This window comes from Anoplolepis gracilipes, chromosome 10 (genome assembly GCF_047496725.1).
Source record: "Anoplolepis gracilipes chromosome 10, ASM4749672v1, whole genome shotgun sequence".
In the NCBI taxonomy this organism is placed as follows: Eukaryota; Metazoa; Arthropoda; class Insecta; order Hymenoptera; family Formicidae; genus Anoplolepis; species Anoplolepis gracilipes.
In genome coordinates this window covers 11,586,884-11,731,062 of record NC_132979.1, presented here as the reverse complement: position 1 = coordinate 11,731,062, position 144,179 = coordinate 11,586,884, and the positions used below count along the sequence as shown (strand labels likewise).

The window sequence follows — 144,179 nt, the reverse complement described above, 5'->3', positions numbered from 1 at the left end:
CCGGAAACGGACAGATGTCAACGTTATTCGCCCGGAGACGGGCGGGTTGCGTGTTGGCGTCTGGAAACGGACGGTTTCAATCTCGTGCACGGGGCCAGAGGCCGGGGATGCCCGGTCGGTTCAACGAGAACGCTCGTTGTCCGGAGGCTGGTCGGACTAGGTGCCGGAGGCCGGGGACGCCCGGTCGGTTCAACGAGAACACTCGTTGTCCGGAGGATGGTCGGACAAGGTGCCGGAGGCCAGAGACGTCCGGTCGGTTCAACGAGAACGCTTGTTGTCCGGAGGATCGTGGTAGAGGATAGTCGCTGGTGTCTGGAGCCTCAAGAGAACTCTCTCGAGGAAGGATCAGGACAGGACTAGGTGCCGGCTCTCTGGCCGAGCCGGCTTATATACCCGTTGGCCAGCCTCCCACTCTCGGTTCTGAGCAGAATAGGGAGGCGATCGAGTGGGGAGACCGGGAGCCCCAACGTTGTACCGTTTAGTGGCGCCGAAAGGCGCCGATTGTTTTGCAGGGGCGGTTGTTCGGCCCCTGGTGACTTTGTCACAAGTTCAGACAAGGTCTATGCGATGACTTTTTATGTCTTATGTTTCAATACAGTTTCAGACAAGCTACTAGCAATATCCACAGTTAAGGAATCATTAATGACAAGGTTTGTCGTTGAGAATATTAGGTTTCAAGCGATAATAAGACAACAGTTTAGTATAGATAGACACGTTCCCGATTTTTCAAATAGACTCTATAACCATGATCCACAAAATAGGAGAGTTATTGTTTATAATAATTGTACGTACTTGGAAATTGAAAAAAGTTCTTGCTTTAAAGCCTTACGTCAATCCTACTGTCAACATAAGTCAAAAATTACTTAACATAAATTTACTTAAACTATCTATGCTCGTAGCATCTGATAGTTATATTTTAAACATTCAAGGACCATACTTCTCGAATGCAACTAATAATGAAGCTCGTATATTATTGAACGAATTCAACAGAAACGTAGATTGAGTGCAAGCTTGATTCGAAAAAGGAGACATTTTCACAGTTGAAAATATCGAGATGCTGTTCCAATGCTACAGAGGATAGGAATCAATGTGATAATGCCACCACTCTTAAAACCAGGGCAGAATCAATTCTCAGCAGGGGAAGCAATTGAGGCCCGTATAGTTACAAAAACAAGATGGATTGTAGAAGCTCGAAACGGCCACATGAAAAGTATTTTTAAGTTTTTCTCTCAGCTCAATAAAACGTCACACATCCCTAACTTGAACGATATTCTCCGCATTTGTGACGCTATAATTAATAGATACTATCCATTTATTAGAATGGAAGGAGCGGAAAAGAATCATGCGTACCTCACATAATGTACTATTTGCTGACGGTTTGACAACATCGAAAGATTCTTGTTTGCTATGTGTAGCTGTTGACTCTGCTTGTATATTTTCTGCTTGAGGACTTGACGAGTAAATATAATTATGCTCATGATTAGCACCGATGTAAGATACAGTACTTGTAGCATTTTCGATTGGAAATTGTTGAGATGGAATAACAGAACACTTTAATTTTCGTGATCCATCGACTCTAATTATTTCCCATTGGTCTTCATCGAAATGAAACTAAGCGTCAAAAAACAATATTTCGTTACTTAGTACTTAGTATTAAATTGAAGAGAGAAAATTTATTTATTAACAGAATAGAATCATTTGTACCTCACATAATGTACTATTTGCTGAAGGTTTGACAGCATCGATTGATTCTTCCATGCTATGTGTAGCTGTTGACTCTGCTTGTATATTTTCTGCTTGAGGACTTGACGAGTAAATATAATTATGCTCATGACTAGAATCGATGTAAGATACAGTACTTGTAGCATTTTCCATTTAAAATTGTTGAGATGGAATAACAGAACACTTTAATTTTTAGCAAGTAATGTAAGTAGAACGACCAAACTAGCCAATAATATCTTTATTTAATATTAAAACGACGTTTCGACCATTTGGTTGTGGTCCTTTTCAAGTTTAACTACAATGAATAACAAATAAATTATAAATTGAACCAAGACGGTAAACGCAGTAAATCAATAAAAAAAAACCAAATAAATTTAGTACATACATTCGAGTGAACAAAGATGTATATCAATGTGTTGTACAGGTAGTAGTTAGTTAAACATATTGATTTGACGAACCAACAAGTGACGGAGCACGTCTTGTCAAAACTAATGTCGAAACTAAACTGTCGATTTTTAAAAAACATTTTAGACGATCTTTATAATCTTGTCATAAATATTATGTAGATTTTCTCTGTCTTTTTGTAAGTTTATTGTATTGTTGTTAAATTTCTTGATGAAAAACATTTCTGCTATTTCTCTCTTTTTTATAAATTTCTCGTTATGTAAAATCTCTGGGCTATACCACTCAAAGTCATGTCCGAGTTCCGATCTTTAATTTTTGTCATCCATCGACTCTAACTATTTCCCATTGGTCTTCATCGAAATGAAACTGAGCGTAAAAAAACAATATTTAGTTATTTAGTACTTACAAGTAAACCTACCTTTGTGTTACTCACCGATTTTAATGAAACTCATTACACTTGTAGAGCAGCTGAAAATAATACACACATTTTTTTATATCGGCAATGATGCAGGTTTAAGGGTGAAAACTATACCCCTTCTATGTACACGCATGAGTCGTTATTTTTTTTGCATTTAACCAAGGATATTAAAGCTATTTTGAGATGGTAAAGGATTTTTATGTCGTTAAAAACAAATTCATTGTAAAAATTATATAATTCATCATGGCGGATCCAATATGGCATCTCTGTTAAATCAAAACAGACTTATCTCGCTGTTTGCCAAACCCAGGAATAACCGACGAGAAGGTAGCGAGCATCTATTCCCAATTTGTTTTTTGTTTTTTTTTATTTTTCTCAAGTTTTTTATTTTTTATATTTTTATTAAAATATTTGAGGCGAAGCGTGGCACAGTAGACAGCGTATCGGTCTACTAAGCCAAAGGTCCTGGATTCGATCCCCGGTAAGAACAGAAAAATTTTATACGGTCACTTTTCTCTCGGAAAGACACTGGCAACCCACCGAGAGTAATGTTACCGTAAGCACTTCTCTATAAAAATTAGCCGTTCGGAACCGGCGTTAAAATTGTAAGTCCCATATACATGTATACACGGAAAAAAAATTAAGGTTGCCACAATAGAATAATAATATTAATTTTTGCCTATCTATATGAGTTATGGGAACAATGTTACTCTGAAAGTAATCTATATGGTTGTCTCAACCTAGTAAGAGGAGCTGTTTTATGGATATTATAACCATAATGATTATTCTTAGGTACAGTTCCTATATCTATAATTATATATATGTTATCATATCTTAATCTGATGGCACTTACAATCTCTATTTATGAATTATTTATATGAAATGCACTATTACGATAGAACTCTCTTCTTAGCACTGATAAGATATCTATTGAAATTTAAAAGTATATTTGTATAAAGTAATAAATATTGATAAAATTCAATTTAAAATAGTACATTTTTTAGTCGATTGCAGTTGATCCCTACTGCCTCTTTATCTTCCTAGCACTTATTTCTCTAACAACAAGCTACTGAAAATAAGAGCACGGATCTTAATTATACGATTGTTCGGAAACTCATTGCTATAAATGATTAGTGTTGAAAAATAACGAAAGTAGTAGACATTAACTATAAAAATCCCAATAGCCAAAAAATGTACTTTTTTCTAGCATTGATGTAAAAGAAAGAAAATAAAATAAAAAATCACAGAAGAATATCACAGAATTGAGAAAACTTTTTCTTGTATTAAGTATAAATAGATACATAATGTTCATATAACATAATCACAAACATATAACATATGTACATGAAAAAAATATTTTTTACTGTTAATTTATTTAAAAATAACGAGTTTAAATATGTTAAATAACATTACATAAAGAAGAATAGCAAAATGCTAAAAACAAATTTTAAAAAATTACAGTGCGTGTCTTAAAGTAACATATAATTTATGTTGTGCAAGATCTTTTCCTAGAGAAACAAGTATGGCCGGAAAAAGAGAAAGTAAATTATCAACAGTCACACATTCAATTTGTTTAGACTTTTGCACAATATACTCATGGAGATGTATGTCAAAGTTTGATGTTAATAAAATTTGACAAACTAAACAAATTCGATCATTTTGATTTCGCAGAATAGATCTTATCAAACCAAAAACGGATAATGAATCATAATAATGCTCTTTACAACGAGTCTTCTCAACGAGACTTCAACAATGGCGTCTCTTATCTCCGCTGCCTGGACTGCATCGTCCAGATCGTGGAACCGGAGCTCCGCCATCCTAGTGGGAAGAGAGACTCTCACTCCCTCCACCCCCTCCAGGGCCTTCCGTAACTCCGAGGCGAAGGCTGCCGCCTTCTGATTGGCTCCCTCGCCCCCCACCTCGTAAATGATGGCCCCCGTTAGGGCTCTCCTGTTCCTGAGCTCAGTTATATTTAGCTCAGCTAGATTCACTTTGCCTCTCGCATGGCAGACCACCTTACTATATTGCCCCTCCGAGCATGTGAGGACCACCGCCGCCGTGCGGGGGATTTACTTTGCCCTTGGGGCTCCGACTCTCCTCTCCTCCCCAACGGGGGGTTCGGGCGGTGGTCTCCGTCCTTCTTTCCCTTTCCCCTTAGGTACTTAGGGTGTAGGCTCCGTCCCAGTTCTTCGTTTGTCCTTCCTGCCCAAAGCCGTTGCGTAAGTCGGCTGCTTCCCCTCAGCGACGGTCCTGGGATGGGTTCTCCTCCATCCCTATTGGAGGCGACTTTAGGCCCCGATTCTCCACCACCTTTACTCCTGGGAGGGCGTTGCGCCTCCCCTATGAAGGTCGATCCCGAGGCGAGATTCTCCGCGTATTTGATTTCGACCATCGGGTCCTCCTCCTTCAGATACCTCCGCCCCTTAACCACTTTGAGGGCCTCCGAGATAACTTCCTCTACATTCCAGCCCGCTTCAGAATTAGCTTTAATCCTTATTTCCCCTTTCTTAATGAGAGAGAGGGAGATTGGCGGCTCTTTCGACCGGGATTGCGGTACCTCCGCTTTCCCCGCCTTCCCCTTTTTACTCTTCTTCTTTTTCTTTTTGCCTCCATGTCCACTGATCCCTCCACTTTTTTCATGGATGGGGCCTTCCCTCCACTTGGTGGTCTTGGGGGGGGGGCACGGTCATCTCTTTGATTCTGGTTCCGAAGTGGCTTTTGGGGCGGCTTCCGGCACCACTCTCTCCATCAGTGGTTCGATCTCCATCTCTTCAAAGGAGCTCTTTCCACATATTTCCCCTTCTCTTGGCCCCCTCTGTTCTTCGTGAGAGGGGCAGGGGTCATCGGGGCCGAGTCCTGGGAAGGTCCTTGCCTCTTAATAGGCGTCTCCCCTTTTCCTTAGGAGGACATTTTCCTCCTTAAGCGCTGTTTCTTTCCGCGCTAGCTCTTCTACTTGTCGCTGAAGGGAACCGCATGAGCCCTTCAGTTCCTCCACATCCCTTCTCAACTTGGTGTTCTCCCCAATGAGAACACCAAACTGTCCCTTAGTCTCGTCCAACTGCCTCTTAACTTCGTCAGAGGACATACTCTCTCTGCTGGCAAGAGTAACCGCCTCTGCGGCAGTCAACAGGACGGCCTCTTTTAGCAGCCTAACGAAGTCCCCCTATTCCGAAAGTATTAGGATAAATAATTTTTCGGATACAGTTTATGTGTGTCACAACCAAATTCTGAAACAATTACTAGGTAAGCTATTTTTAATCTAGCATTATTGTCTAAGCCTATTCTTTTATATTGTGCAAGGATATTTTTTCCTTCTACTGATTCAACTAATATCTTATGGATATACTAAACAAAGAAAAATATATATATATATATATACAATATATATATGTATATATATATATACATATATATATATTTTTTATGAGATTCAATATTAAAAAAAAAATAAAGTAGTTCATAAAATAATTTAAATTCCCACATATACAGATTATAAAAGTGTTGAGTCAAGCATAAGAAAAAAAACTATGAAGAAAGCATGATCCTCATTTCGAATCCAGAAAATCATTCTAACAAGTTAAAAATTACATATGTAACTTTAATCTTACATTATCTTTATAGTCTAATTTTTTTTAGGTTACATGACATTTTTGAAGGTACATTTAGAGAAGTGGTATCTTCTTTTTGTTTTTCAATTTGATTATCTTTTTCATTTAAAAATATCACCGAGTTTACATTAATGTCATTAAGAATATCACAAGTTCCCTCTGTATTAACTTGATGGTTTAGCCTTTTGCGGACGGAGCCTCTAATTTCTTTCAAAGGAAACGGGACTGTTTAATCTACTATACCCATGCGTATCTTATTCAGAAAGATAGAATTGGGCGGCTAGATGTTGACACGCGTCCGCAGTTTTAAACAGAATTGGTCGACTATTTGCCGACACTCGTCCGCAAAAAGTTAGGTTTAGAATAACTGGCGTTTGAAATGATTCATCAACAGAGTCGTTAGATTGGTTAGAATCCACTCTTCTTCTTTTTAAATCTAATTCTAAACTACTTGAAGTCTCATATAAAAATTATAAGAAGATTTTTAAATATAAAAATTATTTGTAAACATAAAAATATAAATTGTAAATATAAAAATATAAATGCAAAAATACAAAAATTACCTGTCCATAAGAAGTATTGAATTTCTTCTCAAAATTCATTTGATCAATCGTCTTGGGCATTAATTCTTTCAAATATTTTCCATTGTTTTCAAAGAGTTGTAAAATATTTTTTTTTTGTAATACCATTTTCTAGAAGCAGATCAAAACCAACAAAATAATGCTACTTGACAAATATTCAATTCATGTCATATATTTGCTCATTATAATTTTCTAAGTTATGTGTATAAGATGTAACGAGGCGCCCCGTTACTAAGTTCCCGACCGTCCGACCGTCGGAAGTCCGCTGCCCGGCGAACACCGGCCGGGCACAAGCGGAGGCGCAGGGCGCCCTTTTTAACGCAAACATAAACACCCGCAACGGGTAAACCTCGGCGCGCCCGAGATTAAGTCCCACTCGGGCACCGACCGACCGAAGCCGAAAACGCCCGAGCGCGAGACGAGATCTCGGAGCCCGCCGAAGAACCGAGCCCGGAGACGCCCGATCGAGACGAACCTCGAGTGAGAAGGGGAAGCCATACCGGTATAAAACCTGCACAGCATCCACGTTCGAGACCAGATCTCCGAATCCAGTTCTCCGAGACGGGTCCCGCCTCAGAGAATATCCCAACATCCCGAAACGAATCACGGAAGCACCCGCGGTGGAGCGTACTCCACCACTGTCGAGAGTTCTCGACACCTTCCACGACTCTTCCTCTATAAACCGTAGCAGGAGCGAGCGGGAGTGGAGAGTACTCCGCTTCGGTCGAGCGTTCTCGACGATCGCCACTGCCGCAAATCCATCCCCTCGTAGCCAGGTCCTCCAAAATACGGGAGACAATCACTGTCTCGGGATGGAGAGTGAGCCGCCTCCGACGAGAGTTCTCGTCGTCGCCCGATCTTTCCCCGCGAATCCTCCGCGAACCCTTTTCCTAGCTCACGGGGTGGGGGGACTCGCGATTAAATCGCGGCCCGCCAAGCAGCAGACGGAAAAACGAAAACCGCCCGAAGAAACGGGTCGGCACGCGCCGTCAGCATACAGCAAAAAGCCAAGAAAAACCAATATGCGCGTTACGGAAGAAAAACGCTCGCGGCAAAAACACCGACACTCAAGCGTTAGCGCAAAAACGCGACCGCCGAAAAACCCGGCACCTGCCGCGTCGCTAAAAATAGCGCCTACCGCCGCGCCCACCAGTGCACCGACACCCGCGCGGCCCGCCGACCGACACTCCGCAAGCATTCACTGTATCTATTCACTCTGTATATAACGCTCTCACCTGCACGCACACCCGCACACAAACACACTCTGTACATAGCGCTCTCACCCACGCGCACACTCGCACACAAACACACCTCTGTACATACCCTATACAATAAATAATTATACCTTACAGCAAAACCACACTCGCAGTGTCTATTCTCACCCCTCAAATCGCGGACCCTGATCCCGGCGAACTGTCCGGTCAAAACTTCGAGCAAACAAGGGGAGGGGCGTTACAAAGATAATAAAATATAAAATATTTCCCTGATGCAAAAATTTCATAACAATATTTTAAATTAATGAAAATAATGATTACAATTTAAAAATTTTAAAATTAAATCTGTTCCACAAATTACATTTTTTTACTTTAAATAAGCAAACAAATATATTTATACATACAGTACTTCTTTAACCATACTTCTTTTCATTTTTTACGTGTTATATTTTAAAATACTTTATTTGATTTAACAAATAATATGTAATATTTCTTATTTAAATACAGAATAAAGAACGTAAATCTCTCAGATTGCACAATGTGAAGCAGAACTTTTAAAATACATATGAATGTTCTCATACTCAGTATATTCCACATAATGTTTCTCTATATTTTCTTTGAATCTTAGATATTAATTTTTATTTTTTTCTTCAAATACTAAATTAATAATAGAATAAAAATAAATCCATACACATTTTGTTTATAATTATAAAGAAAATCTTTATTATATTTAAATTATGCAGAGTATTTATGATAAAAATAATGTAAATATAATATAGATTTAATAATAATATTATTAAATATTGTTTCAAACAAATCTTTTTACTTTTATATAATGAAAAATGTTTAAAATCAATTTAAAGAAATGACTTTCTATATAGAGAACTTTTGGACATAAAATTGAAAAATATTATAGCAACTTTAAGTTGAATAATCATGCAATTCTGCAATATATACAAAAATATGTAAATAGAACACATGTTATTAGAAGTGGAAAAAAATTAAGCATTATAATATATGCCACATAAAATTTTAACTAATTTATCTTCTTAAAATTAAACTAATCTTTTCTTATATATTTTTGCTTATTAAATGTTTCTATTCTTAAAAATATATATATAACGTCATGTTTTTTAGATAAATAAAATGGAGAATTATATATTTAAGAAAAGCAACATGATATGTACTTTTGAAGAATAAAAGTGTATTCTGGAAGCAAAATTTATATATATATATATATACACAAGAAAATGTTGATTTAATAATTTTTTTAAAGAAAAATTTTGTGTTATGCTGCGTTATAAACAAAAAATTTTCCCAAACAGATAAGTCTGTTAAACAGATTTTACAATGAATCTGCTGATAAATTTCGATAATAAGTTACAAATTTAATGCAAAATCTGTTAAATCAGATAATGACAGAATATTATCAGAAATATTATAGAATCTGTTTACAATACTGTTTATCCAGTACTATATGTACTTAACAGCAAATTGACAGAAAAATAAAAATTTACGTAGCATAAAGTGTAGAATAGCCTGGAAAAATAAACAGCTACAATCTTTCGTTAAATTAGGTTAAGTAAGGATATGTCGACAGACTCTGTTGACAGAACACGAGTTTAATATGAACATGATTGTTAATGCATGCTAATAAAATCTCTAAAAAACTTTTTGCTGACAATCTGCTTACATATTATTGCTAACTAGGTTATAAATTGTAACTTGAAATTGTTTTATTTTGAATGTTACTTACCTCTGAAAATTTGAATAGCGTCTTCAAATCCTATGCTTTAAAGATAAAGCTCGCAAGCTTTATCCATAACATGCACAAGAAGGATCCACAATACAGTCTGACCTCTTATCCTACGACATTTTCAGTCCGGAATCTTCCCCTTAAACCTCTGATCCTACGACAAAAATTTGAGAGTGGGGGGTATAATTCCCCTTTCGCGGTCGTAGCATGAGAGGATTTTTTGTCGTAGGATAAGAGGTTTCGTAGCATAAGAGGGTCGTAGGATAAGAGGTCCGACTGTATACACAAATAACACACACACTTTTATTCGATATTTGACGGTAAGACGCAATGGCGATGAACTGAACTTTTACACTTGGTGCTGTGCAACCTTTATCCTGTACATCTCTCAACCATATTCTTTTGTTTTACAGATTATATTGCAAAGATAGCAATAATCCTTCAGTTGAGGCAACCAAATATGAGAATATTCTAACCGAATGTTATTTATCATAAAAATTATAATCATGGGAACGTATAGATGGGCATATCTTAACAGTTATATTTAATGTACTAACAATATAACTTGAACTTACATACATTTCTTTTCCAACCATAGAGAATGTTGTTGTGGCAACCACAGTAATTTTTTCCGTGAAAGGATAAAAGAAACGTAAGTAAGTAATCAATATGGCGTTCTACAATGAAAATGATATGATGGAAAATATACAAATAGCAGAGATAGCAGAATCTTCTGATGAAGAAGATATAATCATGATACCACCAGCGGAACCAATATTAGATGAAAATGATCACTTAAAATAAAACTTATAACTAATTATATAAAAATATTAAAAGATTATAACCTATTCTACTGTTTATTTTTGGTTTATGTATGTCGCCACATTGAACTGTACTGTTACACCACTTCAGGACACAGACTTCTATTAGAATAGAAACCTGTGTGCCTATCCAAGACGATCGTGAGATTATTTGTGAGTTATAACATATCATACATATTATCTTAAATTAAATTATTAAAATATCATAATTATTATCTTATATTAAATTAACTTTTTCATATAGTGACTATGTCATGAAAATTTAGTATAATTAATAAAAATTATAGTAATTATATAAAAATTCATGAAATATAATTTTATTTCTAGAAGACAAATCTTTACTTCTTTGATCATTTGTATAATTTAATATTATGGAATATATATATATATATATATATATATATATATATATATATATATATATATCTAAACAATAAAGACATCTAGATAATTTTATTTAAGTAACGGAAAACTCTGTATATATATATATATATATATATATATATACATGTGTGTGTGTGTGTCGTAATAAAATATTTTAGCGATGAATTAACATTGTTTGATTCTTCGCGGAATATAAAAGACTTATTATATCGTTGTTAATTGTTCGTACTTATAATTAGTAGTAAAATATTAGTAAAGATATGGACGCTTCTGTTAAATTTTTTCCTAAACGCGATTGTGACATATATCAAATTAAAATTCACTATATGACTACAGTTAATAATTAATTATCTTTTAATAAACGACATAAAACTATATCGCAACAATAAATCTGTATCCAAACACGATCATTATTGCAAATAAAAATTAAAGCAATCAGAATAAAAGTTATTCTAAATTATCATTAAATTACGATCTTATTATTATTATTAATTCTTACTATGAATAATATACTTATTTCTCTAACAATATATATATATATATATATATATATATATATATATATATATATAGAGAGAGAGAGAGAGAGAGGGAGTCATATATATGTATATATATTTTATCCAATGTTTTAAATTTTGCTAAAATACGAGCATATATATAAATTAATTCCAGCAAATACAGAAAAGAAGCTTATCATAGATGAACAAATACTTCATTATGAGCTCCTTACCTGATCAAACAGTCACAATGGAACACTACATACACCAATTAAACCGTTTGAACTAAGCTTAAAGAAAATATGATTGCGGGCGTGTCTTTAAACAATGCGAAGTCAGTTTGCTCCATAACAAACCGAAATCATTTTTCATCCAGTATTTTTAAGATATTGCGCTGATTATCACTTGTTTCTAGTCAATGCACAGCCTCTCCGATGTATATATTTAAAATAAAGAACGGTAAAACTTATTGTTAGTCAGTTTATAATCGTAATAAATATGTATGTATAAGCTAAGTAGTAATGGGGCAGGTATGGCCCGTCAAAACAAACCCCCACCACCGCGCTCTCGAGCACCGCGGGGGGGTCTGGTGTTTTCCCCCACCACCACCAGGACTGAAAGAAAAAAAAAGTAGTGGTTGGAGGGGGAAGGGTTCGCGCTCAGGTAAGAAAAATTTATTTTTGGAAAAATTTTCTGGTTTTCTCGGGACTTGAACCTGGGTCCTTCGTATTGCTGATCCTGGTCCTGGTGTGCTGAGCTAAATAAGAACTTACTAGAGTAAAGGTTAGATAAGGTATTTATGTTACGTAGTGGGGCAGGTATGGTTCTTGGGCCGATATCGGTTACGGTACTGGTGAAGGGAGGAAAAAACGCTTTGACGTTCTGCAAGCGGGGCAGGTATGGCTCTTGGGGCGATATCAGTTACGGTGACGGTGGTGGGACAGAAAAGCGCGTTCTGCACGTGGGGCAGGTATGGCCCGTCAAAACAAATGACGTCACAAGGTAGTTGACCATGTATAACGTCATGCCTGTGAAAATGAAAAAAAGATAATAACACAGGAACGTGCAGGTTCTGTCAAACGCGATGGTATGACGCAACGAAAGAAATAGTATTATCGGTGTCTTATATTACGATGAGCGCCTATTGTTGAAAGAGGTTGCGCAACATCCTCTTTCAACAATAAAAGTAACGGAACTACTCATATATAAAATGGGAAAGAGGAGTGGGTGAAAGAAATATATGATTAAAAATAAAATTGCTCACATTTATTGATGCAGATTTTTATTACAAAAATCAATATTCTTATTACATATAATTAAGGTAATAATTAATTTTTATTAAGTAATAGTACAATGTATTTTTTTATATTTTATTACACAAAAGTTTACATGTTTAAACGTTACATGTCGGTATGTTTAATACGTTTTTCATGAAAGAAAATTTTATTAAATAATCGTACAATCAAGCGATCGTTCGCAATCTTCGATAAAAAGAGTAAGAAACTGTTAAGATCGTAACCACTACACATATAATATAAAAATACGCAGCAGTATTGCCCGCAAGTTTGAGAAAAACTTCCTTGTAATTGCTGGGTGTTTCAATAGTGGATGTTGAAATTTCGCCGCAGTCGGAGTAAAAATCCGGAATACAAAGAGGGTAATCCGTAGCTATCGAAGTAAGTGCCTGTACCGTATTTATCGAGGAAGAAAGCGACCCAATGTTCTCCAGGTCGAGTATGGTTGTCGGTGTTAGCAACGATGCCCGTCGACCTCGTTCACACCTTCGGAATTTTGTCGGCAGAATACACTCCCACATGTCTGGCATCGAGATGATGGACTGCTTGCAAAATTTCGCGAGAGTTCATTTTTTTCCAACAAAGACGAAGTACGGTATTATTTGAATAACGTCGGTTTTTACCTCTTTGGATAATGCGATTTTATCAATATCGGCTTTCGGATTTTCAATGTCGGTTTGCGTAGAAATGTTATGTTAATGTAATTTTGAACTTGTTTTCATCCAGTAACGTCTTTGATTTCGTCAATTTCACAAATCCCTCTTTTTCTTCTTTTTCAATTAGATGTTCGATTTTTTGCAGATTTTGTTTCTCTATTTCATTACTCGATTTAATATTTTCATTCATGTCACAAAAAACATAACCTAACCTTTGCTTTCGATTTCCTCGGCAATTTCGTCGTCTGTGTTCTCGGAGTATATTTCACAATCTTCCTCAGTACTACAACTAACTTGAGTACTAAACGTAACGTCGATATCACGATTATTTTGTGTGACTATCCAGCATTTTAGTTTATAAGCATTGTGTAATGCGCAACGGAAGATTCCAAAATTCCAAAATCCGTGGTGAGAGCAATATCATCCGTCTTCTTCTTTTGACGATAGGTTTTTAAATGGCGGAGAGATATCTTCCAAATTATTTATATCTCTGGAAAGTATATTCCGCAAGTAGCTTGCCTTTTCGTTGCCTCTAACGTAAATGTAACGCACACGTCTTGTAATTTCGCGCAAATGTGAAATAAAATATTTTAGATTAGTTTTACCGTCGAACCACTCGATACCGTGATAATTTTGCGAGAGCCAATTGTTTTCTCGTCTTGCTTTTGCGGATAATTCTCCAAATGAATGTGGAGACATCATAATCCAATGGCCGACGATTGGGGCGTCAATCGAGACAATAGCGACTTCCTTTGGGATAAATTTATCGTTGACATCACGGAAGCCTTGTATGTCGATGACTATGTCCATATTGTGAAAATTTATGTGCTTGCAATGACAAAGTATAACCTCTTCACGAAACGCTCGCATTCACGTCTTGAATGAAACTAAATCTTCTTTTGTTACAATACACGTTTTTGGAAAACACGGCGATATCGATATTTTATTTGAAAGTGGAGGGGGAATTTTTAACCGAGTATTACACTACGAGGCATAAATCGTGCATAGATAAACTAGCCGGAAAAATCGACGATGACTTGACGTGACGCGTCGATTTCTATCACATTATCGAACTCTGCGTAAACAATACAGTTAACGGTCTCGGCGAGAGCTCTCTCGAATCACACTTCTAATCGCAAACTTCCATGTTTCACAAGATTCCAATGGCCGGCACAATTAGCGGACAAATCGGGTGTAAGGTCAAAAGCAAATAACGTATATCCCTTGAAATAATCCTCTCTGCTTATAGAATTTTCTTCATTAAAAAAATGAATACCTGTCCCCGAAAAAAGCGTTTGATAAGCTTCAACATAAAGCGGTTCTTCAACCGAGAAAACCGGCTGTAACAGCCTACTGGGAATTTGCATACCATCGACATACATCGAGAAGAAATTTATACCCCAATTTTTAAAATTAAATGGATTTAATTTTCTGTCACCATTAAATGCTTTATTATTGACAAAGCCGACTATTATTCGTTTCGGTAGTTGACCTAATATTGCATTATCTATTGATTCCGCCATTACCCCGCTATGAATCGTAAAAGTTTTAACCTCGACTCTCGTAAGTGGATACTTGGCAGTAACTTTACTCAACATTCTAGCGTGTGCGAGTAACACCCCGGCGCTTATTTTCGCTCTTCTCACAAGTAAGCTGGCATCCAATATATGAATTTTCGATAAACTGTTACTTTCCATGAGACAAAATGAATCTTTCGAGCGTATGAGTCGTAAGCGTATTTCTACTCCGTTAATTAAAAATTTATCTTGATTGAAAACGTCGCAATGAAGATGTCCTATAAGATCTAGCGCTCGTTCTCCGTGAATGTATCGAGCTCGTCTCACGAGCGCGGCGTTGCCTTTTGATTCCAATAGATCGTCCATGTATCCGGGTGTATCCGCGTCCCACAGACTCGAGGTTAGATGGGTAGTTTTTGCGGGTGAAGAGTAATTTAACAACGTCTCGATGTACGCGTGGTACGCGTTGTTCGGAGGCGACACGAGCTTTTGATTGAAATACATGTCGATCTGATTGAAGATAGAGTGGAGTAAATGATTTACGGGCCCTACTTTGACCTCTGTGGCGGCGGCGGTACCTCTCTTTCGCGGCGCGAGGTCGTCGTTGGTTTCCACGCGCACTCGAAGACTCAGCATGGTATGTGTGAGATCTAAATATTCTTCTCCATGGCCTGGGATGACGAATTCTATCGGCGAGTCGTCTGAGAGCGAGCTGACGGGTTTGTAATAGATCCATTCTGAACTTTCGATGCTAGTCTGCGTGGGTGGTAAAGAAAAAAGATCGAATTCACTTTTTAAACACTCGCTCGAATGCGTATTAAGAAAAGACATGATTATTTACCGTAAATTTTTATCAATATCTTTTACCGATATTTTTGTTGTCTACTGTGTTTAGCGTGGTATCATTTAAGAAAATATGTCGGATACGGTGCGCTTTCTAGAAATTTTACGACATTTCGTGGAGGAGTTAAGTCTTTTCTTTGACTTGCGATTTTTCTTCCTCCCCTTGCTTTTTAATGTTTTATTCCGCGCTTTGGTTTTTTTCGGTAATCTTTTCTTATTTGATCGCCGACGTTTACGTGACGACGTTACCGCGGGTTTAACGATACGCGCGTTAAGCCCAGCGAAAGGAAACTGAGCTGCGTGCATTTTCGCATCTGTCTTATATCCCGAGCCTTTCATCAGACTACTTATTTTTTCTTTAGTTTTTCTCTTGAGATTTTCGCGCGATTCTTTAAAACGGTTTTTGGCCAACACCTTTAGCGGTATATTATTTTCAATATCACCGATTATATTAACACCTGCTTGTAAAACTTTTTTCCCTACTGCACGCGCTCCTCTACTTAAATAAGGTAGTATACGTCTAAATAATCCTCCTAGAAAACTTCCGATTCCATGACCGCGTTGATAAAGTGCGCCGACGAAAACGGAATTCCACCACCTCTGCTTTGTAAATTGTAATACTCGTAGTAGTCTGTCATGTTGCATTTGAGAACTTAATTTTTATCTTTTTCCCTATGATACCGACGTTCGCAATACTAACGGGTTCGCCTAAAGTGTAACGCCACAGTCGATGTTCCGGATTCGAATGCTATTTTTTTCCGAACTCTTATATCGATTTCAATCCTACTGAAATTTGTTCGTCGTAACGGGATATAATGCAGAGAAGAGAAATGTTTCACTTGATTCGTTCCGTACTCGTAATCGCGACCATGCCCCTCGACCGACACTATTCGGAGAAGAGGAGACTGCACAGCGCCTGTTATGTAAGGTTTGCAAATATCACAATAAACGAATAGTTTATCGGGAATACCGCGAGCCAAACTACAGGGTTCGTAACTAAAGAATCCAAAGCGTCCCTTTTCAAAACCGAGTTTAACAAAAATTGATGTAGATTTTTTTTTTGAATCAGGATTATACGTCGTAAGCATAGTATAGTATCGTCCTTCCCGCTTAGGAGCATTATAAAGTGCATCCCCTAAACCGAGTATTCGTAGAAGTTTATCGGAAAAGTTTACATAATGATTTAGTTTACATTTATTTTCATCACACTCGAGGTAAAACTCTATACTACCGGCGGATAACTCCCGTCGATCCAGACGAAAATGCGAACCGACTCCTTTACACGTCGTATTAATCGCGTCGAGAAGTTCGTCCATATTTTTATAAATGCCAGTCTGTATTTCGTGTTCCCTCGAAATTATCACAGAATCTTTTTCCTCGTTACCTCGAATGTCAACATCGGCGAATGTGAGTATATTCTCACCGCGTTGTATATGAAAAAAAGTATTGGGAAATTGAATTTCGCTGAGCGCGACTTCCCATTCGCCGTGTAACTGTATCGATTGAGGCAATTCCATAATAAATGACGAGGTAGTATTGTCCGGAAAATAACGCATACTGCTGTTGCTCGGAAGAACCAGTAGAAATTGGTCCTCCCTCATCTCAAAGATTTGTTAAACTTGAAGCGGGAATCTAACTATCGAACTTGCTAGGATAACCACGCCAGCTAACTAACAGCTGTTTATTATCACCACGTCCTCTGCTCTTTATCACGCGATCGACGATAAATTCTTCCTCCTGTAAATTTTTCTCAACTAGGGCTAATTCTTGCTCGTAAAAATACCGTCTATGACCTCGTCAGCTAGTCACTTAGTTCGTACACTCGCGGTTTTCGCCAATCAAGAATCCAAAGAATTTGAAATATCTCCTCACTCCACTTTGCTTCGTATCCTTTCTCGAAGGTGACTTTTGCTCTACTGATCCGCACGAGTTCGCCAACGCGATATTTAGCCTTTTGTTTTTCGCATTTCTCGTTTTTCCAACGAAGAGTTATATTTTCGCGCGCGATGCGGGCATTTTCCCGCGTAACGACCGCAGGTTGCATTTTGATACTGGAATGACGGGTGTGATTATAAGCGTGAACGATATCCTGCAAAACATTTATGTAACGTCGTGTATTTTTATGCGTAAAATAACGCCACATACGTTCCTTGAGTGTTCTATTAAAACGCTCCACTATAGCTGCTTTAATATCAGGATTGCGAGTTACGCGAAAGCGAATGTCTTTTTCTTTTAAAAATTTTTGTACAGGACGCGCTATAAATTCTTTACCTTTGTCGGTTTGTAGGCAAACCGGTAGACGACCATTGCTTCTCGAGAATATACGCTCAAAAGCTCGTATTACACAGATACCTGTTTTGTCACGTAAAGGTTCAACCCATACAAATTTACTAAGCACATCGATTACTACGAGTAAATAGGAATAACCGTCATTATAGCTCTTAAGATTACGGAGATCAATCAAATCAGCTTCCCACAAATCGTACATTATAATGTAAACGCGGAAATTTTCGTCGTACCGGTCGATGCAGCGTGTTGCGATTTAAGCCAGTCGAGAACATTGTTGCGACTAAAATTCGGTTTAACGGCGTTAAATTGTCCACTGCGGAATACCCTGCGTAGTGCGAGGGGTCGTAATACACTTTTTCGAATTCCGACATTAGAGTCTTATCCAATCGAGTTTTTTCCCTTTCGACGGAGAATCTTCGTTATCGTGTGTTAATGTTTCATCGGCGCTGTCTTCGCCGGCGGATACAAATATCGTGTTTGCGTCGGACTCGTTTAATTTGTTTAAGTGTATGATTTTGAACGCAGAGTTTTCTTCGGAGTGGAGCTCCCGCGAGGTAATGGATTTTTAATACAATGAACTCGTAACAAATCGCGATTACCTATGAGATTGGAAGGCGTATTTATATCATGCAGTAATCGAGCAAACTGAATTCTTCCGGTTGCTTTTATGGTTTTTCTTTCCCGTATCGCGTCGTTTATGAGATCCGAGATATTCGATCCCGTTACGACTATACCGTCTATAGTCACAACTCCGCGTCTATCCCAGCTAATCTTAGACTCCGGGGTGTCTACCAAATATTTCAACACAGCGCGTGCTTTGTCGCGATAAGATTTCGGCACGGAGACGACTATTTGTTTTAGCATTTCCACCGATTGAGCGCGTTTTTTCCCGAAACTGCTATTAGTATTACTACCGCTAATGTTACCGTCACTGCTAATTAAAGTTTGCGTTTCCAAAAGTTCATTGTTATCGTCATCATACAAATCTTTTGTTTTCGTTTTGCTCTTCATCTACCTCGCCATTATCTTTGCGTAAACGTTTTCTCGCAGCTCGAACAAAGTGAAGATAACGTTGAAGTACTTCCTTATACATTTTTTATCTTTCCCCCTCGTCGCGGGGAGTCGCGAGATTAAGAATACGGCACATTTTAGTATCGAGTCGCGATAAAGTAGTTCCAGGCGTCTGCACCGTATTATTATTTTCGTTAACATTTTCCAGATTTTTTTTATTGAATTATCTGACGATGTTGCGCTGGGTACTATTTCCGAATGATGTTGATGTTGTATGCGCTGCATTCTCTCGAGATTTTCCGTAGAAATTAAAACCATTTTTTTAGCTTTTTCCATTATTCAAATATCGTAATCGTTAATGCTTTACTTTTTATTCTGAAAAAAGCTGATATAAAAAGTTGTATAATTTTTCATTTCCCGATAATCCGTGATAATATAACCTCGAGTAAAGGAGCAATAAGATAAGGTAAGAATCCTCCCCGTTGTACCAGTAGCTTTCTTCTGCCTCTCCAATTACCTTGTTTTGTCGCGACGCGTCGTAGGATGATTTTATGCTTGGCTAGTCGTCTTTTTTCGTTACTTCCAAGCGGTACGTTTCTTTTGAGCGTATTATAAGCGCACTCTTGTATGCACTTTATTAGTTTATTATCTGCAGTGCGTAAGAAAGACACTCTTTGATTTTTTTTCAGATAGCACAAAGTTTTCAAAAGACATGCGTTTCGCTCGTCGATTGATCGTCTAGCAGTTTTTATTGCTCCGTCCGACGAATTCCGCGACGTCAGTGACGAAGGATATTTATTTTCTTTTACCATTACGATGTAATAGCGCGACTGGTAAGATGCGTATGTAATCACCTTCCTTTTATATACCCCCTCCTCTATTGCTCGATCTACGAGGTACGTAGACGTAATGCAGCGAATCGTCGGGAAAGATACACGCCCGAAATCGATATTCGTTTGGAGTCGATTGTTTCAAATCAAGCAATAAATACCATGCGGTCTCGAGGTTGCGTCGTAGTATGCTTCTTCCATAAACTTTGGGTCATCGGGATATACTTGACGTGCTAAATGACGAATTTGGGCACTATCACGCGGATTTTTGAAAACAACTATATAATTCGCGTTGAAAGATATATCACGCTGTCCACGCCCCTGATGGAACAGATTTTGCGAGATAAGAATAACACTGAGATTCTTATGATGGCTTCCTTTCGTAAACAGATCCACGATAGCGACGATGATGATTCTCTCATAAGATCGTCGATTATTACCAATTTCGGAAAAAGCGAATCGTTGGAATAATCTTCCAAACGCGGCAATCCCTCTCGAAATTCGATTATATTTTTTTTTTCGCGTTTCTCAAAGTATTATTACCGCTAAAGTATCCGCTTCTTCGCGCGCTTTTTTCTTCTACTTCTCTTTCACTCACAGCGTGTTGTAAGCGCTGATACGCATCGTGCCACTCGGCGTAATAAAATAAAATTCTCTCGAATCGTACATCGGACATGATTGATAAACTTCGAAGGAAAGTTTCCACGAAAATCGTTTTTCCGCATCCCGTAGGACCGCAGACGATCGACGTCCAAGGATGTTTCCAGCGTACATCCATTTTGCAAAATGAGCGATTGAGCATTTATACACAAATTTATAAATGAAATAAGTTCAGCGTCACCCTTACAAATAATAATAAGCTTGTTAAAAATGCGCATGCGCGATAAATTTTTAATGTTAAACGTTGGAATGCAGAGGAATAAGCTTATCAGCGCTTCGGGGTCCTCCACCCGCGGCGGTCGCGTGCTCGCGCTAGCGAATATCTCGGTGAGCGTAATGGCGCGGTGATAAACTGTAACTTTAGTAAAAATGCTCTCACCAGCATATATATGCTCGCGATAACAAGGGATTGAGCGTACGCGCTATTTTTAAAAAAATTATTGTTTTACTAAATAAAAAATATACCACTTAAAAACTAAATTAATAAAACTAAAAAATATAAAAAGTTGGGAGGAAATAGGAGCAGTATTTTAATTAAAAATGAATTTTTTATTTTTATATATGCATTTACATAGCATTTTTCTCATTAGCTATATTTACATTTTCCAACTAAACTAAGATTTACATTTTATTATAAAAAAATTACAGCTATATTTAAAACTAAAATTTTATTTTACAAAACTTTACATTTTGACAATATTTATATTTTACGCAGGGTGGGCGGAAAACGTGCGCAATTCTATATTTTTACACGCAAAGTTAGAGGAGTGAACAGGAAAGTATGCTAATATCTATCAAGTTTCTGATAAATACCCGTACGGTAGAGAATATCGTTTTGTTTTTATAAATCTTCGTTTTAATAGCACAGGCGCACATCTTTTTGTTTCATCACGCGTAATTATATCATGAAACACTATGCGCCGAATGGCTTTAAACCGAAGATTTATCCTCGATTCAGGGGTTGTTTCTTCTACTTGTTCCTCTGCCTGTTCCTCTCTTTCTTTTTGTAATAATAATTCTCTAATGCTAATAAAATTAACTAAGCGCGAGTTTTCAAAATTCAGAGTTATACCCTTTACTTTACAAACTTCGCGATTGAGTCCATCGGGTGTACGAACCACATACGCGTAAAATTTCGGTTCACCGGATACGAACGACTCTATGTAGCTACCCTCGCCGTAGTTTGCGAGTTCATCCGTCATATCGCCTAAAAAATTACCCGTACGCGGTTCGTATTCCTGAGGATCGCCGGTATTCACGTGTATACATGAATCGGTATCATAATATAAAACGCGGCTTTCTAATTTTTCTAAATATCCGTATAATTTTAATCTTGCTTGTGCCGTTGTGTAAGCTGCTATTACTACATTAGTAAGGGACGATGGTACGATTGCTTCTTGTCGCATTCGTGACGAAATATATATTACCTCGTCGTTTACGGGCAATATATTGGTTATTTCGTGTTGCGGGCTAGTGAGTAGGCTCATTAATTTCTGCTGCGTTTTAACGATGTCAGTATGTGGCAAGTTTTCGCGTTGACCAAATTTTCCCCAAAAAGAATTTAACGCTAGTTTCGCGACCGAACGTAAACCGGGGTTGTGTACGATGTTATTTTTCTCAAGAGCAATACCTTCTGTTTCCTCGTACTCACGAAGATATCGCTCTTTAGCATCGTCATCCGTGCATTCGCTCGGCTAACCACTAGCCTCCTGCTTTAATTGTAAAAACGTGTTTATATATCTAGCAAATAGACCTCCCTGGCGCGTGGTGTGATTATAACGAGTGACATTATACTGCCAAATCTCACTAACCTCTGTCACAAAATAACCTTTCTCAATAGCTTTCTTTAATTTGCATGATATCCATGTACCTTCGAATTCGCGTTCGGAAGGTTCATAAGCGCACACGGATTGAGAAAATGTTTCGCAACAAGCACGACACGCGCTGTAAAAAGATCTTTCTAAAAGCCATGCACGCTTGTCTAAGAATATCTACGTCATTACGACAGTAATCCAATATTTCGCGTTGAAAATCAAACACGTAGTTCGCACGCGTCATCTCCGAGTGCCATGCCAAAAATTTTTCGCGTTCTTTCACCTGCATAGAATCAGGTGAATAATATTGTACATCGAGCAGTGGACCGACATAAGATTGATTATTGATAGTATTAAATAAGTGAGGAAAAATACCTTTATTCGAAATATCCGAAAGCCTTGGGTAATTCGGATAAACGCATCGGCATATAATTAACACTATCGATAAATTTTGTACGTCCCACCGTTAATACAACTATTTTTGTTCCATTTAAAATTATTTGCGGCTCTAACGAGATACGGTTTTCCACGATATGATGTAAAATAAATTGAGCATCAAACGATTTAGCGTTATGTGCGATACAAATTATTTGTTTAAAATATTTTGTCGGACGCGTTACAAAATCTACAAATTCCTGTACGGGATTACGATGAAATATATATTCCCGAATCCCGCACCAACGACATCGCACCGAGGTTTCATTTATTTCCGCGCATGACTCACAAATTTGATGAGCGACGTAGAGCGAAGGCACGTGAATTTTTACATTCGTGGTACCTTGGAGCGTTTCGTCTTGCCTCGTCTCAAAGTCGTAAAACACGAATGCTACGCGGCTTTTTTTACGTGCGGGTATACAATTATTTTCGCCGCCGTTCCTCCGTTGTTGTTGCTCCCCATTCTCTTCGATAAATTCCGCACAATAAGGATTGGAATTATCGCCGCGCCGAATAGGTAACATATAACAAAAATGGTTCAGCGATTGTAAAGAATGACACACGGTACAATAAGCCATGTCGCATTCGTGTTGTTTATTTCTTTGAATTAACCGGCCGCAATCGTCAATTTCGCAAACGCTTTTTTGCGATTTTCCATCGTATGATTTCTGCGCATGGTGACGCTCCAAGCACTCACGATCAAAAAATCTCCGTCAACGATTATTGCACCTAATATGTGGCGTATCTGTTTGCTCGCACGGCGGCATCGCGTTACGTCGCGAACATTTGTTAGAGCATCGATGCTCCCTCTTATCGGAGCGATAACTTAAATTACACGGAACGTAGTATCCTCGCCCACCCGCGGCGGCCCTTAAATTTAAAATTACATCGAAATGCTTTATGTCCGGATGAAATAATATATTTAAGCACGTTCTTGTCTCTCGCTGTAGAGACGCTAAGAATTCAACCCCGTTGTATAACGGTTTACCCGCCCCGACCAAAAGTAACGATATTATATATCACTATAGCAATATTATCCCCGGCGAGATATTGTTGAAAGCGTTCGATTTCGGGAATTCTGCTTCCTTCCTCAGGAATTGTGACACCTACATTCCTCGTAAGTTGCAACGCTAAGTCGCGTTGTAACACAGAGTTTTGTCGTCTCACTGCGTTCCATTTTTCATGTAACTCTCCCGTGCGCAAATTTCCACGCTCGTTAAAAATTTGAGCGGATACAAGCGTACGAGGAAGACATAAATTGTCCGAATTGGAAATCGTTAAAATTGAACGCTTAACAATAATATCCCGTGTAAGTGCGTTACGTCCGCGTCCCTGAGGAAGAGTAACTTTAGAAACGCGGATATTAAACGCTAGAGCTATATCATGACCGTCGCAACTTTGCGCTAACGAACTTACAAGATTCCAAATATTCTCGTAAGTCAAGTCGCGAAATGGTCGGAACGATATACCTGCGGATCCACGCGTAAAATTTCCGGAATCAAAAGTCATCCCGACGTAATCACCTGGTACGCACGAACGCGTTACGTACGAAGTTCCCCAAAACGCGTTCTCTAGCCAGTTATATACATTAGCCCCCTTGGGTACGGATCGGATACGAAAACTAATTTTGCGTCCCTCTATACCGAAATTTCTAAATTGGCGCACGTTTTCCGATAATAATACAATATTTCTAAAATTATTTTCTATCTGATCGCCAGTATATACACCCTTTTCTTCTCTTCTCCGGGCTCGTTTTCCACAGCGTCAAGTGTTTCTTCATCTGCATGCGAGTGATTTTCTTCTTCTCCTACGCGTACTTGTTGATCTTGTTGACGTTGTATTTCGCCACTTTTTCCACCCCCGATCTGTACTGTGAAAAATAAGAATAATTAAATTATTTTGATGAAATATTTCGTAAAATATTTCTCTCTTACGTTTAAATTTTGTTAATAATGTAAAATTGTTACGTTATTATTTATGTTAAGCTAACTTACTCGTTTTAATCTTCTCCCTTCAACCTTCTGTTACGCCGGTATATCTTTAGGGATCGTACACCGGCGTGTATGAAATGTCGGAGACGATAGTTGTTGAGTAAAAGTTTCTTAGTAAAATTTTTTCAATTAAAATAAAATTTAAACGTAAGAGAAGAACTAAAGAATGTGTTAAGTTATTACCTTCTTCTATCATCGACACGTCATTTATATCATTTTCTTCTTCTTCCTCCTCCTCGTCTTCCGCTTCTTCTTTTTCTTCTCTCATTTCTTCTTCCTCTTCTCTCATTTCTTCTTCTTCTTCTTCTTCTTCTTCTTCTTCTTCCTCAGTCATTTCGCCCGATTCTATTTCTGCCTCTTCATTTCCCTCCATCAGGTCTTCATTCCGTACTTCTTCGTTTGCTGCGATGTAATCTAAAAAATATTGTATTATTTCTCTTGTTTAAAAAACCTTTCGCGCTATTTTTTATTCGATGTAATATTTTTTACTTACTTGCAATCTGGGAGAATATGACCACTTCGTCAATCGAGCTAACTTCTCCGGAAAGCAGTTCCTCTGTGTCCCCCTCCGTTAAATCGATAACAGGAGGTTCTGGAGTTAACACTATGCGTGCCTGTTCTGAAATGTACGGTATTTTAAAATTTGAAAAATAATATTTTGTTTTTCATCACCGCTATAAAATATGTGTTAAAACTTACGTGAAGGTCCCGCCTCTGGCGACGTGTCTGCTTGTCGTCTCCTGCGTAAACTTAATCTACCGGTTCGATCTTCGTTTATTCGAGAGAGACGATTTCCTTCGACTCTCGCGATCGCGATCGGACGCGTTGAGTCTAAAAATTGTTTGATTTAAATAACATATTTTATAATTTTAAACCCGATAAAAGTAAAAATAAAAACTTATCATTCGAATTCTGGAGAAATCGATGAAAATGCAGCCGAAGAAATTCTACGTGCCCACCAGCATCGCTCTCTTCCTCACCAAAACAGATCCGCGATTCGATAACTTCTCCGGCGATATTCAAAAGTTCGCGAAAATTGCAAAAATGCCCTAAGCGGAATAATACCGCGAGCACCACGCTAGGACACTCGCCAGCGAACTTTCCGAAGACGCTATAATTTTTTTCGTCGTCGCTTGTTAATCCCGATAACAATTTGTCAAATTTCTGGCCGCATAAACTCTGTGCCAGTGAAAGGCAAATTTCTACAACGTTTTTAAGATTCGACATGATAATTAATTATTTGCACTGTAACTCGCGTGATGGATAAAATTCAAATTCGGAACTTGAAATGTACTTTTTCTAATACGGAGAACCATATTTATACATTTTAAAGAAAACGCTTCTTTAGGAAGAGGGGAAAATTCTTTGATTTTGCATTGGTCGGATTGTTAAACAAAATGCGATAGAACAATACAATGCAAAACTTTTGAAAGAATGTTTTATTATTATATTTTCTTCTTTTATGATGGATTAACGGTAAGTTCAAAGAAAGTTTTGGAAATAATCTATTTTCCACGTTTACATTTCTTTTTTTTGTTACGTACGATAATAAACGAATATTCCTTTTTTGTTACGTGAAGTAATCTTTATTATTTTCTTTATTTCTCCGGCGGCTCGTTATAAGAAATGTGTCGTGAAAAAATTTCGGTAATCTTTATTATTTTCTTTATTTTCTCGCCGACTATTTATAAGAAATATATCGTGAAAAAAATTTCGGAAAAACCAACAAACAATAAACGTTTATTCCTTTTTTTTTTTTTTGTTACGCGAAGTAATCTTTATTATTTTCTTTATTTTCTCGGCGGCACGTTATAAGAAATATGTCGTGAAAAAAATTTCGGAAAAACCAACAAACAATAAACACTTATTCCTTTTTTTTTTTTTTTTTTGTTACGCGAAGTAATCTTTATTATTTTCTTTATTTTCCTGGCGGCTAGCTATAAGAAATATGTCGTGAAAAAATTTTGGAAAAACCAACAAGCAATAAATAAATATCTTTTTTTTTTATAACTTTTATATGTGACGCAAGGTTTTGTTTTTTTCTTGGCACTCTTTAGAAATTCTTTTTCTAAATTTATATATTGAATACAATTTTATTTATATATATATATATATATATATATATATATATGAAAAATTTTCTTTTATTATAATTTTCACGATTTTTATAAAACTACGTTATAAAAATATTATTCTCTGAACTTTAGACGCGACACATTCAAGCTATGGAGAGTAACGTACATTTTTATAATCTATTTTTTAAATTGATTTAAAATTCCATACACATATAATTTTTTATTATTTTGCGCGCGCATTTTCCCCACCACTTTTCTATTTCATCTTTCTAATTTAAATATTCGGGAAAATTAAGTTCAGTCGTTTCCTGCCATCCGAACTAAGCAAGTTCAACTGTAAAAGTTCGTTGTTTTCGTTTGTATTCTGAGCATGATTATTCGAACTTTGATTTTCTACGCAGAAGCAGCTATCATGGACAATCATAAGGAAATTTCAAATTTCAAGAAATCCTTGTATTCAGTCAGCGCTTCTAAGTCAAAATGCAATTTCGTGAGAAAAATCGAACTGCAACGTATGTTGTTATCTACAACATATAGCCTGAATTCATCCTATACGAAGAAAAATCATGTGGGCCTTATGGCGTCGGATGGAGAGAAACTGGATTTTCTACCGATTGTTAAATTATCATCTCATAGCACTGAAGGAATTTGCTTCGATATGGAATCGTGGCAGAAATTTCAAGAAAACATGGAACAGATGTCTTTGTATTTAAACGGTGATAAAATTAAACAGAGTACGATTATCATCGACAAAATAATTATAAATTTTACTACCGCATATGGTGCTAGAGCTGTGCTAGTAGCGTATCGCGAAAACATGCAAGAAGATCTTCCTTTCGAAAACATCGAGGATACGAACGCAAACGGACCTACACCGAAGAAACGGAAAACTTACAGCTTTGCGATAGTAATGCAGAGAGCAACCTTTCTGGGACTGGAAAATATAGTTGGATGTGTAAACGCTCGTTTGAATCAACTAAATTTAATTTCCAACAGTGTCAACGAATGTGCGCGATATCTAATGAACGAAATAGAGATAAATCTTCCTATCAATAGTAACATTAATAGCAGTATTATAAAACTTCTGATCAAGAGTAATAGCAAGGAAATAGAACGTAACGTTCGCATTCAGCTAAAAGATTTATCATTTCTCGATATATACTTTGAAATAACATTTTTAGAAATAATCTCGCTTTACCTCAATCAAATTGTACATATGATAGTAACAAAACGAAAATTATAATCATTATCCCAGGAATATTTTCTTCAATTATTCATTTTGTAAAAACTTCTTGAATAATTTTGATTTTGTAAAAAATTTTAAATATAAACGTTACATATTTGTACATTTAAATCTATTATCGATTTCTTTCACCCACTCCTCTTTCCCATTTTACATATAAGTAGTTCCGTTACTTTTATTGTTGAAAGAGGATGTTTAGCAACCTCTTTCAACAATAGGCGCTCATCGTAATATAAGACACCGATAATACTATTTCTTTCGTTGCGTCATACCATCGCGTTTGACAGAACCTGCACATTCCGGTGTTATTATCTTTTTTTCATTTTCACAGGCATGACGTTATACATGGTCAACTACCATGTGACGTCATTTATTTTGACGGACCATACCTGCCCCACGTGCAGGACGCGCTTTTCCGTCCCACCACCGTCACCGTAACCGATATCGGCCCAAGAGCCATACCTGCCCCACTACGTAACATAAATGCCTTATCTAACCTTTACTCTAGTAAGTTCTTATTTAGCTCAGCACACCAGGACCAGGATCAGTAATACGAAGAACCCAGGTTCAAGTCCCGAGAAAACCAGAAAATTTTTCCAAAAATAAATTTTTCTTACCTGAGCGCGAACCCTTCCCCCTCCAACCACCACTTTTTTTCTGTCAGTCCCGGTGGTGGTGGGGGAAAACACCAGACACCTCCCGCGGTGCTCGAGGGCGCGGTGGTGGGGGTTTGTTTTGACGGGCCATACCTGCCCCATTACTACTAAGCTATAATCATACAGTGAAGGTGAAAGGTAAAATTTGCAATACTTGCTTTATTGCATTGTAAAATAAACTTTCATCTACAGTAAGTCATTTATTTCATTTTCTTTGGACTTTCTTTTGTATGTGTTACATAAAAATGAACATTGATTATTTTCTCTCCAAAAAAAGTGCAAAGTTTCATGAGAGAGAGAGAGAGAGAGAAAGAGAGAGAGAGAGAGAGAGAGAAAGAGAAAGTTAAGTGTCTCAATACAATAATTGAAATTTATTTATATTTTAAAAATATAAAATAGTTTTTTAAATACAACGATTATGCGTGTCGACAATAAACTTATAACCAACTGGTTTAGGAAGCCTACATGGTCGGGAAGATACATTAACTTTCATTCTAACCACCCAACGAAGTATAAAATAAATACTATATATAATCTCGTTGATCATGCCTTTTTACTCTCGGATGCCAGATTCCACAAAGAGAATATAAATATAGTTCGTAAAACGTTACGTAATAATTGTTTCCCTGAACAATTTGTTGAACGACACAACCAAAAAAGGATCAATGTTCTGAAAAACCATAAAACCATTAATGCCCATGAATCTACGGGAAAATTACAGCCGAAAACCTTTTTTATGTTACTACCTTATGTTAAGGATTATAGTTATTGTTTGCGCCGGTCAATACGAGATACCGGTCTAAATGTTGCTTTGATAGTAACCAATAAGCTTAAGACATTGATAAGACGTGGCAAAGATATGTTACACATTGATAATAGAACTAATGTCGTATATAAAATTCATTGTAAGGATTGTGATGCGTTTTACATAGGTCAAACAAAAAGACATTTACGCACATGGCTTAAAGAACATTGTAAAATATTAAATTGCATCCTTCGTGTCAATCTGTAATTAGTAAACATAGATCAGAATTCGAACATGAATTTGAGTGGGATAGCCCAGATATTTTACACAACGAGAAATTTGTAAAAAAGAAAGAAATAGTCGAAATGTTTTTTATCAAGAAATTTAACAACAACACAATAAACTTACAAAGGGACACAGAAAATCTAAATAATATTTATGACAAAATAATAAAGATCGTTTAAAATGTTTTTTTAAAAATCGACAGTTCAGTTTCGAAATTTGTTTTGACAAGACGTGTTCCGTCACTTGTTGGTTCGTCTTATTAATATCTACAACAGCGAAATGTTTAATTAACTTCCACTTGTACAACACATTGTTATACATCTTTGTTTCACTCGAATGTATGTACCAAGTTAATTTGTTTTTGATTGATTTGTCGCGTTTATCCTTTGTGCTCAATTTATTTTAAATTTGTTATAGTGACACTTGAAAAGGACCACAACCAAATGGTCGAAACGTCGTAATATTAAATAAAGAATTTATTGTCTAGTTGGTCGTTCTACTCATATCACCTACTATTTATATTTCATTATTACTCGATTAGGCTTTTTCAATTAATTGTAATACACCAACATCTCCAGCTAATAATACAGTGTCGCCTAAATAGAGGAATTCACATTAATTGAAGTTAATAAATAATAGTAATAATAATAAATAATCTCAAGTTATGTGTATTGTTTTTTATCAGATGACATCAGTAAACTTTATATTATATTGGAATGGCTATTGGTATCGTGTTAAAAGAGTCTGTCTACCATAGAGGTAGACATAGATAAGTACTATTTTTTTCTGTCTAATTGTTTTCTGATTGATCAACGATTTTCTATTTTTCTTATTTTTTATCTATGCACATATAGCACATTTTTCTACTATTGGACAGAAAAGGCCAAAAATAGGAAAGATAAAAATGTACATATAGTACTTATTTTTCCTCTTGCTCACAATTAGCGCTTTTTTCCCATTTGAGTAAACATTCCAGTATAGCATAGAGTTCACTGTGTGACATAGAAATATGTACAAACTTGTTTGAAAAATTTGAGTTGCGTTTTTAGCACCAACAATACAAGGAAGACCGTATGACTTATAAGACCGCCCAATTCTGTCACGATTCCACCTAATAAGGGAAGTATAGACTCCAAGCAATGTGTGATCAAAATATCTCCATCTTGTATATTTTTCGCCTCGGATAGATCTGTTATCACGCACGCTCTGCCTTCCACAAAACCGTTACAAATTGAAGTACCTTCAATCTTTGTACATCCTTCATAAACTGTGGTGTCGAGCGTCTTCTGCAATGAGAGATATTGTAAATATTATAATCTTAGAAATATTAATAACAAACATAAACACAAGAAAATAGATTGACGAATTATTCAATCTAGATAACACATACAATGGAAATAATTATACAACAATTATATATACCTGTACTGGTATAGGCATGCCACTACTGAATTCTGGAAATTTTAATTTTGCTGCTTGCTGATAAATCTTTCTTCTACGTAGTGTTCTGAAAGATGGAAATAATTATACAACAATTATATATACCTGTACTGGTATAGGCATGCCACTACTGAATTCTGGAAATTTTAATTTTGCTGCTTGCTGATAAATCTTTCTTCTACGTAGTGTTCTGAAAGATTTCAAATAAACTCATGCAATAACGAGTATTATAATATAATATTTTACGAGCATAATAATAATAAGTAAACGATAATATTTAGACTCACTTTCGCACGAGTGACAAATTGTGATCGTTCAAAAGTTGCCCGATCTCTTCATGCGTAAAAAAAATATAAGATTTTCATCAGGTATGCAACTTTCTGCAACCATTAAGGCACAGAGACGTTTGTATGCTAATCTCAATGTATGTACAGTAGATACAAGTATGTTTTTGACATTTCTCTGCGTGTAACCGCTTTTCGGCAAAGAGGTGTCATTTGTTGCAGAAGCCATTTGATGAACGATGACATTGGCGTCCTCAAAGCTGCGATAGTTTCCTGTATATTAAGCATTTTGCTCTCATAATTCTTTTCGACAGACATTGCTTGTGTCTGAAAACAATGTGGATGGAATATATATTATACATATACACAGAAACTTTATTAAAATATTTCTTAATCATTTTTCGATGCGATATTCCTTTAAAATATGTATTTCATACCTGAATCGTGCTAATAATATAATCGGACTTAAATATCCAAGGTTCGGAGATTAAATCTAATTCGTTAATGCTTGTGACCGTGCTTGTCAAAGAAGGCACGTAGTTCTTCTACAGCCGGAAAACAATTCGATTTTAACCAATCTATAGCTTTCGCGGATTCGATTTTACTAAACTCTTCCGCTTTGCCGATTTTTTTTATATACGATGCTATTTTACCCAGGATTATGGGTACTTCGGTGCTAATGACATTGGTACACGAACTTAGCAAAACAGCAATATCCGCAAGATGATCGGATGTAATATTGTTACTACCCTTTGTTAGAAGCGACATCGCTATTATGTGGTAAGAGATGCTCGTCATAGTTGCTGCGTTGTGGCACTGTGTTAACTGAAATATATAAATGTTTTAATAATAATAAAGATCCTTTTTGTAATCCGTTAACAATTTAAAATACATTAAATTCAACATTTTTTCTCAATGAAGACATTTATTATTTTTTTTAATTTGATGAGATAATTTACTAAAAAGATTTCTTTATATTTCTTATCTAGGACGTTGTACAAATTACGAGATGTATCAAATTCGTTGGCGTTCCAAACAAATTTCTTAAATGTGTCGGTCGCTACTTTTATTATCGTATCACTCATCCATGCTGTTTTAAACATTTCATACATCAAATACATTTTCCGCCATCTACTTGTGATACCGTATTTTTCTATCGCGGACCGGTGTATTTCAGGCGTAATTACTATGCGTCCGGATATGGCTAGGTCTGTCATTTTATTCGATAGATGTTATCTCTTTGTCAAGCTCTCGTAAAACACACTTAAAAAAAAAGAATTATCAATCAGTTTACTCATCTCACAAATGCGATAGATGCAAATACTTACGTTGGAGTAATTTATTGCATCTCTCATATTAACCATATGAAAAAACGTGCAATCAAGATTATATATAGAGGCATTTGCCAAGTTTAGTACTTTTACAGTGGTAGAGTTCGACAAAGGACTAATGGGATGTGGAAACACTTCCTCGATGTTGGCAAAAGTTATTAAGTCGACATCGGAAGGAACCTCCGAGTCTAACTCGTGCATTAGCTCGAAGTCTATCCATTCGTTAATAGTAGTGATGGGTCGTGCTTGCAAAAGGAAAATTTGCTCGCCGACAACCGCTCATTCCACATCTCGAGCGGATCCAAAAAACGATTCCAAATGCAATCCTATTTTAGCTAATTTCAGAACGATGGAATCAGATATCGATATCCTCTTACTTTCCTGTTCGTTCAGAGTGCACCTAGTCACAACATCATCCTTCAGCGATATTTTCTGTTTCTTACTCCCTATCACAGAGGCGCCTATAGCTAAAGTGTTGTTCAACTTCCTATGAATAGTCAGAGTATCAGGCTCAACTATGTCTGACTTTTTTGGTCCTCGAGATTCAAACTTATTGTTTCTATAATTATCAACCAGTACCTTACAAACTATCTCTTACAAAAAATATATATGTATATATATATATATATATATATTTATATTATAATTAAATATATTTTTATATCTTGTGTGATATAATGTAACATTATTAATATTTATGCGACTGTTTTAGTGGCTGGAAAAAATTATGACGCAATTATCAATTACACAATAGGCGATGCAATTACCTATTACGATGATCAATTCTGGGCGTATACAATCCGTAATCTGCATGTAGAACTAAATGGAAGCAGAGGTACGTTAACGATTTAGAAGCCCTGTAACTGTGCCAAATTGAGACTTACATTTCCCAAAAGAACAATCTTAAATCTATCTTGTTTAAGAAATTGTACGAATGTACAATTATAGGTACTGGATTAATTATTGTATGCTGTCCATATACTAGATCGAAGCAAATCAAAAACTCAGTAACCAAAGTTCAATATTTGACACAACCTAACACATTTGAACAAAAGGATAAATATATTTTACATTTTGCTGATAAACAATGTCAAAATGAGAACATTATCGGAGGAAAGGCATATTCCCTTGCAGTTCTGACATCTATTATCACTGATGATGTACGAGTATATATTTATAATGCACTTGAAAAACGACAAATTCATCATAATGAAAATATAAACTTTTATTTTCTTTTCTAGTTTATAGTACCCCAAGGTTTCTGTGTAACGAGCCTCGCTTTAGAGTGGCAATTGCAACATCACAAACAATTGCAGGATTTGATCAATGATATAATAGATATCAGTCGTGACAAAAAGAAGGAGGATCTTAAAACTTATTGTGAAAAGTATGCGTCTAATGTTTCTACTTTTAAAATTGTATTGTGGCTGTAAATCTTCTTTGTTTCTCAGGATAGTGTCCATTATTTAAATTATTCCGGTTGAAGAACAAATTAAACAAGCAATATTATAAGGCTTAGAGGAATTAGAAAGGTCTGTAAATGAAAATGATATATACAACCTGTACGCCGTAAGATCGAGCACTGTTGGAGAAAACAGCGAGGGAACTTCGGCCGCTGGTCAAAACTCGATGTTAGGTGTGAAGGATGCAAATGACATTATCAAATGCGTTGCTAAATGTTGGGCAAGTTTATTCTCGTATCAAAGCGTCGAGTACGGGTAATTACGGGTAAAATACTTTTCTATCCTGCCCAGAGAACGAGAGAAAGAGCAGATTTATTTTTTTGATGATGATGATTGCATATACAGACGGCAGAATGGACTACCTATAAAAGTATCTATGGGTGTTTGCATTCAGAAAATGATCGATGAGGAAACAGCTGGCGTTATGTTTACTAGACATCCTACAACCGGTGATCCATCTAGCATCATTATCACAGCTAACTATGGTTTAGGAGAGGTATGTCTAATTGATATCAAATAGATGTACTACTCTGCATAGAGTATATATATATATATATATATATATACTCTATGCATACTGTATTTATATATATATATATACACTACTCAAAAGAAAATAGGGAACACTTTTCATACGTCAAAAAATAGGCTATTTTCAAACTATTGTAACTCAGTGAAAAATCATCGTACGCAAATTTAAAAAAAGCATTTTGAAGCTTGAAGTTTCAACTTTAACATGCAATCGATAATTTTAAAAAAAAATTTTATCTTCTCAGTGCTATCCCTTAAAAAAGCGCGCACAGTTTTCTTTTTAAATTACGTATTTTTGACGCTCTGTAGCTAGATAAGAAAAATTCTCTCGACAATCTTAAGTCAATTTCCATAAAATACAATGTTTTACCTACAAAATGCTTTTTTAAAAATTTCATATGATTTTTTTTGGCCGAGACATGACTTTAAAGCTAAACTTGCGTTTTTCAGAAAAATTGACGATACTCGGCGAAAAATCATCATACAAAAATTTAAAAAAAAGCATTTTGAAGCTTGAAGTTTCAGCTTTAACATGCTATCGATAGTTTTAGAAAATTTTTTTATCTTTTCAGTGTACCCTAAGAAAAAGAAACACTGTTTTTTTCATTATATTACTTATTTTTTACATTCTGCAGTTTTATAAAAAAATTTTTCTTAAAAAATTCAAATCAATTTCCACAAAATATAACACTTTACCTACAAAATGCTTTTTTAAAAATATTTCGACGATTTTTTTTTGCCGAGTTACATGACTTTAAAGTCAACCTTAAATTTTATTGAAAAATAACATTTTCCACCGGCATTAGCATTACCCAATATGCACCACGTGGAGGTTACCGGTCGGATTTTGCACATCACGTGTATGTATGTGTGTGTGCGTGTGCGTATGCGTGTACGTGTGCGTGTGTGTGTGTGTGTGTGTGTCACAGCAGAGATAAGGACCCTGCAGTTCGTCACTTTCACAGTATTTAACGACTCTAAACCCTCTCTGCTGTGTGTATATGTGTGTTTGTGTGTGCGTTTAGTATTGTGTATTCCTCCTCTTTGCTCAATTACCCCTTGTAGACGCTCTCGCATATTTATACATCTCTCTATCTAAATTCTGCGGAGTTTCGTTCCAAATTTGTGTTAACATGTCCGCTAAATCATTTAAATTTTGCGGCTGTTGATCGCGACGTCTTAATCGTCGTTCCATTTCGTCCCATATGTGCTTGATTGGATTTAAGTCCGGACTATTAGCAGGATGGTCCAGCAATATAATATTGTGTTCTTCAAGAAAACGGCGAGTTATGTTCGCCGTATGAGCACAAGCGTTGTCTTGCATAAATATGAAATTGCGATGTAAACAACGGATAGGCAAAACGTGAGGTCGCAGAACGAGCGTCATTACTGTAAAGGTAATGATAAAACCGAGAGGTGTATAAATATGCGAGAGCGTCTGCAAACGGTAATTGAGCAAAGAGGAGGAAATACACAATACTAAACGCACACACAAACACACATATACACACAGCAGACAGGGTTTGGAGTCGTTAAATACTGCGGAAGTTACGAACTGCGGAGTCTTTATCTCTGCTGTGACACACGCACGCACGCACGCACGCACACGTGATGTGCAAAATCCGACCGGCAACCTCCACGTGGTGCATATTGGATAATGCTAATGCCGGCGGAAAATGTCATTTTTCAATAAAATTTAAGGTTGACTTTAAAGTCATGTAACTTGGCAAAAAAAAATCGTCGAAATATTTTTAAAAAAGCATTTTGTAGGTAAAGTATTATATTTTATGAAAATTGATTTGAATTTTTCAAGAAAAATTTTTTTATAAAACTGCAGAATGTCAAAAATAAGTAATTTTATGAGAAAAACAGTGTTTCTTTTTCTTAGAGTACACTGAAAAGATAAAAAAATTTTCTAAAACTATCAATAGCATGTTAAAGCTGAAACTTCAAAATGCTCTTTTTTAAATTTTTGTATGATGATTTTTCGCCGAGTATCGTCAATTTTTCTGAAAAACGCAAGTTTAGCTTCAAAGTCATGTAACTCGGCCAAAAAAAATCGTAAGAAAATTTTTAAAAAAGCATTTTGTAGGTAAAACATTGTATTTTATGCAAATTGACTTGAGATTGTCGAGAGAATTTTTCTTATCTAGCTAGAGAGCGTCAAAAATACGTAATTTAAAAAGAAAACTGTGCGCGCTTTTTTAAGGGATAGCACTGAGAAGATAAAATTTTTTTTTAAAATTATCGATTGCATGTTAAAGTTGAAACTTCAAGCTTCAAAATGCTTTTTTTAAATTTGCGTACGATGATTTTTCACTGAGTTACAATAGTTTGAAAATAGCCTATTTTTTGACATATGAAAAGTGTTCCGTATTTTCTTTTGAGTAGTGTATATATATATATATATATATATATATATATATATATACACTACAGTATGCATAGAGTATATATATATATACTCTATGCAGAGTAGTACATCTATTTGATATCAATTAGACATACCTCTCCTAAACCATAATTAGCTGTGATATATATATATATATCATCACATATATATCTAATTTATATATATATATATATATATATATATATATATAATATATATATATATATAAATAAATATAGTATTTATAATATACAGGGTACGCCAAAAATCTGGATACACCTAAATATCTCACAAACGGTACATTTTAGAAAAAAATGTTTCAGATAAAAATTGTTTGGTTTCGAGGGGGCCATAAGATGATACCATTGGTTTGACCTTGAAGAGTCACGTGAAGGTCATCTTAATTTTTTTAAATGCCCCCCCCCCTATTTTTTATTACTTATTCTTGTAGCTGACCTCGAGAGCTTTCCACAACACTTATTATAAATCCTTTTTCAATAAGAATTTTCTGAGTTATGAGTACTTAAAGTACCGCCGGCATTAGCGTTATCCAAGATGCACCGCGTGGAGGATGCACACATTACAATTGAAGTTTTTAAGCGTTAAGGATCGACAAAGGTCGGGTAGGCTTAGGATTGCTAAAGACTGCGAATGAAGAATTTATCAATCTCTTCGAGATAGATATTACAGTTATTGATTTAATTGAAATGGTCCTTACAGAAAGAGAATATATAGTTATGTTGATGATGCGGGGATACGGAGATCGGGAACGGTCTTTCAGAGATGTCCGTAATTTATTTAATATTAAGTTTCGGTCGACAACAGATTTCTGCAGCCACTGTTCAGAAAACATGTTAGCGTTTTTGAGATACAGGAAGCGTTAAAGATCGGCTAAGATCGGATAGACCTAAGATCGCTACGAACGAGTACTCTTCAATAGAGATATTACAATCATTCATAGAAGACCCTAAACTCTCTATCCGAAAAGCCTCACAGGCACATGATATTAGCGAGACATCCATTCGTCGTATTCTCAAAAATGCAAAATTTCACCCATATAAAATTAATCTTGTTCAGGAATTAGTTGCACATGATTTTGATCGTCGGGTATTAGAATTTTGTGTAATTATGATGCAGAAAATTGATGAACATCCTGAATTTATAAATAAGATTGTTTTTTCAGACGAGGGCACATTTTTATTAGACGGTGCAGTAAATAGACATAACAGTCGATATTGGAGTGATTTTAATATGCATTGAATGAGAGAAAGAAATTCCCAATATCCACAAAAACTAAATGTATGGCGGGAATAGTTGGAACGCACATAATGGGGCTATTCTTCATCGATGGAACTCTAACGGCTGAAAAGTATTTAACTATGCTTCGAGATGATATTGTTCCTAGTATTCGCAATCTTCGGTCTAAATTTTGATTCAGTTTGGTTTCAGCAGAATGGTGCCCCTTCACATTTTGGATTAGAAGTGCGAAATTTTTTAAACGACACTTTTACTAAAAGATGAATAGGAAGGAGGGGAGCAATCGAGTGACCATCTCGATCACCCGACCTAATCTCTTTGGATTTTTTCTTTTGAGGTTATTTAAAACACCGAGTTTACAAAACAAAACCTCGAAATTTGGATGATTTGCGACATCGAATTATTACTGAAGTGACATTAATTACGATCGATATGTTAGAAAACGTTAGTAGCAATTTTTATCAACGATTAGCTCACTGTCAAACTGTACAAGGTCAACAGTTCGAACATTTATTATAAACGCATACTCAATCACTTTGTCACTCACTCACTCAGTTGCTCGCCATTTACTTACTAACTCACTGACTCACTCATTTACTCGCTTGTTCATTTGTTCACTCTCCCTTACTCACTCACTCGCTTGCTCACTCGCTCAATTATTTACATACACATGCGCGCGCACGCACGCACACACACACACGAGATGTAAATCTGACCGAGCAACCTTCACGCGGTGCATCTTGGATAACACTAAAATAAAACGGCGGTATTTTAAGTATTCATAACTTAGAAAATTCTTATTGAAAAGGAGTTTGTAATAAGTATTTTGGAAAGCTCTCGGTCAGCTACAAGAATATGTAATAAAAAATGGGGGTGTCATTTAAAAAAATTAAGGTGACCTTTACGTGACCTTCAAATGACTCTTCAAGGTCAAACCAATGGTACCTTCTTATGGCCGCCTCGAAACTAAACAACTTTTGTCTGAAATATTTTTTTCTAAAATGTACTGTTTGTAAGATATTTAGGTGTATCCAGACTTTTGGCGCATCCTGTATATTATTAAGAAGAACAAAGAGTCTATGAACATATATGTAACATATTTTCCTAATTTTGCGTGTTTAAATGACAAGTTAAGCAAAGTACGTTTTATGTAAAAAAACAAACCTAATAGCTATTTTCTTGTGGGTGCTCTGATATATCTATATCAATCAGAAATATTACTACCGTTAACGGTCATACCACGTTGTAAAGCACCAGTTCTCGTCCAACACATGTACCTCGTCAGAGTGACACGTTGTGTAAGAGAGACCGCGATATTAGATAAAGAAAATTGAGTGTAATCCTAAGTAAATCATAAGAAAACTCAAGACCGAGAACATTGAGGAAATAAATAAAATTACCACACTTGGAATAAAAGGACATAAAACACAGAGAAAGAAAGGTAATCTTACATCGCCGCCTAGTGCGGCATGCAACGAAACTAACCTACAGCAGCAAGTAGATAAAACACATGGCGCTAAGAACAGCTTCAATGATTTGTTCGAGATAACAAATCACACGAGTAAAAAAAAGGAAAGCAGTAGAATTACAACAGGTAAAAGCAAAAATGGCAAAACAAAAATCATACCCTATCGAAATAAAAAAATCGCTTTGATGCGTTAAGAGAAACAAAGAACACAGAAATGGAATACGATAACTATGATAATAATACAGATGACCACTACGTAGAAGACAATCTCGGAAAATCGAGCACCACTACAAATTTAAGCGGTAAACAAAAGCCTCCACCAATAATTATACATGGAGAAGTAAAATCACATAGGGATTTTACAAACAAAATAGAAGACATAATTTCCAGCAAATTCTATATAAAATATCAAACTAATCGTACTGCCATCTACACTACAACTCAAGAAGATTATCAACAATTAATGCCCTAGATACAAACAAAACTCAGTATCACACATTTACACTAAAGGACAAGAAAGTCAAAGCATTTGTCATAAGAGGATTACCCAAAAAGATCGACATCGAGGACATCAAAAATGAGCTGAAAGAACAGGAAATTCAAGTAAATAACTGTAATGAAATGAAAGGTACGCACAATCCACTATATATGGTGACAATGATGAGTATTATAAATGTTGAGATATTAAGGCATCAAATTAAATACTTATGTCACACCAAAATTGAATGGGAGAAATATTAGGCGTATAATAAGAAAAAAGATAACGCAATGTCATCGTTGTCAGGAATGGGGACATGCAACAAGAAATTGTCATGTCACACCTAAATGTCTCAAATGTGCGGAAGAGCATCTAACAAGAGAATGCAAAAAACCCGTAATCACTCCAGCAAAATGTGTAAATTGTGGCAAGGCTCATCCAGCTAATGCTACTATCTGCGAAAAATATATTGAAAAACTTGAATGAATTACAAAATCGCTAGCGCCAAATAAACAGTCAACAAAAGAAAACATCATAAACGCCATGAATGAGAAAGTCTTCCTCAGGCTGACCAGAAGGACATCAATCAAGGAAACGGAAATAACCAATCCCTGGACTCAAATGAATAGGTTACATAAACAAACAGTTGAAACTCAGGAAAAAGTAAATAGCAAACAGATACATTCACACTTTACCGTATTAGTAAGTGAATTGAAAATGTTAAACAATCATATTAATATTAAAGAAATGCTTAGTGATATTAGAAAACTTAATTATAAACTAACAAAATGTACGTGACATGTAGGGAAATTCGAGATGTTCTATAATTTTACATTAGAATCAGAACAGAAAAATGACTAGTATAGTAATATGTAGCTGGAACGCTAATGGCATTCGAGAGATAGCAGGCTTGATAGAATTTTTAAACAGATGTAAAATTGGCATAATGTTGATTAGCGAAACTAAAATAAATGAAAAAGATAAATTAAAAATTAAAGGTTATAATTGTATTAGAAAGGATAGACAAAATAGAGCAGGAGGAGTAGCTATACTAATTAGACAAAACATACCGTTTCAGGAAATAACTCTGAGCCCAGAAATTTCAGTAGAACATATATGCATAAGATTAGAAAATAATATACATATTATTGCTGCTTACAATAGACCATTAAATAAATTCACAAGTAGGGACCTTAATATAATGCTTAGCGTGACTAACAGAGTTTTGGTGGTAGGTTACTTAAATGCTAGGAATAAGAAATGGAACTGTCATAGAAATAATAGAAACAAAATAACTCTAAACAATTACATATAAAATAACAATATCATAGTTATACAAATGCACCCCATATATTCCAAACAACGGTGGCACTTCCACTACAATAGATATAGCAATAAATAAACACGTCACAACTGCACATATATTCACACACTTCATGAACTAGATTCAGATCATAATCCTATGTTTTACTCTGACAGATTTAACACATAAAACGTACGATTATAAAAATACTGACTGGAATAAATGTAGAACAATTATTGATTCACACATAAAAATTAATAATAAAATAAATAATAATAATTAGTAAATGACTCAGTAGTCAAATAAATAATGAAATAATACTAGAGGCGTAAAAGAGCCGAATATAAACAATGTAATTAGAATTAACTAAATAATTAAATAATTTATTATTACATAAATGAGCTACAATATATAAGAACAAAATAATAACTAAACGAGCGCAACACAAATTTTTAAATCAAATATTCGTACAGCATTAGTGAAGTACAATTTAATTAGATTAATGCGAACATTTCGGCCTAATTTTTCAGGCCCTCTTCAGCGCAACAAAAAGGTGGAAAGTCAACGCAAATTAAATAAAATATATAGTTGAATTATTTTTAACGCAGAGTAGTCAGAAGTATAAAACTCTTTAAATAATTATAAAAACTAAGGATCAAAAAACTTCGTCTCATTCCGACGGTATGCGCGGTGTTTAATATTGTGATAACGTGCAGTAATCATCTCGAAATAGATGGTAAAAAAATGACGCGCCAAATAGCTTTATTGATGTAAAAGTCTGAAAAAGTTGGAATCGGTAATACTAAGCGCTAATCTACATACGAGATATAAAATTTAAGTAGAACAGCAACAGTAATTTGCAAGTTAAACATCGAAATTTAAAAGTTAAAACATTAAAAATTGAAATTAAAACTAATAAATTAATAGAATTGAATATAATTAAAAATCAATTAACTTGAAAGCATTTGAATAAAATAATGTAATAAATAAATGAAATTGAATATAATTGAAATATAACTTAACTTACATAAAGAGTAACTAATATAAGGCCTGGGTGACAGTAGTCCTGCTCGTACACAAATAATGAGAACCGGCAAACAAATGTCGCTGCTCAACTGTACGTATGTTATTTATACCTATCATCAACGGCGTGGCGGGGCAGAGAGTTTCTTAATAATGTTATTATAGATATTGGGTAGATATTCGGTATCTGTCTGCAAATTGAGGCTGTTATATTGTTTTTTAATATGGAGCATTTCAGAAACCAGTCGCTTATTATAATGGGGTTCTATATCTAAGATTTCAGTCTCGTTCCAATTAAAATCGTGGTTAAAATTAGTCTTATGGTCAGTTATGCCGGATTTAGTATTGGTATTTCGATTCATGTGTTGTCTATGTTCCTGAATTCTGATATTAAGCTTCCTGCAGGTCTGTCCCACATAAGATGCATCATAGCCATTAAATTTAATTTTATAAACCACGTGGGTACTAGAATACTTTGGTATCTGTTCCGTAATACTAGTGTGCGTAGGAAAGAAATTCACGCACTGCGTCTTCGTATCTGGTGTAATATGTATTTCTTTATTAAATTAATGTCATTCTTTCCAATTAATATCACTCATATAACTCGCTCGCTTAAGAATATGTTAACTGTTCTGTGTCGCGGACGATAATGCCCATAGGAAGAGAAATCTTCCGGTACAGTCGTGATCCTCGCTCACTGATTCGCCCGTAATATTGGTCCGCTATTGGTGCGCGTTATATCAAACGAGTCGCAATAAGAGACAAGACGCCGCGAGATCTATACAATTTCGGATCACAATGGCTATAGATACCCTTGTTGTACGCCGCATAGTCCGCGGTAACTTTCATGTTTGACTTGTGTACGTATATGTATAAACGCACGCATATGTGTATACGTATGTATGTCGTATATATACATGCATGTGTGCATGCTATGTTTACGCATATATGTGTCGTGCACGACTTCGATCTCTCTGTCGTTACATCCTCTCCCCGTTGAGAGGAATCGATCAACTATGATTAGTGTAACGATTACGCATTAAATCGGATGATTGTAATGGGGCTATGACATGCCCTTATCCTACGACAACGCCTAGGGGCCGCTGCCCTGAGTCCAGGTGCGACGACGCCTCAAGACCTTGATCTTGGGTCGCATTTTTAATGTACCGACTACGCATGAGATATCGAATAATGATTGTGATGGAGCTGTTATATGCACTCGTCCTACGACAACGTCTAGAGGCTGCCGCCCTGAGTCGATATGCGACAACGCCTCAAGACCTTGATCTTGGGTCGCATTTGGATTCGTGCGCTCCTATTAGTTTTGTTATGTGATATAGGTTACTATTTTGACAGTTTTTGTAATCATGAACTTATGACTATTTAAACAAATTCACGACTTGTCGGTTACATAAAAGACGTATCGCATTTGTATAAATATGCGTATCCCATTCGCATGTTATTGCTCGATTGGTAAAAGACAGAAACTTCTGTTCTTTTTACTTCGTCATTTGTGGTCTTGACGGTAGCGGCTCTCACTATCCCATCCTCGCCTGGATGAATCTCGATTACTTTGCCTAGCACCCATTGAATATACGGCAAATTTTTGTCCTTTATTAATACGATGGTTCCCGTGTTTAAATCTGGTCCGTCTTTAGCCCATTTATTGCGTACTTGGAGCTCATTTAAATATTCGAGATGCCAGCGAGCCCAAAAGTCCTGTCGCATTTTGGATATATGTTGCCACGTAGACAACCTATTGGCTGGAACAGATGTCAAGTCGCCCTAGGGGAGAGCGGTTAACGGTTTGCCGATTAAATAATGTGCAGGAGTCAGTACAAACAAATCGTTCGGATCGGAGGATATTGTTGTAATTGGTCGGGAATTTAAGATGCCCTCGACTTCGACAACGAACGTATTCAGGTCTTCGAACGTAAATAAAGATTCTCCTACGACTCGCTTAAAATGATGTTTGAATAATTTTACCGTAGATTCCCACAAGCTCCCAAAATGAGGAGCTGCCGGTGGTATGAAGTGTCATGTGACGCGATGATCGATCGCGAACTTGTTTATTATATCTTTGTGTTTCTCGGAATTGAGACACGCGTATAAATCCTTTAAATAATTGTTAGCACCGACAAAATTGGTTCCGTTATCTGAATATATGTGCTGTGGTAACCCTCGTTTTGCGATAAATCGTCGCAGCGCCGCGAGAAATCCCTCTGATAACAAATCGCTAACTAATTCGAGGTGAACTGCCTTTACTATCATACATATAAATACGCATACGTAAACCTTTATTCGTGTTCGATTACGGTATTTCCTTTCTTTAATATAAAATGGACCGCAAAAATCTATGCCAGTATTTGCGAACGGTGTTGATTCACATATGCGAGCTGCTGGGAGATTTCCCATTTTGTATTCGATCGTGCTATTGAACCGGGCGTATCACATGCAAGTGCGTATGATTTTTCGCACTTGGTTACGCCCATCGATTATCCAAAATCTCTGTCGAATATTGTAGTGTGGCTTGGATGCCGGTGTGATAATATTTCTCGTGCGTTTCGCGAATGATACGATCGGTTAGACTATGTCGACTCGGGAGTAAAATCGGATGTTTTTTCGAAAACGTAGTTCGATTTTTGAAGACGTCCCCCAACGCGAAGTAAGCCGTCATCATCCAGGAACGGGCTTAAATCGGCGATTTTTCCTTGAATGTTGGGTTCCGTGCTCTTAAGTTTTTTTATTTCGTCTGCGAATTGCGTCGCTTGTATAACCTTCAAGATTTCCCGGCTTCGTCGATTTCCTTTGTACATAACACACCTGTGTGTTCATTGGCCGGTCGAAAACGCTGACAATACGCAACGATTCTCGTTAATTTGGAATAAGAAGAACAGCTTTCTAATATATCGGTATCTTTAGACACTATCGTCAACAAACGTTTTTCTTTAATTCGGGTACTTCAATTGATTGTACGAATTCGTCGGGCCATTCGTCCTCGTTCTCGGATAACCACTTGGGCCCGGTAAACCATATTTTATTCTGTAAAAACGCACGCGGCAATTGACTTCTTGATATTGCGTCCGCGGGATTATCGTTCGTCTTGACATGTCGCCATTTGACTGGATTGGTTAATTTTTGAATTTCCGTGACGCGATTTGCGATAAAGGTATTTAGTAGATGGGGTGACATTTTTATCCAATGTAATACGACCATTGAATCGCACCAAAATATTGTTTTGACAGGCGCGGTGTCCAAGGCTCGGATTACTTCATTGTATAATTGTGCTAATAATAACGCGCCGCAGAGCTCAAGACGTGGTATGGTGATACTCTTTAATGGTGCGATACGTGACTTCGCACACAATAATTTAACGCTTACGCTTCTTTCATTCCTTGCGGACGGACGTACATAAATACACGCGCCGTATTCAGTATTACTCGCATCGCAAAATCCGTGTAACTGAATGTCTTCATATTTCCCGGCTAATATCCTGCGATCGAATGAAATCTGATTTATCAACTCGAGCTATTGCGCTAAATTCAATCATGCCGTGTGTATATCCTGAGACACTGAGTCATCCCATTTTAACTGACATCGCCATACGTCTTGCATTAATTTCTTCGCGTATAATATAATGGGCCCCAACAATTCCAATGGATCGAAAATTTTCGCGATTTCGGCTAATATATTTCTCTTCGTTATTCTTTCCGATCTTAATGACTCGTACGGTATACTTTATTTCGTCCGTTCGCGCGCACCAAGTAATACCCAAGGTTTTTAGGGAGTGATCTTCGTCAAACACAAGATTTGCATATAACGTATCGGTTGCGAGGTCATTAACGATCCGTTCCTCGATGGAAGCCCATTGCTTGATATTAATGCCCCCACGATGCAAAAGTGCTATCAATTCATTTCTAATTCGCTTGAGCTTCGTTAATGCTCGGTCCCAGTCAGTAAATCGTCTACATATAAATGCGTCTTAAGAATCCTAGCCGCTCTAGAATATGCATTAGATTCATCATCGGCTAATTGTCGTATGATACGAGTCGCGAGAAAAAGTGAGGACGAGACGCCGAATGTGAGCGTATTGAACTAAAGCGTTTCGACTTTGTCACCAATACACCAGAGAATTCACTGATACTGCCTATCGTCTTCGTGTAAAGATATCTGTAAATACATTTTTTCAATGTCGGCGGTGAGAACGTATCGATATGCTTGAAATTGAATCAAGTGTAAGAATAATTTATCTTGAATTGTTGGTCCTACTAACAGCACGTCGTTTAGTGATACGCCATTACTAGTTTTTGCGGACGCATCGAATACTATTCGTACCTTGGTAGTATTGCTCGAATCTTTAATTACCGCGTGATAAGGCATATAATATCCGTCACCCTCGGGAGATTTTACTATCGAGAGGTAGTTTAATTTCAGATATTCGTTTATTACCCGAGTATATTCATCTTTTAATGGGATGTTTGTGCTGAGTTTCCGTTTCAATGCTAATAGTCTTTTGAGTGCGATGCTTCGCGATTCCCCGAGCCGCTTGTGTGTTTTGTCGAACGGTAACCGAACCGTATAACGTCCGCGATTGTCGCGAGTAACGGTTTTCGAGAAATGCATCTCGTTGTCGTCTCCCTTTCTCGAAATCGGTGTATTTGTTGTTATTTCCTCGACCGTCCAAAACCTTTCTATTTGAGTCTCTAGTTTTGTTAAATGGCATTTTTCAGAATTTAAAGACGCTCGTGATCTCACACCGCCGGCTACCAGCCTAGACGCGTTTTTTGTAGGTACAAATCGTATCTTTCGCGCGACAAATTAATCTGATCGATGGAGAATAATGATAGCATTGCTCTAGACCCGATTAATAATTCTACGGAACGTGATAAATGGAATTCAAGATCCGCTAACCTAATGTTCGATGCACCTATGTTGACAGAATTCCGTGGGAAGATTTCAGGCGGAGTGAGATCCGTGATAACCGGTACTGTTAAACACGTTATTAAAATCGTCATATATCGACTGAACTGTAACCTGTACCACGCCTCTTGATTTAGTGCTGGTTGCATTAATTACATTGATTGGTGTCGATCGTGTTATCACGGATAAATGTAACCGTTTGACGAGGCCTTCGGAAATAAAATTAGTGGTCGCGCACGTATCTAGCAATGCTCGGCATCTTATGACGTTATTTTTACAGTCGCGGACATAAATCATTGCGCTCGTCAATAATTGCGGTGCTGTTCTATGTGATATGGAAGTGAGGGTGGTTGCTTGACTGCTGGTTGGGGTGGTTAGTCATGCAGTTTGAACCCCTTCAGCATCCATTGCGCTTGATTTATTTGAGCTCATGTGTTCTGATAGATGCAATAACGTGTTATGTCTTTTTTGGCAAATTGTGCAATTCGAAAATTTGCAAGGGTGTTCTCGATGGGATCGGAGGCAGTTGTAACAAATTTTCGCGTTCTTAACTACTTTGATGCGTTTGGGTACCGGCAGTTGTTTAAATTTATCGCATAGATAGAGAGGATATCTTCTCGTTTTGCATGCTACAATTGCGTGACGCGCTCAGCGCAAAAGCTTTGTTTGCGACCTGTATACCGGCTTTCTTTTAGTCAACGGTTCGCCTGTGATTTTTTGCGATTCTATTGCCTTCGCTCTTTCTCACTTTGACGCGCATACCGCGGTTCTATATAAAAATTCATATAATTGGTCGAGTTTTGGGAACTCGTCTCTATCGAATGTAGCTTCCCATCTTTCTAATCTTTCTCATCGTTCTCTTTGGCAATTTGCTCTCTAGAATGTAAATAATCATTTCATTTCCGACAGAGACGCCTAATGCGCTTAAGGACACGATATGTTGTTACATGTCATCCGCGAGCCTAGATAAACCTTTCGATGTTTCTTTATCTAGCGTTGCTAGATTTATGATTGACGACAAGTGCCGAGATATTAAAATTCGTTTGACTTCATATGACCGCACTAATAATTCCCACGCGTGAGAATAATTTGTTCCGTCGACCATTAGTATTTTGATTTTATTGGCGGCGTCTCCGACTAACGCTGATTTTAGATAATGTAGTTTGTTAACGTCTGACAAATCCGCTTGTGAATCTATCATGTTACGGAATGCATTTTTAAAAGACAACCAATTTTCAAACTTGCCGTCGAATGTTGGCAACTGCGCTTCCGGTAGTTTTATCCGTCGTTTTTTTGTCAATGTCGTAGTTTCGGTATTATTAGATCGAGATTCGTTGTCCGATGCACTTGTACTCGCACGCGGTGCGTTCGTCGCGTTTACGATGGTCTCGATTTTAGCCGCGAGAACATAAAAGCGTTCTTGTATATCTACAAATTCGGCCTGATGCCCATCATTCGAATCTAATATCATGAGTTCATCATTAAATTCTTCATACGCATGATATAAATCGGTCAAGCGAGCGGCGCGTAATTTCAACGTAACGTTATCTATTCTGTTTTTGTCGATCAAATTCGTCAAGGCGGTAATCTGGGATTTCAAAGATGTTCTCTTTTGGATAAGGATTTTAACTTTGTCTGCTATCTTAGTATTGGGATCGAACGATTTACTTGATGTAGTTGTAAATCTGTACTGACTTTGTCTGCTGTCTCGATACCCTTCCTCGGCTTGTTCTCGTGATGACGTCTCAATCGGCTGAATATCACGTGGAGGCTTTTGACCTCACAGGAGGCACCAAAATGTTCCGTAATACTAGTGTGCGTAGGAAGGAAATTCACACACTGTGTCTTCGTATCTGGTGTAATATGTATTTTTTTATTGAATTAATATCACTCTTTCCAATTAATATCACTCGTATAACTCGCTCGCTTAAGAATATGTTAACTGTTCTGTGTCGCGGACGATAATGCCCATGGGAAGAGAAATCTTCCGGTATAGTCGTGATCCTCGCTCGCTGATTCGCCCGTAATATTGGTCCGCTATTGGCGCGCGTTACATCAAACGAGTCGCGATAAGAGACAAGACGCCGCGAGATCTATACAATTTCGGATCACAATGGCTATAGATACCCTTGTTGTACGCCGCACAGTCCGCGGTGACTTTCATGTTCGACTTGTGTACATATATGTATAAACGCACGCATATGTGTATACGTGTGTATGTCGTATATATACATGCATGTGTGCATGCTATGTTTACGCATATATGTGTCGTGCACGATTTCGATCTCTCTGTCGTTACAGTATCTTATCCTTGTGTACTTTGATATAGATAAACAAATTTATTGATTCCCCTTGGGGTTTTCAATCTCTTACAAAGTATCCTTAACCTATCTTACCACTATAACTTATCTTAACTTAACCTAATTGTTTTTTGGAGAGCCTGCGATCGTGAGTGACCCTTCCATGATTTGATTATACTTTCAGTACAATGTCATTTATTATTAATCTCTCTAGATTGTGAATAAATAATCTGCCAAGTGTCATGCACCATACATGGCGTTGCAAATGGAAAGTATTATAACAACTATAATGAAATGAATTGTTAGGTTAGGCAACCGTATATCGGTAATAATTTATTACGAATATCATTTGGATAATAATATTAAAATTGTATAATCATTATCATGTAAATAAATAAATAAATTTTGAACTTACGAATGATGTTTCAGTATCCGTGTTCCGCTGAGACATCGTGAGATTGGGAAATTTCGTACTTTCGTGAATGCCACAACGTAACCAAAAGTCTAGCAAACAGACTGTCGCGTCGTGTAAGATCTCGCGTCGGAAATGACGTCATAAAATGAAACGTTTTGATTGGATAACTCATGACGCGGCGTCGTGACGCGACGCGTACAGTGGGAACGCAGCATAACCCTGTCCCTCACCTGCGCCTCCTGTTCCCCATTCCTCTGCAGCGTATATCCTAAATATTTATACTCCTTTACCTCCTCCACCTCCTTCCCCTTCCATCTCCAGTTCCTCTTTGATATCCTTCCTACCCTCCCTCTCCTGAATTTCATGATCTTCATCTTCCTTATATTCTTCTAACCCCTTTCTATCCATATCCCCTTTCTTATCCATCATGCTCCTCATTCCTTCTTCTTCCGCCAACAGCACCAAATCATCCGCATACGCCAGCGTGTATATTTTCTCTCCCCCTAGTGCAACCCCTCTCCACTTTACTTTACCCATCTTTTCCTCCAGATCTGCAATCAGTATATTAAATAACATCGGGCTTAATAGGCATCCTTGTCTCAACCCTCTTCCCGTTTAAAAACTCTCTCCCATTCCCTGTTCTACCCTTACCCTACTTTTTGTTTCTCCCAGTACCTCCTCTATCCTTCCTATCAGTCCTTCTCTCACACCCCGCCGTCTCATCATTTCCACTACTATCCCTCTATCCACCGAACAAATGCTGCTCTCAAGTCAACGAATAATGCCACCATCCCTCCCTTTCTCCTCTCCAATTGCCTTCCTATTAAATAGTTCAATACGTATACATTATCCATTGTCCCCATCCCCTTCCTGAATCCCGTCTGATTTGGTGGTATAATTTCTTTCCCTTCCACTTCTTCTCTCAGTCTCTCCGCTAGTATGGCTGCATACACCTTGTATAATGTCGGCATTAATGTCACCCCTCTGTAGTCTCCCACTCCCTCCCCCTCCCCCTTTTTTACTATCAGAACTATCACCTCCTCCTTCTACTCCTCTAGCCATCCTTCTACTCTCCATACCCTATTACAAAACTCCCATGCCCACTTCTCTAACCCCCTTCCCCCGTATTTCCACACTTCCCCTGGAATCCCATCTATTCCTGCTGCCTTCTCATTTTTTATTCTGTCGTAACCCGAGACACTTACCTGGAAAAGAAAAGTAAATACATAAAATTAAGAAATAAGAAATTAAAATCAAGCAAGCAAAGCAAAGTATTAAAAGAATTAAATAGAAAAATTAAGAAAGAAAAATAAGACGTGACTAAAAAGAAAGCAAGTCACGGTCAAGCTGAATAAGCATTACGACACCCGAGCACGGAGCACGTCCCGCGCTCCGACCCGGTAAACCTCATCCTTCCACCCTCGAAATTAAAACGATATATAAACCGATCGCGAGACCCATCGCGGTCGCTCGTAAGAAAGTAGCTAATAAGAGAGTCGCGCGTAAATAACTCTTTGGGCGAATATCCCGGAAGACCCTATCCTCACGGCACGGGCACAACATTAATTGGTGGCAGCGGTGGGATTCGCCAGCAACAGTGACGCAGAAGAAATAAAAGACGTCGTGACCAAACACACCCACTACAACGAAGAAGACAACCAGGAAACTTCCTGAACATCTGGTACGCTGAGACGACAGCCGGACTGCAACCTGAGAAGGCACCGACCTACCTCAAACAGCGAGAGTGAGCGATCAAATAAAATGCGGTTCATCATACTAATGTAAGTCGAACGAAAAATTTACTATTGTAACGCGTGAATATCGGAAGGACGAAACGAACGACCAAATAATAGAGCTAACGCATCGTGGCTACACAGTGGATCGGCGGAAAGAGCCATAGCCAATAGTTTGATAAGCTCGAAAAAAATAGCAGAAACCGCGCTTAGAGACATTAGTAATAGAGTGCGCAAACATTTAGAGGCATATTACTCAAGCGAAAGTTCTCCTGAAAGCGAACCCGGAGTGAACGTATTAGCAGAACGCGAACTACCGGTCAACGAAATAGATCGTAGAATAATCGCGAATCAAGACGGTCAGTTATCTGACGCCGAGTCAGCGATAAGCACACCAAGCCGTGTGACACACCGACGCGAATTTTTATTGACGTCCTACGACTCAAGTATTTTTAATCCGGAATTAAAATACCGCGAGAGAAGAAACATGATCCGAACACCTCCGGTAGCTCAACCGAACGTCACTGCCGACGAGGTCGATAGGGAAATCGAACGCTTACACAACGAGATAAACGAGGAATCGGCGGAACCACGTGCACACAGACACGCCGAACCAAGATCCGGAACAAGCGCTACAAACGATAATAGTAGAGAGATGATACAAATGCTGATGCAGGAAATTCGGGACTTACATCTTGAAATCGCGAAAGACAGGAAACGCGAAATAACAGAAGCCTAACGCCAACAAATCATAGACGCGAAGTTGAAGAAGAATACTCGCCCGACGATGTACGATACCGTCGAGGACGCGGAAGTTTACCCTTGAAAGAGGCACGCAGCCTAATACCAGAATTCGATGGATCGCCAAATAAACTACAAGAATTTTTAAGCGCGACAACATACGCGGTCGAAAATATTGACCCATTAGACGAAGTCACTCTGTTAGGTGCCGTACTATGTACCAAATTAAAAGGCAGAGCGATGCTAGATTTTCAGACGCGAAAGATCCGAAATTTTGTACAATTAAAACAAGAACTAGAAGCGTGCTATGCTAGTAGAAAGAGCACGACACATTTGCAAATAGAATTCAATACGCTAAAACAGAAAACCGGCGAAAGCGCGAGAGTATACGGACTGCAAACAGACAAACTAGCAATAGAACTATACGAGTCGATGCTAGATGGACAAAATTATGCGACGGAGCACAAGCGGATAATCTTTAAAATAATACAGCAGTAAGCCTTAGAGAATTTCCAAATCGGATTACACGATGACATTAAAACCGTGGTACGTTCTCGAGAATACATGACACTGCAAGAAGCGATATCAGCTGCGAGCGCAGAAGAGAAGGTCAAGGGATCGGCATGTGCCGGCGCACGACCAAAGAACGCTGCAACGTCCGCGTATAATCATGATAATAAAAGAACTGCACAATGCCAGAAGTGCGGAAAATGGGGCATTACGGACGAGAATGCCGGACGAGTCGATACGCGACGCGATTTTCATTACCAAAACCAGAGCGACCCTCGCGCGTGAATACCGTAGATAAATATTACAACCCTTGCAAAAGGACCGGACATAGGCAAGAAGAATGCTGGATACTACACGGACGACCGTATAAGGACCAGCCTAACCGTACAAAACGAAATCAGCCGCCACGGAAAATTAAAAATCGGTATAGCAATGAAAGAAGGAAAAAGGGATCTGATTCCGCTCGAAGTAACGACGAGGAGGAGAAAGAAGATAAGAAGCAACGTCGACCTGCCGCCGAGTATCACGTATCACACGTAAGACAAACGCCTCACTCACACACAGGCCTAGACTTAGTTGCATTACCCATGCGAGAGGCAAAAGGAGGAAAAATAAATTTATTATGCGATACAGGAGCAGCCATTTCTCTTATCAAAGTGAGAAATCTAAAAGGAGAAACGATGATAACCGAAGATAAAATAACCTTCACGAGCGTGACGGGACACCAGGTATATATCATTGGACGAATAAATGCGACGATAAAGTTGCGAAATGAAAAAATAAAACATAGATTTTATGTCGTAAAAGACGATTTTCCGATTGAGTATGAAGGGATAATAGGAATAGATTTTCTCAAAAAACAAGAAGCGATATGCAATTACTCAACGAAACAGCTAAAAATCGGACGAAATATTCTGAGACTATACCCTTATCAAAAGATCACATTACAGCCTCGGAGCGAGACGATAATACAAGTGGCAACGACAATCAACATGATGGGAGTAACCCGAGCAGAGGAAATAATACCAGGCGTATTTATAGAGAATTGCCTAGTCAAACCCAAAGAATTCTTATGCCCTGCGAGCGTAATGAATACAAACGAAAACGAAGTCGAAATTACAACGCCACAGATAACAGTTGAGAAAATTGAAGCCGAAGACGCAACGGAGATAAATCTCGCACATTCGACAACGGCGGAGAAAAGCCTGCGACGAACCGAGAAAATATTAGAAGAGCTCCGCACCGGACACCTAAATAAGGAAGAGGAAAAAGCGATAAGAGATATTTGCGAGGAATACAGCGACGTGTTCCACACCGGCGGAGAGCCACTCACATGTACGAACGCGGTGACACATCAAATTGCAACACGAGCAGACAGCGCATCGGTTAACGTACGACCATATCGACTGCCAGAAAAACAAAAGACGGAAGTCAATCGACAAATGCAAGAGATGCTGAATAATGGAATAATTAGGGCAAGCATGAGTCAATGGAACGCACCTTTAATAGTCGTTCCGAAGAAATTAGATGCATCCGGAAAACAAAAATTTAGAGTGGTGGTAGACTTTCGAAAATTGAACGACCTAACAAATAGGCGACTCATTCCCTCTACCGAATATTACGGACATATTAGATCAATTAGGGAACGCAAAATATTTTACTACCCTCGACCTGGCATCAGGATATCACCAGATCGAGATGGAAGAAAGTGACAAAAGTAAAACAGCGTTTTCCACGCCGTACGGATACTACGAATTTAACAGAATGCCGTTTGGATTGAAAAACGCACCCGCCACATTCCAGCGATTAATGAACGCCGTGTTAAGCAGATTGCAAGGGATAAAATGTCTAGTCTATTTAGACGATATTGTAATTTTTGGAGCTAGTCTAAAGGAACACAATAAAAGATTAATCGAAGTATTAAAAAGATTACGGGAAAAACGACTAAAATTACAGCCCGACAAATGTGAATTCCTGAGAAAGGAAGTGACATATCTCGGACACATAATTACGGAGAACGGAATATCACCCGACCCAATCAAATTAAAAGCTGTAAAAAATTTTCCGACGCCAAAAAAGGTCAAGGATGTACAAGCATTTATAGGATTGGCCGGATATTATCGGAAATTTATTGAAAATTTTTCCAAAATAGCGAAACCACTCACAAAATTAACCAAGAAAGAAAACAGATTCGAGTGGACGCAAGCGCAACAAAACGCCTTTGAATTACTAAAAGAAAAACTAACGACAGCACCGGTACTGAAGTGCCCAGATTTTACGAAAGAATTTATAGTGACAGATGCATCCGACTATGCAATCGGAGCCATATTATCGCAAGGACAGATAGGACAAGATCGACCCATAGCGTACGCGAGTCGAGTACTAACAAAGGCAGAACAAAATTACAGTACGACAGAGAAAGAGTTACTCGCTATAGTATGGGCCATTAAACGTTTTCGACCATACTTACATAGAACCAAATTCACGGTCGTGACGGACCACAAATCGCTAGTATGGTTATTTAATGTCACTGACCCCGGATCTCGATTGACCCGATGGAGACTTAAATTAGAAGAATACGATTATGTAATAATACATAAAGCCGGAACAGCGAATAGAAACGCTGACGCGCTGAGCCGACACGTAGCGGATATCAACGCGATTAAAGAGGAAGAGGCACGCGACACGAGAACAAGGCAAGAATACACGGAAGATGAGAAGCAAAAGATATTATACGAATACCATGACGCCCCCCTAGGAGGACATCAGGGAATAGAACGAACGATAAACCGAATTCGACTAATGCATAATTGGAAGGGAATAACAAAAGACGTCGAAAATTATATAGCGAAATGCGAACTATGCCAACGAAATAAACTGTCAAGAAAAAATAAGGCACCGTTAATAATCACGGACACTGCCGATAAGTCATTCAGAAAATATGCACTAGATATAGTCGGACCATTAACAATTACAACTACTGGAAATAAATATATCTTAACCTTCCAAGATAATCTAACAAAATTTAGTAAAGCGATACCAATAGCGAACCAAGAAGCCACAACAATCGCCAAAGAATTTGCAACGAAAATAATAATATTCGAACACGGTATTCCAGAAAAAATACTAACCGACCAAGGAACAAATTTCCTAAGCGAAATGTTCAAGAACACTTGCAAACTATTAAAGATCGAAAAGATACAAACGACAGCGTATCATCCGGAGAGCAACGGAGCGCTGGAAAGATCAGATCGTACACTAGCCGAATATCTACGACACTATATAACACTAGATCAAACCGACTGGGACGAATGGATCCCATACGCAATGTTTACGTATAATACTACCCCACATACAGCGACAGGATTCACACCGTTCGAACTAATTTACGGACACAGAGCAACCCTACCGACAAGTCTATCGCAACCGCCAAAATCTACATACACGTACGAAGACTACGCAAGCGAACTGCGAGAAAAGTTACGCGCAATGCAACAAGTCGCAAAGGAGCACTTACGTAACGAAAAAATAAAAGTGAAGGAAAATTACGATAAGAAGACACGCGAAACTACATTCAAAGTAGGAGAGAAAGTCTTGCTACACGAGAAAACGGTTCGTAGAGGACGATCAAAGAAGTTAGATTCCCTATGGCTCGGACCCTATCTAATTACCGAGAAGAATTTGGACGTAAACTATACAATAAAAATGGGAAGGACGATACGCGTACACGTAAACCGATTGAAAGCGTTCATCGAAAATTAGAATAGTAAACGGTGACGTGCGCGGAAGAAGGCGATAGAGAAGCGAAGAAAAGAAAAATAAATAAAATAAATTCTACCTTAAAAGAGGCGACCGTGGCCACGGCCGCGAACGGGACGATAAAGGCTCCCGTAATACCTGAAGGCACCCCGGTCCCAAATGTGGCGGTCGCGCCCTGACAGCCACCACCGGTGAGGAGGCACCGAGGTAAACGGCGCGTTCGGGATAGGCTCAAAGACCACCTCGGAAATACAAGGCACCACTCGCGGAATAAAACTGCGAGAAAAGTGGTCTTCCGCGGGCTCTTCGCGAGAAATAAGATCACCACTGTCACGTGTAACCTGCTGGGCACTCGAAAAGTGTACTTCACCCGCGTTAGGAGCCATGAACACAACCGAACAGAGGGAAGACAACGCGGATAAACTGCACGGGATCGCGACTGAAGACTAACTAAGAGCAAGGAAAGAACAGCGAACGCAGCCACATATACAAAAGCGCAACGCGAATAAAGAATGCACGAAACATTCTAAGAAAGCGCAGTGATATAATATGATACTATTTATATTACAGGAGTCTAATTACTTGGAGCACAGTCAGGACAGAAAAAGCTGACACCGACGAAACCTGGGAGATAGAAAGATTCTCACAGGAACCAGGCATATATTTCGAGAAGATAGGAAAAATCAATCAAGTAAAGTCCACATGGAAAATGGTAATCAAAACGGACATTTCCGTAATAGATCACCGACAAGAGCAATTAGCAGGATACATGGCGCAAACGAGAGCGTTATGCTATGACAAATCTCTGGAAGAAAAAATGAAAAGAACTTGCAGCCTCTTACTGCAACTGATAGAACAGGAGTACGAAAAATCAGTAACTCTATTAACACGTCTAAGAACGACCTATCGGTTAGCAAGGAAAACAAGGAGAGAACTCGTAGATGGACTAGGAACCATAGCCAAAACGCTATTCGGCACGATGGATGCCGACGACAAAAAAGTAATCAACGAACAATTGAAAATGCTAGAAGGAAATCAACAAACACTACAGCATGCGTTGAAGAATCAAATTAAAGTGTTAAACGTAACCATTGCACATGTAGAAGAATCAGAAAAAATAATACAAGAAAATGAAGACAAGTTTTTAAATGTGACAGAGAAAATGCGACAAAGCTGGATACAGATGAAAACAGGATTCGGACACAGAGAAGAGATGGACGAACACTTCATCGTATTAAACGCGATCATCAGAAGATTAATAACGAATATTACCGATATCGTAACGCATTTAAATAGCGCGAAAAGCGGAATAATAAACATAACAGTACTACCGATCGAAACCATAATAAATAATCTTAAGGAAATCGCGGCACAAATACCGCAAGGAACGCACTTTCCGTTCAACATTGCACCAAAAAATTGGGGAGAGATCGAGAAATTTATAAAAATAAGCGCATACTACGATAGTATAGGAATAATTACGATAGTAAGATTTCCATTAATAATGTATCCTACATACGAGATAATAAAAGCAATTCCTCTACCCGTCCATAAACAAGACGACACATTTATATGTATAGAAGTAAGCCAACCGATAATAGCGACAGACACCAATAGTCGAACGTATTTTACAACCACGGAAAGCAAATTAGAAAAATGTATGCGAAACGACAACCAATATGTATGCGAAAGAAGTCATCCGACACATCACATAGACAGCCAAGCGTTATGCGAGGTACAAACATACGTACGAACAGACACACATACAAACAGCTGCAACACACGACACATACACGCCAACTCAACGATATGGATAACGCTGAGTGACGTGAACTCGTGGATATACTCCGCTAGGAAAAGACAACCAATAGAAATAACATGTAGTAACGGAGTAACAAAGAAAACCGAAATCAAAAGGTCAGGGCGAATAACAATAAAAGAAAAATGTAAATTAGTAACGCCCGACATAATAATAAAAGCGAACAAACCCGCCATAACAACGTATATAAATACAAAGATACTCGACTATAACTTGACAAACATATTGAAAAAACAGACAAACGAACCAAAAGACAAGGTAGAAAGCATAAAATTACGAAAAATAATACGCAACCCATCCGAGTTAATGAAACTGAGTAACACACTGACCGAGACAGATAGACAGATAAATAAAGACAGTCTACTAATACGAGAACATGTAATCTATCCCGCTATCAGGTATCACAGGAACAATAATTATACTCAACATTGTAGTGTTAATTCACCTAGTAAGAAGAAGGAAGCAAACGAAAAAAGAACAACAGGACAAAATAAGCACAATTCAAATAAGCATACCACGAGTACAAAGAGAAAAAATTTATGACAAACCTTACCAACCCGACACAACACTAGATGACGGAAATAACACAGCCATGTTATATTAATAAGACAGACTATAAAAACATAGACTAAGAAGCGAAAATAAGGTAAAGAAAATTTACCGCTAGTAAATTTTCTTTTCCCAAAAAGGGAAGGATGTCGTAACCCGAGACACTTACCTGGAAAGGAAAAGTTAATACATAAAATTAAGAAATAAGAAATTAAAATCAAGCAAGCAAAGCAAAGTATTAAAAGAATTAAATAGAAAGATTAAGAAAGAAAAATAAAACGTGACTAAAAAGAAAGCAAGTCACGGTCAAGCTGAATAAGCATTACGACACCCGAGCACGGAGCACGTCCCGCGCTCCGACCCGGAAAACCTCATCCTTCCACCCTCGAAATTAAAGCGATATATAAACCGATCGCGAGACCCATCGCGGTCGCTCGTAAGAAAGTAGCTAATAAAAGAGCCGCGCGTAAATAAGTTATCGACCTATCTACACGGTTCGTCCACACGACGACCGAATACGCGAGTTAACAGAAGTGTGAGAATAGTGTAACAGTACGACCGAAATATATTCTTTTACTAAATAAGTACGGAGTGCGTTTATTTGCTGCCTGAGTTCCAACTCTTTGGGCGAATATCCCGGAAGACCCTATCCTCACGGCACGGGCACAACAATTCTCCCTATTCACCCCTCTAAATTCTTCCATGCCTATCTCTTCCTCCTCCTCCTCCCCCTCCTCCTCTTCTTATATCCCCTTATCACTCTTTCCTCAACTCCCCCTAGCAACCTCATAAAGTGTTCTCTCCACTCATCCATCTCGATATCTTCATTCACTTTCTTCTTATCTCTTCCTTTCTCTATTTACTAATTCCCACACTTTTCCCTCTCTCTTAATTTCCCTTGCCCTTTTCTCCCATTTTTCATTATCTTCTCTCCTTTTCCTTTCACATAACTCCTTATACTCCCCCTTCTTCTTCTTGTACCTCTCTCCCTCGCCTCCTCTCTTCCTCCAAACCCTTAGTTCTTTCCTCACCTCTCTCTTTATTTCCCTACACTCTACATCCCTCCAACCTTCTTTCCCTTTATCTTCTCTTCCCCTTTCCTCCTCCGTCTCCTTTATCGCCTCCTTTATCCTTCTTTCCATTTCCTCCCATCCTTCGTTCTCCTTTCCTCTTCGTTCTATCTCTCCCATCTTTTCTCTGAACTTCTTTTTACCCCTCTCATCCCATACCCCCCTCCAAAACCTCTTTCTCCTTTTTCTCTTCTCCCTACCTCTTCCTTCTCCTATTACCCATACTTCTATCGGGTGATGGTCTGAGTCTATCTTATCCCCTACCCTTAAGCTCCCTATCTTTTCTTCCACCTCCCTATCTCCTATCACATAATCAATCACCGCGTTCCCCTTTCCTCCTGTAAATGTGAACTCCCCTTCCTTGTTCCCTTTCACCCTTCCATTTAGGATTCCCAGCCCCCATTCCTCTAAAAATTCTATCAAACATCTACCCTTTCTATTCTTCTTCTTATCTTTTGAACGCCTACCCTCTCCTCCTTCTCCTCCTCCCCAACTGCTATTCCTCCCTCCTCCGCCGTTCTGGCGTTGAAATCCCCCCCTATTAACGTTTTCGTTCCCTCTTCCGCCACTCTCACCCATCTCTCTAATTCCTTTGTCATTCTCCCTACCCCCTCCCTCACGTATACTCCTATCACCCTCCATCTTTCTTCCCCCATCTCACCCTGCCCACCATCATACCTTCCACTCCCCCTTCTATCTCACTTCCTTTTTTCATCCACTCTTTCCTTATACCTATCAACATACCTCCTTTCGGCCTCCCTCTCTTTCCCTCCCTTTTCGCTAATTGTACCCCCCATTTTAGCCCCTTCGGTAACCTATTGTTCATTCTCTCCCAACCCTTCTCGTCTAACCACGTCTCCGATAACACCACCACATCCCACTTCCTCAACCCTTTCCAGAATTCTTCGTCTTTTTTCTTCAAACCTGCCACGTTCCAAAAAATCACTTTCCATCCTTTCTCTTCCCCTCCTCCCCCTTCCTCTTCTTCTCTTCTCTCCTTTTCTGCTTTGTTCTTTTCTTCTTGTTCCTCCCCTCTTCTCCTCCCTTTCTCATTTATCAAGTCTCCCTCTTCCTCATCCCATCTCCACCATTTATCCTCTATCATCATTCTCCCGTACCCCATCCTTATCCTTTTTCCTGCCTTTTCCTCCTTTCTCGCAATCTCTTCCATTTTCCATCTCATCCTCCTTTCTTGCCATGTCCAGTCTTCCAAAATTCTTTCTTTCCTCCCCCTCAGCCCACTCTTTTTCTTCCATATTTCCCTTCTCTGTTTCTCATCCTCTAACCTCACTAAAACCATTTCCCTATCCTTTTCCCTGTCACCTCCCAATCTTTTTACCTCCTTTACCTTTACCTCCGCCCCTATGTACCTTAGAATCTTCTCCACCACTTCCTTCCTTTTCCCTTCCTTTATCTTCGCTCCTCTTATTATTATTTTTCCTTCTCTCTTCCCTATTTTTCATCTTTATCTTCCTTTCCATCTCCTTCACCCTTTTCATCATCTCCCCTCCTTCCTCTTTTCTATTCCCCCCGTCCCCTTCCTACCCTTTTTCTTTATCTTTTTCTAATTCTATTACCCTTTTCTCTAATCCCTTAATATAATTCTTTAATTCCTCCCTCTCCTCCTTCCACCTCTCTTCTATCCCTCTCAACTCCTTTCTCATCTCGTCTATCCATCTTTTCATTCCCTCTCTCATCACCCCCTCCATTTCCTCTTTCCATCTCCTCATTCCCTCTAAACTTCTCTCCTCCTTCCTATCCGGTGATCTAGCTGTTTTTCTGCTTTTAATAAAAATCTCCTCATTTCCCTCCCAATCCTGCCTCTTCCTCTTTATCCACTCCTCCATACTCCCCTCGCTCCCTCTTCTCTCCTTTCCTAGTTTCCCGATTCTCTCTATGCCTTCCGCCATTGTTATTTCTCTTTCTTTTTTGATTTCTCGCTCCTTTCTATTCTCTCCTTACGCCCCCTACGTTCGCGCCTTAACCGCTTACTAACCGTCTTATCCCTCTGTCTACTTCCTCTTCTATGCCTGAGCGTCTTGCCCGCTTGCCCTTCTTCACTACTCTCTTAAACTGTCACTACTTTCCGTTACCTGTTGATCCTCTTTTCCTCCCTATATCTCACTCTCTCTGCTCTCCTCACTTTTACCCGTTACTCTCACTCTTCCTCTCTCATCCTCTCACACTCTCAGCCCTCTTCTCTCACTATAATCCCTGTACACTTCACTCGAAACAAACTCTCACTCGCCACGTATCGTCACTGAACGCCGGGAAGCGGAAGTCCCTATTACCAGTAGTATTTCTATTATTATGTCCATTAGTAATATCACTGTAGAGTGTTTTTACTGTTGTTTCTTCTACCCTTTTTAGCGTGGCGATGTCATCCGATCTGTTGTTGACGAAGTTATTATAGCTCTCTTGGGGTCTCGACGAGATATTTCTGAGATTTGGAAATTGTCTTCTGTCAGTAACATCAGACTGTCTTGATACTTGTTGATTTCTCTAGATTGTTATTTTGTTGATAAAGTATATGTTTATTTTCGATAATTTTTAATCTTTTTTGATATTCTTGACATATAGTGGCGTTAGCTGGGTAATCTTGTCCGCAGTTGACACATTTGGCTGGTATATCTATTGTCTTATTGCAATCTTTAGTAAGATGTTCTTGAGCACATTTTAGACATGCAGGTTCAGCGTAACAGTTTACTGTAGCATGTCCCCATCCTTGACACTTTCAACACTATATGATTCTTCTTTTATCAATAGATACTGTTCCCAAGAAATTCTAGTGCTGCATATATACTTAACCTGTTGGTTAAATTTCTTAATTTGTATATTGCCCATGAGTGTAACCATGTGTTTAGTTTGGTATTTTTCATTGTATTGAGATTAACTACTTGATAGCCCTTTGATTCCAAATCTTGTTTGATCTCATTAATAGCAGTTTGACAATGAAGATCCTTAATAACGAAAGTTCTTCTTTTGTCAACTTTATCTGTGTATGTGTGAAAGGTTATTTTATTTTGCAGCCATTTTTCCTTTAATAGTGAATATTGTTCATAATTTGTCGTAAATACTTCCGTAAATTCCTCATGATATTTGATATGATAATTCTTTTTACTAATGTCCTTTAAAGCCTTCATGAATTCTGCATGTGTTTCGACTTTTCCATGTATAACTAGAGGTGGTAGTCGTTTAGTTTTTTTGTATCGCCTTCAGATTTTCTTTTCTTAGCTTTTAACTAAATAACTCTTTTAAAGTCATCTGTACTTACACCCTTCAAGAGGGCCTCTGATTGATTTTCTAGGTTATCCTGCACTTTCTCGTTGATGCTTGTTCTTTGTCGCAAGAAGAGTTGATGTTTATTAGACTTATGTTATATTTATTTTTTTCTATACAGTACGAGTCTGTTTGTTATTTATGTTACGTCAAGCGGGGTCGCGGCTCCTAAGAGTGCTCGGACCTTTCGCCTGACCGGTCGCGTATTTCAGAAGCTAAGCTTCTGGGGATTCCCCGCGACTAGGCCTATACAGACGATGAATGTTTTTCCTTACCAAAGGCAATGTATTAGGGATATGGCAGTGGTGTTACCGTGTATATGATGATGCTGCAGTGTCAAACAAAAAGAAAATGGCAATTACCGATTAAGGGAAGTTGTGATGTGAACCCCTCGGGAATGGTTCCGCTAACGAAGACTTTAATAGGGTCCGCTAACGAATAATAAGAGATGTTTCTATTTCTTAAACCTCTGAGGAAATCGGCGTAAGTGTTAACGCACCGGTCGCAGTCGAACGGGAAAAACTCTGCTAGGTTACGAAGGCAGGCCGTGCAATATACGCCGGAATAGCGCGTGCTATCGGTCGCGTGGTGTACGTTGAAGTACGCGTAAGAGTCTCTATCGATATTGTCGGAATTTACAAGGCAAGATGCGCAATACGGAGTAAGTTCTAATTTGTGAGCGAATCCCGAGATGTAGGTGCAACGGACGTTTTCTAATCGGTGACACGCTTCGACGGTGGGAGGGGAGGGCCTCCTATGCGGGACGCAGTCGTCCGTAACACATGCAGGTGTGTTGTCAATAAGTTATGGTTAAATATTATTATTGTTATTGTCCGTATAAATCGTTGTTGTTAGTTGCGGTCGAAACAAGGAAGGAGTACAAATAATTAAATAACGAAAGATAGGTTTCTTGTATTTATTCAGGTTAGATATTGACTGTTTACAATTTAACGAATAAAATAAAACGCACGTTATACATTATTTGGAACGAGTTTTAATTTGGAAGCAAGTATATTTTCGGGAAAATCTCGACAAGAGAGAGAGTGGTCAACGCGAAACACAGGAAATAATAAAAAAAAAGGATCGGTCGTAAACCGACCTCGGCAGCGCAAAGCGAAAATACTATTTCGGAAGGGTTTAGCCGAAGGCGAGCTGGCCCAAGCGAAGCGCAGGAAGCAAAAAAAAATGGTCGGTCGTAAAAAGTGTCGGCACGAGAAAACTCTGGGTTTTTCAAGTTTCGTATGCTACTACAAGATATTATTATATTTCGTTCCGCGTAATGTTAATCTATTATTATCGGTTGTTTCGCGGAATCCCAGTGGTCGGGGGTGGAACACCCGTAGTTTAGGTATAATATCTCGTCACGTATCTGGAGGTAGCGGGTCTTCCTCGGATCTCCCGGTACGTAATTCGCGGGCGGCAGAGGGGGGAACAGTAGCTGCTTGTCCAACGGTATTAGTTTGCGCGGCCACGGGAAATATCCCATAGACTTTATGCGGATGTCCGTCCTCAGAGGTTTGACCTGCTTCGCTCGTAGCGCCGGATTAAAGTACGCCTCGTATTTTAAGTCAAAATATAGGCGATCCGTCCCGAGGAATTCACTATCCGCTTCACTGACGGGGGCGTTGAATTTGAATTCGTAATATAAACGTCGCGCGTGGAATTTGTGTCCGCCTCTTCTTATTTTCGACATTTACAAAAGATCAAATTAGTTTCGCGTGTTCGCTGGGTTCGACCATTGGGTTTGAGATAGGGAGGTGGCATGTGCAGAATATTAGCACGATGCTATCAGGAGATGGTATAAGCTTTGGTCTTAGAGTAGGAGTGCCGTATGTGCAGAATCTTAGCACGATATCGGCTGGGTAGGGGTAGTAACGAGCGTGCAATCGTCTGCACCGCTACGTCGTTGGTTTGGTTAATGGTCGAAACCAGGTCTGTTGAGGGTCGGATTGGAACTTAATATGACGCCGAACGTAGAAAATGCGGACTGGGTTCAGGTACGTTTCGGTATTAATGCACAATGAGATTTCGTAAATATATGTATATTTTGACTAAACTTACATTGGATGGTTACAGTGGTGATGCGTGAATATGAATCGGAGAGCTATCGGCACGGAGAACTGACGCAGAGTGTACGGACGTAGTATAATGAAGTAACGATATAATATGCGCTCGCGTGAGGTAGAATGACGTTGAAATGGAACTGTATGGAATAGGATCGCGTACTGAAATGGAAACGAATGTGGATATGGAAAGCGTGTTGACTTGGAACAGGGTTTGGAAATGGAATCACGTATCGAAATAGAATTGCAAGGATAAGGAGCACTTCTAGAGAGAGAAGTACATCGCTCAGAGTCTCGAATTGATGTGTCGATTTTTGGGACTGTTTCGAGGTCCCTCGGTTTGTGCGGGTCAGGGTTGAAAAGTGGGGTGGACGCGTAGGAAGGGTTATCTAAGGGTTCGGAATAGCGGGGGAGTCCTATGGTGGTGGGAGAACGGCTATTTTATGATTAACGTTTCGTGCTGTCGGCTAGAGTCGGTAACGGTTATAATGGGTAACTTGTCTAGTGAATAACTTATCGGCTAAAATGTAGTCGATAACTTGTTTGGATTTATATTATAAGTTTGGTGTTTCTTAAAAGTAAATGGAAAAAATTTTGGTGCTGGGACATAACACTTAGTAATACTTCTATCTGTATTCTAATGATATAAATGTAATACAAGAATACGGTGTGTGCGCGCTTCGTACGAAAGGCGGACGTGGACGAGAACTCGAGAACGAGAACTGGTGCTTTACGTGGTATGACCGTTAACGATAATAATATTTCTGGTTGACAGATATATCAGAGCATCCACGAAAAAATAGCTATTATTAGGTTGGTTTTTTTTTACATAAAACATACTTTGCTTAACTTGTCATTCAAACACACAAAATTAGGAAAATATGTTACATATATGTTCATAGACTCTTCGCTCTTCCTAATAATAGTACATTATTTTAATCGAAAGATTTTATGAAACATTCTATATGTATATTTATTTATAATTTAAGAATTTCAAGATAACTATTAATAAAATTTTTTAATTTCCACAATAATTTAAGTATGTATTTGAAATAAAAAGAAATATATCAATATTTAAATTTGCAAAAAAGAGAAGTGTCAACAGCACATGGTGTTTCCAAGCGGTCACTCATCCAAGTACTAACTATGCCCAATGTTGCTTAACTTTAGTGATCGGACGAGAACTTTTTTAACTTTTAAATAAACTTTATTCATATTATTCACAACATATACAAGTAAATGCATATTTATTTAAATTGTATGGTTTCCTAGGTTGCATTAATTGCTTGAAGTCCCTGCCTCTCTAGCTTAATCTTCAGTTATGTTATGTTAACATGGTATAAACGTTTACGTTTTCCTTTATGATACAATGTGTGTTTTTCTTTTTACATTTTATGCTATTTTACAGGAAAATAAGTTTAAAAAACCTGTTTATAAAGTTTTGTGCTGAGTTTGTTAACAGCTCTTATTTCATATTGCTATGTTTAATGTTTATATATATATATGTATTTGAATCTAAAATACAATGCATCAGTCTTTTATTCTGTTACATTTAAGTTTTCGTAAGCTAATTTGTACTTTCACTTCTTTGGTCTTTTATTCTTATCTAGATACATTATTTCTTTGCCTATTTCGATGCCATTATTCAATAACCCCGTATAAAATCTTTTTCCTAATTCGTTAGCGTAATCCTGTATCATGGGTATATTTGCTTCATTGTGCAAGTTTATAATTTTTTCATATCTATTTTTGTTTAGTATTAAGCGTAAACATTTGTTCTGAAATACTTGTAGTATTTTAATATTAGTAGGCGCCGCAGAGCACCACACTGATGCTGCATATACTAGTATTGGTCTTAGGATTACCGTGTAAATAAGTCTTTTGTTTTTTGTACATAAATTAGTTTTTTACCATTAATGAATACAATTGTCTCATGATTCCATATGATTTTCGAATTGCTGTATTGATGTGAGATTTATAAATTAGCCTACAATCTAAACGCATTCCTAGATACTTGACTGTATCTTTTATTTGTATTGCTTGTTTGTATAATGTTATTGGAGTCAAGAATTTTCTAGCCTTATGTTTTTTAATAAAAACTATAGCTTCTGTCTTATTGGCATTTAAAGTTATTTTCCAATGTTTGTAGTAATGTTCAAGTATGTTTAGGTGTATTTGAATTTGCTTCGCCGCGACAATGGCACTAAATGAGTGTGCATATATTGCAGTGTCGTCTGCAAACATTGCTAATTTGGTTTTAGGAAATTCAGGTATATCATTTAAATAAATGTTAAATAATATAAGTCCAAGAACAGAGCCTTGCGGTACTCCTGCCTTAATAATTTTTACATTGGATTTGCTGTTATTGATTGTTACTTTAAATTTTCTATTATTTATATAAGATTGTAACTTGATCAAATGAATGGGGTATTTTTGTTTTATCATTTTATATAAGAGTCCATCTATCCATATTTTATCCATACTTTATCAAAAGCTTTTTCAATATCTAATAATAGCATAACTGTGACTTTATCTTTGTTATAATTCACACGAATGTCGTTAACAATTCTTGCAATTTGTTGGACTGTGTTATGTTTTTTCCTAAAACCAAATTGTGTTTCTTTAGTAAGTTTGTTAGTTTCTGCATGTTTCTGTAACCTAATGAGAATTATTTTCTCAGTTAATTTACTTAATGTGGCTAACAGACTTATTGGTCTATAACTAATTGGTAATGTTTTATTCTTTCCTGTTTTGTGTATTGGAATAATGTATGCGGTTTTCCATATTTGTGGAAAATAGGATAATTTAATAATTGCATTAATGATGTATATTGTACTAATGATTTTCTCGACGAATTTTTTAATATTATATTTTAAATTTTATGCGGTCCAGGGGGTTTGTGTGGATTTAGATATTTAACCTGTTCTTTAATTTCCCTAGGAGACATTATATGTTTAGTCCACTGATTGTCTTGTTGTTCTGTACTATTATTTAGGTATGTTTTAATTTTTGTAACGATTACATTTTATTCAGCAGTATTATCTGTATTAATAATGTGTACTTTTGCGTAATGTTCTGCTAACATGTTAGCTTTTTGTCTGTCTGTTATAGCTGTACTTGTTTTTTAGAGTAGGAATAGCTTCATAATTCTTCTTAAGAGCCTTAGTCATTTTCCAAATAGAATTATCTTTAATGTTTAACTTTTGAAGTTTGTTGCTCTAGATTTCATTTTTATATCGTATATTATTTTTTATTTTATGTGATAGGTCATTAAGGAGTTTTAGTCTTGTATACTGCCATTTTTTCCTGATTTTTTTATATTTTATTTGTGTAATGATATTATCCGGTAATTGTGTCGCATAATTCTTTCTAATTCTGATTTTTACTGTTTGCTGCTGTGCTTTTGAATCACAGCAGTAAATTTATTTACCTCTAGATCTAATTCTTCCTGGTTATTTATTTTATTATATTTTTTTATACGCATTAAAATTAGTTCTTAATTTAACATATTTTTCATTTAATGGTTAATTTACCGCTAAACTTTTGGTACCCCTATGGATTCCCCCCTTTCACCTATTATATCGGACATTGTTCTTCAGGATTTGGAAGAGAGAGCATTACAATCGTTACAGTTCACTCCACCTTTTTATTACAGATATGTAAAGGATATAATTTTAGCAGCTCCTTGTGACCTTATAGACCACACTCTTACCATGTTTAATTCGCTACATCCGAGACTCCAATTTAGAAATTGGATCGAACAAAATGCTGAATTTTCTCGATACTACACTTATAGTTGGTAATGGCTCAATAATGTTTGATTGGTTTCAAAAACAAACTTGCTCAGGTAGATATTTGAACTATTACTCTCAACATCCGAGCTGTCAAAAAAGAGGCACTATTAAAGGACTGATTGACAGAGTGTTCACTTTATCTAACCCGCTATTCCACTCAAAAAACATATCATACATTGTAGATACATTGCTAAAGAATGGATACCCATTAAAACTCATATTTGACACCATTAATGATTGCTTAAAATTTTTGTTTCATAAAGAAAATAATATTCTTAAAAATAATGAATATAAAAAGGAAAAAATTCTTTTTTCACGATTCTTTTTTTATCCCTTTTAACGGATAAATTTAATAATACCATTAGAGACACCGGCACCACAGTCTCTTATTTAAGTTTTAACAAACTTAATAAATATATCAAAGTACACGGACTTCCGCTTCCGATGCGTTCAGTGACGATACGTGGCGGGTGAGAGTTTGCTTCGAGTGAAGTGTACAGGGATTATAGTGAGAGAAGAGGGCTGAGAGTGTGAGAGGGTGAGAGAGGAAGAGTGAGAGTAACGGGTAAAAGTGAGGAGAGCAGAGGGAGTGAGATATAGGGAGGAAAAGAGGATCAACAGGTAACGGAGAGTAGTGACAGTTTAAGCATAGAGGATAGAGAAGTGAAGAAGGGCAAGCGGGCAAGACGCTCAGGCATAGAAGAGAAAGTAGACAGAGGGATAAGACGGTTAGTAAGCGGTTAAGGCGCGAACATAGGGGGCGTAAGGAGAGAATAGAAAGGAGCGAGAAATCAAGAAAGAAAGAGAAATAACAATGGCGGAAGGCATAGAGAGAATCGGGAAACTAGGAAAGGAGAGAAGAGGGAGCGAGGGGAGTATGGAGGAGTGGATAAAGAGGAAGAGGGAGGATTGGGAGGGAAATGAGGAGATTTTTATTAAAAGCAGAAAATCAGCTAGATCACCGGATAGGGAAGAGGAGAAAAGTTTAGAGGGAATGATGAGGAGATGGAAAGAGGAAATGGAGAGGGTGATGAGAGAGGGAATGAAAAGATGGATAGACGAGATGAGAAAGGAGTTGAGAGGAATAGAAGAGAGGTGGAAGGAGGAGAGGGAGGAATTAAATTATATTAAGGGATTAGAGAAAAAAGTAATAGAATTAGAAAAAGATAAGGGAAAAGGGAAGGAAGGGGACGGGGGGAATAGAAAAGGGGAAGGAGGGGAGATGATGAAAAGGTAAAGGAGATGGAAAGGAAGATGGAGATGAAAGATAGGGAAGAGAGAAGGAAAAATATAATAAGAGAAGCGAAGATAAAGGAAGGGAAAAGGAAGGAGGTGGTGGAGGAGATTCTAAGGGACATAGGGGCGGAGGTAAAGGTAAAGGAGGTAAAAAGATTGGGAGATGACAGGGAAAAGGATAGGGAAATGGTTTTAGTGAGGATAAAGGATGAGGAACAGAGAAGGGAGATATGGAAGAAAAAGAGTGGGCTGAGGGGGAGGAAAGAAAGAATTTTGGAAGACTGGACATGGCAAGAAAGGAGGATAAGATGGAAAATAGAAGAGATTGCGAGAAAGGAGGAAAAGGCAGGAAAAAGGATAAGGATGGGGTACGGGAGAATGATGATAGAGGATAAGTGGTGGAGATGGGATGAGGAAGAAGGAAACTTGATAGATGAGGAAGGGAGGAGAAGAGGGGAGGAACAAGGGGAAAATTAAGGAATAGGGTAAGCGAGGAGAAGAACAAAGCAGAAAAGGAGGGAAGAGAGGAAGAGGGAGGGGGAGGAGGGGAAGAAAAAGGATGGAAAGTGGTTTTTTGGAACGTGGCAGGTTTGAAGAAAAAAGACGAAGAATTCTGGAAAGGGTTGAGGAAGTGGGATGTGGTGGTGTTATCGGAGACGTGGTTAGACGAGAAGGGTTGGGGGAGAATGAACAATAGATTACCGAAGGGGCTAAAATGGGGGGTACAATTAGCGAAAAAGGATGAAAAGAGAGGGAGGCCGAAAGGAGGTATGTTGATAGGTATAAGGAAAGAGTGGATGGAAAAAGGAAGTGAGATAGAAGGGGGAGTGGAAGGTATGATGGTGGGCAGGGTAAGATGGGGGAAGAAAGATGGAGGGTGATAGGAGTATACGTGAGGGAGGGGGTAGGGAGAATGACAAGGGAATTAGAGAGATGGGTGAGAGTGGAGGAAGAGGGAACGAAAACGTTAATAGGGGGGGATTTCAACGCCAGAACGGCGGAGGAGGGAGGAATAGCAGTTGGGGAGGAGGAGGAAGAGGAGAGGGAAAGGCGTTCAAAAGATAAGAAGAAAAATAGAGAGGATAGATGTCTGATAGAATTTTTAAAGGAATGGGGGCTGGGAATCCTAAATGGAAGGATGAAAGGGGATAAGGAAGGGGAGTTCACGTTTACAGGAGGAAAAGGGGACACGGTGATTGATTATGTGATAGGAGATAGAGAGGTGGAAGAAAAGATAGGGAGCTTAAGGGTAGGGGATAAGATAGACGCAGACCATCACCCGATAGAAGTATGGGTAAGAGGAGAAGGAAGAGGTAGGGAGAAGAGAAAAAGGAGAAAGAGGTTTTGGAGAGGGATATGGGATGAGAGGCGTAAAAAGAAGTTCAGAGAAAAGTTGGGAGAGATAGAACGAAGAGGAAAGGCGAACGAAGGATGGGAGGAAATGGAAAGAAGGATAAAGGAGGCGATAAAGGAGACGGAGGAGGAAAGGGGAAGAGAAGATAAGGGGAAAGAAGGTTGGTGGGATGTAGAGTGTAGAGAAATGAAGAGAGAGGTGAGGAAAGAGCTAAGGGTTTGAAGGAAGAAAGCAGGGGAGGGAGAGAGGTACAAGAAGAAGAAGGAGGAGTATAAGGAGTTGTATGAAAGGAAAAGGAGAGAAGATAATGAAAAATGGGAGAAAAGGGCAAGGGAAATTAAGAGGGAGGGAAAAGCGTGGGAATTAGTAAATAGAGAAAGGAAAAGAGATAAGAAGAAAGTGAATGAAGATATCGAGATGGATGAGTGGAGAGAACACTTTATGAGGTTGCTAGGGGGAGCTGAGGAAAGAGTGGTAAGGGGTATTGGAAAAATAAATACGTTATATAAAACAAACTAAACTGTCGCTTCGTATTCGGAAGATTTTTCTTTCTTTCGCTATGCTATATCCAATTACACACTCGTCACTCTCCCACGCTCGTCGCTCTCAGTACGTCTCCCCTCGTCGTTTTCTCCCTTCATGCGGTCCGAACGCACGATCCCAGCGGCACCACCAATTTTGCGACGCGCGGTAGTTTTGAATCGCCAGTTTTCTTACATTCGGCCTTTCCTGTTGTTGGTGTCTGTCCTCAGACATAGTCCCTTGGTTGCACAGGTGTTCCTTAACTCCTTTGTAATCTTCCTTAGCTATGACACCCTGGATTTTGTAATTGTATCCTCAAGTAACCTGGATAAATACCGTCATCAAGTTCGTATCAACTGGTTTAGGAGAAGTCAGTTCGTAATAACCATCTAGAAGACAGATCGTAATGACTGGCCCAAACAAACACCGTTGTGTTGAATGAGACCAGTTCGTAAATACTAACTCAGATGAACACCGTTGTGTCAAATGAAGCTAGTTCGTATCAACTAGTTCAGGAGAAGTCAGTTCGTAATAACCATCTAGAAGACAGCTCGTAATGACTGGCCCAGACAAACACCGTTGTGTTGAATGAGACCAGTTCGTAAATACTAACTCAGATGAACACGGTTGTGTCAAATGAAGCTAGTTCGTATCAACTAGTTCAGACGGGCACCGTTGTGCCTACCGAACTAGTGCGTAGTAACGTGAGTGACGTCTGCTTCTTGGATAGTAATCCAAGGTTTCATCCTGTCGGCTGCCACAACCGTTCGATTCCGTCGGCATCCTTCTCGTAAATCCTCTACTTCGTAACGATCGTTGATAAGAACCTTATATACTCGAAACGGCCCTTTGAATTTGGGATTTAGCTTCCTACTACTGCCCGTTGCTGGTTCACTAGTGATTTGTATTAATACCAGATCACCTTTGGCATAATTTTTTCGCGTCTTGACGTAACTTATCGTAGCGTTCCTTTTGCGCTTGCCGATCTCGACTAATATGCTTCTTAATATCAGCACGCAATTCGTCCAAATCCAACTGATGCACTATGTCTTAGATTTATGTTAATAATGGTGCCTCGGTGGCGCTCTTCGGATCCAATAAGCACCTTCATCGGACTGGTATTTATGCCCTTGTTATGAGCCGTTTAAAGCGCTCTACACTTGTTTAATGACAGTGTCTCAGTCACGTGCATCTCGTCCTGCCATTGTAGTAGATAATGTCTGTACAATAGTTTTGTTGTACCTTTCACATTGGCCGTTGGCTCGGGGAGTTGCTACAGCATTCAATACATGTTTAATCCCATAGTTATCACAAAACATGTGAAATGCCTGTGACGTAAAAGCAGTCTCTCTGTCACTAATAATCCTGCTGGGCCCTCCAAACAGATAAATTAAATTAGTTAAAACCTTTATGACATAGGATGCCTTTTGACTCTTTACTGGCTCTATAATAACAAATTTCGTGAAAGCGTCTACTATTACAAAAAGAAATTTGTGCTGTTTGCGACTTGTTTCTAACGGTCCTACGTGATCTATGTGTAGGGTGTGAAACGGTATCGGAACCTTCTCAATATTATTTAATTTACATTGCTTTTTATCGCTCGAATGTTTATAATATGCGCAATTTAGACAACCGTTCACATATTTCGTTACACAACGTCTCATACCGGCAAACCAATAGTTACGTTTAATTCGTTCTAGTGTCTTTTCAGTGCTTAAGTGTCTTTTTTTTTTTTTACGTTGGGAAATGCTTTACGCATCCCTCTGGGCGCGGGGACTCCCAGAGGGTATGTTAGACTCACCCGATCAATTAGTTATGGTCGGGCATACCCATTAAAACCCAATGGTGGTCCACGCTGCGGTTATGGACGGGCCCCGGGGTCGCGTTCGCATTCAACCGGGACCCGCCCCCGCTAGGTCCTCCGTCCTTCGGCCCTGTTAAGGGTCCCTCTTCCGCGCGGGCGGCATCGGGCATCCGAAATATCCGGTGCCGCGCCGGTGGCGACGTTGTGGGACCACCACGCTGGGTCGCGGTGCAATGGGGCGCAGGTGTCCACCGCACCTGCGCCCCGGCGACCCCGGAGAAGGAACACTTAGGGGGGTTAGAGGATGCGGGCGTTGTACGTTTCTTAGAGTTTGCGCCGCCGAGCCTGGAGCCTGAGCCTCACTACTACCCTTGGTGGCAGGGGTCCCGATACCTCCGGGTCCGGATCCTCACGGCGGGCCACGCGTACCCGATACATCTCAGCATACGCGCCCGCCGCGAAGACCCAGGGCAGAACCCCCGCCACCAGGCACGCCGCCTCAAAGGCAACGGTCCGATACCCCCGTATGACGCGGATGGCCAGCCTTCTCTGCATGCTCCGAAGAGCATGCAGATTCTTACTGCTAGCCACTACCGCGCTATGCCACACGGGGGTTCCGTACATTGCTACGGACTGAACCGTCGTCATGTACAGGCGGCGAGCCCCATCTCCCGGCTCCCCGAGATTAGGCATGAGTCTGCTTAAATCAGCAGACACTGCTCGCACTCGGAGAGCCAACTTCTCAAAGTGAGGCCCGAAGCTCTACCGACTGTTGAGGATGAGGCCCAGGTACTTCAACTGGCTCCCAACCTCGACCACGACACTCCCGATCTCAATTTTGGATCTGTTTTGAGGCGGCTTCCTTTTACCGACAGGGGTGAACCACATCGCCTCTGTCTTTGGCAGGGCCACCTCGAGACCCATCCTTCTTATGCGGCCGACCACGTACCTCGCACCCATTCCAGCGAGGCGGATGGCGCTGCTCCAGTCGTCCCCCCAGGACAGGACCAGTGTGTCATCAGCGTAATACACCAGCTCCTGCCCCGGGAAGAGGGCCCCTCGCAGGATCCAATCATACCCTAGGTTTCACAGGAGTGGTCCTAAGACCGACCCCTGTGGAACCCCACGGTGGACCTCCCTCTCATGTGTTCTACGGTACCGTCCCGGATACATGATTTTTCTGTCCCGGAAGTAGTCTCATATCACATCCTGGGTGTACGCGGGAACCCTATGGTAATTTAAAGCCCCGCGCACACCCTCCCAGGGGAGGGTGTTGAATGCGTTGGCGATGTCCAGGGACACCACCACCGCCACCCCTCCCCTGGCCACTGCCCGTTCCGTGAGAGCCTTTACCCACATTATCGCGTCAATCGTTGAAAGACCCTCACAGAACCCAAACTGGCGTTCTGCCAGGTTGGGACCACTCCAGGACTGGCCTCCTCAGAAATGCCTCCTCAGGCGGGCAGCTATCACTCTTTCGAAGAGCTTGCCCGCCTCATCGAGGACGCATATGGGATGGTACGCAAAGGGAGAGCCCACCGGCTTTCCTGCTTTAGGGAGCAGCACCATCCGCGCGCACTTCCACTCTTATGGGAATCTTCCCTGTTTCAGGCACTCATTGAAGAGGCTCGACACTAGCTCTAGAGTGACCTCAGCGGTCAAGGCCAGCACCCTTGCGGGGATTCCATCCGGTCCCGGGGCAGTTTTTTTGCCCCGGATTTTCCTGATCTCCCGCATGAGCTCGTCCTCTTTTACCCGCAGGTCCTCCGTCCAGAGGACACGGCCGACCCTCGGATATCTGAAGATATCGTCCGTCTGGCCCGCGCCCCCCGGGAAGAGGGTGGATACTATCCTCTCCAGGACCTGCGGGTCCATCCCCTCGGTGATCGGTGGGCCGCCCGCACTGAGTTTTTTCCTTACAATTTTGTACGGGCGCCCCCACGGATCACCGTCAACCGATTGGACAAGCTCATCCCAGGCGCTAGCCTTGGCCGCTTTAATGGCCCGCTGCAGAGATTTTTTTGCATTATTATATGCTTCCCGCAGCAGTGCCGCCGTTAAGGCCCCGTCCCGCCGTCTCATTTGACGTGTGTACCGGCGACGCTCCCTATTGTATGCCGAGCGAAGTTCGTCAAGCTCAGGTGTCCACCAGTACACGCATCTTTTAGGGGGAGCGACCCTTCTCCGAGGCATGGATGCATCACATATTTCTGTGAGCACCCCCCGGAGCCGGGCCGCACCCTCGTCAACATCCTCGACGGGACGTGCCATCTCTTCCGTCGCTGATTTGGCGACGGCGGCTGTCATTATAAGGTCTGTATCGAGCCTCTTCACACCATCCTCTTGGTGGGGGCGTACCCCTCCGTTCGGTGGGCCTCTCCGGCATGGCGCCCATGGACGGGTCGGAGACACTGAACCTAATATATCTGTGATCAGACATTGTCTCCACCCAGTCCATGATGTGCCACTCGGAGACCATGCGCGCAACACGGGGGCATCCAAACGTTACATCGATGATGGACCCTCCGTTGCCGCGAACGCATGTGAGGACCCGACCCTGGTTCAATATCACCAGGTCGAGCTCTTTGGCTCACTCCTCTAGGGTCGTGCCTCTTGCATCTGTCACTGAGGAACCAAGCCCACGATTTGGCGTTGAGGTCCCCGGCGACCAAAACCGGACGGGGCCGGCACCGCCTAATGATGTGCCCCACCCCGTCCAGCACCCTTTCCAAGTCGGCACGACCCCTATTAGGTGAGGCGTACACCCCTACCACGAGTACTTTTCCCCACGTGGCGGCCACAAAGCTCCTCCCCCACTGGTGCGAAGAGAAGCCATTGGACATCATGACGACCGAGCCGCACTCATCCCCCGCCCAAATTGTTTTGTGCGGGGGAACCGAGTACGGCTCGGTCGCCACTACCAGGTCTATGGACCACTCCGCCGCGTGCTGGCATAGCATATCCTGCGCCGCGACGGAGTGGTTCAAATTGGCCTGGAGAAGCGATAGACGGTCATTTACGACGTGTCCATCACTTCCTCCAGGCCTCTACTCTCTTTCTGGTCACTCTTCTCCTCCTCTCCCTTTCCTTTAGGGGGGAGGGCGATGGCCTTTAAGTTGTCCTTCCCTTCTATAAAAGGGAGGGCAACAGTCTTTGATTTGCCCTCCGGATTCTCTTTCCTTTGGGCCTTGTTTTTTGTCTTAGGTGTTTCCCCCTTCTTGGTTTCGGGTTCCACAACCTTACTCTTCTTCTTCTTTATCTTTTTTGCCTTCTTGCCCCATTTTCCTTTGTATAAAGGGGATAGAGGGCAGGCGGGTCCCCCCATTCTGTGTATCGCATCATTACCTTTGGCGACACACAGTTGGCATTTTGGGGGGGACTCACAGCTCGCTGCCTTGTGCCCCGAAAGACCACACCTATAGCAATTATCGCTATGATCCTCCGGAGCACTGCACTTTGCCTTTACATTGCCTATGCCAAGACATTTGTGGCATTGAAATGGCCGTGACTCCAGCAATGTTGCTTTCGCAACTGACCACCCCACTTTAATCTTTCCCTCTTTAACTATTTTAATGGCCGCTGTTTTGGGACATTTTGCCCAAACCATTCATAAGCTAGATGGGGCCTTCTTCAGTTCTCCCACTTTAATATCCTCTTTTGGGATCCCATCTGTTTCTGCCATCGTTGCAGCCACTTTTCCGGCCGTTGCCGCATCATCCAGGTTGACAATCCGGATTTCTGCCATATCCTTTGGCCTGGCTACGCGAACGTCAGTTCTTCTCTCTAATGCTTCAAGAATTCTTGTTGCAAGGAGATCCGCTTTTTGTGCGCTACCTTCTCCAGGGATTTCCAATATGAGCCCGCCAGTTTTGGCCCGTTTTGGTTTAAGATACTCTATCCCTAGATCTCTTAAATCAATCTTTCTCGTTATCTCCTCCATGACTTGGAGATGCTCTCTTCCATTGCCTCGGTCTGAGGAAGAACATGAATAGTGATCGCGGCTGTCCTATTTCTGTTCCTCCTCGTTCCTTTCCCTTTCTTGGATGAAACCCCCTCCTCCCTCGGATTGAGCCCACCACCTTTGGGGGTGGATGAGGCCCTTGCGGAGGAGGAAGGACCACCCTTCTTGAGGACATCCTTCGCACCTCCTTTTCCACTTCCCTTGCTTCCTGCTACCTTGGCCCATGTGGTTTCGGGTTTTTTTGAAGCCTTAGTTTCTGCTACATTTGTGTTCGCAGCAACTATCTCTTTGGTGACATTTTCTTTTTTCTTTCTCTTCTTCTGCCGAATTGCCGAGGTTGCGGCTTTTTCAGAAGAAGAGGAGATCTTATTACCCGTTTCTTTCTTTTTTTCACATTTTTGGCTTTTTTCGGACTTCTGGCTAGTCGTCTTCTTTAAGCCTGCTTCAGGAACGGGTACGGGTATCGAAACTTCCAATTTAGGATTGGTTGTTTTCCTAAATTGTTTCGGATTTTTTGGTAACAGCCTGTCTTCAAATGTTTCCAATCTGGCTGAGATTAACTCTCCAGTTTGACGCATTACTTCGCCCATCCATTTTTGAAAAGTCTCCTCCATGGTTGCCGTATTCATTGTTTCCCTGGAGGGGCTGGTTTCCATATTGTCCCCTCCAGATCCTTTCTTCCTGGTTCTGGAAGGACGTTTGGAGAGGGATTCTTCCCGATTAGATGTTGTATTTGGCTGTGCGAATCTCAGTTCACTCAGCCTCTTTACCTCATCTTTTACTTTTTCAAGTTCAGTCTTGAGAAAGGTAACTTTCTGCTTAAGGATTTCATTGTCCATTTCAAGGGCTCTTACCTCCTCAGTGGCGGTAAGTGTCTCCACGTGCGTGCTGCTTCCCTAATTTTTACAGCATTCCTTTTTAGAAGACCCGCGAGAGATTCCTTGAGGCCCTTTGAGATCTTCGAGAGTCTCAGACAAGTATCCGCACAGTCCGATGCCTATTTCATAAAAACTGCACGTCTTGCCTTTTTAAATTTGATTGGATTCTGTCCAGCTTCTTTTGACATGTATAGCTAGAGCGGTTGTAATTTCTCTGCTGGATTTGTCACTGTCCAAGATCTCTTTCTCTGCCTCGATAAGGATTTCTTTCTCTATTTGATCATTGAGATCTTTTTTTGCTGCAGCCCACCCGACATATTCTCCCGTCGTCAGAGGTTTGCCTCTCTCGTTGTTCCCCTTCTCTTCTTGCCAGAAGCAGAAGCCTCTCCCAACGGTGCCGCGCCATCGGGCAATTGAAGTCGGGGCTGCCTACCCCTACCAGCGATTGGGATGACACTTTAAACCACCCCAGAGGGTAGGCGTCATCCCTGAGGGAGTCGCTGGGTCTCCCCTTGTACCCTTACTAAGGGTACTGTGCGCTCTTAGTTCTCCTTCCACCCTGGAGGTTCACCTAACTTGGCCGAAGCCGTGTGGGTGTTCCATGGGGTTTCAGGGTTAAGCCTCCTCACCACGACAAGGTGGCGCACGACGAGGAGGGTGCTTAAGTGTTCTGCGTCATCATGGCACAACATATCTGCATCCGCGCATCTTGCGGCACCACCCATGCAGTTTTATTATCATCTAAACGTCTATATATTTTACTGTCTTTAAGTACATATTCTTCGAAATAATGCTTTGTCTCGTGTGTCGGTTCGTTTTCTAACAATATAGTTCGAATTCTCGATAGTTGCTCATCCTGTAACTGCGCTGCTAGAATCCAGTCGCCATCCGTCAAATCTATTTGCGTTACTACTAATGAAATTGGTAGGGGATTGCGACTGAGTGGATCTGCATGCGTCATTTTTGATCTCGCGCGATACTCAATATCAAAGGTATATTCCTGTATTTCGAGCCACCATCGACCAATTCGAGGTAACAAATCTCTCTTTGCAAACGTTAATCGCAATGCATTGCAGTCAGTCACCACCCGGAATTTTATGCCTAACAAATACACTCTAAAATATCGCAATGCTAATACTACCGTCATTGTTTCCAGTTCATATGAATGATAGTGACGTTGGTCTGTCGTAGTTTGTCTACTGTAATAGGCAACCACCGCCATGTTACCTTCGACCTGCTGTAATAATATGACCCCGACACCGATTGCACTTGCATCTGTGTGCACCTCGGTGAGTCTATCCGGATCAAATATTGATAGTACTGGCCGCGTAGTCAATTTATCTTTAATTGTACTGAATGCTCGCTCTTGTGAATCCTTCCATTCCCAAGGTACGTTCTTCCTGGTGAGTCTGGTTAATGGTTCCACAATAATTGCAAAATTCTCAATAAATTTCCGAAAATAGCTGGCTAATCCCAGAAATTGTCGTATCTGCTTCACAGACTGAGGCTTCTCCATGCCTAACAGCGCCTCCACTTTACGTCGTCCCGGTCGAACTCCTTGTTCGCTAATTTCTCGACCTAAATACTCTATTGATCCTGCAAAGAACAAACATTTCTCCAAATTTAGAGTTAAGCGATGTACACGAAATACCTCTAATACTTGGCGCAATCGTATCGTGCCTTCCTCCACGGTCTTGGAGGGTACAATGACGTCATCTAGGTAAGGGAAAGCTATTGAGTTCTTTAAGTTTCCCAGTACTCTATCCATTAACTGCTGAAAGATTACAGGAGCGTTGGTTAACCCGAACGGCATGCGTAAGAACTCATAATGTCCCTCTGGTGTTATAAATGCCGTCTTTTCTATAGAATCTGCCTTTACCGGCACTTGATAGTATCCGGATGCCAAGTCTAAACCTGTAAAGTACTTATTCCCTTCTAGTTTATCGATTTGCTTTTCAATTAAAGGCATCGGATATTTATTTTTTACCGTTATCGCATTGAGCTTTCGCAAATCGACACACATGCGATATTCGCCGTTCTTTTTCTTAACAAGCAGTATAGGACTCGCGTACGGTGAATTTGATTCTCAGATAATATTATTAGTCAAAAGTTCTTGAATAATATTACGCAATACTTGTTTTCCGTTCTCAGCTAAACGATACGGCCTATAAACTACCGGTGTCAGATGTACAGCGAATGTTTAACGACACCGTATCAGTTTTCCCTAAATCTTTTATTGAAAATGAAACGCAATCTCTAAAACTCTATCAATTTTGTACATTGTTGTTTTTCCTCTTTATTAATAGCTCCCGTATTTATTTTAATTATATCGTCTCTTTGTACACTCAAAAAGCTAACATCAATAATATCTTTGTCCGCGTCGTTAATCGCATGCAATTGTTTAAATATTAATGTATTTTCTCGTTTGATCGTAACGATATGCTTTTTTTCAAGGAAATCGCGTCCCACAATAATATCATATACAAGATAAGCGTCCGATACTACAATCGTATCTACTTTTGCCGTCGCGTCCATAATTTTAATTTCACAAAGTGTCGACTGATTACTTGTCGCTACTTGTCCGGCAAATCCTCTCAAAATCTTATGCGGTGTTACTGATACGATCATATATTTTTCAACTATGGAGGCTCGCAATAACAACTACTTACCGTGTCAATCAGTCCTTTAATTTTATGCCCGTTAATAAATATTGGTTTTTCGTATAAATTAGATGTATCATTCACTTCATTTATAGTATTTACGTCTTTTTTCATAGGGCACTTTTCAATACGATGCCCCAAGCGATTGCATTGTTCGCATTCTATTCGTGGCATATTACATTTTTTTGCGATATGTCCTGCTTTTCCGCAATTGAAACATTCAAAACGCGATCTAATTTTACTCGTATTCTTTTCATCCGTTTTATCATCCGCCGGTTTAGCATTTTCATCACGCGACTGATTTGAAAATGACGGTTTTAACACGCGATCCTTTCGATCATTTTTAGTATGCAGTACATGTTTATTTTTATCACTCTTGAACGGAACATTGCCTAACGTCGTCATATATGAGTATAGTTTATTAGCATCGCGATGCTGCGCAGAACGCACTGTTCTTGCGATATTTTCGTCCGTAATCCCGCCGATTACCGCGTCAATTAAATATTTATCGGGAATTTCTATATCTAATTTACGCATCTTAGCGAATTAGCAAGGAGGTGTCTAGAAGAATTAAGAGATAGGAACAAAGCAGGGGAGGTGGGGTCAAAGTGGGAGGAGGAAAGAGAAGGGTTTTTTAAAGATAGAGGGATAAGAGTGGAGGAGATGGAAAAAAAGGAGGAGACGGTGGAGGACTGGTATAAGGGAATAGAAGATAGAGACAAAGAGAGGCAGAGGAAAGAAAGAAGGGGTAGGATGGAGGAGGCAAGATTTAATAGATGGTATAAGGAGGTTAAGGGGGAAGGGATACCGGGATATTTAAAGAAGAATTGGGGAGAGAACAGATGGAAAAGGGTGGCAAGATTTAGATTGGGAGGGGAGATGAAGGAGAGTAGATACTGGGAAGAGGAGGGGAAAAGACAATGTAGACTGTGTGGAGGGCAGGAGAAGACGTGGGAGCATGTATGGGAGAGTTGTAGAATCTGGAAGAGAGGAGAGGGGAGTTGGCAGGATAATGTAAGATGGGTTCTGGGAGAGGAGGAGGAGGGAGAAGAATGGATAAAGGAGGTGGAGAGAAAGAGGTTTGAGAGAGAGGAGAATAGTAGGAATGAGAATGAACGAGGGGAAGAGAATGAGAATGAATGGTAGGATGAGAGGAGAGAAGGGAATCGAGGGGAAGAGAAAGAAAAGAAAAATGAAATTTTTTATAAGGCAAGAGAAAGCGGAAGTCCGACGGAGAGAGAGTGGTGTGTGTGTGCGGGGAGGGCATGCAATTGGGGGGGACATGGAAGAGTCACTCACGATCGCAGGCTCTCCAAAAAACAATTAGGTTAAGCTATTGTAAGATAAGTTTAGTGGTAAGATAGGTTAAGGATACTTTGTAAGAGATTGAAAACCCCAAGCGGAATCAATAAATTTGTTTATTTATCTACTACTGGTAATAGATCTATAATAGACACTAATCAAAACTACACATACGCATACACAAATGATTTAACAGACTTTATAACTCTTTCTAACGAAATTCGAGAATTAACTAAAGTTTTTAATGTAAAAAGAATGTTGTCTGCTGTTAGAGATTTTAAAAGCCAAATACAACAGTGCACTACACTGAAAAAGCTCTAGAATATTCGTAGCTATGAAAAGAATTCCGATGTAAACTATACAATAAAAAGGGGACCAAAAATAGTACGGCTACACATAAACAAACTAAAACTATTTATAGAACAATAAAGAAAAGACAACGACATAATATGAAGCCCTTCACATTACAGGAGTATTATTGCCTGGTGTGGCGAAGGACTAGGAAAATTGGAATCTTACGAGATCGAGCAATTTCAGCACAACCTAGGCATCTATTTCGAAAAAGTCGGAAACCTGAACTATGTAAAAGAAACGTGGAAATTAGTGATAAAACTAGATATAACGACTCTTAATCAAAGATACGAGCAAATCATGCAATATCTAAAACATACGGAAACGATGTGCGAAACCGCCCGATTCCAGCACGACCATTTCAAAGAAACATGTACAAACTTAGATATAATCGCGAAAAGAGAAGCGAAATATTTAAAGGGGATAATAACACAAATCGAAACCATATATAAACAACCGACGGATAGACGTAGAGGTCTAGTAGACGGAATAGTCTCATTAGCGAAATCTTTATTCGGAATTGTGGACGCGAACGATGAAAAACGAATCGACGAGCAGATAAGTTTAATAGGAAATAATCAAAAAGTTTTACAGCACGCGGTAAAACATCAATTAAAAATAATGAACACTACTATAGCGCACATCGACGAATTAGTAAATATAGTAGAGCGAAACGAAAGACTCCTATAAAAAGAAATAACAAAGTTTTTCGAATGCGACGAAATAAACGAACATTTTATAATAATAACCGCGGTCATCACAGATTTGATACGTGACGCAGAAAATACGATAGAATATTTAACATATATTCGAAACGGAGCAATGCATCCAAAATTAATGCCGGTAGATGACATTGTCACGCAGCTTAAAGAAGCCACGCAACAACTATCGCAAGGATTATATTTCCCATTTAGAGTTAGCTTCGAGGACTGGCTAACTATAAAGAAGCACACACAAATAAATGCTTTTTGCAATAAAAATAACATATTTACGATCCTATGCTTTCCCCTGATCACATATCCAAACTATGAAATCCTCAATGTCATCGCCCTCCCCGCACCTGATTATAATAATATACGAACAGAAACGGAGATCAATAACAAACTAATCGGGATAGATAAAGAAAAACTAACATATATTACACCGAAAGACAGCGAACTGGAAAAATGTACAAAAATAAATTCAAGATATATATGCCAGAATACGATATCTATATACCGTGTAAGTCAAAACGCATCATGCAAAGTACAAATGTACATACAACGAAAAGGTTATCATAATAACTGTAGTACGAAGCATACGATCGCAAAGCATTCGATCTGGATCCCATTACAACAACCAAATACCTGGCTATATTCGATTAAGGGAGAACAACAAATTTCAGTAGAGTGCGATGAACAACACGAATAAGTAAGAACAATAAAAAAGACGGGAAAAATCATTATGAAAAGGAATTGTAAAATAATGACCGGAGAAATAACAATACAAGCAAAAGAAACAGTACACGAAACTGACATATAGACATACCTACCTAAAATTAATATGACACTATTACGCGATCACAAAACGCTGACACAAGACAATGACACATTCGAGGACATACTCAAACACCGAGCAGAATTAATACAATTAAAAGCCAAGCTAGAACAGATAAATACTAGTTTAGAAAATAATAACCAAAACTACTTCACCCAAAAACAATTCCTATTTCCAATGGCGACCAGCGGAATAACAACAATAATACTAATAACAATCATAGTGTATATAATTATAAAAAATAAAAATAAAAAGATAGAATTATCGCCGCGCGAACAACGCGAAATGTACGAGTATACACACCACGCGTATATAGCTCACCAAAGCCAATATTAAAACGTAGCATAAGTACACGATTCTAATTGTAAGATAATTATATTTTATATTATGTTAACTGTAAAACTGTAAACTGTAAAAAATACAACTAAATAGATGTATAGAGTAAAACAGGTATAGATAAACTATGTATTTATAGGTATAAAGAAAACCCGTAAGCTTTTCTTTTCCCTAGGGAGAAGGGATGTTATGGCCCAATAAGCTATAACCGAAATATTGTGAAATAAGGCGAGGAGCTCCACATACCGCGAATGCAGAGCATTGACTGCGCGAACTAATAACACAGTGATTCTCGCGCGAAACGATTGTGAAAACCGGAACACCGCGACGACAATTGCGACAGGGTGCAAGCAAAGAATTCCGACCTTTGGACTCGCTACGCTTGCACCCGATGTAGGTTAAACGACTCGTACGAATTTCGCACAAGTACACAGCACGATAAAAACCCGCCCGCGCTTAGACACGCAGGCAGTCGCGAAATTAAGTTAGTAGTATCAAGTGCCGTACCGATCAATCGAAAATCAACAGTAATAAAGCGAGTATCCGACAACCAAGCAAGGAAGCGAAGAGAGTCGTGTAACCCACCTTGTAGAATTAAAGGACGCTTATTTGCTAAATCCGACTGAGTCTTTCTACTTCACGTCTTGGAACTCCTCTGGTCCGTTCCTTCCGGCAAATCCCGAACCCGTGTCACTCAACCAGCGGCACAACACAAGATAAAATAACACTATATCTCCTAATATTAATACTCCTAATATTATTAATACACAAAACCTGGAACATGAAGTGCATAAATTCACAATATTTATACAAAATTGTATCAAGCAAGTCATATCTATCAAAACAGTTCAACAGCTGCAAGACAAATTACCTCCTAACATATTACAAATGATATTATATAGAAATAAAATGCGTAAAAAATGGCAGGTCACAAAAAATCCTAAATATAATTAAAAATAAAACTAAGACAATAAGAGAAGCCATAGCTAAGCACAGAAATGACACATGGACTAAAAAGCTTGAAAAATTTAATCCCCGAGACAATTCTCTCTGGCGAATGACGAAAATCTTCAAAAAAGATTACAGTACAATTCCTGCACTTCTTTCAAAAAGGAAAGAAGCAATCACTGATCTTGATAAAGCAAATATATTAGCCAACTAATTCGAACAAGTACACAACATTGAACTAACTGACAACTCAATTAAACAAAAAGAAATTATTAATCAGGTAAAAAATTATTTAGACGATTCATCCAATGTTAACTGGCCTAAATTTATGTCTTCACCAAATGAACTTCGTAACATTATTAGGAAATTGCCGGCACGCAAAGCTCCAGGTATTGATAATATTCAAAATATAATTCTAAAAAATTTTTCTAAAAAATCTCTCGTCCAACTAACATACATTATTAATGCCGCTATTAAGCTTCCTCATTTCTCAACTCATTGAAAAATTAGCAATATAATACCAATTTTAAAACGTGGTAAAAATCCAATAGAACCAAGTAGCTACAGACCAATCAGTCTCTTGTCAACAATGAGTAAAATAACAGAAAAAATTATCTTTAAAAGATTGAATAACTTTGAAACAAAAGAAAAGATTATAGCGGAACATCAATTTGGTTTTAGGAAAAATCATAATACTGTACAGCAGATAGTCAGAATTATTAATGATATTAGTATCAATTTTAATAAAAACTCAGTAACAGTTATGTTATTGTTAGATATCGAGAAAGCTTTCGATAAAGTATGGGTAGATGGACTAATATTTAAAATGATACATTATAATTATCCTCCTACACTAATCAAAATCATATTTAGGAAATAAGCACTTCAAAGTTTCAGTAAACGGCATGCACCCTTTTAAACATATAATCAGAGCAGGAGTACTTCAGGGATCTGTGCTTGGGCCTAAATTATTTAATATCTACCTAAATGATATTCCTACTTTTCCTAAAACCAAAACAGCATTGTTCACTGACAATACAGCACTTTATGCTCACTCATTTAGCGCAGTTGTAGCAGCTAAACAAATTTAAATTCATAAAAACTTACTCGAACACTTTTACAAACTTTGGAAGATAACACTGAATGCAAACAAAACAGAAATCATTATTTCCACTAAAAAACAAAAAGACTCAAAAATATTTCAACCAATAAAAGTTTTTGAACATAATATCCAACCTGTAAATGCTATCAAATATCTTGGAGTATATATTGATTCTAAACTAACTTTCAAACAACACATTAATGAAATCTTGCGCAAAGCCTATTTCATACAAAAAAAGGTATATCCACTTATGGCTAGGGGCTCTCCACTCTCACAAGCAAATAAAAATTTATATATACAATGATAATAAGACCAATACTTACATATGCAGCCCCTACTTGGTGCAGCGTAGCTCCTACCAATGTTAAATCATTACAAATATACCAGAATAAATGCCTGAGGCTGATATTATCAGAAGGAAGATATGCTAAAATTAGCAACATGCACGAACATACAAAAAGGAAATATATCATAGACTATATTAAAGAACTATCCAATAAATTCTATAACAATAAATTAAAATTTAATAAGCTAACAGACAACATAACTAACATTAGAAGTCACAATTTGCCTTTTAAATTAAAACATAAACTGCCTTAACAAAGTCTTGATATATTTCATGAAGTAGAATAAGATACTCTAGAATATGAATACAAAGTGAATATATGTGTATGAATATGTATGCATGGATGTGAATGTGTATATATATGTATATCAAATTAGATTTATAATTAAATAACTACATATGCTTATTTACATATCGCAATAATACTTACCAGTACGCATCAATCTTCTGATGTTATAATGCAAAGAACTTTATTATTTATTATTTATTCCTTTTTTTTCTTTTTTACATAGAGACATGCAGGTTTTTTCTTATCCTTGCTTTTACCAAGTTATGTTTTTCCTGTACTTAACTCAGAATAGATAAACAACGTTAACTGCATTCGTTCTTACATATTCCAATGCATAACGAAATATTTAGAGACTATATGTATAATTGTATAATGTTACTGTGATAATAAATAAATACTCTGAAAAAAAGTTCTCGTCCGATCGTTGAAGTTAAGCAACATAGGGCATTGTCAGTACTTGGATGGGTGACCGCTTGGGAACACCATGTGCTGTTGACACTTTTCTTTTTTGCAAATTAAAATATCGATATATTTCTTTTTGTTTCAAATACATACTTAAATTATTGTGGAAATTAAAATCTATTTTATTAATAGTTGTCTTGAAATTCTTAAATTATAAATAAATATATAGAATGTTTCATAAAATCTTTCGATTAAAATAATGTAAAAGGAGGTGATCGGATCTTGGATGACCGGTAAGTATTACTGAAGAATTGTATAATAATTGAAAATAAAGTATATTCAAAGACAACTCTATAACGTTTGAATTACAAAGTATTCGACTCGACGCGATTCTCTTTTTCTAACTTCGACTATCTCTATTCCGGTTCGACTCGAGAATCCTTCCTCGCTCGACCGACTCGCAAGTCGTACCCGCTCGCAACTCCCACTCTCATCCCTCCCACTCCGTACTTTAGGGTCACCCTCTATATTGGTGGGATTAGTCGCTACCTTTGTTACCGGCCGTGCCTTACAACCCGGCCGTCCTGAAATCGACTTCGTCTCGAAGTTGGTGGTAATGTATGAACTATCGATATGTATATTGCCCATAACTATCGCTTACAAACTATAACAATTATAACCGCGACGCATTAACGCCTCTATCGTAAGTACGCTTACTAGTAATTTATTAATTTTATTTCTAGTTTCGCTTATGCTTATAACGTTTAGTATGCTCTATATGTATACTTATCTCTATATATATTTCTATATTATTTCTAATTATTATTTTATAAATTTTACCAATTATTTTATAAATTTTATATAAATTAATCTATATAACATATATACATTAGTTTTCATTTAATTTTTCAGGTACTTTAATCCAATATTTTATTCGCTCTGACGGAAGAATCGTATCCATCGGTCTTGGTCCGCTGTTGTGTGTATATCACCTGGTATATCACGGATGACATATCTGTCATTTCCAAGGCACTTCGCTACAAGATAAGGACCTTTATACGCAGTTTTTAATTTATTGTTAGAGTTAACGCCTTTTACTGGCTTCTTATTTCTAATCAGTACGTAATCGCCTTATTTATACGCAGTTGGTTTTTTTGTATTTTTATCTTTATATTCTTTATTATATTTTCTAATCAATTCAGTTGTTTGTGTCGCTAACTCTTTATATGCATTTCTTTCTTTTTCTAGATCAAGGTCTATGCTAACTAGGAGTTTTACAAATTGAGATAAAAATGCATCCGCATGGCTACACTGATCAAAACCAAATAACAACTTTGCCGGTGAAGCTTTCACCGTAGAGTGGTACGTATTGTTTATAACATATTGAATCTTGTCGATCCAAGATTTCCACTCATCTGGAGTGTTAATAGTCTTTATAAGGGATGTCGCAAGAAATCTATTAACTCGTTCCGCAATTCCATTTGTTTTTGGAGTGGCTACCGCTATCTTCCTATGCTTAATCTGCCATCGCTCCAAAAATTCTTCAAATTCTTTGGCAGTGAATGCAGTTCTTCTATCGGAGACTAATTCCATCGGCTTGCCAAGCGTAAAAATTATCGAATGTAAGTATTTTATTACTTCTTTCGTGCCTGTTGATTTTGTTGAGCATAGCCACGTGAATCTAGTGAACGTATCTATTATAACTAATATGTGTTTAAATCCGTCAATTGTTTCTTGCAGGGGACCGTAATGATGTAGGATCTATATGTAGGATTTCCATGGGAGACTTAGGAAGTGGATAAAGATGTGTTTCGCCTTCAAAACGATTTGTTGAACTATTCGACACTACACAGGTAAGACAATTTTCTATGTGATCCTGTATTTTCTTTCGCATGTGAGGGAACCAATAATTTTGCCTAATTCCATTATAGGTTTTCTCCACTCCACAATGCGCCATATCGTCGTGATAAGCCCGTATCACGTTAGATATCATTGACTCAGGTATTACGAATTTAGATTCATTGTCTAATTTCCTGTACAACAAGCCATCTATTAATTCAAATTTTTCATTATCTGCGAACTCTAATTCTCTGCTTATCTCTATTAATCTAGGGTCGCGAGGTTGTTTTAATTCTAAGTCCCTTTCTAGTGGCGAAGCATTTACATATGCTACACTACGGCTAAGCGCGTCTACGTGGCTCTTTCTTCTACCTGGACGATGTGCAACCGTGAATCGATAATTTTGTAAAGTAAGCGTCCATCTTGCTATACGCGGATTTATGTTTGCCTTATTTATTGTATGTACTAATGCGTTGCAATCGGTTATTATTTTAAAATGAATCCCGTATAGATATAAATGAAATCGCTCAACTGCTCTAATGATTGCTAACATTTCCAACTCGAATGAATGGTAATTCATCTCGGCCTGATTTGTTGACTGCTAAAATATGCAATCGGTGCCCACGAACTATCTTTTTGCTTTTGCAGGAGTGTTGCTTCGAGGCCTAAGCTACATGCATCGCAATATAATTCTGTCTCGGCTTTCGGATTATCCAATCGAAGAACCGGTGCAGAGGTAAGCTCCTTTTTAATGTCAAAAAAGATTCTACGCATGCTTTATTGAATTGATATTCCGACGATTTCTTGAAAAGATTTTGTAACGGCTTTGTCTTTAATGCGTAATCCTTTATAAATTTTCTAAAATAATTACTTAATCCTAAAAATCTTTGAATTTCGTGGATATTAGTCGGCTGCTTAAACTTGTCTATCGCCTCCGTATGCTTGCGACTTAGAGTAATTTTCCCTCCCGAGATAATATATCCTAAAAATTCTATCTTTTTTCTTAGAAATTGACATTTTTCAAAATTTAATCTAAAGTTATATTTTCTTAATATTATAATTACTTGTTCTAAAATTCTAAGGTTCTCTTCAACGGTTTTGAAAGGAATCAGGATATCATCCATATAGACTATTACTTCGTCTCGACGGATTAAGGGGATGCCGTACTGTCCTACCTTACCGATAAAACGCTAATATTTTTTAAACTCACCGATATCTTTGTTAATTAAAATGATTGATAAATCCTTTTCTACGATTGAAGTATTTTTAATAACAATGCATGACAGCTATATTTCAAATAAAAAATCAAACATTTACAATTTTGTTATGACTTTCTTGCGTCAGGTCACAAGAATATTTATCTAATGTAAAAGTTCTGCAGCTTATTCATGCAGCAAATGGTTGGCTCGATAGGGATAACATAAGAAAGTATTAGTGAGCTTTTAGAAATGAGTTCGGAAGTCTAATAAAAAAGATAAATGTAGTTGAAATTTTCGTGTATGTCACTCCGGGATCCCCTTATGTGTGCGTGAGATCAAGGCAAGAGAGAGAGACAGAACGATAGAATAATCGATCGGTATTATCGACAATTTTAGTTCCACTAAGAAGAGGGCGCAAATCCGTCGGAGTTCGCCTGTCACTCCGGGATCCCCTTAACGGTTTTAATATTTGACGCAACCGCTTATAAAAGTCGGCCGGCGCTTCTGAATAACCGAACGGTAAATAATTGTATTCAAATTGTTCATCCGGTGTTGCAAATGAAAAATATTTTTTCGAATCTTCGTGTACTTTTATTTGATGGAAACTGTCTTTTAGATCAAGTAATGTAAAAATTGATTTACCATTTATTTGCAGGAGGCAATCTTCGATTATTGGAAACGGATATTTTTGCTTATCTATTCGGTTATTCAAAGGCGGTAAATCCATGCAAAAACGAATTTCACCGCTTTTCTTTTTGACTGGCACTACTCTAGCGCAATATGAAGATACACTTGGTCTAATTATGCTTCGTTTTAATAAGTCATCGATAATTTTTCTTATTGCTATCCGCTCGCCATATGCATATCGACGTGGTGCATACGCGTATACCAAGGAGTCCAAATTAACTTTTACTGAATACCCGTCATCTAGCGGAACAATATGTTTATCAAAAATATTTGTTATTTGCTTTATCAATTTCTCTTTTGTATTGTTATCAAAATCTATTTGTATGTTTTGTAAAATTTGTTTTAGGTCACCCGATGACCTCATCTTCCACATAATATAGAAGAGATAAAAACAAATTGACCTGTTTGCCATTCATATTTGGTTCGTAGATTAATGTAAGATTTTGTTTTTGTTAAAAATCGCGACCTAATATTATGTCACTTTCAATAATATTTTCCTCTAGAATATTCAAATCAACGGTAAAAATAAAATTTTCTATACAATTTAATGTCAAAGATGTTTGAATAACTCCTACAATTTTTAACGGATTATTACTCAAATTTTTAAAATTTTTACTTGACGGTTCTATTTTTAAATTATTAAACGGTGCTATATATTTCTTATATACCGTTTTTTTCACAATGAAACTGGACTCCCATATCGATTAATGCAACCAATTCGCAATTCTTATCCTCTAATTTAATATTTTAATGAACGGATTCTTAACTTCTAATCTATTTGTAGACTTAACTCTCTTTTCCTGGATCGCCGCTACCGCGTCCGAAGGATCCGCTGACACGCTAGCCGACGTCTGGGTTGATGCGGGTTGAGCTGGGGCGCTCTTTGTCAACTTCTTCTTCAGGGTTGGGCAGTCGAATTGACGATGACCCTTGGCCTTACAGTAGAAACACGTCGTCTCAGCCCGGCATTCCTTATGTAAATGCCCCTTTTTCCCGCAGTTTCGGCATGTTCCGTCCTTGGCCTTCTGTACCTCGAACGATCCTGGTTTCTTCTCAGAATCTGGAACACTTTCGCATACCTTTCTTATGATTTGTAGAAACTCGTCCAAGGTCTCCGCCTTCATGGATAGTGCCACCGCGCGCAAGGAAGTCTGTGAGATTCCTCCGATCAGTAAATTGATAACGTCCTTGGTCAGAAGTTCCAGCCGGTGTGTCAATGCTACCTTGTCGATGGCGTACTGGTCGAACGACTCCTTGCTCGGCACCCATTTCTTTGCCTCGACCTTCTGAATCGCCTTGTAAAACGGCACCTTCTGCTCGAACATCCTGACAAGGTCATCACGGAAGCCGATCCATGATCCTAACGCTGCACCGTTCTACGCTTCGTACTATCGGCGGGCTGTTTTCACTAAACGGCTTGAAGCGGCTAGCAAAGTGACCCCGTCTGATGTCTCGTGGATCTGGAACACTTTCTCGACTCTCTTGACCCAGGTAAAAACGTTTTCATCGTCCGTACCTCCGAATTCTGGAATTTGCGACGTTAACCAGACAACCATATTTCGAGCCGGCACCGTCTCCTGTCGGAGCTGAGTCCGTCCGGGATTTGCCGGCGAGCGAGGAGCGAGAAGAAGACCCCGTTGACTGGCCGTTGTTTCCCGCAGCAGAGCCGGGAACCTCCTGGGCTGGTTTGCCGGTTCCTTCATTTCTTCCGCTCAGCATGTGGGTCAGCTGAGTGAATTGTTCGAACTGTTGCTGGATGAATTGTTGCTGCTGTCTCTGTATCTCCATTTGCCGTCTGTGGAGGTCAGCCGTCACGGAGGTCAACACCTGCCGCAAACGCTGTGCTATAACCGGCCGATTGTTCTCCAATGAAGATAAGCCTTTCAGCAGCGAATCCACTTCCATATCTTTGTTTGATGCTGCTCCACCTGTTTCTAAAAGATCTGTGACTGGAGCGTGTCTCTCTAAATGAGACATGATCGAATCTATTAATATGTTTCTATCGGTTGACAACGGCAATCGATATTGAGCAGCTTCTTGTTGTAGTTGCTTGACCGACAAGTTCTGCAATTGTTTTCTCATCATCTCTTCTTCTTCTTCCAGAAGGATCGACATTTGAAAAACAACGAACGAAAACACGCATCTCCTTGAGAAGGATATCGACGGTTGGAGAAAAACGAAAAACCAAATTTTTAAAGAAAAATGGATTTTCATCCCACTTCTGAGATGTAAAAGGAGGTGATCGGATCTTGACCGGTAATTATTACTGAAGAATTGTATAATAATTGAAAATAAAATATATTCAAAGACAACTCTATAACGTTTGAATTACAAAGTTCGACTCGACGCGATTCTCTTTTTCTAACTTCGACTATCTCTATTCCGGTTCGACTCGAGAATCCCTCCTCGCTCGATCGACTCGCAAGTCGTACCCGCTCGCAACTCCCACTCTCATCCCTCCTACTCCGTACCTTAGGACCATCCTTTATATTGGTGGGGTTAGTCGCTACCTTTGTTATCGGCCGTGCCTTACAATAATATAGTACTATTATTAGAAAGAGCAAAGAGTCTATGGACATATATGTAACATATTTTCCTAATTTTGCGTGTTTGAATGACAAGTTAAGCAAAGTACGTTTTATGTAAGAAAACAAACCTAATAGCTATTTTTTCGTGGGTGTTCTGATATATCTATATCAATCAGAAATATTGTGGTCATACCACGTTGTAAAACACCAGTTCTTGTCCGAGTTCACGTCCGCTTTTTATATGCGCGCACACGTCGTATTCTTGTATTACATTTATATCATTAGAATATAGATAGAAGTATTACTAAGTAACAAACAGACTCGTACTGTATAGAAAAAGATAAATATAATATAAGTCTAATAAACATCAACTCTTCTTGCGACAAAGAACAAGCATCAACGAGAAAGTGCAAGATAACCTAGAAAATCAATCAAAGGCCCTCCTACAGGGTGTAAGTACAGATGACTTTAAAAAAGTTATTATAAAAGCTAAGAAAAGAAAGTCTGGAGGCGATACAAAAAAGGAAACCATGAAAAACAAAGTATTTTTGAAACCAAGTACTAGTAAGTGATCTCATTTGCACTAACAAATATACTAACTGACAAGGAAAACGACAATGACATGGATTATATTTCCGATAACGAAGAAGAAGAGAGCAATCAAGAGCAAAATACTAACAAAAATAAAAACACAAAAACTAAACGATCACCATCTTTACACGGAAAAAAAGTAGCTGCCGTAGCTAAAAACTGCGTGTAGTAACTAAAAGTCAGGTGTAAAATATGGACTACTATCATTTTAGCTGCAATACAGATTTAATTTAGTTAAAAGAATTTAGCTATCTGATACACGATGTTTAGCTACATGTAACACTACATCTAAAATATGTTCTGCTAAAAGTATGTTAGAGATAGCTACACTAATTAGCAATAGATATCAAACGGATTTTGCTATGATTTAGAAAGGTTGTGGGAATATGGGATGCTATTAAGAGCTGCTGTTCTATACATGATTACCGATAGTTATCTTAAATATTATATAAAATGCATATATGAAGCAAAAATGGAAACGTTAAAAAATTATATTTAATATATAATTTTATAAAAGAAAATTTTTTTAGTATTTCCATTATATATTTAGTATAAATGTGATTTTTATATAATACTGTCTATATTTTTCTGAAATTATAAAAATATTATAACTAAATTATAACTGAAATACTTATAAACTGAAATATTAGTGAATTATAATTAAAATACTTATGACTCAAAAAATAGCACTTTTTTTACTATAAAAATAAAATATTGTACAATTTTTTTGTGATACACAATAAAAACACATTCAGGATCAGGGTGTCATGAAAAATTTAAAATTAAACGTAATAATGTGAAATAACATATCGTTCACCATTTCCCATGGTATAAGCGTACAAAGGGAAAGCATTGATTAAATCTTCATATTTAATTGAAAGTCATTTTTTACCCTTTCACTTCGAAACCACTAATATTGCTATTTAAACCTATATTTAAAAGAGAGCAACAAATAAAAAGTGGACTTTTATTGTGAATAATGATTAACTGAATTTCCACAAAAATAGGACAAGAATTTTCATCCATTTTATAAAGCAATATCATTCTGGGTTGATATCGAGTACCTTTATAATCAATTTACAACAAAACATGTATTATAACTGATATCATTTGTAACGAAATCATAAAATCGTTGAAATTATTATTTTTACTAATATCAACGAAATTTCCTGATCCTGTTTGGATATTTGGAAGAATACTTTTTGAGTCATAAGTCTATAACAAAATAAAAACTGATATCGAGTAGCAATTGAAAAAATAATATTTTTCCTTCACATGACAACTTTAGAAATTTTTTTGAGAATTTTATGAAAACCTTCAAGCCTAACCACAGATAAGAAAACAAGTGGTCCACACTGCATCATGACTCTTGCATAGTGAAGAAGATTATGATGTTTCGGTTTTAAATTCTGCTTTGTATATTTCATATACTGATTATGATGTTCTTCGACTAATATTCTGAATGCAGAAGCTGATTCTTGTGAGACTGATTTAGTAAAAACAAAATCAAGTATTTCTTTTAATAATAAGAATAATTTCCAAAATGGGTCATTATATGTTTTCACATTATATCCAATAATTACTCTAAAAAATCTACAAAAGCTAACATTTCTGAGGCTGTCATTTTTAACTTGGTTTTTGTTGCAAAATTATCTGTAATACAAGGTGCTTTGTTTCGTACACTAGGACCGTAATCGAACATTTGTAAGCTATAATTGAGAGTTGATAAAGTAAAATCACCAATTTCAAGAAAATGATTTATTATAGGAATCATATCATAATGAGCGATACCTTCTAGAATATCATGCATAATATCATCATAAACATTATCTATAACATGAAATGAAGGTATTGCATTGAAGACACATTCTTCTTTAATTCCTCTAAGTGAGCTGTTTGTTAAAGCTAATCCTGATTGTACCATGCACATGTTCTAATATCAGATTCATTTTCAAGACAAGTAGTCACAGAAAGATTACGATGAATTTTACAAATTCTACATGTATAATTAGCTCGAAGGCTTTCAACAAAGCCACACATAGCATGAAGGCCTAAGTTATCGCCCATTAGCAAACTTAGCACAAAATAAATTTTATGATGATTTCCATTAACATTAATTATTATTCCGACCTGTTCTAAAAAAATCAATTCTTCAATTAAAGGTGCAAATGTTCGTTTGTTTCCAAATTCTTTACGATCTTCTGTGTTAAACAATAGAGTTAAAAAGATATTTTCCAATTGAGACACACATTCAGGTGGCAAACATGGTATGCAACAGTATACTCCTCCAAGAGAAGTAGAGTGAGAGCCTAGAGGATTGTTTACTTCCTAATCATCATAGTATATGAACAATGGGAAAACAATAGCATCATCTGCGAAGCTTTTTTTTTTCTCTTGCCAAAGTTTAGATTGAATAAAGTTTCTGATGGTATCAGAACCTTTAAACGAGTTAATATAATGCATCGTAGCAGTAAAAGCATCAGGCAATTCAAAAAATTTTTTTAATATTTCCCTTAAAGGTATAAAATAACCGCAAACATCTTTTACATGTTCTGCAATAAACTTTCCAATGTTTTTAGGTACTCTTCTTTTACCTATGCAATATTCAACAAGAACTATATAATTGCCACAAGATTTTAAATATTCCATACGTTGATACTCATTTCTAAGGTGATGGAAAGGATTCTCTACTATATCAAACATTGCTGTGATTTCTTGTATTGTTTGTTTATTAATAGAATGAGGTGCATTCAACTGTGAAAGAACTTTTTCTTTAAATATAGAAATATAACCATTCGACAAAAAAAATGTACTATCATCAATAATAGATTGAATATGATTCCGTGGAATTGAAGATTTACTGTACAATTTTGCAATAAAAGCATCACTTTGATTTCTTACAATAGATTTAAAGTCATTAAGAGTTATCAGTAAATCTTTGTTAACAGTATTTTCTAATGAGAATATTTCACAAACACTTGTATTTTCATGAGAATCAATGTATGGAATTAAATTATCGTTCTGTTCTATATTAGTAGATTGTATAAGTTGCACATAAGCATGTTCTTCAGTAATAGGCCACAGAGGAAAGTTATGATTTGGACCAATCAAATGTTTTCTTAACGAATTCCAAGTAGACCATTCTCTAATGCATCCATGTTCGCCACATTTAAATGTAATAAATGAATATGTATAATATTTAATATTAAAATGCGTGTGTAAACTATTTACAGCATATACAGTCTCTTTGCACAAGAAGCAAATAGGCATGATGCGTGTTTCCCTTAACAGTTTAAGATTTTATAGTGATTTATATTCTTGAATTATTGCCAGAACAGAAGAAGTGAGCTGCGAGTTTTTATATTTATCTCATAAAGTTTCAAATTCGTATATAGTTTTTTGTAAAAACATGAAAAGTTGTCCTACTTCTAAGGGATATCTTATATTTAAAGCATTACATGATTTGAAGACTAAGTCCACGGTTTTTAATGGTGTTTCCACTTCATACCTGAATGTATTGATAACAACAAAACATTACTTAATTTCGTCGAAAGAAGGTCCTACTATCACTGCAATAGGTTATGAGGGGTGACCAAAAGATTGTAATTTTTCCGTTCGCTCCTGCAATCTTGCTTTAAGATCTGCGACGGTCTACGAAAGAAGTTATTAATATTAACATTTATTTCTATTTTAATATTGAAAATTTTAATTCCATAAATATATTATATATATATATATATATATGTATATATATATATATATGCCTTTGGTATATTTTGGGGACATTTTAAAAACCTTGTATACATGCATATATTTAGAAACAGTGAACATTATTTAATCGATATAGCTAGTTATAGCAAGTATCTATATGATTTTTTACAGAACTATAAACGATTTAATATGTATGGTCTACTTCAGGGACATCTATACATGAACAGTTAATGGTTCATTTTGAGGACATATATATGTTTAAGTATGGATTATTATGAAGACACAGATGTATAAAATTCAATATTTACGTTTTCCATTACAATTTGAACCCAGAAATATCAACTGATAGCTATAATTGCTAACTATAGTGTATTTTGCATAAAATTAACTGTATTATATGGATGATTATTTTTGAGGACATTTAAAATATTGTTATATATAGATGAGTATTTTTGAGGATTTTAAAAATATATATATAAAAAGACTAACTTGACGCTTTAACTCATGTTGACTCCTTATCATACGTATAATTTTGAACGGTTGGTAAATTTTAGAGTAGGTATTTTATTAGTGGGTCTTCAAAATTTACCAATCATACTTATAATTTTGAACGGTTGGTAAATTTTGAGGACAAACTAGTAAATTAAAAAAAATAAATGTGTGATGTTTTTAATATGATTCTTTTATACTATCTCTTTTATATACATCTTTTTCCTATAGTTTTTTATCCAATAATTATCTTCATTTGTCCTTGAATCATTCATAATTATAAAAAAGTATGTATAAACGAATAGTGGATATTTAGAAATGATTAGTGGAATGACAATGCAAGAAAATGATAAGTAAACAGTATGTCTCACCTATAAATGATCTCGTCCTTTTCCCCTTTAAATACAGACCATAGTAAATGTACATATATGACTTAAATATCAAATTCATTTAATATCATACGCTTATACATCAATACTTTTAAAGATGAAAAATGGTATCACTTCTAGATGTGACAGGTTACATAAAAATATCAAATTTAAAGTACAATAAAAATAGTACATAGAACATGGCCTAGAAATGACAAATGGAACAAGGTTGCAGGAAAAACTTATATATAAAAAAGCTATGTATAAGAGGATTATCTTAAAAACATTAAACATTTATTTTTTTAATTTACTAGTTCGTCCTCAAAATTTACCAACCATACTTATAATTTCGTACGTTGGTAAATTTTGAGGACAAACTAGTAAATTAAAAAAAATAATTGTTTGATGTTTTTAAGATAATCCTTCTAGGCATACCTCTCATATATGTATATGCGTTTCTGCTGTCATCCTTTTCCATTAGTCATTTGTATGCCTTGCTTTAGTATCAGTTTTATTTGTAAAAACGTACGTATATACTATAAATGATTAATGAAAGACTTCAAGAAAAAAAAATGTAAACAGTGCATCTCATCTAAGAATGATCTCGCCTTTTCTTTTTCAAATTTAGACCATAGAAAATGTACAAATATAAAATTAAATATTCTATTCATTTAATATCATATATGCATATGCGTTATTGTTTCAAAGATGAAAGGAGGTACCTATTCTAGATAGGACATGTTATATAAAAGAATCAAATTTACAGTACAATAAAAAATAGTACAATATGTACTTTACTACTGAGTCCTCAAAGTTTACCAAACATACTTATAATTTTGAACGGTTGGTAAACTTTGAGGACAAACTAGTAAAAATAAAAGAAATAAATGTTTGATGTTTTTAAGATAATTCTTCTATACATACCACTTTATATATACATTTCAACTGCAATCTTGTTCCAATAGTCATTTCTAGGCCCTCTAAGCATATGGGGACGTTAATTAAAATTCTAACTCGTCCAATTGTCCAATGGAGAGGAGGTACTAATTCTAGTACTTTAATGCGAAGAGTAATGTGCCGCGATACCACTACTGTTCGAACTCTCGTGCTCGGTACCATTTTTTTCTTCGACCTCGACTTCGAGACGCGGAATTAATTATTCTATCTCTGATATTAATACTTCGGGTGAAAACAACTTTACCTTTTCAAATCCGCGACATGCGCTTCGGCTCCGATTTAACGCAGGACTCCTTGTGAAGTGGTTGCGTGCAAGTTATAATTTCAAGGCAATACCAAGTGTCAGACATTTTTAAGTGATTGTGTCATCCAAAATAAAGGATTACACCGCTAACCAGGGTTGTTACCGAATTCACACACCGACGTCACGAAATGCGCTGTCGAGATCCCTTTCGGAAGAAACACCGACGTACTCAATAAGTAGTGAGTACCGAATAAATAATTTTATCTGTTTGTTTCACCTCTCCCAGTTAAAATTTCGTTATTATAATTATAGTGAAGCAGTTCTTGATTTTCGTATTATCATTGTTCGATCGGTTTACTTCCTACTTTTTCCCTTGTCATTATAATTAGTTTTCCTTTTCTTTGTTGTTTATATTTATTTCCCATTCTCTTCATTTTCATTTAGTTTTTCTATTTCTCTCTGCGGGCACCTGTGTATTTTGCAGAACCGTCTCATATACTGGCGCAAAATACAATTAGGCAGAACCTGCAAATTCTTTCTATTTTTTGCTGCAGTTTGTGCTGATGGATTGGCTGCACATCAGTTATTAGGCTTTTTAAGTCCATTTGCTAAATATTTTTGTAGACTTTGCATGATCAACAGAGATGATTTCAGGAATAATAAAAATTTACAAGTTTCTTTACGTACAAAACAGTTGTATGAAAAACAATTGAAAGAAATACATACTCAAGAAATATTAAAAGAAATTGAAAATTCTAAAACAAAGCCAGGCATTTTAGAAGAATGTGCATTACATACTTCTCGTTTTTTTCATTGCACAAATAATTTTGTTTTTGACCCTATGCACGATATTTTAGAAAGTATCGCACCAATGGAATTAAAATTGGTTTTGCACCGTTATAGTACCTGCGATGATTATAAATTTGACATAGACTTGTTCAACAACAGACTAAATTTATTTCAATACGGTTTAGTAGAAAATAAAAATAAGCCTTCCGCAAATTTTTCTTCAGCTTCTATTAAATATCAAAAAAATTACAAACTTTCACAAACTGCTGTACAAATCTGGTGTTTATTAAAAGTTTTTCCCTTTTTAGTTTCCAATTTAATACCTTACAATGACAAATATCTATCCCTAATTTTAATAGTAAATAGAATAAACGAAATAGTATTTGCTCCAAAATTGAGACGCTCTATTCTACCATATTTATCGGAATTAATTGAAGAACACAATTATTTATTTCGAGAATTATTTCCAGCTATAAGTCCAATTAATAAGCATCATCATTTAACTCACTATCCTCAGTGTATATCTTTTTCTGGTCCTTTACGCTGGTTAAATTGCTTACGATTTGAAGCAAAGCATAATTTTTAAAAAAAATATGGATCTATTGTATGTAATTATAAAAATATTACGAAAACATTAATTCATTATTATCAGTTATCTCAATGCGCAGTTTGGGGTACTAATGAAGAGCCGAGAATCAAATAAAAATATTTTAATAGATCAAAAGTTTATGTTGAAAATACTTCTTGCTGGCAGCAATTATATGACACGAAATATCAAGGCAAAGACAAAGTTATTAAAGTTGATAAAGCAGAGATAGTACAGAATAAAGAAAAGGTTTGTTTGTTGCTATTAATAGTAGAGTACAAGAAAATAGTACAATTACATTTGGTTATATTAAAGAATTAATAATATTAGAAAATGATCAATTGTGGTATGGTGTGAAGAATGGCAGTATCTTGGTTATAATGAATCATTAAATGCTTATCATATAGGTCCTAAACTAAATTCGTTTATAAACACTGATGAGTTATGTGATCTGAAACCATTTGCATTATGGACTGATTTTAAAACTAATTTACAGTATATTGTTCTTCATCATATATTATTATAAATTTTATAATTACAGCTTGTGTACATACAATTTAATTTTTTTTATTTTATGTCTTATATATCTCACATTAAAATTGCAAATAAGCATCTTGTATATATATGTTATATTCAGCTTTTGATTTACATTTACACTGTACTTATATAAAAGTATATATTATAAATAATATGGAGTTATGGAGGTATCAGGATATGAAAAATATATATAGAGGCTACATCAATGTATATAATAGTCAGTACACTGTATTTATTATTTAATTGTTGTGTATTAAATTTTTTTAAATATTTTTGTATAAGCCAAATTATATGTCCATATTTTAGATGAAGGAGTTGATGGTCATGCTTTTATGTTGCTAACTGAAACCGATTTAAAAGAACTCAAAATTAAGACTGGTCCAAGGAAAAGAATATTAAGTTTAATTAGTGCTTGCAATAATGTGGTTAGAACAAAGATTATTCTTATATATATTACATTTAATACAATTTGTTAATCATATATATAAATTAAAGATTTCTCAGGAAATTTTACTTGATGAAATATTATTAAAGTCAAATACTACACAAAATGAAGCATGTAACAATGACAATGTACGAGAAACGGGAAATATTATTGTACTTGCAACAGAAAATACTAATTTGTCTTCTAATAGCAACAAGGTAATTTAATTTATATTGAATATATACATGTATTATTTATATTTGATATTCTCTATAAAATAATTATTGTTTACAGACACATCAAGATTCAGATGCTTTTGATATTAGAGGTTGGATTAAAGAAAACGAAAAATATTGTAAAACAAATCCAGCGCTAATTAATGTTTTAGATTCAGGTATTATTCGCCCCGTTGATAGACAAGAATTTATAAGAATTTGTTGCGCAAATTTAATAAAAATTAATAATAATAACTTGTAAGTAACAATATTCTATTGATGTATAGATTTCTTGTAGAAATATTACTCATGTGATATTATATAGATAGACCATTTATTTTTCATTTTAATTTTTTGGTAAAGATATCCATCGAATGAACTAAAAACTAAATTAGCAAAGCAAATTGTTAAACAGTTTCCGAAACTTCAATCAACTCTGTCTGAAAAAGGCTACGTGAGTATTATATAGTAGTTTTTATTTCACAACATTGGAATACATAAACCTATTTTGTTATATATTGATAACTTTATATTTTAGGAACATTTTTATGATAATAAAACAAATCAAGGTTTTATAGAATATCGTTTAAAAACTATGAGAAAATGTTTAAGTCCATCAAAGAAAAAAAGATCTAATTTTATGGAACCAAAAGTAAAGAAACAAAAGATGTTAAAAACAATAAATCAAAATGAATATTAATTTATAAGAAGAAAATATATTTAAATTAAAGGTAAATACAATAGTTATATACAATTAAAATAATGGAACAATGTATAGATCAGTAATTGTCACTTGTTATAGGTTGCTGAGCTTGCTACAAAAATGCCCAATGAAACAAATAAAAAAGATATATTTCGATTAACCGAAGAAACGAGATGTAATCGTCAAAGACAGGTGAAAGAATTTGATAATGAATTAACATTAAGTGAAATTTTAAAAATATATCCACGTTTTAAGGATTATAATGGCGAATTGGTAAAATAATTTTCTATCTTAATTATCTATTAGTTTTTATATAAAAATGTATTTTATTATTGTTTATTTTATCATTTTCTTCTCTCAGATTCATAGAGAATTTCTAGCTGAATTTCCAAATAATGATACATTTTTGGTACAATTTACATCTTTCTATGTGCCAAGAATTTTGCAATATTGTTCTATAAACTTACCAAACTTACTAATGCATGTTAAAGATTTTGAAGGTAAGTAAATAACGAAGAAAATCTACAAAGTATAATACTTTCTCTGAATGAATATTATTAGTAACCATTACTTAATTTGTACAGATAATATGAAAGCTTTGATTTTGTTGCCGCATTTATTGCCATCGCCTAATTACATTAAACGTAAAAAAAACGTAAGTAATACACACATACATATTGTGTGTGCGTGCGTGCGTGCGTGCGTGTGTGTGTGTGTGTGTACATACACACAATATGTGTGTATATGTATATATATAATATTCAAAAGGAAATATTTTTAATATAAAGATTTTATATACACATCTTAGGTCAAGGAGACAGCATCAGGAAAGAAGATCAAATGCTCGCAATCAATGAGACCTTTTTTATGTCCACAATTAACAATTCCACATAAAAGTTTACTCATATTTAAAAATGTATGTATATGTAATCATAAAAGTATATTATTTAATTCACAATTAGTAAATAATTTTTAATTAATTACAGAAAAATATTAATTAAAATATATATTTTTTAGGCACAAGATAATTTATTTTCAAATGAGTGTTCACAAACTAATAAAAAGAAAAACGTGCAACCTTTAATATGCAATAAAATTGGTGAAGAAAGAAAAGGAATGTATTACATTAAAGCAGATGATCACTTAATAGAAATAGGATATAACGGCTTGGAAACATTTGATATTTTGTTGAAGCTGCACTATTGTTTTGACATACATTTTTCTGCAGATTTAATTAATTTTTATGATTTTATTACTGGTTGTATACTATATCTTGTACAATCGAAAACATGTTGTGTCGCATTTGACGTTACTTTAAAAAATTTAGCAACCGAAGGAAGCATTAATTTACATACGTAAGTAAATAGATATTAAATATATGTAATAGATAAATATATTAGGAGTTTTCAAAAGTTGATCGTATTTTTTATTTTAATTTATTTATAATAACAATATATAAAAAAACCGTTCAATTAAAGTATTTGCTGTCGTTAAATATCCCACATTTTTGGTTACTACAGGTTTTTTTATTCCGTATTTATAAAATCATTTAGTTTAATTTTATTCTTAAACTTTTGAGAAGTCTCATAAACTTTTACAAACCCCTATATAAAAGAGATATTTTATATGGAAAATAATAAATTAATTACTTTTCTAGATCTGATGATGATGATGATAATGACGAGGAAAGTTAAAATACATTTATATTTACTCCTATGTAAACATTTTTAATTTTGATATAATTATTATGTAAACATAATTTTATTTTTATGCCTATAAAAATGTTAATATATGTGCGATATATATTTTATTTTCATGCGTACAAGAATTAGTACGTAGATGTTATACTAATTTCATATCTACATATATATATATTAATATTTAATATCTATAAATATAACCATATACATATATGATTTATAATTAGATATAAACATTTTTTTTCTTATAACTTGTATTTTCTCCAATTTATTTTTCACTTAATTTGTTCAATTGTAAAATAAAAATATTTTAGTTTCAACTTTTAATCTCTCATTGTCGTTATTTTGATAACAAAAGTAAGAAAATACATTACAAAATAATATTTCTATTAAAATGACAATTGTGCAATCAGTTGAAAGATTGTAAAATATATTGATTTTTTGCTTTAATAATTAACAAATAACTATAAAATTAATAAATAGCCTATTTTTACATGTTATTTTATCTCTTTAATATTTTATTAATTGGAGCACAACCCAAAATAAAACTTTTTTTTTATTAAAAATATTTTTAGTTTTGTATAAAAGTGTAAACATATTTTTTCTTTTGTTTTTTTATGTCAACATGTATGTGTGTGTGCGTGCATGTTTCATGTATATATATGTTACAAATGAACAGATTCACTTAAGAATCTAATGTAAGTCATATATATATATATATATATATATATATATATACATACGTATATATACATGTATATTACTTCATAATATATACTAAAGTGAAACAAGATCACGCACAATTAATAGTATGTAATAAAACATTAATAAATGTATGATATGTTTCGTATTTTTGAGATCCATGATTGTGGATCTAGCATAAACACGAACTACAAAATTGTGGATCTAGCACGGACTCGAACCAATCGGTCGTTTTATCATCGCGTTGAAAAGTGGATCCAGCCATGTAGTTACACTTTTCTATAAAATGGATCCAGTTAGCGCACTGTACGGCGGAGAAAAAGCGTCGTAAGAAAATCGACGGCGTGGCGTCTCTCAGGTTTCTCTCTGACTTTAAATTAGAGTTAAAGGCCGCAGCACACACTTTTGCATAATGTATTATGCATATGTATAAGGAATTCGATTGGTTAAATTCTTTATGCATGTGCTTATAGGCCAATCAGTTTTCTTATGTATTTGTGTTATGGGTCGACAAGACCAACGAGAAAATTCCAACGTCACTGTCACCAACATTGAGAAATGAATTTTTATTCAATGTATTGGTGTATGTCTGTATACGTACAAACATCATTGCATTTCAAGAGAGACGAAGACGACATTATTGTCTTTCATTGTCTCTCCTTAGTAAGCGGTGCTGCCAACTTAATTTCTTACAATTAGCTGCACTTGCACTTTAGGTACAGATACAATATTCTATTCGGTAATATTTTGCCTAGAAGAAGTTATATTTCTTTATAAAACTTTTTTTTGCTACATTCCTTGTAAAGTTTATTACCCCGCTAAAGAGCCGGATTTTGCATTTTGGCTTTTAAAAAATTTATAATAATTACAATCGATGCACCTGCTCTATATACTTCATTCACGATCAGTATACCTTATTCATGTCAATTTTATGAAATTTTATTTTATGCCTTTTTTCCAAAAAATCGCTCTTTAACGGGCTGCGAGAAATCCTCTTGAATAAGAATATCATTGTTAAATATGATTCTTTCTTAATTTATAGCCGAAATATCGTCGAAAAGAATTTATAGTTCCGAAGTCTCCGCATGAGGTCTCCACCGTGAATCCTCTCAACCCTTATGCGTTATAGAAAAATGTGTGCTGCGGCCTTAAAGGCCGCCGCACACACTTTTACATAACGCATAATGCACATACATAAGGAAACTGATTGGTCTATAAACACATGCATAAGGAATTCAACCAATCGAATTCCTTATGTATATGCATTATGTAAAAGTGTTTGCGGCGGCTTTAAGGGTCGACAGGAGACACTGTGAAAACTTCTATCGGTCGGCTGCAAACTACTGTTTCGCAAGAACAGTTTACAGCCAAAATACAAAGAGAATCTTAATAAAATTGTGTGTATTCGTAATCAGTAGGATATTTCGCAGTCGCTACAGAGCGATTTTTTGAGAAAAAGATCGAAATAAATTAAGAAGTAAGTTCAAAAACGGCAATAGAGAGCAAAAATTAAGTCGTGTTAAACGAGTTAGATAATAATTTAACAATCATATAATAATTAAACAGATTAAGATGTATTATAATTAATATCAGAAATGTCAATAAATCTTACATATGTCGCAACCTCTTCAATGATAAATTAGTAATAACTATATTATATAATGCATTATCGCAAACGCTAATCAATCATCGATATTAAAATGACAAATGTTAAGCAAAGATATAAAAACGACAAATGTTACGAAAAATTAAAAATCATCGAAATAAAATTTCCAAAAATGTGCTGCTGATCGCGAAAGTTACCGCGGTCACAGATTAATAGACAGATAGCCAAAGGCCCCTATAAAGATGAGACCTCCATTTTCGTGCGACAGAGTTTGCCCCGACATACTTTGCCCCTGGTTTGAGTCCGTGCTAAATTTCGCAAAAGATTTTGCCCCTGGTTCGAGTCCGTGCTAAATTCCGTTGACTTTACCAAAATACTTTGCCCCTGGTGTGAGTTCATGCTAAATTCTGTTGATTTTACCAAAAGACTTTGTCTCTGGTGCGAGTCTAGGCTAAACTTCTTTAATTTAGAAATAAATAATAGCGAGTCAGGCGAATCATATATAATAATTATATTGTTATTGTTTTACAATAAAAATTTTATAAATAACAAATTTTATTATATATTAATAAATATTTTTATTGTACTATTCTGTAAAAATTTATGTGAATATATAAAAGTTACAAATATAAAATATTTATTGTGTTATTTATAATTCACATATTCTTAATATATTTATAACCAAAATATTTTCATTTTTATTATCTTAATATGTTGTATGTCAGCAATAACAAAATTGTAAAAAAATAAGAAATTGTAATTGTTTATTTATTGATCATGTTTATGTATAACATTATATATATATATATATATATATACATATATATATATATATATATATATATATATATATACAGGGTGTCCCATAATTCGCAAACCACCTGTCAGGTGCAGGTAGAGTAGGTTAAACTGGGTAAAAAAGTTATGTATCATTTTGCAATTTTTGCAATAGTTAATGAGATATTAATTATAAGAGATCAGCCAATCGGCGCTCGGCAGGAGCGCGCGGCACGAAGAAGCCTCCCACTGTTACTTGATACTAGGCGCGCCGATATGTGTGTGACTCTTCAGGTTGTCAATGCAGAGGGTTCCTCCCACCGCTTCGTCGGCGCGCCTAGTATCAAGTAACAGTGGGAGGCTTCTTCGTGCCGCGCGCTCCTGCCGAGCGCCGATTGGCTGATCTCTTATAATTAATATCTCATTAACTATTGCAAAAATTGCAAAATGGTAAATAATTTTTTTACCCAGTTTAACCTACTCTACCTGCACCTGACGGGTGGTTCGCGAATTATGGAACACCCTGTATATAGAAATGACATTTTATATAGATATACTTAAGAGTATTATATGACTATACAGTCATTCTTAAAACAAAAATGCTAATAATAAATAAAAATATCGCGATAGTTTTAAAATGAGAAAATTATATTTTATGAATGACAGAGCTGAGGTTGCGCGTGCTCAGGCACGACGAAATGACAAATAGGTAGTAGCATATATAATAATAACCATTTTCATGATAATTAATATTGATTTAATTACAGCTGAAATCAACATATCGCAAATTGCTTGTAGAATCATTTTTTATGTGTTTATACATACATTATTTGTAAAAAAAAATGTACTATTTTATACAATTCGAAACGTGGAAAAACATATAATAACAATGCTATTGTAAAATAAATATTATATTATAAAAAGAGCACTATTCATAAATTTTATAACTTGTCATTTCATTATATCTAAACACACGAAATTTCAATCTTGTGATTTGTGAAATATGATCATTTCTATTTAAAAACTATATAGCTTTATTTTTGTATTAGAATTTTCGTTTTAAAATATTCTAAAGAATTTGCCGTAAAAAGAAAATGACAGCACTTTAAAATATATCCTGTAAAAGAGATGAAGAAAAAAATTAGTCCTTTTAATGTATCAATGTAATTATAAATAAATGATTTAATTATTTTAATTAATGAATAATGAACAATTCAACGAATCGATTTAATTAGATATTATCAATATATGATCGAGATGGATATTGTAAATAAATTTGAATAGATGTAAAATAAATGTTCCTAATAGATTCGAATATATAGATTTGAAAAGAACAGTTGCAAGCGGGAATTATCTCCCAAACAGAAGAAACACGCATTTGCGTGTTGTTTCATTTATCGCTTGTTTTCGCTCAACCGCTCGACGCTCATACACGTTCGGCGTTCTCGAGTGATCATATCGAGTGTCTTATTGTTAGAAGTGTATTGTGTTACTGAGCTTTAATTTAGTGATTTTCAGTATTTTACAATTTTTTTATTGTAGTTACTGAAAAGTTACTGAAAACTATTCTTGTGATTTTTTTAAGTGTGGTGAAAAAATCACGAGATTAGTAAAAATTCGCCGAAATTTCTTTTTCGGTGTTTTTCTGTTCGCGGCCGGAAAGTTGTTTTTTTCAGATTATTTCAGGTATTTTCGTGAATCAAAATGGATAGTGACAAAGATTACGGTATTTGACAGATGTGCATATAAAAACTGTAATAATGTCAAATCAGAGAATTGTAAACTATTTCGTTTTCCACAAAGGACTGATATCAGATTTGACATTTGGATAAAAATCTGCGGTAAGTAAAAAATCAATACCAAAAATATTTAACAATAAATAAATAAGACTGAATTTTATTTTTAAAAAACAAAGAAATGACTGATAAGTCTAAAAAATTTCAAGCAATTTTATGTAATAATTTAAACTTTTTAAATACATTTTAATAAAATAACAAACAATATAATAATTTTGTTAAAAATGTCCTTATTTCGAATTTCTGTGGTAGTATCGTGTAGGATTTAAATATAATTGCGTTATACTAATTTTTGATTGTACTAAATTTGTTCATGTTGTACATACTGAGGAGATGTCGCGAAATACGAAATTGAATGAGCTGTAGTACATTCGATAGGGGCAGTCGAGGGTATAAAAAGTTTGAAAGGATTTAGGTGCATAGGCCTTAGCTTCTAACAAGGGGAGTATACGACGTGGTGGTCACCGATTCAAACGAGGATTTTTTTATGTGTAGTACTTAATTAGAAACAAGTTCTGTTAAAGCGAGAGAATGTGCTTCTCAAGCATTCGTCTAAAAAATATGTTAAAGATTTGCATTTCTTAAGACGTTGCGATGAAACATTATCGAAACTCCCCGGTGGCTCGGTTGGTAGTGTTCTTCTTTTGTAACTGCAAGATCCCTGGATCGAATCTCGCCGTATGTAACTATCTTTTTTTTCTTTTATTTTTGTGTAATTTATTTTTTTTTGTTCCTAGGAATATTTTATAACATTAATAAATAAATATTACAGTTTTTTTTAATAATTGACATTTTATTTTTAACATTTTGTTCCATATATTAAAAGAAAATTCGAATGCTTTCTGTCAAAAATATAATATAAGGAAATGTTTAATATACGAGAAATATATTTACTAGACTACGCGATATCAACTTTTTTTTAACAACTATTATTCTATATTTTTTATTTTTCTATTTTTCTATGTGACTTGATAGCACTCAACGTAAAGATGGTGTGGTTTGGGTATTTGGGTCCGTATCTATCACGCTGCGAACTAGATTTCCGTCGCTACAATTTTTTTCTCGTTTTTTTATTTTTTGTATATAATTTTACTACAAATATTTATTTATCTAAAAACAAATTAATTTGTTTTTAGATAAATAAACAAATTAATTTGTTTTTAGATAAATAAACATTTGTGGTAAGATGTTGTAAGATTATGGGAAATACTACAATTTTCGTATAATATGTCATCTTAATGTAAAAAATAAAATTTTTTTATTGCGCATTTTATCGGTTTGGAAATAATTTTAATGAAATTTTTGTGATTAAAATGATACCAAATACAATATAAATCGGATATTTAATTAGAAAGATATTCATAATTATGACTATTGATTAATTAAAAATTATCCGATATATGTCGTGTTTGGTGTCATTTTAATCGCAAAAATTTCATTAATCCATTAAAATTATTTTCAAATCGATAAAAGGCAAAATAAAAAAAGTTTTATTTTCTGTAGTGAGATATATGATACGAAAAACAATGGATAAAGGAATCCTCGCGAGCAAGACTTCGGAACCCTTTGATGTCGTTCATCTCGCTTACTTCTTATTTGTTCTCTCTCTCGCTTTCGACGACTCACCAGTCTCGTGGAGATGTTATCTTATCTAAAATATAAATATCTTATAAAATAAAAATTCAAACTTTTGTTTCGTATTTTATCGGTTTGAAAATAAATTTAATGGATTAATGAAATTTTTGTGATTAAAATGACACCAAATACGATATAAATCGAATAATATTTAATTAGAAAGATAATCGTAATTATGACAATTGATTAATTAAAAACCATCCATCATATTTCTTTTAAATAAATTTTCTCGAAAACGGCTGAAGGTTACGCCTTTACTCAAATACTGTTCTAATAGAGTACTATACTAGAAAAAATCTCCGATCAAAATCAGTGGCTTTAATTTCGCGCCTTCTCCTTGTCAGCCACGGCAATCCATGCTTTAACGACGCTTTCAAAAGTACTTGAGCAGAGCTCGGCAAATGCTTAACTTTATATACAAATTTCTCATAAATTAAGACCATGCACCCAAACCATCTTAGACTTTTTTTATACCCTAGACTCCCGCTCTCTCCCTATCAAATACACTGTAGCTCATTCAATTTTGTATTTTGAAGTTCGCGGCATTTCCTTGAAATTCTATTTAAATCTAAATCTCTTTATGGAAAATACGAAAAAAATAACTTGTTTCAGACATTACATATTTATTTATATATTACAATACAATAACAGAGTGTATGCATACATTAAAAAACAATAAAATTTTTAATTAATTAAGTTTCAATGACATTTTTTAATAAAAATTATTTTATTAATAAAATTAAAGTCATTTACGCAATGTGATTGGAAATGTGTAATGTTTTTTCCTAGTGTATACATCGTACATAAATAATATTTAAATAAATCTAATGTATTTAAACAGGTAATGAAAAGTTGCTTAAGTGGTCCCCGGCATCAATTCAGAAAGCAGGATTATGTGCGGATCATTTTAATAAAGAAGATTTTATTAGCCGTACAAGATTACATATTGGAAAAAATCCCATACCATGGGTTTTAAAGGAGACTGCAAATTTTTCTGTCATTTCTGAAGACAATGATAAAAGCATTGCAGAAACAGCTGGAATTATTAAAAAAATTATACAGGACAATGTCGTTGACCACTCATCACAATCAGATAATAGAGATTGTACTCCGATGGAAGTCGATTACACCGACTTTTAAATAGACACCGCAGAAAGTACCAGAGACAACACAAATGAAGAAGTCGCAATAACAGTGACAACTAAAAAGTGTTACCCTTCTGGAAAGGAAGTTTTATGCAATTTTGGAAGTAACTTCACAGACGACGAGGAATGGCTCAATAAGGAAAATCTATTTCCATTATTTATTGACAATTACTCTCAAGGAGAAGTGGAAATAAAAACAAATGTGCAAAAAAAGCGAAAAAAACTGCAAAAGAAGTCTGCCCATCAAAAAATGTATAACGAAGATGAAATCACTGAAATCGAAAAATTAAAGAAAGAAAATTTGAGATTAAAAAAACTTCTTGAGAAAAAAAAAAGAAAACAAAAAAATATCATTGCTATGTTGCAACGTCGCAATTCTGAAGTTCGAAAAAGAAAGAGTGTTTGCAAACATAGTGTTAATGAATTTTTGGATGGAAAGAAGTGTCAAAGGTCACTTGCGAGAACAATGATAAAACTTCAATTACATAAAGGAACGTCAGAATATACAAAAGAAAAAAAAGATCTTGCGAAACAAATGTTTTATTATTCAGCAAGTGGATATTCACGGATGAGAAAGGCTGGATTAAATCTGCCATCAGTATCTTCTGTCAGAAATTGGATTTCTGAAACAGAAATTCGACCAGGATTCTGCGAGGAAATATTTTCCAAAATTTAAGAAAGTTTATCTAAACTACCATCTTCTCAAACAGTTTGTTGTTTGAAATTTGATGAGATGTCGATAAAAAAATTTGAAGAATATAGTCGGAAATATGATCTCATTGATAGATCTCGGACCTTTGGGACGAAGCAATGAACCAGCGGGACATATTCTACTATTTTGTCTTGATAGCATTAATGCAGAAAATCCTTGGCGGCAAATAGTAGCATACTTTTTGACTAAAAGTTCAACACATAAGGAGATTATTGAACTCACCGAGATATGTTTGCAAAAATTAAAAAAAGTAGGGGCAAATGTACAGATAATCACATGTAACCAAGGTGGAGCAAATAGAAAAGCTTTTAATAATTGGAAAATTTCTCCACATGAACTGTCTTTTTCATTAAACAATGAAATTTATTTTGCTTCTTTTGATTGACCCCATCTTATCAAACGGTTAATTAGCCAGTTGAGATCTCATAAGTATATTTATGTAAATAGCGAAATCATTATGTCTTTTTACGACTTATTTGCAACATGGCAATTTGACAGAAAATTAAATACTTCAAATTTATTGAATCACATTACCTACGCACACTTTTACCCAAACAATTTTGAATTCATGAATGTGAAAAGAGCATTTCAAATATTAAGTGCAAGATTTGCTGCAGCAATATCAACAGCAGGTTAATACGTTAAAAAGTTCTTCATGGAAAGCATCTGCGGAATTTGTTTACAAAATGAATAAAATAATAGATGCTATGAATGTATATCACATAAATAATTGGAAAGGAAAAAAGGGTCCGTTATCAGATGATAACGGTGATAATGCAATGGTTGAAGAATTATTAACGTCTTTCATTGAATGGTGTTCGAAGTGGAGTACTTCCCTCAACAAGATATCGAGACCTCCTTGCTTTGATGGAATGATTATTACTGTGGAAGCAATTTTATCAACGTATCGTTCCATCAAACAACATTATCCGGATTTCAAGCTTGCCACTGCACTATGCAACCAAGATTCTGTTGAACATACATTTGGAAAAATTAGAGGACGTGGAGGATTCAACCGTAATCCAACTGCCAGAATGGTACGGTTAACGTTGCGGCATATTTTATCAAGTGCATATATTTATGGAAGCGACAGAGGAAATGTAACTTGTCAAGAAACATTTTCATTGACGGATGGTACACCGGTAGTTCATGATGAAATAAAAAACAACAATATTCCATTACAAGAAGAATTTATTTGTTTAACTGAAATGGATGACGACTCTGATAATATCATTGCGACAGCCTTTGAAGAAATTATTAAATATTCAGAACAGAATTCCGACTCTTCAGATGAAATAACAAAGACCAACAAGGAGAACAATTTAAATTCAGAGGCATATGAAAGAAATGCAATTTCATATTTCGCAGGATATATTGCTCGTTACGGTTACAAGAATACAAAGTGCGACAGCTGCCGTGAAAAAAATTTGAAAACACCGATGGAAGAATTAAACAATGAAATCTATATTCAGCTATGTGAATATGAACATCAAGACGAAGATGATCCTGAAATAGAATGGCTATCAAGGCCAACAGATTCATTTTTGAAGATTATTACTCTACAACTTGAAGCAATAAATTTAAGTTACAAGACGTATTGGCATTTTAAAGATGTAAAGAAAAAGCTCTTTGAGATTTGTGTAAAGCACGTCCAGCATGCTGGTGAAGATTGGTTTAACCAGAATAACGAGTGTTATCCACATAGAATTCAAATGTTAGACTTTATATTAAGAGTCAAGATATATGCAATTACAAAAAAGAATAACAATGGAGGAAGAGAAGAAATAAATATAACATCTAAAAGATCAAAAGAAATAAAGACAAAATGTCAAAAACTGAAGAACATAAAACATATGTAAAATCACTATTACATATATAAAAAGATCGCGGCTCTTCGAGCGGTACGATCTAAAACTTATTTTACATTTACTCACGGCATTTAATACGGAATGAGTAAAACGATCGTGGCTCTTCTGCATCGTCTACAATGGCAGCAAGCAATACAAAGTATAAAAGTATTGTTCATTTTGTTACTCCCGACGAAATGAATGAATCTCATTTCGTACTGCTTACTGCTTACTCTATACTCTGTACTACTTGCTGCTATTGTAGACGACGCATTCGAGCGGTACGATCTGGCTTATGTTACATTTACTCGCGGCATTTAATGCGGAACGAGTAAAACGATCGCGGCTCTTCGAGCGGTACGATCTGGCTTATTTTACATTTACTCGCGGCATTTAATGCGGTACGAGTAAAAAACATGTAAAAATTCGCGGCCTTATGGCGGATCGAATAAAATGGGAGATAGTTAACTCTGAATTTTTTAAAATTGAAACATAATTTTTTACTTTTTTTATATATTAATTGTAGGTGCAAAATATTTACATTTTTTTATTTTAGCAAATATTATATTTATATTTTAAAGAATTTTGAGTTATGTGTCAATTGGCCTCCACGTGGCGTCTCCTGGAAATGCTCTATAAACAGCTAACAATTGACACTTTAAGATTATTGTTTGTAATATTATAAATATATATATATTATATTTTAGTTACTTTTTTTATTATTTTTTTGTACATAATATTATTATTTTATTTTACTATATGAAATGTTATTTTTATTTTTTATAAATATAAAAAATATGTGACTTTAGAAAATAAGTGATTTGTTTTATGTATACCTAAATATATGTCAAATAAAAATTATTTCTAATAAATAATACATATTATATCTACATCAAAATAGTTAAAAAATAAAATAACAAAATAAAAAAACAAAAAAATTAAGTAGGTAAGTTTCGATCCTGTGTTCTCCCTATTACTAGTCTCGCGCTCACTCATTACGCTATACGATACTACTCAATAGCATCTTTTAGTTTATGATTTACTACATACACTATCGATCGTTTTTTTCAAGTATAAAAAATATCACTTATAAGACGCATTGGACGAAACGCTCGGACACGGATCAGCTTATTTTCCATCTAGATTAAGTATGTGCAAAGAGATCAAAATCGGTGATTAGTCAACCGTAATTTCTTCTTGTGAGGGAAACAATAAGAAAGATTCTGATTCTAATGTGTATCTTTTTGTTAATTACTGTATTAATTATTTGCATAAAGTTATTTAACTTTTTGAGGAAGTGTCAGTTAATTACTTGTGAGCTAGTTGAGTGTAGAAGTTTGAAAGTGAAAACGAGATATCGAGATTGATTGCATCCGCGGATGCAATACAATTACTTATTTAATAATATTTATAATATATATTAAATGACAAATAAATTTAAAAATAAGTGATTTTCTACAAGTAATCTGCAAAAAATAAAAAGATAATAAATGCACATTAAAAAATTAGGTAGAATTATTTTTAAAATTTATTTATTATATATTATATAATATGCATACATCTAATATATAGTATAATATATTGCAACAAAACTTAAAAATTATAAAAAATAAATTGGTTTTTTCCTCCGCCTCTTTCTCCCATTCCTCCAAATCCTCTTCCCCTTCCTCTCATTTCTCCACTTCCTCTTCCCCTTCTCATTCCTCCACTTCCTCTTCCCCTTCCTCTCATTTCTTCACTTCCTCTTCCCCTTCCTCTTATTCCTCTATTTCCTCTTCCCCTTCCTCCTCTAGCTATTTCTCTTTCACCCCTTCTTATCATTTGTTCTTCTCTTTCCCTTCTTTCTCGGTCTCTTTCTCTATTTTTTTGGCTCCATTCGTGCCTTCTGGCTGACCACCTATATCTATAAAACAGCAAACAAATATATTAAAAAGAGAAATATTAGAATGTGTATAAATCTGGAACTCGTTCATATAATTATGGAAAATCTCGTAAAAAGATGTGTAAATCTTAAGATATATATATTGCTACTAAAATATATATACAGGGTGTCCCAGAACAACCTTCCGTCCGTAAAATGACGTATTCCTGAGGCAATTTTAAGACAATTTTTCCTTTACCAAAATTTGATTTGAAGCGTAGTTTTTGAGTTATAAGCAAAAATAGTTAGCAAATCACATGTCGAGTATAGAAGGCAGGCAGGAGCGACGCGGCGCACCGCGAGCTCCTGCAATCAGCTGATTGCTACACGCGATGTGTGTATGTTTGAGTGTGTGCGTAAAAGAAAGGGATAGAGTGAGTGAGAGAAACAGAGAAGAGAAACGCTCCTTCGATTGTCATCGACATTGTCGTCGACGACTTCAGATCGATCGATATATGGATTTTCCGGCTCAGCTGAGAGACACATCGCGTGTAGCAATCAGTTGATCGCAGCGTCCGATGTTATTTTAAGGAACACTTATTCCTGACGTAATTATAAGACATTTTCTTCTTTACCAAAATGTTATTTAAAGCATAATTTTATGTTATAAGATAAAATAGTTAGCGACTCATGCGGCGGTAATCACTCGTCGGACGATCAGCTGCGCCCGCGCTCGCGGTGCGCCGCGCCACTCCTGCCTGCCTTCTATACTCGACGTGTGATTTGCTAACTATTTTTGCTTATAACTCAAAAACTACGCTTCAAATCAAATTTTGATAAAGGAAAAATTGTCTTAGAATTGTGTCAGAAATACGTCATTTTACGGACGGAAGGTTGTTCTGGGACACCCTATATATATATATATATATATATATATATATATATATATATATATATATAATAGTATATACATATATATATAATATAGTAGCCATATGTGAATAAAATATTTATAATGGATTGGTCTTATTTATGATTAATAAAATTATTTTATTTTAATATTATTATAATTATAATATAATTATATAAAATAAATTATAAAAAAGTAATTACAAACAATATAATTATAATAGAGTTATATATATGTAATAAATATATATCTTAAGAATGTAAATATATCTTAAAATTTACACATTTTTTTGCAAGACTTCATAATTATAAATGTGCTCCACAAATTATATTTATTTTAATTTTATTTACTAGTATAAATATAAACGTGCATATATTGTATATATCTAATTATACTATTATATTGTATTATATATTCTATTGATAATACAAAATGACTAATTAATTACATAGTATATCTCATATAATTCAAAATTTAGTAAACATACCTCGCATCACGTTCGGCGCGTCTTACGCCAGCCCGATGTTGGTTGTTAATATTTATTGGTTGCTGGTTTTCTTTTTCCTCTTGTAATTGAATGTTGCAATAAATTTGAAAAAAAATTTATATCATAATATTAAGTATATAAGTAATATATAAATGAATTTAAAAATAAGATTAACATTTTTGTAAAAAAGTATGTCCAGTTTTATTTTATAGAATATGCTCAATTTTTGGCGTCTCTGATCAACAGCATCAGATATAGCTAGAATTGTAGAGCATCAAAAGAAAATTCAAAAGTTATGTAGGCACAATCTTGTTACAAATAAATCTCCTGAGTTTAATCTATGTCTAAAATTCACTATTATGACTATTTATGACTGCTCAATTTCTCTGTATTAATTATAGGCAATTATAATCTATTGTTTTGTAGTTTGTTAGTGCATTCCTCAATCGATTTATATGTATATAACTCTGACTGTTCACTCGGGGCCAAAAACTGAGCATAGTTTTTACTATAAATTATATTATAAATATTTTTATTTTCAGAAAATAGACTTTATATATATGAATATAATGATAAAAAATAAATAATATTTAAAGTATAATTATTTTAATATTATAGCATAAATACCCTTCTTCGATGTCGTCTGCCTCGTCATCGGCGCTGTACTCATTTAACAATTCTTCTAATTCTTTTTTTCTTTTACTTAACTTTTCTTCTCTTTCTGCCAGGTACTCTAATTTTCTTTTAATTTCTTTTTTCTCCATTCTGTAATTAAAAACTTTATTATATTTCTGTTAGTATTTATGCATAATTTTGTATACACATATATGTATAATATATGAAACGCTGATGATAACGCTATTATTATATATTTGTTAAAATGTGCATAATTCTTTTACAAAAAGGACGTTTGATTGATTGTGAAATATTTGCGAGATGAAGTTGTTAATAAATATGATCTGGACTTATTAATAAATATGTGAAAATGTAGAAAAGTTGAAAGAAATGTAATTTACGTAACATTCCTCTACCTTAAAATATAAAATTAAAGATAAATAAAATATTTTAACTTAAGAAAACTATAATATTAAATAATATATAAAACATTAAACATCTCTGGAATATATGAAACTGAAAATATATTTTTCATTTTTATAATCTTTGTCATGTTTAAACTTCTTACATTAGATAAAAATGAAATTATAAAACTACTATATTCTGAGAAAAATGAAAAACGTTATCATAATTTTGTTCAATTACACATATATTTTATTTTCTTTTTTCGAAAATTATTAGAAAATTATTCATGTTAAACTGACATTTTATTTATAATGATCTAATCATATACAAAAATAATGTAAGACTAAAAAGATTTCATAGAACTTTTAATTAATATATTCTATATATGAACAAATATGTGAGTCAAAGAACATACGAGTAACATGATCTAGCATCAAAGAGTTCCAAAATTTTGTCGGAAATGATTCACGAGCTTGCTTATCTTTGCGAATCGTATATGACTTGCCGAACGCATTATAAGAGCAAGATATAACAGAGAGCAAGCGAGAGCTTTATCAAAGAGTTTCGAAACTTCTCTTACATACAATAGGAATTTTTTCTCAATAATTCGCAATTGAGTATATGTGCGTTAACATTTAATAAAATAAAAATTAAAATTAAAGGTCAAATATAATTTTTGAACACAAATATATATATATTAATTCATTATAAAACATATACGTAGTATTTCTCTCGCATAAAAATAACTATAGAACAAATTAAATTAATTATAAAAAAAATTAAAAATTAATTAAATGACAGATTTAGGTGATAATAATAATAAAACATTTTATTAACAAAACAGATTCAATAAATAAAGGTACATGTTATATATAACATATATAGGTCAGGTTAATTATTTATTTATTTATTTATTTATTTATAATATCATGAAATTCTGTCCTTTTCGAATTACGCGAACACTACGCGTAAAAGGTGAAACCTCGTACTTGTCGCCGAACGAGACGCTCATCATTAGTAAGACAAAGCTAGAGCGATGGATTTTTTATCCTTGTCTGACTCATCTGTTTATTTTATCTTGGGAAAGTAGTTACTGTATTGGCCACTACTACGGCATGGCGCTGAAATCAGAGAAATGCCGGTCTCATCTTTATATAGACCTTTGGCTATCTGTCTATTAATTTGTGGCGTGGTCAGGTGTAATAGCTGCACCTTGAATTTGAAATCAATTTATTATACATTTTTTAAAGTCAAAAATGCAAAATCTGGCTCTGTAACGATCTACATTATTATAGAAAGAATATATAAAAAAAAGTTTTACGAAGAAATATAACTTCTTTATGAGCTAAATATTGTCGAAACGGATATCGCTATCTACACCTAAGGTACAGTTAATGAATCGATGTTGGTAGCACTGCTTACTAAGGAGAGACAATGAAAGACAATAACGTCGTCTTTGTCTCTCTTGAAATGTAATGATGTTTGTACGTATACAGACATATACCAATACATTGAATAAGAATTCATTTCTCAATGTTGGTGACAATGACGTTGGAATTTTCTTGCCGGATCCTTAATATCAGTAGAGAGAAGCCTTCTCTCTGATATCAGATAGAGTATTATTTAGCAAAACGAAATATAAATATGCCGCTGCAATCGTCATATTAAGTACCGCATCAATTAAAACGATGGACACAGTTGGCGTCTCTCTATTATTTAATACTCTAGATATAACCATAGTATTACTCTTTGATATAACTAGTATGGGCACTCTTTGTCGACACTTTGATCTTTTTGTCTTTGATCACGTGGTATTCCGCCATGTTTTTGGACTAATATTCAGTGGCGTATCAATCGTTCAAGGAATCTGCGTTATATTCGTGCCGTGAAAGGAATGTATAAAGGAAGGTATAAAAATTTTATAAATTTTTAAAAAATTAAGAAAAAGTTAAAAAATTATGTAAAAAATTTTAATATATATAATATTTTAAATATTTTTCGATGTTTTATATTCACAAATATATTATAGTATAACTTCTGTGATGCACTCTCACAGATTTCACACTACCACAATTGTCTGATTGGTTCCTCCCAAAAACATAGCGGATGCGCAGAACGGATCGACCATCGACATATAGAATGGACTGAGCATCGCGATAGCTAAGCGGGCGCCCGCTATCGAGAGAGAGAGTTTTAAAATTAATTAATATTTATGAAAAATTTTGGAAATGTCGAGTTCTGGTAAAATATATCAGAGTTCTAATTTTAGCTCAATAAAATAAGGGAAGCAATAAAAACCTTATAACGTTTAATTTGTAAATATTAAAATGTTTTATTTATTTTGCACGTAAAACGTGACCCTTGATAGTCTGACAAAAACTATTAAACTCGCAGAAAAATATTATACGTTATGCGGCATTATAGATTATAAAAGAAACAAAAACAAATCTTTTACGACAATAGGTCATTACACGGCTGTAGCGTACACAGGTTTATCATGGTACGAATATGATGGTCTTAAAAAGAAAAAAAATTACGTTCCATCCGAAAAAATTGTTACACCACACACAATAACTTACGTGCAAAATAAATAAAACTTTATAATTTTAAAAAATCGATATTTTGGAAACTATAAAAGGTAGGAACATGCGGTTTGCGCGAGAATACTTGTCTTATTGAATGTAACTCAGAACTCTAACATTTATGGCCAGAACTCATGATTTTCCAAATTTTCCATAAAAGTTAGTTAATTTTAAAAAATCGATATTTCGGAAACTATAAGAGGTAGGAACATGCGGTTTGCGCGAGAATACTTGTCTTATCGAATGTAACTCAGAATTCTAACATTTACAGCCAGAACTCGTGATTTCCAAAATATCAATGATATTCGAAGTAAGTTTTTTAAACTAAAAACAGCAGAACGCTTTCAAAAAAGTATCAGGAACTCCGTAACTATTCAAAAGAATACCAGAACTGTAGTCAGAACTGTTTTATCTCGATGTGTCAAAAATCGTGAAGTTGGCACCCCCATTTTTCGAAATCGAATTTTAATATCATAACAGGCAGAACTATTTTTAAAAGTGATCTAGAACTCTTTCTTTTGTTTTAAATAACTCAGAACTCTTAACAGAACTATTGTATCGTGACATAGGGATGCCAACTTCACACATCCGTAAAACTATCAAATTATTTGAGAACGCACATAGATAGAATCATAATATCGAAAATATTTTACTGAAGTGCTCGATGTTTTCATTGCAATGGAAAATAAAAGTATTCATACAAATTTTTCAAGGTAAATAGTAATCACGAAACTTCTTTCTGTGCTTCTTTATGCATTGTAGATTCGTTTCTTAAACACACTTAGCTATAAAAATCATCGCGAAATATTTATTTACATACGTTTGTACCGGCATCATTTTTTATTTAAATAATAGGATATCTAATCCTAATTTTTTTAATTTATTAATTTTTATAATAATTTATTTAATTTTTAATATTTATATATATTTCACCACAAAAAAACTAAATTAAATTAATCATTATATTTCAATATTCTATTATATTTTTATTATAATTAAATAAATTTATTTTTCATCTAAAGTTTAACCGCAACTGTGGCACTTTATTTATTAATAATTTTATAATTTTCTATAATAAATTTTCATTTAATTAATTATTTTAAATATTAATTATTAATATTTATATTAAATTATTTAAATTTATATATAACTTTAATTTTAATAAATTTTATTTATATTATAAATTATAAAATAAATTTCGAAAAAAATTAATTTTTAATTTTATTTAAAAATACTTTAAATCAATTTAATTAAAATAATTTAGTTAAAATTATTAAAATTATAAAATCTGATTTAAATATATTTATTTTTTATAAAATAAAAAAAAATTTTCAACTAATTATCACCATTTATGTTCAAACACATAAAATCTTTTAAATTCTATCTTATATCTATTTAAAAATAATTAACCGTCAATTAATTATTTTTATAAATTACATTAAATTTTTTTATTTAAATATAATTTTTTTTGTTCTTTTTATATAATATTATTTATAAATAATATATATTTTTAATAATTAATAAATAATAGTAATTTATACTATATATTCATGTTTTTTATTAACATGCATTTTAGTACAATACTTTATGTATAGAAGAAAACATTATTATAATTGAAACGTTATTAGAAAAATAATGAATTGCTAAAATCACAAGTATTTTTGCTTAAACATTATTTTTCATTGTCGATTGCTACATGGTTATAGAAATCATTATGTTGACAATACGTAAATAAAACATGGAAAAACTTGTATTATATAAATGAATGAAATAAAAGATCTAAATCTTCGAAGTACGCATAAACAGTTTCACGTAAAAAAAAAAAATAATATTTTGAACAAAGATGTTACATATACAAGTGAATAATTCAATAAAAAATTACACATACCTCCCAATATTCTTATGATATTTGATTCCACGTCAGCTTTCATATTCCACGAACGAATAATGTTTACCATTTTCTCACTTGACACAATTTAGCAATTTGTATACTCAATTTAATAATAGACACCACAAACGACGTTTTCTTCTTGTTGTAACACGCACTATATTATTACGAAGTGCCGGCGCTTTATCCGTGCGAGCTCGGCTAGCGCTAGCGACAGTAATGCCAGACTGGAGCTGGAGATCGGATATCGGATACGCGACTCACGGTCACGGCCCGTGTAACGCACACACAAGCGCGAGCCGTGTCATGTGAGCTCTGCGCATACTCGGCGCCAAATACACATGCCGCTGGCGAGGCCCACCCTTAAATCGCCAGGTTAGGACACTTGTAGAGGTTTTAGTTGGTATGCTCGTTAAATAGGGAGAGTCACACATATCTCCGGAGGAGTTCCCGATCCTCCGGGAAATGCTTGACGCATTTCCCCTACGTAAAAAAAAAAAAAAAAGTAACAAAAAAGATGCTTGCGCAGTGATCAAAATTGAAAATTGAAAATTGAACAAATTCAAACGTTGAAATGCAATTTCATTTAGTCGAAGGAAACACATCAAGTAGTTGATATTATATGATAATGATATAATATTTAATCACGCTCTTTAGTTGTTTGTTAAGAAAAATATTTGTTTTCACCTAAATCATGTATCAATCAACTGAATTTTTATTTAGAAATTTTATCAAACAGTTTATTTATTTAATTTTCGATAATGTTTGACTCATTTATTAAAAAAATTATGAAAATATACAAAACTCTTCGTTACTTTGAAAAATTAAAATTGATAAAATCTGCTGTTTGTTTTAACAAAAATTTTGTCGTATTTAATTAAACCATTCGATTAATAATACATAATATTTATCAATCCTCATCGTATCGTTTAGTAAATTCGATACTTGAAATTTAAACAAATATATTATCTAGGTAACTAAATGGCACGCAAAAACAAGTAAATACTACTATTTTGAACAAAATAATTTGATTGAATTGATTTAGTTCATTTTTCATTAAACATTATTGATGGTGACATAAGTAAACTATATCTTTTTTAGTACAATTAAATAATTGTTGAATTAACCATTGAATCAACCAACTATTTCTTTATTTAATAGCTTCTGCCGATATTCAGTAGTGGTTTCTCCATCAGCTTCTAAGAAACCATGTTCTTCTGTCAGTAATAATTTCGCTCGAGCAGATACTTTTTTGCATAGTGAGTTCTTACTAAATCTCTACATCGGATCCAAGATCTGTCGATTTCCAAACGATCACTTTCACATTAAGTTATTTATATTTTTTAATTTAATTGTATATATGTATAAAGGAATAGAAAGAAAATAAAGATTATAAAAATTATAAAGGATAATATATAAAAAAATAAAAATTTATATATTAATTGATACGGATAATTTACCAACTGTCTATCACGATATTGTTGGCGCTCTTCCTAAAATTTAGTGGTGGGAAAACATTACATATAAACATATAACTTGTAGTATACCTTGACATTTACGATCGAACTCCACAGTACACGAGTCAACAATTTGTTCACCAACCGTCACTAATATTGTTAAAGAGTGAGTGAGCTTCATAACAGTTTTTGAACAGTGATCATCAATACATAATTTAATTAAATATATTAAAAACATCACCCATTCTTACAGATATCAACGAACATTGATATTCACACACAATATTATCAGGTCAGTGGTTTCTTTTATTGTTGACTATGTTCGTCTGTAATAAACATCTATCGGAGTAGGTTCACACAACTAAGACAATAGCGTTTTACATTTATACTCATAACATATTATTAAATATTCTCGTTTTAATTTATAAATTTTTATATTTGTGATTTAATTTTTGCGCTGATGAAGACTCAAAGATTGAGCTCGAAACGTACGCATCCAAATAATTATATTATTGATTTGTAATTTCTTGTTAACATTTGTCGGTTTAATATCTTCGTATGAGTAGAGTTACATAAATGCGATATAAAGATTCTCTTAACATTTGTAATTTTTGATATGAGGATTGATTTGCGTTATAATAATGCGATATAGAACACCGCTAATAGTAATTTTATTATTGAAGATTATGCGACATATGTACTAATTATTGTCATTTCTGATATTATCTATAATATACCTTATTATTGTGTTTTAATTATTATATGATTGTTTAATTAAGACCTAACTCGTTTAACACGACTTAATTTTTGCTCTCTATTGCCGTTTTTAACTTATTTAATAATTTATATATTAATATATAAATATAATATATTTATATATTAATATTGTAATTATAATATATTTATATATTAATATTGTATTTAGTATTAACATTTTTTTTATTTACGATTTTCATAATTCAGATACTTTTTTCTTGAAATCTTCTATTAAATGCGTAATATTTTTGTAAATATGACTTTCTAGATGACAAACATACGAACTTCAATAGTAGTTTTGTATTTCCGAATGATGGGGTGCAAGAACGACATGATGGTGATAGTATAGATGCAATCGGTACACATTGCGATCACAAGAGACAAACCTTTCGCGAAGATGTTCACCGAATTATCCCGAAGAATTTGTGAATAAAGGAAAATTAAAAATTGGACCAGTCCCTCCTCGTAGATCACCCCTCTTCTCCCCAATCGTCCAACCGGGGCCGTGAACATGGGAGTCCTTGGACTCCCCTCGCCCCAACCCGGCCGGAGAATCCACGGCTAATTAGAGGGAGAAATTCAATTGTGGTGATCTACGAGGAGGGACTGGACCAATTTCTCTCCTTAGATTGATTTAATTAAAATTTTTGGAACAATACCTATGTTACAAAAGAGTTATTATTTTGAAATAATTTTCATGGAAGTTTCTTTTGTATAAATATATAAAAGGAACACCAATTTGCCCCTGGTTTCAACGAGTCCCGGTCTCTCTTAAAACTTTTAATGGTTAATTTATAAACATTTGTAATATTGTTACGTTCACTGGATCGATATATAATGCAACGCGCTCGACGTAATCGTTGGGCTACTATCGGACTTGTAAATAATAAACAACACACACTTTAATAATGAAAACAGAAGCTAACCAAAACGAAAATTATATAAAAGTATAAAATATAAATAACTAGGACGGGAAGGGAGGGTAAGAAGAGATTGGTTGAGGCAAAAGAGAGGGGTCGAGAAAGGATGATGGTGATGGGGGAAGGGGCGGGGAGGATGGATGAGGATGGAGGAGCGGGGAGAAGGAAGGAGGGAGTGGGGGAGAGGGAGTGAGAATGAGAAAGAGATCAAAAGAGAGAGAGGGAGATAGTGAGAGAGAATGAGTAAGGGAGGGAGCCAAAGGGAGTAGAAGAGAGTTACGCAAAACAATCCGGCGGAAGCAGAGGTCCAAAAGATTTTGAATTCGAAGCTAAATATTAACAATTGAGATTTGGATTCGGATGAGAAATTAAAGATAAATATAACTTTAAATTTAAGATCCTATAGATATAAGATAGATTAGATTAAGTTGTAAGTTAGTGATAACCCAAGTAGCACAAATTCGTTTCAAAAACGTTTCACAAATGCTTCTGCGAAACGTTTTAGAACCGGCTTTTAAAAATCTGATTGGTTAAAATGTCCACTTAAAAAACGTTAAGGGAAACGTCATTTTCTATAACAAAAAAAAAAACGTTTAAGAAACTGTCAAAATATGGTTTTTTCCTTTATTTGTAAAAAATTTGTTTATTCAAAAATTCAATAAAATAATGCATATATGGATATAATCCATCTATTTTCATCATGTTCTGAATCTCTTGTCGAGATTATATCAGAAGTCAAACTGACAAAAAAGACATAATTTAAATTATACTTTTAGTATCTGTTCTTTTAGGCTTTATATACATGTTATGAAAACTTGAATACGAGTTATAGTTAAGTCTGAACACGCCACGTAGTGGCAAACAAAGGAACACGTATATTATAAAATAGATCTTTTTTGTCTTGTCGAAAAGATGATCAAAAAGACATCTTTTCGTCGACTAAAATTAATTATGACTTTTAGAAGACATCTTTTAAAAAATTACTTTTTTTGTAGGTAGAAAGATATTTTTTTAGACATCTTTTAGCCTTGTCAGAAAGATAACTTAAAAAAGACATCTTTTCGTCATCTTATAATTTTCTGTGCTAGGGATTGTCTTAATAAGTACAGTCTTAATAATGTGTATGTATATAATTTTGAATTAAAAAATTAATTTTTATTCTATTTATAGAAATGTAAAAAATACGTTTTTTAAACCATGATTTTAAAAATGTTTCTGTTGAAACGTTTCTTATTGGTGCTTGACGGTTAAAAAATATTGGATACGTTTAGAAAACGTTTATAAAACGAACATGTGCTACCTGGGAAGTTAGTTGTAAGTAGTTGTAAGATAAGACGTGTTAAGGAAAGAGAGAGAAAGGCTAAGAGAGGCGTGCGTATGAATTGGCGAGCGTGGCGTGTCAACAACGTATTATAATCATAACTACAGACTAGGCAATGAGAGCCATGCGCGAATGCTAATGCGTAAAATTTTTTTATTAGAAATTAATTCTTCTCGTGAAATTTGATTCGTGCACTGAGCACATATTTTACTTGATGTATTTCACTAAGTAATAGATTCTCATTTTTGAGAATTCTATATCTCTCTTTACCCCCCTAAAGAGATGTAGACGAGAAAAAATATCGGGGCAATTTCTCTCTCTCTCTTTCTCTCTCTTCTCCTCCCCCTCCCCCTCCCTCTCTCTGTTTTTTTTTTTTTTTTTTTACGTAGGGAAAATTCACTACGCATCCCCCGGGGATCGGGAACTCCCCGGGGGTATGTGGGACTCTCCCTATTTAACGGACATACCCACTAAAACCCCTACGAGTGTCCTATGCTGACGATTATTGGGGAGGGTGGGCCTCGCCATTGGCACTATCCTGCACCTCCCCTCTCTCTCTGTTTGTCTCTCTCTCTCTCTCTCTCTCTCTCTCTCTCTTTTAAAGAATATGTTACCAAATCAATTAAGAAATAGAATAGAAATAGTAGGAAATGAGATTGAAAGACAAACACGACAAACCGGGGACATTGCAATACAACTTCGTAGAATAAGAAGCGCGCAAAAGAGATTGTTCTACGAAGGAATGAAAATGTATAACGCGTTATCAGCCGAAACAAAGAGTAGTGAAAAAATTGAATCATTTAAGCGTAGGTAAAGAAATATATATATAATAATGTAATTTAAATATGTAATTTTATGTACTACAAATAGCTGAAAAAGCTAATAAAGATCAATCAATTTCTCTCTCTCTCTCTCTCTCTCTCTCTCTCTCTCTCTCTCTCTCTCTCTCTCTCTCTCTCTCTTTCTCTCTCAGAATTTTGCTTTTCAGCCCTGTTCCACGCACAACGAATCCCAATGGAAGGCAAAGCTCGCGCCGAAATTATTTATCTCGCAGCACAACGATGCAATCGACACGTTTCATTCCCTTTCGGTTTCGGTTGTCATACATGTATAAACATACAAATTAACTGACGGACACCATTACGTGCGATATTCGTTTCACATACTTACTCATGCGCGATATTGATCTCTCATCATATTCAGAGGCGTCATTACGATTTTTCCCGAGCCCTGGTCAGTCAGTACCTAAGGGGGGGGGGGGGGGAATTCGAACTTTAAAATAAGATGTTCACTTTTTAAATTAAAAATTTTTTTTTTTTAAATTATTTTATGTAGAATTATAAATCTAGGAAAGTGTGGCGATACGAGTCAGTCGCAGTTGGTAAGGCGCAAAAAATTTCTTTAATCAGTATTAAAATCAAACAAACAAATTTAAATACATATAAATTGGTTTGACATATAAATACAAAAATTAAGACGTACATTTCGGCCTTCTCTTTAGGCCATCTTCAGCGCAAATTAATCGGAATAAACATTATAGTAAATATAAACATATTCGCGTCAAACTGATGTAAAGTAAAGAACAGATAGTTACAATGATAAAGTACGCAATTCGGTCACTTACATAAATATTATGACGTTGACACATGTTGGAGAAGAGTACAAGTCGAAAACGCAGAGTAGCATTCTATCGAACTAATTATTATCTTATAGTTTGTATTGTATTTATTATCTTGTAGTTTGTTGGTGCGGATATATTTATAACAATTGTCTGAACATCACTGGTTGGTAGGCTGATCAAATTAATTAATAAAAATAAAAATTAATTGAAAAATAAAACCAAAGCGGTTAGTCAAATTAATAAAAATGATAGTGATAATGTTGATGAAGTTATATAGTAAAAAATGAAAATTTAAACCAAAAGCAGTTAGTCAAACAAATAAAAATAAAAAAATGATAATAAATAAAAGGAAAATGTAATAAGATAAAAAATAAATAAATAAAACATAACAGTCAAACAAATAAAATTAAATAATGATAATAAATAAAGGAAAATGTTATAAATTTAAAAAAAATTAAATAATTAAAACATAATAAGTTGTCAAAGATAATTACCCAATGATGCATGACATTGTCAAATCTGGATTGGAAATTTGTCTCATTAAAGTTGCTTATAACACCGAGAACTTGGGGTAACAGCATCTCAAGTGTCTCAACAAAGACTGATACAAATAAACAGATTGCACCTAAGTATAATCTGTGTCAATCATATTGAGAGTCAAAAACAAGCTGTTTATTATTTATTATATTATGTTTGATTTAAAATTTAGGAAGTTTATCTACAATTACCGAATATATTTCATCTAAATTTTCGGTGTCCATTTGCAAATTAATACCTTCTTTTTGTTTTTTTATGTAGATCATTTCAGAGATGAGTCTCTTATAATAACAGCGTTCTTTATGCAGGATCCTGACATTATTCCAATCAAATTCGTGGTTAAAATTAAGTTTATGTGTCGATATCACTGAACGGTTATTGCAATTCTTTTTGATATCGTTGCGATGTCGGCAATTCTAGTCTTAAGTTTCCTTTTTGTTTGTCCAACGTATGATACGTAGCAGTTAGAACAATTAATCTTATACACCACGTTCTTTTGATCTTCATAATTCAGTTTATCTTTGTGTCCTTTTATGAGACCCCGTAATTTATTAATGCTATAAAATGCCAACCTCACATCAGATTCCTTCGCAATTTTTAAAAAACAGTCACTCAAGGAGGGGACATACGATAACACGAAAAATGTGGAATTCTTGTCACCATCAGTATCATTGTTATTATTAGTCGATATTGTATTAGTAATGTCCGAATAATTATGTCTGTCAAATAAAAATTTCAATTTTTTTCTAATCGTTTTAAAAATGAGATCTAAAGGATAACAATTATTCAATAAAGTGTTAATGACAAATTTGAAATTCTTTTCATAGAATACTGGGTTCGACAAATGGAAAACTCTATCAACTAGGCCAATGATTGTGTCTCTCTTTTGATTCAAAGGGTGTTGGGAGAAAAAATTAAGATATCTTCCAGAAAAAGTCTGTTTGTGAAATCAATCTATCGTCAGGCAGTTATGATTTAAAATTAAGGTCAAATCCAAAAAGTTTAGTCTATTTTTGTCACTTTTTTCTAACGTAAATTGAATTCTATGATGTAATGAATTAAAAATTTCCACCGTGTGCTCAATCATGTTACTAGGCACTATCATGATAATATCGTCAACGTATCTGTAATAAATAAGTGGAACAAATTTTAAAGAACTCAAGGTTTTCTCTTCAATATCTTGCATTACAATCTCCGCTATGATAGGAGATAATGAAGAACTCATAAGAGTACCGTAGGTCTGTTCGTAAATGTTGTTGTTAAAAGTAAAAAACGTAGACTTTAGTATAAAGTTGACCGTTCCCAAGAAATCGTCTTTTGGAATCGACGTATTATCAGAAATAAAATTCCATCTGTTTGCCACGCTCTCGATTGCATTCTGTAACGGGATATTAGTAAAAAGTGACACCACGTCGAGAGATATTAATTCTGAATCATTGTGAGTGATATTTAGGTTGGATAATAATTTCACAAATTGAAAACTGTTAATGACTTGACTTTCTTTTTTTGGAAAACTCTTATTTAAAATGTCATGAAGATAAGAAACTAGGTCGTATAACGGAATATCCACGGATGACACAATTATTCTAAAGAGGCAATTTTGTTTGTGAATTTTTGGTAAACCGTATGCCTCGTATCGCCACACTTTCTTAGATTTATAATTCTATTTTTAACAAGTCTTATTATTATTGTGATTGTTTATTTTATGTAGATTCCGAGGTCTGGAATTCCATACCCTAACTATAGTGAGCCCTGGTCAGTACTAGGGCTACCAGGGTCCTAATAACGCTCCTAATCACACTTGCGGTCAATGTGTCTCGCGACTTGCATTGGAAAATTTGAATTGCCAGAATATAACTGATCTTTAAAGACGAAATATTTAACGTCAACTATTTTTTCATTATTTATTTTTTAATAAAAGGCTATACTGCACACACACACACACACGCACACGCACACGCACAAGACTTTTCCTAAAATTGACAATTTGAATCATATTCAACACCATAGTTTGACTTGTGAAAGTGGTGAATTAATCAAACCAAAGAAATTTTAACAAATTTTGAAGGAAGATCATTCCCGATTAAAAAAAAAGAGAAAATAATCAACCCAGCAAGTAGTAAGTCAATTTTTATTTTATTAAAATTAAATGTGTGTATATATATATATATATATATATATATATATATATATTATGTATATATATATATATATATATATATATATATATACATAAGACTATCGGGAGAAGACAAAGATCATGAGGTGTAGAAAGGGAGGAGGAAGATGGAGAAAAATAGAATGGAAAGGGAAGGAAGTAGAGGAGGTGAGGGAATTCAGTTATTTGGGGTATGTAATAAGGGGTAATGAGAAAGACAGGATAGAGGTGAGAGAGGTGAGGGACAGGTGAGGGAGAGAGTGAAGAAGGCGGCGGCAATTTTAGGACAGGTATGGAGGTTAGGGAAAAGGAAGTTTGGAAAAGATTGGAGCAGGTTATGGTTATTTGACAAGTTGGTATGGCCGGTGGTGGAGTTATGGGGTAGAGATATGGGGGTAAGGGAAAGGAAGGAAATTGAAAGAATACAGGATAGATACTTGAGGTAGATGGTAGGAGTAGGAAGGAGTGTACCGGGGTATATGATAAGAGAGGAATTTCAGAGGGATTTGCTGAGGGAAAGGGCAGGGATGAGGGCTTGGAAGTACGAGAGAAGGCTAGAGGAAGGGAGGGGGGAGTTCTGGCAGGAGAATGTCTGAGGGAATTGAGGGAGAGAGCAAGAAGGGGAAGAGCAGGGAATGGATGGAAAGAGGAAAGAAAAGAATTTTGGGAAGGAAGAGGATGGAGAATGGAGGAGGCGGAAGGTTTGAGGGACGAGGAAGGTCTGAGAGGAGAAGACATATATGAGAGAGAAATGAGGAAGCAAAGGGAGGTAAGCTGGGAGAGGATTAGAGATTCAAAATTTAATAAATGGTACGGGATGGTTAAGGGGAAAGAGGTACCGGAATATCTAAAGAGAAATTGGGGAGAAAGTAGGTGGATGAGATTGACGAGGTATAGATTGGAGAATGAGATGAAGAGGGGCAGATATTGGGAGGATGAGTCAGGCAGTAAATGTAGAGTGTATGGATGGGGTGAAGAAACATGGGAGCATGCATGGGAGGAATGTGAAGGTTGGGGGGACGGGAGGGGGTGGCAGGAAGTAGTGAGGGAAGTGTTGGGGGAGGAGGGGCAGGGGGAGGAGTGGTAAAAGGGTTTGGAAAAGATCAAGAAAGGGAAGGGGAATAATTGAGAGAATGAGGATTAATTGATATAAAGGCGTTTGTAAACGGAAACGGAAGTCCTTGAGGTGTGTGTGTGTGTGTAGGTAGGGGCAAGATGAGACGAATAGTTTTAAGTAGTTTTAAGGCGTATAGGATGTAAGTAGAATAAGTTTTTTGTAAAAATAGATTGTAAACCCGAAGGAATACAATAAATATATTTATCTATCTATATAAGACTATCGCAATAATAAGCCAAATCGATCGTCTGATTAATGAGTCGACAGATATGTAGTTCATATAAAATTAATGTTATTTTATCCGAGATTATTTCGCGATGTTAATGTATTTAAATAGTTTAGAACAATAGACACGAAAAACTTACATGAATATCCGTGTTACAAATGTACAAGATTGACAGAATTCGTTCATCGATCACAAGAAATGATAATTATATAGAATAAGGGATAATCTCCCGATGTCAATGATCTTGACATATATTATCAAAGTCATGACCCTGAGTAAGGTTCTGAAGGTTTTAGCTGGCGTCCGTTGTTTATTAAAACGTTCAACCGCTGTTCCAATCAACTGCTGTCAATGGTGAAATATTAAGTTCTTTTTGTAGAGCTATTTTATTTGTCGAGGACTATTCATCATCATAACGTAACAGATCAATTAACAAGCGACATCAATACTTAAATATCCATGTGAAAACCAAGTTTCCTTTAAAGCACTTATTTTGAAATTACAAATTATACGTTTATGTCCTTTGGTTTTTTTATAATAATGTTGCATACAATGAATAGTAAATAATCGATTATAGTTTAACCGTACAATATTTTCGTAACGTGGATATTTTATTTTTTTACGATATACATTCTTTGCGCACAAATATTCTAACAATTTATCATATTTTGTTGTCAAGGCAAGAAATTCATAAAATTTCATTTTCTAATATTTTTATGTTAACAGTATAACGATTTCTCCTATACTGATCCATGATAACATTCTTTTTAATGTCAAGTTCGCGAATATCAACAATGTAGGAGTAAGATATTATTAATTGAAATTGCTGAAAGTAAAAAACTCGCGCGTGTGTATCGTGTGTGTGTGCACGAACATAGAAGTAAAATTTCAAGAAAAAAGATAAAAAAAGACGACTTATCATTCTCAGTGATACAATATAACAATATAATATAATACGAAAACATGAACACACGGTGTCCGAAAATTATATATTGTTCATTATACATTTTTTTGTTAATAACTTTTTAATAAACAACGAGCGCCAGCTAAAACTTACTCAGAAACTTACTCAGGATCATGAATCTCGATAATATATGTTAAGATCATTGATATCGGAAGGTGATCTCTTATTCTGTATAATTATCTACGAAATTTCGCTCTAATTGATATAAATTAGATATTAATTTATTTATTATATTTACGGGGATATCGCTTATTCGAAACATCAAGAAAAAACAAGTATCATAAAAATGTTTTGAAAAAATGTATGTAGAAGTAGCTTTTGTAATTAAAAAGTGAAAGAAACTCGTCAGATAGTATAAGGATAGAACACAACGCGTCAGTGTCACTGCAACTATGTAATAAAAGTCAAATCAGTGAAAGCGATTTGAAAAAACTGAAACTTGGTATAACGTTAATTTATTGAAGATAATTTAGAAAAAAAAAAAAAAAAACAGACCTCGTTTAGATAGAACCGACGCCACGCCGTTAGCAATCGATAAAAGAAAAGATTTAAAGCGCGCGCGGTTATAATGCAGTCACCAGTCAAGATTTATTTTTTCACCTCTGATATTTAATTAAACAGATAATAACAAGAAGAAAATATTATTAATAAAATGTATAGTAATGAAATTAAATTCTAATAAAAACTCAAAAACGACGGTTGCTTTCATTTGTTTTAAAAGGAGCAGATCTACTCAAGAACGTCAGTTGTTAGAGAACGCGTTGTCAGTGTTAGAGAACGCGTTGTTTTTTCAATATTTTGAAATAATATGGATCAAAGAACTAGTCCTATCTGTGTAATTTTCACTAAAAAGCAATTTGTTTTTTAAACTTTGATTATCGTTACAAATTCAAAGTTTTTAATGGAAGAGTTGTGAAAACTATCGATGAAAATTTTACATACACAACACACGAAGAGGCCGAAACCAAAATTATTCATCACGTTTGCAATATTAATTATGATGCAAATGTATTGATTTAGTGTTCGGATACAGATATCCGATATTCTTATTATCATGCTTGGGAATATGCAAAATGTGAAAAATAATTTGGATAGAAGTCGGTGTTGGAAATAACCAACGAATTATTAATGTAACTGAGTTACATAAAAGCTTAGGAAATTCTTTATGTGCTTCCTTCTCTTAGGTTTTCATGCAACAGATTGCGACTATAATCCGACATTTTTCAGAAAGGGGAAAAATAGATTCGGTGGATTTTTTAATTTACTTAAAAAATCCACCGAATTTCAAGAAGCTTTTATAAATATAAGCAACTTACATGATAATAACTTCACAGACGCTTTTGAAAAAATAGAAACATTTGTTTGCCTTTTATATGGTTAAAAAAAATAAATCTGGGGGATAGGGAATAGAAGATATGGAGAGGATAGGAGAAAGAGAATTTGGCTATTTGACGCATAGTATGATCGGTGTTGGGATACAAAGTGGAGATTGGGGTTGGAAAGAGAGAGAAGGAGAAGACTGCAAGAAAGATATACGTTAAAGATATAAGTTTAACATATTACTTTTAGTTACAAATGATTATTATAATAACTAAATTATATAATATTATATAATTATATTAATTATGTAATATAATTATATTAATTACATAATATATTATAATTATATTAATTACATAATATATTATAATTATATTAATATAATTATAATATAATTATAATATATTATGTAATTAATATAATGTTATTATGTGTGATTATAATAATTATATATATATATAATATATCAAAAATAATTATTTTATTTTTGATATTTTTTTAAAACTATAGTTTAACATAAAATTTTAAAGTTATTAGACAAATTTATTGTAACATATAAATCAATAAATTTCCAAAAGAAAAAGAATATTTGAAAAAACCATTAAGAATCGTTCTCTCATAAATAATAATAAATGATACAATAACTGCTGTAGAAAGCAAGGACACGAAATAAAATAAATTAAAATGGATGACATTAAAACAACATATCATATAATTCAAAAAGGTTAAAATATAAATATGAAAATAATTAGTACAGAACAATATATAAAATTATCGTGGGAATCGCGAACGTTTCGGGCTCCGATTTGACCCTTCTTCAGCGCAATACAGTAGTCTTAATGAAAAGTCAAAAATATAAAAATTTATTAAAACTTAAACTAGTCAATTCACAACAAAATAGGCGATTAAGAGCCGTAACGCAAATATCAGAGCGTGTGGAAATAAAAATACGTAAATAAATTAATAGATTGAACGAACAGAAATTTATTCAGACGTTTCGATTCTTCCTTGGGATCTTCTTCAGTAGAGAAAAGAAAGAAAAATTGAAGGAAGGATCGAAACGTCTGAATAAATTTCTGTTCGTTGAATCTATTAATTTATTTACGTATTTTTATTTTCGCACGTTCTGATATCTGCGTTACGGCTCTTAATCGCCTATTTTGTTGTGTATTTTATTGTGTTAGAGCCTCTTGTTTTAATTTTAATTTATTTGTTAAACTAGTCATATATATATATTACATATAACACACAACGATACGATCGATACGTTACGACACGTTTCGTTCTCTTCCGTCATTCCCTTTTCGCTCGTTTCGATAGCGATGCACATATACGCTTCACGTGTATGTGACGCTTTCGGTTGTCATACACATATATACATACACATTAACCGACGGACACCATTACGTGTGATATTCGTTCCATATACTCACGCGCGATATTGATTTCTCACACACTTGCGGTTAACGTGCCAAATTGCCAGAATATAACTCATTTTTAAAGACGAAATATATAACGTCAAATATTTTTTCATTATTTAATATTTTTTAATAAAAGGATGTACTGCACACATACACACACACACGCACACGCACACGTACGCGCGCACACACACACACACACGCACACGCACACGCACACGTATACGCATACGCACACGCACACGCACACGCACACGCATATATATATGTATATCGCTTATATGTCCGATGTAAGAACATTTGGTCCGTTAGACAACTTTAGCGCTTTTCGCTTTGAAAATTATATATGTCATATATTAAAAGACGATTACGAAAACATGAGAAACCATTACAACAATTATTTAAAAGATATCATTAGATTGATAATTGTAATGTTTTTTTTTTACGTTCGAAACATGATAGCAATAATAAATCATATTTATGTCAATATTTGCACAACGAAGGTCCAATACCTGATAATTTTGATGTTCAGCTTCAATATCTAAAGATATCAAATGAAAAATTTAATATAAATTGCAAAGGTTGTAATAATAATTGTTGTCTATTAAAAAATGGTACATATATTCTGGTTTTGAATATCACAAGAAAAAAATAAAGATATGTTTCTTATTGGAAAGAAACTTAAATATGTAAAAGAAGTCTATAAATTACCATGTCAGTCTAGTGATTTTAGTATTAAAGTAATGAAATTGAATTATGATACCATTATTTCTTGGCCAATTAATGATTTATTGTGTAAAACATGGAAAATTCCTTATGGAAATGATCGAGATACATTTGCAATATTTTCATCTTAACCATCAAATATAATTTCGTGGGTTATTTAATAAACATTTCTTAAAATATAATACAATGCATATTTACTATAGGATTCCGTATATGTATATAGCATAAAGAAATGGATGCTAGATATATAATTGCGAAATTTCAAGACGGGTTGCAATTAATACTTGCAACTTGATATAATAAAGATAACTCCTCAAGTATATGGCCTAGTCATTTTAAAACGAAATAGCGTATTAATAGAGTTATGACAATTACGACAAAAGAGATGCCAAAAGAAAAATCAGATTGGAAAAAGCTAAAAATTAAAAGTCTTCGGCATTGCAAATAAATGAATATAAAATACATAATACATTTTTATTTGTTATATGGAACATTATTTTTTTGTCTTATTTTAAATTTTTAGATACGTATTTGAAGAAGACATGGAAAAATTAGTTCGAGCGGAGGATACATCTAAAATAGATGATGTATCATCAAACGAATTGAGAGAAAGAGAAAAAAAGAAAAGACACTTAAAAGCAAAAAGATATTTTTCATCTTCTGAAAAAGATGATTTATATTTTTCTGGGGATAAAGAAAATACTCAACAAGATAGAATCCTACCTGCTCTTCCGAAAAAGAAGCATTTTGTTTCAAATAAAAGTCAATTACTGAACACACCTATACAAAATACAAGAAATATATTACATGAAAATACTTCCATTAACACAGTGAATAGTAATGGTAAATATTAAATATGATATACATATATTAGCATGACACGATATTCGTTATACTATTTATGCTTTATTTTTTAGATCTAAATATTAATAAGGACACAAATAATATATAACACACATGGTACGCAAAATTCTTTTAATAATAAACAACCTGATGTTGGTAAGTTTTTAAAATACTAATAATTCTATATACATTATTTACACGTACTAAAGAAGTATACAGTTTGTTCTGTATTGAACAATAAATTTGTAAATAGTGTTTCAAAAATCATCCTAAACAAGAAAGTTTAGATATATACTGTAAGTTAATTCAGCTTAATTAACAAGGTTATTTTATTGACTAATGTATTTTACTTGTTTCAGATTTTAAAAAGCATATTCTATGGAAATTAAATAAAATATTATATAAATTGGATACTATTGAAGATAGATTCGATATATTGCAGGAGAAAGTGCAATCATATAATCAAGTTTGCAACAATCCAGAAATTGATAATTTACTTCCGATATGTACAATTTCTGATTTGACATCTTTTGAAAAGCAATTAAAGAAAAACAAATTTTTATGATGATGTGGTATGTACGACATATACAGAGCACTGACTACTAGAGAAAATTAGTATTAATATTATTTATATAATACTAAGCATAAAAAAGTCGAATACAAAAGTCATGTACTTTCCGCATTGCGTGATTAAATGATAATTGCTGATTATAATTAAATTAGTCAGCTTCGTTTGTTTTTTAGATAAATATACATTTATTATACTTCTGATAATGTATAAAGGATGTAACAAAAAGTGTTCACACACTACCAGATTTAGAAATGTTAATGCGTTCATTTAAACACGATGCTGGCAAATTGATTTTTATCAACTTTTCAAAAGGGGTAGTGTTATGTAAATTTTATGAGCGTAAATTATCACTACATACCATGTATAAATATAATTATTAAAGTATTATTTAAAAAATATTCTATTTTTTTCAGCTAAATCTTTTTAAACTTATTGGTAGAAGCACTGCGCATATTATGATATGCAATATATTAAAAAAAAAGCCATAATAGATAATGCTAGATAGTTAAACATTTTAGTTGGGCCAGGAGAAAAAGTAAACAAAGTTTCAGGGATTTAAAACTATCAAAAATTATCATTCGTAAGTAAAATTTTCATATAATTTGATGTTCATTTTATTTAATTGGGTTTTAAAGAAATGTAGCAAATTCGATAATATATATATTAGAATGCTTAAAAATTTCAAATAAATGTACAAGTAGAACATATTAATTTGAATATACAGAGTGTCCGATAGCTCGCGCAACACCCTTTAAGGGTTAAAATTTATATTTTAATAATTATTGCGCAAATCGCAAAATGGTAGAAGACTTTTATATTCAGTTTGACCTGCTCTATTAGTCCTAGAGAGGTGGGATGATTATTACAGGACACTTTGATATATATAATATCGTTCGCTGAGCGTAAACAAAAAAGCAGATAACATAATTTTTTACCTAACAGTTTTTATAATTTCATACTTTGATTGAAATACAGAAGACATTACAACTATCCAGCACAAAAATGAGAATGAATTGGAAAAATCGTCGACGAATACTAATTTTTCTAAAATGAAGAAAAAGGATGAAATATATTATAATTTAGTTGCTGATAATAATGAAGATTATTTATATAATAATTAGATATCATTTCTTTTAAATATGTTTATGAAATATATTTCTTTAATATATTTATTTTTTTTTAATTCTTTAAAAATGTATTTAAATTATTTATATTATTTTTTCTACAGAAATAATTGATGAAAATGAAAGTTTATTATATGAGTCCTTTGATAAAGTTATAAAAGTAGTAGCAATGCTAGCAACGCATGTAAGTATTGATTTAATTTATGACATCATATGCTTTATACAGGGTAGTCCATTCTATGCACTGTAATATCTTAAAATTCATAAGTTTAAGATAAAAATGTTTGGTTTCGAGAGGGCTATAAGAGGGTACCATTGGTGTGACCTTGAAGAGTTATTTGAAGGTCACATGAACGTCATGTTTAATTTTTTAAATGGGACACCCTATATATTATTCCATATTCTTGTAGCTTATCTCGAAAGCTTTCCAAAACACTATAATCAAATATTTTTTTATTAAATACTTTTCGAGTTATAAGGCTTCAAAGTTGCAATATTTTGACATAAAATACAAGATATCTCGTAAAATATTCATTTTTCGATTATCTTACTCTAATACTTTTATGCACAGAATAATGAGACAAATCAATTGGCGTAATTAAAATACATAATTATGTTAAAGTAAAAATGTGTAACTGCTAGCAAATTCAGATTTTTTCTTAAAGATAACTATGTGTTTTCTTTACAGAAAAGAAAAAAAATAACTATATAAATTTTTAATAATTTATAAAAAGTCCCCTCACTTCGCGAACAGTATTTTTTAAAGATAGAATTTTTTATTTAAATTGTAAAGAATTTTTTTAGTGAAAATGTGAGGCGTCAATAATTTTTGAATTATAAGAGATTGAAAAAAAATTTTTTCATGAATTAAACTAAAAAATTAGATTTTATATGACTATAGCCTTTTGTTGATTTTAGAGAGATGAAGTTTATTTCAAAAAAATTTAAATTGAAATATATAAAATGTTAAAAATATTTATTAATTAATGTTCCTAAAAATAAAAATTGTAATCAAAATATATGTAAACTTAATTTAATTAGATAGAGAAAATAGAAAATTATACGTATTATCAATGAAGTAATTTTTTGTGTTTATTATTTGTATTGAAATACACAAAAATTAACTCCTTTTAGGAAAGATTATGGTTTATATTTATTTTCTACGATGTACTTAACATTAAATGTAGGAAATAAATATAAACTATAAGACAGCTATTCGATTATATTATTACAACACATATTTTGTAGAAATATAATAATGAATTTCTGTTCTGGACAAATTTCTGTTTTTTTTTCTTAGGCAACATAGGCATGTTTATTAAGAATTCTTTGTTATTTTATGAATACTCGTTAAAAAAATTTGTAATCTTCTTTTCTTAAATATTCTGTATACGCATAAAATATGTATACAGGATATTTAAAAAAAAAAAATTACAAACTTTAAGCATAGAAACTCGTAGTATACTCATAAAATAACAAAGAGATTCTTATATAAGATTCTTAATAAGCATATACTTTCTAAAACTAATATTTATTAAAATAATAAGCGATGATAAAAATATCAGTGTATCAAATAAATACAGCCTAAAATTCATTCCATATCGTGAGTTTATTAAAAATATGTCTTCTTAAATAAACAAAGAATGTTTTTGTTGAGAATATATCCCAGTTAGATATTCCTGAAATATTTATAAAATGTTCCTAAAATCTAAAATGAACATCCCAAGATTATTCCAAAACATTCCGGAATATTTAAAGAATGTATAGAAAATGTTCAAATAAGCACAAAAGTTTTGATTTTTTATCATTTTGCATACTGTTTTATTCTATTTTTTATTTCTTTTTTTATGTTCTATATATAT

General features: G+C 35.4%; 3 protein-coding genes, 4 long non-coding RNA genes and 5 pseudogenes across 7 annotated transcripts; 6 read left to right on the top strand and 6 right to left on the bottom strand.

Annotated features, from left to right (window-relative positions):
- Positions 1–13,564: 13,564 nt before the first annotated feature.
- On the bottom strand, positions 13,565–14,226 carry LOC140670673 (uncharacterized; annotated as a pseudogene).
- A 252-nt stretch (positions 14,227–14,478) lies between these two features.
- LOC140670672 (uncharacterized) lies at positions 14,479–15,705 on the bottom strand. The gene is made up of 2 exons (XM_072901392.1): positions 14,796–15,705; positions 14,479–14,633 (listed from the first exon to the last, which is right to left on the bottom strand). The coding sequence occupies exons 1-2, from the start codon at positions 15,703–15,705 to the stop codon at positions 14,479–14,481; spliced, it is 1,065 nt and encodes a 354-aa protein (XP_072757493.1).
- Positions 15,706–16,412: 707 nt separating this feature from the next.
- LOC140670746 (uncharacterized) lies at positions 16,413–17,318 on the bottom strand. Its single transcript, XM_072901485.1, has one exon. The coding sequence runs from the start codon at positions 17,316–17,318 to the stop codon at positions 16,413–16,415; it is 906 nt and encodes a 301-aa protein (XP_072757586.1).
- Positions 17,319–27,064: 9,746 nt separating this feature from the next.
- Positions 27,065–28,070, top strand: LOC140670620 (uncharacterized). Its single transcript, XM_072901321.1, has one exon. The coding sequence runs from the start codon at positions 27,193–27,195 to the stop codon at positions 28,063–28,065; it is 873 nt and encodes a 290-aa protein (XP_072757422.1). The 5' UTR covers positions 27,065–27,192; the 3' UTR covers positions 28,066–28,070.
- Positions 28,071–30,288: 2,218 nt separating this feature from the next.
- Positions 30,289–33,355, bottom strand: LOC140670671 (rifampicin phosphotransferase-like; annotated as a pseudogene).
- Positions 33,356–33,522: 167 nt separating this feature from the next.
- LOC140670561 (uncharacterized) lies at positions 33,523–34,517 on the top strand. Its single transcript, XR_012047585.1, has 4 exons — positions 33,523–33,641; positions 33,755–33,966; positions 34,048–34,193; positions 34,258–34,517. It is a non-coding gene; the product is annotated as an uncharacterized lncRNA (long non-coding RNA).
- Positions 34,518–59,991: 25,474 nt separating this feature from the next.
- On the bottom strand, positions 59,992–62,346 carry LOC140670670 (uncharacterized; annotated as a pseudogene).
- Positions 62,347–70,927: 8,581 nt separating this feature from the next.
- LOC140670669 (uncharacterized) lies at positions 70,928–73,342 on the top strand (annotated as a pseudogene).
- Positions 73,343–90,016: 16,674 nt separating this feature from the next.
- LOC140670504 (uncharacterized) lies at positions 90,017–90,468 on the top strand. The gene is made up of 3 exons (XR_012047573.1): positions 90,017–90,062; positions 90,194–90,322; positions 90,441–90,468. It is a non-coding gene; the product is annotated as an uncharacterized lncRNA (long non-coding RNA).
- A 161-nt stretch (positions 90,469–90,629) lies between these two features.
- Positions 90,630–92,846, top strand: LOC140670503 (uncharacterized). The gene is made up of 4 exons (XR_012047572.1): positions 90,630–90,701; positions 90,813–90,949; positions 91,188–91,275; positions 92,772–92,846. It is a non-coding gene; the product is annotated as an uncharacterized lncRNA (long non-coding RNA).
- A 10,546-nt stretch (positions 92,847–103,392) lies between these two features.
- LOC140670668 (uncharacterized) lies at positions 103,393–105,926 on the top strand (annotated as a pseudogene).
- Positions 105,927–118,306: 12,380 nt separating this feature from the next.
- On the bottom strand, positions 118,307–120,464 carry LOC140669905 (uncharacterized). The gene is made up of 3 exons (XR_012047424.1): positions 120,373–120,464; positions 119,746–119,824; positions 118,307–118,390 (listed from the first exon to the last, which is right to left on the bottom strand). It is a non-coding gene; the product is annotated as an uncharacterized lncRNA (long non-coding RNA).
- Between the last annotated feature and the right edge of the window lie 23,715 nt (positions 120,465–144,179).

What these genes read in the sequence shown, in the direction of transcription:
- LOC140670672 (XM_072901392.1), bottom strand. Translation starts at nt 15,705, where the DNA reads ATGTCTTTTCTTAATACGCATTCGAGCGAGTGTTTAAAAAGTGAATTC. An exon ending in CAATAATAAAGCATTTAATG is followed by an intron (nt 14,634 to 14,795) that starts GTGACAGAAAAT and finishes TTTCGGGGACAG; the next exon opens with GTATTCATTTTTTTAATGAA.
- LOC140670746 (XM_072901485.1), bottom strand. Translation starts at nt 17,318, where the DNA reads ATGAGGGAGGACCAATTTCTACTGGTTCTTCCGAGCAACAGCAGTATG.
- LOC140670620 (XM_072901321.1), top strand. Translation starts at nt 27,193, where the DNA reads ATGATTATTCGAACTTTGATTTTCTACGCAGAAGCAGCTATCATGGAC.